This window comes from Rhipicephalus microplus, chromosome 2, assembly GCF_043290135.1.
Source record: "Rhipicephalus microplus isolate Deutch F79 chromosome 2, USDA_Rmic, whole genome shotgun sequence".
NCBI classification, from domain to species: Eukaryota; Metazoa; Arthropoda; class Arachnida; order Ixodida; family Ixodidae; genus Rhipicephalus; species Rhipicephalus microplus.
The window spans coordinates 90,076,836-90,192,623 of NC_134701.1; the positions used below are offsets into that span (position 1 = coordinate 90,076,836).

A 115,788-nucleotide genomic window follows, 5' to 3' on the forward strand; every position below is an offset into this window, starting at 1 on the left:
GTGAGAAGCCACATGATCTGAGTAAGCCAATAGCATTGGTGGGGCAGGTGGGAAAGAGATGTGGTGCTTTGAAAAAAAAAAAATCAGTGGTGCTAAAGCGAACGTGCGTCTTGGTCGTGGCGCGGTGATTTGTCGCGGCTTTCGAAGGCTGTTTAAGCGCTTGCTTCGACAGCTGAATTCCACTGAGTCAGCCTGGGCTAAGTTTTGTCTGTCAATCTAAAGACAACATATCCCTGCAAATTTACTTGTCAGTATATAGTTATGGAATACCATAACTTCAAGACAGTTGGGACAGAAGAGAGATACCGGGCAAGTAAAGAACGCACACGTGCCGAGCTTACTTATCGCGGGTTTTCGTATCGCTTTTTGCGCTTATCGTCGGACGTTAAACGCGTGAGAGTGCCTCCTCGGCCACCGCAGTTGCAGTCTCGTAGTACATGCATGCTTGCGGCCGTGAAACTTTATCGCATTTGTGAAATTGGAGGCCGCAGGAGGAGTGCAGTGACCAAATGCGGTCAATCGCTAGCTTCACGTGCAGAACATACGTCGGCATGCTCGATTTGGACATCTTATCTGGTTGATTGAAGGTCCTCTCCGTAGCCCCGTTGTACCTGTATGCTCAGCGTTTCTGCAACATACAAGGTGAGAAAATTGTGTTTAAATAAGACCCGCAGTTTCGGCGAAGCATGAAATGAAATGCGGTTGCAACATTCTCGAATACTATATTACGGAGTAATAATGGCAGCTTCAGGGGTTGTGCGCTTGCGCTTTGAGCTCCCCAATTTCGAGATTCTGTGAACAAAAGTGAATGCGTACGGGGCACTCTGTTTTCACTCACGCGACGCCATAAATGCGTTGACAGGCAGGCACAGGAGACCCTGAAAAAAATGATGTATTGTTGCAACAGCTTGTCTTTCATAGTTAGTACAGGTCTTGTGATTGTTAGACCAGCTACATAATTCTGATACAGCAAGAACGAGGTGGAGGAAGTACACGTGCACGCATGATTTTGCTCAGTTTCATAATGATGGACATTTATTTATGAAATTTATGTACACCCACCGATCCTTAAGGGACCACCCCTTACAAACCTTAGGTGAACACCCCTTTACGGGAGCCCATTGGCGTAAGCCGCGGCCTGGGCACGCTCAACCAAAGTCTGTTGGGCCGTGAGGTCAGAGCAGCCGAGCAGGGATGCCTCCCAGTCCTTCTGGAAAGTGTGGGGCAGATCGGTGAAGTTTAGAGACTTTTCGACATGCCTACACCTTGTGGAAAATGTCACAGGAGTTTTCCTTACACTGCGGGCACTTCTCCGTGAAAACAGGGTTGAAGTGTTTAAGGATTGCCGGGCACAGTAGAGTTTTGGTGTAAAGGGGAAGGAGGATTCGCTCCTTCGTCTTTGTGACGCCCTTCCAGGGTTTCAGACAAATGTAAAGGCTGGGTTAGTGCTATTGTGTGATCTCCTTGAAGGTGTATGTGGGATAGCTTTCGAGCTCCAGATCAGTACGGGATTAGGATAGTGCCTGGAGAGTGAACGCGTGGGCTGCAGCATCGACTGGCTTACTACAATCGAGGCTAGTGTTAGCCGGAGCCCATACGATCGTTCGGTTCGCGGGGCCCCTAGGTAGTCGCTGTTTTGCAGAATCTTGCAGGCCAACTACGGAACGTAGTGTAGTGCCTTCATTATTGTCATTATTCATCATCATCTTTTCTTAGCCACGGAACCGCGCCGCGTCCCTTGCGCAGCTCATGCCTAGCTCAAGCTGCACGCGAATAGAACGAGTTTACGCTCCGGGTGTGTCGGACGCTGGCAGCCATGGGCGTATCAGTCGGGGGGAGCAAGGGGGGCGCTAGCATCCTTACCAAGAAGAGGTAGGGGGGCTAAGCCCCCCACTTCTGACAGTGATCAATGTTGGCTGCATGATGGGGGAAAAACAACTAAGGCAATGTTTTCTTTGACCACAGTAATCACTCAGTTGTAATGCTACGAGGAGATCAATATATTATGAGAAAATATTACATACAATGAAATATTTTGAACAATTCTCCTGTGAAAATTTTTAGTAGACTCTTTGCAGTGCATACCACTGTACAACGCTTTCGCGCCTCGTGTTGTAGCATTGCAAAGCAGGCTAGCCCTGAATACGGCCCTATAAGATTACATCACTGGCTCATGCTTTTATTCTGCTGTACCTGACTGGCTGATGCAGCTACAGATGGGAATGAGCAAAGTCTTTATGGACTAATGAAACCACTTGCTGCTTCACAGAACTAATTTTCTTTCCTAAAAAAGGAATACAATCACCGCTGCTCTGTCGAAGCTACTGTGAGCCTATGAGTGTGATGAATTCTTCTCAATGCTTGGTTTTCCCGTAATGAAAGAGGAAAAAAAAAAGGTTGGCGCTTAAGTCTCTGAATACCCAAATTAGTGATTAGTTTTCTTTATGGTACCTTGTAACGGTGGCAGCAGCTTTCAAAGTGGTGACGAATAAAACGGTGGAATCGAAAAGTTGGAAGCTCAGCTTGTGATCTCCCTGAAAATTGATTTTACGAACCAGGTAGATCGGTTAAGTCCGTGGTTTTTTGCACTAAGTAGCACACACGTGCAGTTATTCTTATTCATCTGTATTTATCGGCAAGGATGACCTAATTATTTGTATTTATGCAGAGAATTCTGCGGTGATGCATAAAAAATAGCTGCATTATCACAAAGCGTTGTGATGTAAAATGCGCTTGATCGCGCAATCCACGAATCTTCCGTATGCATTTCCTACCATCATTGATGAACGTGACAATGTTAGTATATATCCCAGCACTGTCCGTTTTCATGTTTCTGTGCATACCCCATACTTCGTAGTAGAAAACTCTGCTTTGCTTGAAATTTTTTCATACAGTCATAACCATATCGCACAAATGCCTATGTTTATTGATAGTGACACGATACATGCCATACCTATGACGATAATAGTCAAGCACGTGTTGGGGTCCCCACCGTACTCATCTATTTAGAAAGTGCATTTTTGCGTGTGCCCTGTATTCCCTGACGAAGGCAGGCTCTCAACTTTGGAAGAAATAAACGTTTCCGCACGTTCATGTCCGTCATTTCTTTCTCCCCGCATATATATATATATATATATATATATATATATATATATATATATATATATATATATATATATATATATATATATATATATATATATATATATATATATATGTATATATTTATATATATATATATATATATATATATATATATATATATATATATAGAGAGAGAGAGAGAGAGAGAGAGAGAACAAATTAGGTAAGTTTGCCCCCCCCCCCCCCTCCACTCGCCAAGTGGTTGGTACGCCTTCGCTTGACCCGAGAAATAAAGTGGCGAGATTTGGCACGGCCCCGCCAGCCCCTTTTATTACGTCGTCTCAGGCCTGCCTCACTCGCTACACGTAGCGCTGATTAATATTGCGGCAGGAACCCGCTTGGGTTGGTGCTAATGACCCTTGAGTCCTGATCTGCGACGGCTAGTGCCATGGTGATCTCCTCCGCGTGCGTATACTAAAGGGAAGTCCTTTTGAGGCGGTGTTTCGGTGGACGACCGCATCAGTGTGCCAACCCCGGTGTTGCGGGCTGGAGACTTCCATTAGAGAACTCGAAATTCGTAGCCATATATATATATATATATATATATATATATATATATATATATATATATATATATATATATATATATATATATATATATATATATATATATATATATATATATATATATATATATATATATATAGGGGCGAGCCAAGGCTCCTGCCCCTGTGAGGCATCGGCTACTGTGGTAGTCTCGGGTCGTGTTAGGCGGAAGAGGGTACATATGCAGGGAGTATTTCGCAATTTCCGGAATGTGCATGCGCTCTTTAGCATGTATTGTATGATTGATGTGTAGTAAGGCAAGGAGGCGACGAAACGGTTGTGTCTGGGACGTACACCTTCGTATATTGGTTTGTCAAGTGCGTCTTTCGCAGCTATTTGAAGGCGTTCACGATTCCCAGGCCCAGGAGACGCAGGCTCGAAGTGTTCACCGCACGGTCGGGGGCGCGCTTGTAGATTTTGCAGCGAATGACTTTGATACAAGCCATGTTCAACATCAAAGAATGGTCCATCAACGCGTTTTAATCCTATCGAAGATATAGGGATTAACTATAGCTCGTATTGTTGATGCCGCTCTGCCAGGCTTGGCTGAAGGACTAGTGGCTGCTGGCAGGACGCGCAGAGCGCTGTCATGGATAGGGCGTCACCTTCGGACATCGTCGACAGTGATACCTGCACCACCGGGGGGCGAATAGCGGGTGTGACGATGTCCGTAGTCGCGGCAGGCTCCAGGGCCTGCGGAGATGTTGCCGTCGTGGAACCTGACCTGTCTGAATTGTCTCGGGCGGAAGAGGTCGAGGAAGACGTACAGATGGTGGGCACGCCTGATGGACCCTTTTACCGTCGACTCTCTATTGTGGCTTTGGGTCCCGCCAGTTGCTGCTCCCGGCCTTTCGTCTAAGCGTCTTGCGAAGTATCACGGACCCTACCGCGTGGTTGCGCAGACGTCTCCTGTTAATTATGTGATTCAACCCGTTACGCCGTCTTCCAACCTTCGTCGTCGGGGGCAAAAAACGGTCCACATTAACCGTCTCAAGCCGTATTATGACCCTCTGACCTCTCTCTAGGTCGCCAGGATGGCTATCCCTTGATACCAGTGGTTATTGTGAGGAAGAAGATGGACTCATGCTGAAGCGCATTGCCATCGCCTGGCTCGCTCGGCTGTTCGCTCCATGACTACGCTTTGCCTGCTGCTGCTATCGCACCGGTCGCTGTGTACCTCAATAAACCCCCGTAACACGGTGACTTCCTGACGCACCGGCTAATTTTTGTAGTTACGCAGGAGGGCTCAATGTCAGAACATGCCATCAACTAAGGAGTGCCACAGGGCAGCGTGATAAGTCCTATTCTCTTTAATGCAGTCATTTCGCAGCTGGCGCATAATCTTCCACCTTACATCAGATTTTCAGTATATGCAACTGATATAAGAATATGAACGTCTGGTCGATCGTTTTTGGATGTACAACATACTTTACAAGAAGGATAGGATTATGTAGATCGCTTTCTAAGAAAAAGAGGTATGGTACTGAGTCTGGATAAAACAGCCATACTACCGTTTACACTAAGAAGACCTGGAGATTTACAGATTATTCTACAAAACCAGCCAATTGAAGAGGTAAAAACTCATAGATTCTTGGGTGTGATTTTAGACCGGAGACTAACATGGTCACCTCATGTCCAGTCCCTCGAACAAAAAGTGAATCAAGCCATTCAAATCCTCCAGCATCTCTGCGGGGCTAAATGGGGTGGTACTACAGAGTTTCTATTGGCCCTACATGTTGCGTGAATACCCCCATCGTAAGTTACTCACTGCCTCTGCTTCACCGACGTCCAGCCTACACCGAAAGAAGACTTCACTTGTTATTGGCAAGGAGTTTGAGGGTATGTCTGGAGTTGCCACGGTCAACTTCCAGTGATTTAGTGTTTGCAGAGGCTCGACAACCACCTTTGTCAGTACTCCGGACTAAAGAAACATCTAGAATCCCATTTAGAATTTTCACGCAACGTGAAAGTCATCCTTTATCTGGTGCACTAACACAAAGGACGGCAACGCGACTACAGGATAGTGTATCATCATTGCAAGCAGTAGTACCAGGATTTTCACCATGGAAACCTTCAAAACCACCTTGGACGCTACTGCTTCTCATGGTTATCTGTGAAATAGATGGCATACGGAAGAAAGCAAACATGGCGCCTCTATAGTAGTGGCACAGATGGTACTTCTTCATTTTCATATAATGCACAATAAAAAAAAACGAAGATATATACAGATGGATCATGCACTGAAGAAGTGTCAGTCATTCTTGAACGTCTGCTTACGCATTAGCGTAAGTTACGCATTTACATGGGTTCTCTCTAAGTGAAGACGAAGAAGGAGACGGGGTTGTCCTGGTCCCTGGTTCCCTGGTCACAGCTGTCCGGGCCGTTCACGGTGGGTCGTCACTCTGTTCCTTCAGGCCTTTTCGAGTTCCTGTTCAGCTGTTTTCGGCGTCTGGGTGCACCCTTCTGGGGTGTGCGGCCATTACGGGCGGTGCTGACTTGAGCTTAGCAGACTGATGTCTGTCGCGTCTCCGGCTGCAGGCAAAATCTGCCTGGTCGGCATCCCTCACTAATGATAATTTACACATTGATCTTTTCTTGCGCAGCGGTCTCAGCAGCATTCCGGTGGCTCTGGTCCCAACAAATGGGGCTTCTATTCACATGAAAAACCCCAAAAGCATCCAGGAGGAGCTACGAAAGGTGACCGAACACTCTCAACTCACCACCGAGGTGCGACAGTTGGGTCGTGGAGGTATTTTGTGCTGTTCCCCAGATCAGGCCTGTGTATCAGATCTGCTAAAATGCACATCGTTTGCCTCTCACCCGCTGAGCCCTTTTGTTCCTCCTCACTTGGCCTGTGTGAGAAGTTTGGTTCGTGGATAGACTTGAGCCTGTCTCCGTCCGAAATTCTAGAGATGTTTTCTGCTGCAGGCGCGGTGGCAGTTTTTCGCTGTCCACGTAGCGCTGACAAAAATAAGATACCGTCAGAGTCGGTGATAGTTACCTTTGCTGGAACTACTATACCAACAGAGATCAAAGCGTGGCCACTGATATATCGTGTCGAAGTGCTATCTCCTCGTCCACTGCAGTGTCATAGATGCGGGCGTTTTGGACATAGCATAAAGGGTTGCCGATCAGTAGAGCGGTGTCAAATGTATGCAGGACAACACAACTCGAAAGAATGCACAGTTCAGGAAAGGTCTTGCTGTCTCTGCGGTGGTCCTCACCCATCTGATGATGGCACATGCCTTGCGAGAGCTCAGGAGATTCAAATTATGGAAATAATTGAGTAAAAACGTTGTTCAAGACGCGAAGCTCGAATCGCCATCGCAGAGCGCTCTCATGGGTACGCAGTTGCTGCGATCCGTAATACCCACGTCATGGACTCGTCACTCTCAGACGTGATAGCCTCGACCGTTGAGAAAACAATGACAAAGTGATATACTCGAGAACCTTTTTATGACGCTGACGGAGTCATTTGCTCAAATGGTTAATGCACAAATCGCTCAGGTCCTCATGAATGTTAATCATCCACATGCAGCCCTTATGCTTTCTTCAGCTAAAGAGGTGAATGCAGGATATGTAGAAACAGGGCCTTCTAAACCCAGCGACCCGATAAAAACACCTGTTGAAAAGTTATATTCATCAAGAGCTGGTCCATCGAACTGCGGCCGTAAAATAATCTCCATCGAACATCTGGATTGGAGCTCTGACTCAGGCTCACAGGACTCACAAATGGAATTCGACACAAAAAGAAAAATGAAACGGCAGGCCTCGCCACGAAAAAAATGGATCTCCAGTGAGTCCTAAAGGGAAAAGCAAAAAAATATCAGAAAGAAATAGCATCAAAAGAGGATTTTTTTGAAAGATAGCTTATTGCAGAAGGCAGTGAATGCTGCCGGCATATCCTCAAAATAGGTGGATCAAGAATCTTACAATGGAATTGCCAGTCAATTTTTTCCGCAACAACAGATTTATTTTGCCTTTGTAATCAGCCTTCCCCAGATGTTGTAGTGTTGCAAGAAACTTGGCTTTCTAAAGAAAAAACCTTTCATCTTAAAAACTACCGAACATTTCGCTTAGACCGCCCCTCTAGAGGAGGTGGCTTATCAGTGTTTATCTCTTCAAAAATTGCACATCGGGTAAACGTTACCGGTCAAATAAGGAGTTTAGAAAGTGAAATTTTAACATTAGATATCGCTCTTCCGGGACACATTCCCTTTTCGTTATTAAACGCTTATTTCCCCTCAGGTGTTCAAAATTCTAGTGTTTTAGATACCATAAGTTCGTCTTCCAGAAAAGACATATTAATCGTAGGAGACTTCAATTCTCATCACACTTCGTGAAGATTCAGAACAGATATGAGTGGAAAGCGCTTGTGGGATATTGTTGCAAAAAATAATTTAACATGCATTAACCAGTCAACCCGCACGTTTGTATATAATCAGTCTCATTCTGCGATTGATCTGACTTTCTGTAGTCCTAGCCTCTGTATTTCTACATGGTCCACTTTAAACTCGGGTACAAATAGCAATCATTTCCCTATATTGTTTGAGCTCGTATGTCCCGTGACTTCAATAATCTGGCAGCTGACTTCACACATCAATTTTAATACATTTGAACAGAAACTTCGTGTGGCTTTGTCAAAACGAACCGAGGTAAATAAGCAGCGAAATGCTCAGCTATAAGGATGTTCTAATACAATCTTTAAATAAAGCTAAATTCATAGTTCAGGTCTCTAAACAACGCCCTTTAAATCATTAGTGGAACTCTGATTGTTCACGTCATTACAAGCTAAGAAAAGCAGCGTGGCGAAAACTGCTCTATAATCAGTGCCCTAGAAACTGGAACGATTGCAAATACGCGGCTGCAATTTTTAAGTGAACAGTTGCCGCTGCGAAAGATAAGTATGACAGCCAACGCTCCTAGTTCCTTTCAAAGCCTGGCCACAGGAAATCACTTTTAAACTTCCTTAAAGCCCAAAAAGTAATCCCACCATCAAGAAACCTCAAATCGATAGTTTCAACGCCACGTGAGTTGCCTACTTTTCTGGAAAATATTGCTCAAGGGCTGGAAAGCCATTTCACGGCTGCTAACTTTTACCACTCGCCGTGCCCTGTTAACAGCGATGACTTTGAAGAGGTTACAGCGTCGGAAATACCACAAGTAGTGAAAATATTACCCAATTTTGCTCCAGGTCCCGATGGAATAACTGCATCGGTAATAAAAATAATCCATAAAGTATCACCTCAAGATTTACTTACAATAGTTAACCACTCCATTAGACATTCATGGATTCCGCCTGAGTGGAGAATCGCGAAAATAATTTATTGAAGAATCATGGAGCTGGGTTTACTTTGGATAACATTTGGCCTATCTCACTCACATCTGATCTGGTAAAACTAATCGAGAGACTTCTACACATTAGGATAGACACCTGGTTGGACGACAATGCAATTTTAAGCCCATGCCAAATTGGATTCAGGCGTGGCTGCTCCATTTGGTGTGTCCATGTTGATCTGGAAAGCAGGATACAACTAGCTCGTTCTAAGAAACAGGTTTCCGCCTTAATCACTTTAGATATTGCAAAAGCCTATGACAGTGTGGAACACATTAAACTAATAAATTCGCTAACGCACATCGGGTTTCCAAATTACTTCGTGCATTGGGTTTACTCTTTTCTAAAAGATAGAGAATTCTATTGCTCTCAATTTCGCATGTCGTCTTCAAAGTATAAACAAACTAGAGGTCTCCCCCAAGGTTCGGTACTTTCACCATTATTATTTAATATTTTATTGTGCACAATTCCAGTACAACATGATGTACAGGTGTATGTATACGCTGACGACATCACATTTTTTGCTACAGCTACAGATATACATACATTATATCAAATGCTACAGTTTTATATGAACGCTCTGGACACATGGTTAGACGACATTAATCTATCATTAAACATCAGGAAAAGTGCAGCCGTAGTTTTTGCTATAAGTGTTCCAGTGCAGATTTCCGTACTTTACAGACAGGACTTCATCCGGCAGGTGAAATCGATTGAACACTTGGGAGTGACTTATACTGAAAACCTAAATTGGAGTCCGCATATAGAAAATATGGCAGCTAAAGGAGCACAGGCTCTTGGGAGGCTTCGTAGACTCAGCAATAAACGTTGTGGTTTACGTCGTGATGTGCTAATAATGATTTATTGTATGTATATTCGCCCAATATTGGAGTTTGGCTGTGTCTTGTTTTCTGGAGCCCCCGCCTACAATATTAGACCACTGGTACTACTAGAACGCGAAGCGTTACGTTTATGGCTTGGGCTCCCTGAATTTGTCGCAATTAATGTTTTATATAAGGAAGCGCGCCTGCCTTCTCTTCGTGCTAGGTTCCAAATACTAGCAGTCCGTACCTTCCTAAAAATATACGCATCCCCACATAGGAGGTCACAATATGTTTTCATTAATGAGCCGACGTCCTTTTTTAAACTAACAGTGGTCTAGATTAAAGTGTCCACAAGTCATCGTCGTACAGAAGCTCTTGGAAACATTACATGTTAACCTTCGTGAAGTACGGGTACTAAGAACACCTATTCAAACGATGAAAATAGAATTTGACAATATTTTTTTAATAATTGCAAAAATCTTCCCAGTAGATATCTAAATGCCGTTTTGAAAGACCACCTGGCAAGATTAGACACAAAGATTGTAACAGCAACTGATGCTTCAGTTCGCGAAGAGAAGGCAGGAGTCGGAATTGCAGCTTCAGTGTTGGATTGGTCTTTTTCGATACGTTTACCTGATTTCACACCTATTTATCAAGCGGAATTACTGGCATTTCTCTTAGCGTTAAGAAAATTACCTCAATCAGTAACAGATGCTATTATTCTTTCAGACTGCTTGTCTGTGTGTAGTTCATTAACTGCGCCTAATATGTCCAATGCTTTAAAAGTATTTTACGACCTTGCCCCAAGACATTTACGACTCATTCACTTGGTGTGGATACCAGGGCATAAAAGTTTAACCCTCAATGAATATGCAGATGCACTGGCAGTGGCCTCGCATAATTATCCCATAATTTCTATATTGCCGACGCTAGCATTTATCGCCGTGGCATGCTTTGAAAAATTTGTCATGTCAGATCACTTTGAAAAATCTCGCTTGGCAACATCAGATTTTTCCCATCTTAAGTACCCTTGGAAAAATCGATGGTGCTCCTCTAGAAGGGCGGAGATATCAATTACGAGATTAAGATGCCGAGTTCCCCCCATGAACTTTTATCTACACAGGTCTGGTCTGGCACAGTCTCCCCTATGCCTCCACTGCAACGAGAGTGAATCCCTTCACCATTTCCTCTTAACATGCAGGTTATACACAAACCAAAGGAAGAGACTGTTAGAAGAACCTCTCCGTAGGTTGGCTCTAAATTTATCCCTTCCGGTGGTCCTCTCCTTTGGAGCAACTGAAAAGGGATTTAGCCACAGGAATGTTTGCGAGGCCGTATGCGATTTTGTAAAGGCAACAAAACGATTAGAATGTTAAGCTGAGGCATAAATTCACTTTATTTCAAATCATATTAGCCTGTTCGTTTTTGTATTACCTCTATTTTATTTCTAATCTATAGTTTACCCATTGGTTCAATGTTTAAACATCATTATCTAAATAATCTGGCTGGTAAAACAACTCCACCCCACAAATGAGGCACCGTCCGTTTCATGGCCGATCCCCCGTAGTGGGTTGCGCCAGGGCTCTGAGGACCGACCGACCGACCGACCGACCGACTTCAGTAAAGGGAATGTACAAATTATCCCACAAATCTTCATAGACGACAGCACAATTGGTGGCTATCTTTGAAGCAGTTAAGCTTACCTGCGATAATTCTGAGCCATGAAAATGGGTGATATGCACGGATAGCAAACCTTCCCTTCAGGTAATCAGAAATGCGAGATCACTTTACAAAAATGATGAAATGGCACAATCTATTACAGAAACTGTGGAATATGCCTCAGCGCAAGGCCACAACATCGTATTCCAATGGATACCCATTGGAATAAACGGAAATGAAGAGGCTGACAGCTTCGCCAAGAAAGCATTGAAGGAAGGACGGGATTGCGCAATCCCTGTGTCTGGGGCGGATATTAGACATTTTTTTAACGCAAGGAGCTAACTATTGTTCGATGGAGAAGTAGTTTGAGAGCCCTAAATCAAAGGAAACAGTACTTTATGAAGTTGATCCACACAGAAAATTTTCCATAGCGAGAGACCTCCCAGGACACCTAGACATTAATTCACCGACTTCGATTGGAAGTAGCATACACAAACAGCTTCCTGCACAAGATACATCGATCCAACGCACCGGCCTGCCAACGTAAAATGTTCGCCACATTCTTTTGGAGTGTGTTAAATACGCGAAAAGAGAAACATTAAGGAATAAAGTCGCAAGTTTTGAGAGACGGTCCCTCACATTAAAGAAATTACTTGAACCATGGCCTGAGATGCATCTTCAGAAAAAGGCGAACATCTTCCAGACAGACTTTTAGTGGAGACCGGACTGGATAAGCGCCTGTGATAGACAGCCAGGGATTGATATATATGAATTGTGTTCGTGCATATACTTAAAGTATAAAAGGGAGGTGTGCGTGTGAACAGTTTGACAGTGTGAACTGCTACAAGCAAACTGTGCATTGGCATGATATTTGAACTGGTTTCAGTGTGCTATTATGTTTTTTTGGATAGTTCATTTTGGGTGCCATTCAGTACTATTCTTTTTTTTTCTTTTCCCTGAAGAACTTCATGATATGAAGTAGCCGAGGCAATATGGACCTCAGCCTCTCCACAGCAAAACAGTTAGAACAGAACAGAACAGAACCATCTTGAGAGAAAAGGGTGTTTTGCACAAAAACGCACCCACACAAATTTGTTGAGTGCAAATTATTTGTTATTTATCTTAAACCGTTTTCGTGTGGGAAACAATATGTCGGCCAAACCAGTGATGTCTGAATTAGCGACTGAGAGAGCACAGTTACAAATCGAATAAACGCCGCCGGAAGGCTTTCTTGATCTCCAAGTTCATGCATGTGGTTGCCGGCTTTCGTTCCAGAACACAATCACTGCTGGTCGGCATAAAGATGAGTTCACTCGTTTAATCATGAAAGCCGAACTTATTAATGCTGTTGGCGATGTTTGTGTGAGCGAACCTGGGAATGCATTGCCACCCAAAGATCTCGCTTTCCTGCGTACACGGTGATTCTTGGTTTTATCTTTTATGTTTTCTTTTAAGTAGATGATATTTTTGCGCATTTGTCTAGGTAATCCCACGTGCTTATCTCTCTGCCTCACGATTATGGTATAAAGGCAGTCTGAGTTCGAAAATAAACATGTTATTGCTAGTGAGACGTCCCCCGCTACGCCACCGATCGCCAAATAGAGGGAAGAGCCCTCAACCCCCTTTTTATCCGGTTCCCTCTTGGCTACGTGTCTTAATCACTTTCCACATACAGGGATTCGTGTTGGGGCCGGGAAGTAAGAGACTCTACGACCTGTTTCTGTTTACTGATTCATTAAATTTAATACTAACTGCAAACATCGTATGCCCGCGTACATCAACCACTACACAAAATTTATAACACATGATTTAGACAATCGCGACGTTCGACACAGGGCAGGCACATAAAGAAACTGCAACAATACAAGGGTATACATAAAAAAACACACGACGACACAAATGATAAAGTAATTAATTAATAAAACTGCGCAATGTCTCAATATGCCACATCCCTTCCCGCGAAGCTCGTTTAAGTAAAGGAGGTGAAGTTCGTCTCACAGAATGTCCATGTAGTAGGAGCCTCGAAGTTGGCTGCTCGAATCGGGGCCGAAGGTAGGTTCTTGGCGTCGAGGTCTGATCTGTCCCATTTGTCAGCGTCTTCATCGTCTTCGTCATCGTCGCCTAAGTCGTGCCTCTCAGTGATTTCCATCTTAGCTTCTCTACCATATCGAGCTCATCGCATCGTTTCTCTGACCTTCCTCCCATCGTATCTCTCTGACCCCCGTATCGTCGCCGTCTACTACTTTTTCTCCCCTGGGAAAGATTCTCCTCGCCTTTCCCCTTCCTTGACACGTGGCCGCTTTTCTCGGGTTCCGAGTCTGCCCTACCGGGGCACCAAACCAATCGCCGCTATCCACGCGGCATATTTTCTTCTCAGTCGGAGTGTATCATCTTTGGCGGCCGCCCCCGTGGCCTCTACCAGTAGAAAACCCTCTCCCAAACAAAGCCGAGCAGTAACAATGTACAAACTCAAGCCTCAGGGAGACGATAGTTATAGCGCGAGAACAAAACGACGATACAGAGACAAGAAGGACACGAAAGACACGAGCGCTAACTTCTAACTGAGTTCATTGCTCAGAGCACGAAAATATATAGAGGAGACAGTAACCATGTGATAAAAACCATATGGCACAAAGAGCAGAACATGAGTAAGAAAAAACAAAAACAAAAGCACTGGAAAACAGCAAAGAAAAATCTAGAAGAAAACGGAACAGAAAGGTAAAGATAATATAACTACCTGCCCGCACCGAAACCTTCGAGGAACCTGCGTTCCTTCTCGGACAAGGCCACGGAGGGCTTGCTAATACAAGGCACCTGTTCGCGTGCCATCTGCGGGGCCTCGACAATGACTCGGGTGCTTTCATCTCTGTGTTTGTACAGCGTCGCTGTGTCCTTGAAGAGGGGAACACAATTGCACTCAGTGCAGTGCTGAGCAAGAAAACCATCTTTCCCGTTTCTAACATTGTTCGCGTGTTCTCTCAGCCAATCGTTCAGACACCTTCCGGTCGTTCCGACATAACAAGCACCGCATGAAAGGGGGGTCCTATAGACAACTTCCCGGGAGCAGGCCGCATACCTGTTTCTATGTTGAACTCTGCATTCCGTTGATGATTGCGTTTTCAGGGGGTTTGTAGATTTGGTGAGGCTGATTAACTTGAACGGTGCCGAGAACAGGACACAAACTCCAACACGTTTTCCAATTTTTTTGAGCCTGTGTGAAATCTGGTGTATGTATGGAATCACGGCTATCCTTTCACGTTCTGTATCCGTGTTGCTCAAATTCTGTCGCTTCCTCTGCTCTGCCTTATTAGTCCGTAGGATCGTCTCAGCAACAGGCGCGATAAACGCCTCGGGGAAACCTGAAGCCTTAAGCCGGGAAACTTGAGCTTTGAAGCTCGCAGAGATATTGTGGGCGCACGACCTATTTAAAGCATTCTCAAGGCAGGTTCGTGCTATGCCTCGCTTAACTATCTTACTGTGAGCGGAAGAAAAAGGAAGTAGAGGTTTCTGCGCACGTGGTTCATAACACCAACAGATGTGCTGTTAGCTAAAAACCAGATTTAAATCCAAAAAGCGTAACTAGTCATTATCGGGCATTTCATGTGTCAACACAAGGGGCTTTAAACAATCTTCGAACACAGCTATAGTTTGAGTCGCAAACGAGTGAAACATAGAAGAATTACAATTTAGAAGAACCAAGAAATCATCCACGTATCTGAATATTTTGACGACATGCGCGCCTTCTAACTTTTCCTGCAGTTTTTGCCCATTTTTGCCAATAGAAGATCACTGAGTAGAGGTGCTATGCATGAACCAATTGAAACACCTTTTTTCTGCAGATAAATGCAATCATTCCATTGAACGAAGGTAGACGTAAGGTACAGCAAAACCAGGTCAAGAAAATCTCGCGAACTAATGCCAGTTTTGAATTGGATGTTCAATTCCTCGAAAATTTCTATGTTATCCCTTATAAATTCTAATACCTCATCGTGAGGCAGAGAGTAGTATTGGTCCTTTATGCCAATTGAAAAACCGAAAAGGTTAGATTGATTTGACTGTTTGAAAAATTCTTTCAGAGCCTGCGAGTTTTTGATCACAAATGGGTCATCAATCTTTAGACACTTTAGATGGGTCTGAATAAACAAGCCGAGTTGCTTTTGCCACGTACCACTTTCTGTCACAATGACACGGAAGGGCATGTCAACCTTATGTGTTTTGGCAGAAAAAAACATGCTGAGCCCGTTTTTGTAACTTTTGCTAATGTGCTGCGCTAACTGTTTTGTGTCTCTGTGTCGTCGTTTTGTTCTCGCGCTATAACTATCGTCATGCCATACCAACTAGCCCAAGCTGCCACACCTCAGGGAGAGTGATGGGCGAGCCGTCCGAAGACACTTTAATTACGGGCGAACAATGGTCCCGATGCTTCCGGTACTTGGTGAGCCGATGTCCAGACCAAGTCTCAACGTTTCCATGCAGCTTGGTGTCTCCCGCTAAATTCTCCGTAGCCGCCGCTTCTTCGTCATTCACTGCCGGGGGTGGCCATCCGCGCAGAACGCAGTAATGAGCCCTGGAGCCACGGAGGCTGAGGGAAAGTCATACTGGACCCGGCACAGGCGCTGCGGCAGCGTCGCATTCCCCGAACCAACAAAAGGTGCTCTGCTGCTCCCCCATGCCACAAATCTGAAGGGTGCGCGCGGATTATCTCCACCGTACACTGTCACACGGTCTGTAGACGACAAGGCACCGCCCGGTCCTCGTGTTTGCGCGGGGGAGCGCGTGAGAATAGTAGAAATAATCCTTCCAGGTACTCCACTCCGGAATGCCCATTCGTTACACCGAAGGTTTTCTTTTCCCTTTTTTTTATGCGTGGGTTTGAGAAACGAGCGAAAACATCTTGAAAGGACCGGGGTTCAGTCCGTGTTTGCGGGGACGTCACACTAGTAGCGCTCTATTGTCGCCGTAGCGCTTCATCATCGCTTTTTTTCAGAGACAAGTGGCTTTGAAAAGAGGAAAAAGGAAGATAAAAGCGCAGTCCCGTTACTGCCTCTCTTAATCGAGGGCACCTCCATAGTTATGCGCAGGAAAGGGGGAATGGGAATTGAAGAGACAGAAGAGAAGAGAGTAAGAGTAGGGCGGTGAAAAGCATTCGATCACTCGTATCGCGCATGCGCGCAAGAAACAAACGCGGCAGGCGCGAGAAGCCCGCCGAGAAGCCGGGGGTGAGGATATGTGCCCGTCAAGGGGAAGGGAGAAAAAAACAGAGAAATATAAAAGAAACCATTGGGCAAGTGGAAAGAAGATAGGGAGCTCCCGAACTGATAGTGAAGGGGAGAGAGTGTCTGCTGCAAAGGCTGAACGCGCCCACGTAGAATAGGAAGGAAAAAAAAGATAAGAAAAAAAAGAAGGAAAAAGGAAGAAAAGAAAGAAAAAGCCGTCAGGCAGCTCGGAGCAGCCCACGTAAACAAGGACACGTGGAACTCCGAGCAGGAAGAAGGCGTGGTGCGCAGTGCGATGTAGCATTAAGGGGAAGGAAAAAAAATAGAAAAAGCGGTATAAGCGATTTTTTTTTTTTCGGAGACGAGTTCACTCAGCCATACAAGTCTCCTGTATACAGAGACGGCTTTGAACTAGTGTGACGCTCAGCAAATGCGGGTAAGCTATTTTATTTTGATAACGTCAAATTTGTCGCAGCGCACCTACCAACATCAAAGCTAACTTGACGTCAGGCTACAGTACTAATCCTTTTGACTCGCAGCAATCTGGCAAGTTGTGACGTGGTGGTGGTAGTGGTTAGAAGATGAGAAAAGGCATTTAATTTCTGCAACCCGGTCGGGAGCACGGCGCAGTGCCTGACGTCGAGCGCCAATACACAGAAATGGTACTTGCGCGTCGCCCTCTCAATCGCCTGCTCGTACCGTGAGGTCACGCAGTCACTGTCATCCCGCGTACTTGTGAATCGAGCTAGTGGAGCCTGAAATTTAGTGTATGTACACGCGAATACAATATATACTCTTATAAGCGGGCAGAGGAATCGTTGCATTTTGAATTTGTCGTCATGGAACCAATATTTTGCCCTGCGAATTTTTTTCGCTCTTCACGTTCATGCATGTGGTTGCTGACCTTCATTCCACGATACAATCATTAATGGTCGGCATAAGGGTGAGTTGAATCGTTTGATCGTGGATGCCGAACTTATTCACTCTGTTGGCGATGTTTTTTGTGTGCAAACCTTGGAATGCTTTGCCGCCCAAGGAGCTCGGTTTTCTGCGTACACGATGATCCTTGGTTTTATTCGGTATGTTTTCTCTTAAGTAGATGATATTTTCGCGCATTTATCTGAGTGCTCCCACGTGCTTATATGTCTGCCTGACGAATATGGCTTGAAAGCGGTTCGAGTTCAAAAGGAAACATGTTGTTGCTAGTAGCGCTGTGTCCTCTTCATCTATTCCTTCTTGTTTTCGTATACTTCTTGCAAGTGTGGCCGAATGCCTCAGGATGCCGACTCTCTATCTCTCCATCCCGTGGATCCCCTTTACCTGTTATCACACGACTTCGATGCCTGCGTCTTCGCCATTTCTGATTTCATGGACATACACAGTGAACAACTCAGTGATGGTGATTTGTGGTCCATCATACAACGTCCAGCTGCTCACCACTTAAATCCTTCCCTCCTCTTGTTCCCGCTCCGTGACGGAATTCTCTACCGGCGCAACACAAGCACTGAAAGTCGAAAACTCTTTTTGGTGATTCCTGCAGCGATCCGTTCCACTGTGCTCGAACAACTTCATACGCCCCAGCCGTTGGACATCTCGGAGCAGCCTGCATATGTATGACCACGTATGGCGTCGATTCTTCTGGACAGGCCTTTACCACTCTGTGCGCCTATAAATACATTGCATTTTGTGACTCGCGAGTCCTGCCGGTGCCGTAAGCATCCTTCCTTGGCGCCACCTGGCCAACTTCAGCCTATCGGCATTCCAACAGACCCGTCCTACCACGTCGGCCTCGATTTAATTGGACCATTCTCAACGTCTCTGAGTGGGAATAAGTGGGTAGTCGTTGCAACAGACTACGCCACACGGTATACCATCTGTGCATACGAAGCGAGTTGGGTGCATGGTGGAGCACGGTGGGTGCTTTGAAACGCTGACATTTCTTCCCTAATAATGCCACGCAGATCCATGAAGCGGGTTGAGCGGGAACGTTGTGAGAAAGAGGTAAACTGTAGGCTTGCAGTTCCTCACGAATTATGGTTCGAATGATGAATCGCAGCTCCATACTGTTTGCCAGGGGGTTCTCATTAAGTCGGGTCGCAGGCGGATTGACTGCAAGGTATCAAGCCGCTGGCATACAGAGACGACGTCGGAAACCGTCGAAGGGTTGTGCGCGACGAGGACGTTGAAAGCGGTAGGTCCGATACCCTTCAAAAGATGCCGGACACGATCACCTTCTGGCATGGTGTCGTCGACACGGCGGCAAAGTGCAAGCACATCCTCAATATAGGAAGTGTAGGACTCACCGCAATGTTGAACGTGTTCTGCAAGTTTCTTCCGAGCAACTTCTGAACGGACGGTCAGTGTGCCGAAAATGCGTCGGAGCTGGACTTTGAAGGAAGACCAATCGCGGAAGTCGCTCTCGTGATTTAGGAACCACGTCTTGGCAACCTGAGAGACGTAAAACTGGATGCGTGCTAACTTCGATGCCTCGTTACAGTTGTTGTAGACACCTACGCGGTCATAGTTGTCGAGCCAGTCTTCGACATCTTCGCCAGGCAGACCGGAGAAGATTGGAGGCTCCCGAGGGGGGTTGTTCACCGGTCTAGGGTTCGCGGCTGGTGGTTGCGCCACCGGGTGTTTCGGTTGGGCTTGCTCTTGCGCCATGGTGCTCTGCTGGCGTAAGCGACGTCCCGAACAGAGCTCCGGGAGCTGGCTTTGGATGAAAAGAGGTCGAAGAGATCGGGAAGCACCTCCCACCACTTGAAATACCACGGGTTCAGCTGACGCTTTATTCAAGCAACAGCAGGATGGCGCCGATGATGAAGAGGAACGGAACGAATACTGATGATGGTTATTGACAGATGAGGAAGATGAAATCCAAAGAATTCTTACAATATATATATATATATATATATATATATATATATATATATATATATATATATATATATATATATATATATATGAAAGTAGATGCGCTTTCACATAACAACTGTTTATTGTGCCGACGTTTCGACAGGAACCCTGTCTTTTTCAAGGCATAATACTATTTACACATGTTCCGTGCCTTTTTATATCCTGTCGAGACAGGAGGGGAGTGGTCACTTGAGAGAGAGAGAGAGAAAAAAAGAAGAAACAGCGAAACGGGAGGACAAACATTAAATAAAATATAGAAAATCTAGGAGAAGAAGCAAGACCGACACGGCGTAATTAGAAAGGGGCAGCATTTCAACAGAGTAGGGCAGAGGTAGATGAGGAATGTCATCATTGTTAACAATACCTCCCCCGCACCCACACTTCCCCAAGTGGGCAGGGAGCCGCCGTTTTTGTATTTCACCTTTCCGTGTAGTCCGCTGGCGGCTCGTTCCTCTTTGAAGTGTATGACAAGTTAATGGGGAGGGCTTAAGCGCTTTAAGTGCATGCTGGTGGCGTCGGGAGGAGCGAAAAAGCCGGTGAATGAGGCACCCCCATCGATATTCATTATATGCATTGGCTCCTTGTCAGTGTGCGTTAAAAATTAAAGAAGTAGAAAAAAAACCAGGGGGGGGGGAGGGGGGAGACTGTACGACATCCGAGACAGTCACCACACAGTTGCGGCTCACTGGGAAGACATGCGCGCATGCACGAAAAAGTTAACGAAACCACCTAGCTGTCAGCTCCTTGTCAGTGAAGGAACAGAATGTGCGTTGCAACTTAAAGAAGAGAAAGAAAAAGAAAAGAAAAGAAGGGGGGGGGGGACCGTATGACATCCGGGACCACTTATCTGTGCGTTCCGGCTGTGCTTGATGAGGCAAGTCATTTCTATGTTGTCAGATGCATAGGCCAAAAGCTTTGTTAGCGGGTAATATTATTGTCGTAATGAAACCGGACTGATTAGAGAGAAGCGTTTGCGTCTTTTAGCGGTCGTAACGCAAACAGAGTGCCTGGGTGTTCATTTATTCCGTATTTCATCGTGTTAAATTTGTAGATAAAATAAGATTCCCGTTGTTCCCGTTCTCTGATTGTTCGAAAGTTGTTTTCTAGTAGTGTAACCCTGATGTCATCAAAGCTGTGGTCTTTTAATGTGCAGTGTTTTGAAAGTGGAAGGCCTGGCAGAGATCGTACATGTGCCCGATGGTTGTTGAAGCTAATTCTAAACGGAGTGTCTGTCTGGCCCACGTATTGCTTGTTACATACCCCACATTCCAGGAGGTATATGACGTTGTCTGAGTCACAGTCTAGTGCACCTCTTATCCTGTGCTTAAAATCCGAGTGGGTGCTTTTCGCCACTGTCGTTGTCTGCATGTGTTTGCATACCCTGCATCTGCTTGTTCCGCAAGGGTGACACCCAATTTGAGGTTTCACACCTATCTTTGAACTTATTAAATGATCCTTTATATTTTTCGGCCTTCTGTATACAACACAAAGAGGAGGAGTGAAAATTTTGGATAGTCGCACGCTCTGTTACAATATGTTAAAGTGTTTTCTTAGGACCTTGTTTATGTTCGGTGGGTTGCTCGTGAAAGTTAATAGCAAGTTTTTGTTGCGGTGTTGGTCGGCGTTTCTCTGGTGGTTGAGAAGAATCTGGCGGTCCAGATTTTCAGCTTTTTTTGATGGCGTCATCGATGGTAGCTGGCGGGTATTCTTGATTAAGGAGTACTTCGCGCATATGTGTGCTGTTTTTGTGGAAGTCCTCGGTGCGGGAGCAGATTCGTCGAAATCTGTGTGCTTGGAAATAGGGAATGCTGGTCTTGCAATGTCGCGGGTGGCAGATTTTGAAGTGCAGGTATTGTTGCCTGTCTGTAGGTTTTCTGTATACGTTAGTTACCAACGCACCATCGTCAACTCGAATGAGTACATCAAGAAAGTTTATTTCAGTGTTAGAGTAGGTGTGTGTAAAATAAATGCTGGGGTGTACCTGGTTGAATGCCTGTATGAATTTGAGGAGCTCGTTTTCCGAATGTGTCCAAATTATGAATATATAGAGTAATGGTTTGATATTACAAGATGAAAGAAAATTGGACTCTATGTGGTGCATGAATATGTTAGCGTAGTTTGGGGCCATTCTTGCACCCATTGCCGTACCGCTGATTTGAAGATAGTACTGGTTGTTAAATTCAAAGCTGTTCAAATTGAGTACAAGTCTTGTGAAGATTTCAATTACTTTTTTGCTTGGATAAGCGACAGGGTTGTGTGTGCCATACGATTCAACAAGTGCCCTTACACCATCGTCATGTGGGATATTTGTGAAGAGCTCACTTCACCTGCACTTCAAAAGCTGCCACCCGCGACATTGCAAGACCAGCAAGGATTTATCAAGATTCTCCCAGGAGCATCTGCTGACCCGACCAACGCCGCTCGCCGCCCTGAGCCTAGCTGGCTCAGCGCGCGTCCGGCTCCTTGCCTAAGCCTGGTGCAGCGTCTCACGCTACTCCCATCGTCGTGCCCAGCCGCCCACCGGAATGGAGTGCGTCGTAGAAGGTCATACCATCTCTGAAGAGGAGTGGTCCGACGATTCCTGGCAATCGCCCGGCTATCGTGCCCAGGAACGACGCCGACGGGAACTTCAAAACCAAGGCAAGCCCGTTCTTCAACCGTGTACGTCGGAGAATGCCCGCGCCGCTGTGCCGGAACGCCAACCCCAGGTCAAGTCACGTCCGCCTCGGTTACGTCGGCGGGCACCACTCCCCCGATTGCCGCAAGACTCCATTCATATAGTAGGACGTCCAAGAACGCCCATCGACTTGACGAAAGTGCCGCCGTGGCAATTGCACGACGCCCTGCTCAAGGCAGCTTCACTGCCAGATCAGCCACCAGCAAGTCGGGATCGCCTTCGGACGCACCCCACCAATAATACCTTTACCTTGAGCGTGATCGACTCGCAACGCGCCCAAGCCTACCTTCGAGTGAAGTCGATTACCATCGGCGCTGCTACTATCGAGCTCCATGTCTACGCCCCCCCTCCAGACGACGCCATACGAGGCATCATGTTCCATGCATACGATGACTTCTCAGACGAAGAGATTTTGGCAGACCTACAAGCCAGCAACCCCACCATTCCTATCGTGAGTGGAAGACGCTTGGGCCAAACTAGGCACGTCGTGGTTGCACTAATGACGCCAAACCTTCCAAAGTGGATATTCTACCACGGAACCGACATCAGGCTGTACCCGTTCTACAACAGGGTGGAATCGTGTTTTAACTGCCGCAAGGTTGGTCACCGCACGGATGTTTGCCCGATGCCACGTAAGCAGCGGTGCCGCCGTTGCGGAGAGGAACACCCCACACCAGGACAGGGCGAAACACCCGCATGCACGCCACGCTGCATCGTCTGCAATGGTGCACACAACACCGGCAGCTCAAACTGCAAGTATCGCTTTATCAAGAAGGCGCCACCCACCCCGCAATCGAAGCAAGAAGCGCAAGAACCTTCGTCGAACATCCATCGCAACCCATCTCATAGTGGCTCCTCCAGCAGACGCTCACCATCATCTCGAGACCATTCTGCATCTTTCCCACCACTCGGGAACAGCAGCAACCAGCAGCAGCGCCGAGAGAGCAGGTCCCCATCCCACACCCGGCGCTCAGGGTCTCGTTCAGCTAAACGACGTGGCAGCAGGTGTCGATCCCACAGCAGGCGCCCGAGGTCACGCTCAGCCCAACGACGAGGCAGCAGGCCCTCATCTCACTCAAGGTCCAAATCAGCCAGGCGCAGCCCATCGGTGTCTCGTTCATCCAGTCGAGGTCCCGGAGAAGCGTCCAAGTCGGTGGCCTGGCAGCGGGGCGCCCCGGCATCACTACTATTTTCCGATTCACAGGTGAGGGAGTTGGCAAAGGAGAATTCTGCCCTTAAGGCTCAAATCTCGGCCCAGCAGTCCCAGATAGCTAAATTGACTAGCTACATCCAGTCTCTAGAAGCCAAAATAGATAGAGCACTCAGTATCGACAAACAAACTACACCCACATCATCCGAAACACAAGACGCACATCCGAACCCCCTGGCACCAAACCCGGCGTTATCGCCAGTTCCTCAACTTCAGAACGCTAATAAACGCAAGGCAGCTACACCCACAGCTTCACTCCACGCAGACGCCGACATCACTACAAAAGTAACGACGGCAGTCACGGCAGCCATCTCAACGCTGAAATCCGATCTGAACGCTGAAATAGAAACGCGCTTTAATGCGATCCACCAAACCATCCGGGAAACAACCACCTCATTCGCCGTGTTAAAGAGCTCGACCGAAGCTGCACTGGCCGACTTCAGTGTGCAGTTGGCCATCCACCGCACACCATCCAATAGCCGGCAAACACCGGCCCCTACGCCAATAACATAGTCATGGCGGCTCTCCACACGCTCACCGTCTGGCAGTGGAACTGCAGGAGCTTCCGCAATAAGAAGGGCCATCTGCAGCAACATATCCAGCATATTCAAAACCATGCACCAAATGGGGAATGTTCGCCGGACATCATAGTTTTACAAGAAACGAACACTGCCGCTCAACTGCCCGGATACGCATCATATAATCAGAAAATAGACATATCCGCGAGCGCACAATGCCACACTGCCATCTTAGTACACAAGAATGTCACAGCCATTCAACATGAAATTGAGGGTACGAGTATTCATCACACACTGGTGGAAATTATACCAAAAAGACGAGGAGACAAGCCACTCTTCATTTTAAATATATACAGCCCTCCAAGAGATACAGCTGCGGATCTACCTTACATCTTTCGGAAAGCAACAAATCTGGCGAAGGATGCAAAGCTGCTCGTACTAGGCGATTTTAACGCAAAACATCCCGAATGGGGATACCCGAAATCCAACCCCAAGGGTCGCCGATTATGGAGCATCATACACGACCTAGGTTTCAGTATCCTCAATGATCCGGAGCAATCGACGCGAATCGGGAACAGCGTATGTCGAGATACTACCCCAGACCTCTCCCTTTTCAAAAACACGGAGGGTGCCCGTTGGCAAAACACAGGTCACACCGTAGGAAGTGACCATTTCATTCTAGCGGTAACCATTGAGTTAACCACAAGCAATGTAAAAAAACGAGCCACAGCTCGCATTACAGACTGGGATAAATTCCGCCAACTGCGCAAAGAAACGGCACCCGATTCGGTATTGGACTTGAACGAATGGATACTTTCTTTGAGTCGAGATGTGGACGCTACAACATACCAAGCAAACGTAACTCCGGAACAGCCATCAACAGATTCACGCCTTCTACATATGTGGGAGGCGCATGAAAGCCTCATGCGTAGGTGGCGGCGCCAACGTCACAACACAAGGCTCCGCCGCCGCATCTCGAGGCTCGAACGTGAATTAGAAGCCCACACCGCTGTGCTAACACGCCAACAGTGGGGCCAACTTTGCGGCAGCCTCAATGGCCAGATGGGCTGCAAGAAAACGTGGCATCTTCTGCGACACCTGCTGGACCCTGGTAGCTCCAAGTCGGCCGCACGCAAACAGCTCGCGCGAATTGTCCATCAATACCCGGGCACCAACGAAGAGCTGCTGGAGGAGCTCATCACCCGCTACATCAACACATCTCAGAAACAGAACAGCACAGAGCAGTTGCCTGAATACACTGGAACAGCCAACGAACAGTTGGACGCCGACATTTCGGAAAGTGAGGTTTGCATAGCGCTACATAAACTGCGTACAACATCGGCACCCGGTCCTGACGGGGTGACAAATAAGACGCTGCGCAACCTCGATCCAAAGTCGGTAGGGGCCATTACTGAATATATGAATGAGTGCTGGAGGTCCGGCCATTTGCCATCAGAATGGAAACACGCAAGGGTCGCGTTTATACCGAAACCGGGCAAGAAACTCGACCTGGAGAATCTTCGTCCAATCTCGTTGACCTCCTGCCTGGGCAAACTAATGGAGCATGTTGTCCTCTGTCGCTTGCAAAATTTCGCGGAAGAGCACCGCCTACTTCCCCCCACAATGCTGGGCTTCAGGGCCCATCTATCCACTCAGGATGCGCTCATCCAGTTGCATCACGATCTCCTACGACCTGAGAGTGGCACTAGTACCAAGGCTTTGCTCGGTCTGGACCTTCACAAAGCATTTGACAACGTGAAGCATAGTGCCATTTTAGGCAGTCTGTCCGAACTACGATCCGGGGAACGCATATTTAACTACGTCCGTGCTTTCTTATCTAATCGAACGGTTGAACTCTCAGTGGGTGACCTTCGTTCTAAGCTCATCACACTCGGTGATCGCGGCACCCCGCAGGGAGCTGTTTTGTCCCCTTTCCTTTTCAACCTCGCTATGAGGTCACTACCTCCCAAACTTGACACGATACCCGGCCTGCGATACACCCTCTACGCAGATGACATCACGCTCTGGACGACGGTGGGATCCGATGGTCAAATCGAGGAGACTCTTCAAAGAGCAACCGACGTAGTCGTTCAGCACGTGTCAGAAGCGGGTTTGGAGTGTTCCCAGAGCAAATCGGAGCTACTATTACTGCGACCTCCAGATCGCCGCAAAATTAAGACTCCACTTCCTAGTATTAACGTGTATGTCAATGACACGCCAATTAAGCAGGTGGCCCACATGAGAGTACTCGGACTCATTGTGCAAACAAACCACCACAACAACATTACGCTAGACCGTCTCACCGTAACCGTGAACCAGACGGCCCATCTTATATCTCGAGTGAGCGCTCGCAATCGAGGCATGAAGGAGAAAGAACTGCTACAGATAATTCAAGCCTTCGTTTTGTCGCGCTTCACGTACGCCCTCCCTTATTTGCACCTCCTTCAATCTGAGCGAGCCCAACTAAATCGGCTCTTACGCAAAGCGTATAAGGTGGCATTGGGTCTCCCCCGAAACACATCGACAGAGCACCTCCTCAGTCTTGGGCTGCATAACACCTTAGAAGAACTTCTTGAAGCGCATCTTACGGCGCAAATTCACCGATTACAGGGAAGCAGGACGGGGCGCTGGATCCTTGCTAGCATTGACCATGTGGTATCTCCTACGGGTAACGATCCGGCTGTCATCCCCCCCAACATCAGAAAGAAATTCCTCATAAAACCACTGCCAAAGAACATGTTGGCCAGCCATCACGACGGTAGAAGGAAAGCGAGGGCCAAATTCTTGCAAAAAACGTACGCGTCCAACCCAACCGTTGCGTACGTTGACGCCGCCCAATACCGAGAGTTTACTAAAGCATATGCAATAAGCGTAATCACTCTCCCCGGCAACAACGCCAATTCACCTCAAATTAAAGCGGCTGCTTCTGTCCGTGTGCTTAATACGACAGAAGCTGAGGAAGCGGCGATAGCGCTAGCAGCAGCATCCGGATTCACCACTATACTCAGTGACTCAAAGGCTGCTATATCCAACTTCGCACGTGGCATTGTGGCCCCCACAACTCTGCGTTTACTATTGCCCAGTCTCCTTACAGATGCTGAGGAAGACGCACTATCCTCCATTGCGCTGGTATGGGTGCCGGCTCACGCGGGGAACCCAGGGAACGAGGCGGCCCACCTATATGCTCGAGGATTCGTCAGCCGAGCGGTGGTACCCGCCTCTGATTTGGAAAACCCTGGTGAAGCCTTGACATCCTACCATGACATCACACAATATTACCGTCTTTCGAGGCAGACAAAACCACCCCCGCACCATAAGCTAACTAAGCGCCAGGAGGTTATCTGGCGCCGCTTGCAAACACATTCATTTCCGTGCCCATACATTTATGCACGTATATACCCCGACTCGATTGATCCGCATTGCTCGCATTGTGGCTCAATAGCCACACTTAATCACATTCTCTGGGCCTGCAGGGAAGATCCCCCCTCTCTCGATCTCCTAGCCGCTCCCTCGCCAGAGGGGTGGGAGGCAGTTCTGACCTCCACCAGCCTGGCCGTTCAGCTCCAGGCCGTACAAAGGGCAGAGGAGGTGGCCATCAGGTTCAGCCTGGCGGGTCACCTACCTCCTTAAGTCTGACGACAATAAAGTTGTGTTCTCTCTCTCTCCTTAATCAAGAATACCCGCCAGCTATCATCGATGACGCCATCAAAAAAGCTGAAAATCTGGACCGCCAGATTCTTCTCAACCACCAGAGAAATGCCGACCAACACCGCAAAAAAACTTGCTATTAACTTTCACGAGCAACCCACCGAACATAAACAAGGTCCTAAGAAAACACTTTAACATATTGGAACAGAGCGTGCGACTATCCAAAATTTTCACTTCTCCTTCTTGTGTTGTATACAGAAGGCCGAAAAATATAAAGGATCATTTAATAAGTTCAAAGATAGGTGTGAAACCTCAAATTGGGTGTCACCCTTGCGGAAAAAGCAGAAGCAGATGCAGGGTATGCAAACACATGCAGACAACGACAGTGGCGAAAAGCACCCACTCGGATTTCAAGCACAGGATAAGAGGTGCACTAGACTGTGACTCAGACAACGTCATATACGTCCTGGAATGTGGGGTATGTAACAAGCAATACGTGGGCCAGACAGACACTCCGTTTAGAATTAGATTCAACAACCATCGGGCACATGTACGATCTCTGCCAGGCCTTCCACTTTCAAAACACTGCACATTAAAAGACCACAGCTTTGATGACATCAGGGTTGCATTACTAGAAAACAACTTTCGAACAATCAGAGAACGGGAACGGGAATCTTATTTTATCTACAAATTTAACACGATGAAATACGGAATAAATGAACACCCAGGCACTCTGTCTGCGTTACGACCGCTAAAAGACGCAAACGCTTCTCTCTAATCAGTCCAGTTTCATTACGACAATAATATTACCCGCTAACAAAGCTTTTGGCCTATGCATCTGACAACATAGAAATGATTTGCCTCATCAAGCACAGCCGGAACGCACAGATAAGTGGTCCCGAATGTCGTACGGTCCCCCCCCCCCCTTCTTTTTTTTTCTTTTTCTTTCTCTTCTTTAATTTGCAACGCACATTCTGTTCCTTCACTGACAAGGAGCTGACAGCTAGGTGGTTTCGTTAACTTTTTCGTGCATGCGCGCATGTCTTCCCAGTGAGCCGCAACTGTGTGGTGACTGTCTCGGATGTCGTACAGTCTCCCCCCTCCCCCCCCTGGTTTTTTTTCTCCTTCTTTAATTTTTAACGCACACTGACAAGGAGCCAATGCATATAATGAATATCGATGGGGGTGCCTCATTCACCGGCTTTTTCGCTCCTCCCGACGCCACCAGCATGCACTTAAAGCGCTTAAGCCCTCCCCATTAACTTGTCATACACTTCAAAGAGGAACGAGCCGCCAGCGGACTACACGGAAAGGTGAAATACAAAAACGGCGGCTCCCTGCCCACTTGGGGAAGTGTGGGTGCGGGGGAGGTATTGTTAACAATGATGACATTCCTCATCTACCTCTGCCCTACTCTGTTGAAATGCTGCCCCTTTCTAATTACGCCGTGTCGGTCTTGCTTCTTCTCCTAGATTTTCTATATTTTATTTAATGTTTGTCCTCCCGTTTCGCTGTTTCTTCTTTTTTTCTCTCTCTCTCTCTCAATTGACCACTCCCCTCCTGTCTCGACAGGATATAAAAAGGCACGGAACATGTGTAAATAGTATTATGCCTTGAAAAAGACAGGGTTCCTGTCGAAACGTCGGCACAATAAACAGTTGTTATGTGAAAGCGCATCTACTTTTTTATTTATAACCTTGCGGCAACCGAAGTTATTCTTCTGTATATATATATATATATATATATATATATATATATATATATATATATATATATATATATATATATATATATATATATATATATATATATATATATATATATTAAATACTTGCGAAAAGAACAATAACAGAAATATCAATTTTTTGTAAACTGTTCCTGACAAAAATATGGATGAATTAGTTCCTACTGAAGGAGCAATAAATGATTGATATCGACGAAAATTTTCGAGCAGTCTAAATTGGTTAATTCAGAACCTTTTGGAATTGAGGTTATTGAGTAAATCTTCTCGACAGTACGATGAAACCTTGCGCGGCCTGACACACTTTCCCGTTGCTGTTCCCAAGAATATGTGTACCTATAGTGAATTTGCCGTTGTCAAAGCTAATCCTAAGATTCGTAACAGAATTTGTAGTGATACTTTTCTTAATGATGAAAACTTTCTAGAAGAGATCAAAAAGTGTTCCACAGTTTCCTATTTTGCTCAAAAAGAACAGAGCCCCATTGGACGTTTCATCGTCATCGTCTGTGGCGTCTACTGATATTGTACACGTCTCGCACCTTAAGCCATGCTTTTCCGCGCAGGATTGTACGCTTTCTTAAGCGCTGAGATGGCGCACCCAGTGGAAGTGGCGGCTATATGATACAAGCCATGATAAACATCATGGAACAGTCCATCAAGACGACGAAGATGACGATCGAAAAAGACCTCATGTTGTTGCCGCTCTTCCATCTTGGCTGAAGGACTCTGTGTACTCCATGTGCTATCTGTAATTATATTTCTTTCCACCTTTTTCTCACCTCTTGACAATTTCAGGTGCATTCTCGTCCAACTTGTGTAGGTGGAGGTATAAAGCCGATTACATGGCTCGAATGGTGTCGAATTTACACGCCAGCTGCAAGACTCTTAGCATCCTAACACTCGGCGCTTATACGAAACCCGGTGGACCATCCGGCTCGTTTGGTCACCCACCTTAGGCAATTTTGCCAATGTGTTCACGGTCAGATTTATGCAACAAGCAGGTTTTAGGGTTGCTGCACAATTAAGTAGAGCTGCTGCACTAAAAAACAATAAGAACGTGCGCCAGATGTACGTCTCTTCATGTGGTACTCTAGCTTGGTACATTTTTGTTAAATTATTACGGTAAGTCTTCCTATAGTGTAGCATAGTTTAAACGAAACGCATGAAAAAGCAATCGACATCTGTATTGTTTCTTTGTATTGCGTGTAAGCAGTAGTGTTGCAGTTTAGAAACTGACCGTGAAAGCTAGGCTTATTGACGCAAATAAGTAAATCAAGAAGTGTGCGGCAGAGACACGTCGTACTTGCATGTATATAACACGAGAAGTATTGCGTAGCTAACGAGAGAACGCATGAGTGACAGAAACACTCTAAAAGCACAATATTCGCGCTAATGTTACGAAAAAGTCGCTTGAGACAGCCATGAAGAAAACAGCAGCTGCTGTCGGCCCAACCAGATTATGCTTGTATTTCACAGCTCTACCGTTTCTACTCTCGTGTGATCTGTGCATTGATGGATCGGGTTCGCGTTTCGCCGTACTATTTATTTTATGCGGTCTTCTTTCCCGGAAACAATCAATGAATCTGTCATCCGTACATCGCTGAGATAGCTATATTAGCATTGTAAGCTGGTGAGAAGAGTGCCCAGAAAATAACGCACACCAGGTTACAACAGAAAATAACGCACACAAGGAGTCACTGCGTCGAGTACATTCCATACTGTCGTCCTTGATACCAGTGTACCAAAACGAAAACCAAGAACGAAAAAAAAAACTGATATTTTTGACCGGACGAAAACGTAATGGCAACGTTATCTATTATTTTGTTCCGGAGTGAAACGGTATTTTCTTAATAGTTTTTAGTTTCACGCGGCAACCTGACAAACAGGAACGGAAGTCATACAAGGTGAGCTACGATGCATATCTCCGAGCAGAGTACTATAGCGCGTGTCTCCGGCGGGAATTACGAAGTACAGATGTGTTGAAAGTTTGCGAAGGACAAAAAGGGTCGCAACTAGAAATTTTCGCATTAACTAAATTGAAATTTCGTGCGCCTGTGGCACGTGCCAGGATGGAAAGGAGAGTCTCGTCACGGAAGCTTGTTTATTATAAACAGGGATCTCGCATATCAGAGGCACCACGCTGGATGACAGCTGCTTCTGAGATCATGCTCACTCTCTGTGACGCGGAAAATTTGCCATTACATTTTGATAAAGTCTTGTATAACTTGGAATAGCACTTAGCAGTCAGTTCTAGAAATAGTGGGGGAAACATGTTCTTCACTTGTCCCACTTTCTTAAGTGGAGCGTGAGTGTATGATGCTGATGCTGATGACCTCTGATGGATGGCGCTTACCCACAAAGGGGGATGGGCCAAGAACCGGGCGGCAGGATACTTAAATGAAACTAAACTAAAAATGAAGCCAATCTGAAAAAGTAGCGTAAAATAATACTACCAAAAAAAAACAAAAATGTGTGCTGAGCAAGCGGTTAAACCATCTTTTGTTTTTGAAAGACATTACTATGAATTATAAACTAAAGATCTGAAAAGGTAGTGGTTCACTAGCATGGTAATCTTTTAGTTGCGTTGATGTAGTCAAACACAGTGGAGCATACATCCCTGTGGCAGTAACCAAATGAAGCTCCGCCAAGCGATAAAATTACTGGTAAATTACTTGTAAATTACTGGTAAATTACTGGTAAATTACTGGTGAGTTTATACTCTCACGCTTTACGAACCTTTACGGGACGTTGTTTTTTTTTTTTTTGTTTTGGAACAGGAACGTAACGGGAATTCTCGCGGTGGAATGAAACTAATACCAAAACGAAAAAAAAAATTCGTTCTGACACCTTGAGAGAGACAGGTTTATTTACAGAAAGGCCAAGCGGTCGACCTGAGCGATAGCTTACTCTAGCCTGCTACTCTACACTGGGGAAAGGGAAAGGGGAAAGGAAGATTAATGGATGACGATAGTGAGATAGAGAGACGAACTACTCTACACTTGGGGAGGGGAAAGGGGAGAAGAAAGACTAATGGATAACGATGGTGAGATAGAGAGGCGAGTAAAAAGAATTCATTCTAGCTGAAAAAATGTTATAGCCGCGCATATATTCCAGTTGCTTCCAAAAAAGGCTATAACTGTTCTTATGACCACAGTTGCACTGTTGGTGTCTGGACAAGTGCCCAACACGATCTCACCAGTTAATGACCTACTGCGATATCCGAAGCAGAAATCAGTATTTGTCGTTCACGTGCGTATTCTGGGCAGTCACAAATTATGTGCTCAATTGTTTCTGGCACATCACAGTGTTCACAATTAGGACCAGTGTCAGTGTGACTGATGATATGTGCGTAATGTCTTGTGTACGCCGCACCAAGACAAATGTGGTGTATCGTACTTGCGAGTTGGCGTTTCAATTTAGGAAGCATGCGGAACCTCATTTCCGGATCCCACTTGAGAAGTCGCCGGTGTCATTGTTCTGGTTTAGTTCAGTGCTGAAGTGTGTAGCTGCGCATCACGCAGCGAAGCAGCGACTTCATGTCAGCTCATGAAAGCGCAATGCGTACTTCAGGGGCATGCTTTTGAGGAACCAACCAACCAGTGCACTGGTTGGTTGGTTGGTTCCTTGGCGCGACCCACCTAGGGGGATAGGCCATGAATCGGATGGTGCCTTGCTTTTTAAACTAATTCACTTCTTGAAAGGAAAGGTTGAATTCGTTAGCTATTACAGGTAAAAGTTTAAGGTTGTAGGATTTCAAAACGAAAAAAAAACTTTGAAAAGTATTACATAATAAACACACACAAACGAACACAAAAAACGTCTATGCATAAAACATCTGAATTTAGTTACCATTCCACTCTTTTAGACTCTCGTAAGAAATTTGTAACAGCGGTAAAAATGCTCCTGTGGCTGGAAACAAACGCTATTGCGCCAAATGAGAGAATCACAGGAAGTGACAAGTTTAAGTCCAACTTTCGTTGGGGTTCCTACAGTATTCTTTTCCTGTGACTTTTGAATCTTCGGAATGAGAAAAAGAAGTGCTCCAAAGAGATATAGGAAATTCGCTATTTTTACAGATAGTTTAGAAAATATCACACAATGGACAGATTATCAGCACCTCAAATTTTCATGGAAAGCCCAGTGGAGTCCGTAAAAAAACTTGTAATTATAATCTCGAGATTCCAGTGCCGTGTCCCCCCATTAAATTTTTATTTACACAGAGCTGGTCTGACACTTTCCCCCCTTTGTCCGTTCTGCGGAGAATCAGAAACTATTGAACATTATTTTGTCTCATTTTGTAACTATGCATTAATTAGGAAACGACTTTTAGATATTCCGTTTGCGAAGCTAGGTTTAAATTTAACCACAGAAAATGTTCCAAGTTTTGGTGCCTCTGTTTTGGGGAATTGCCACAGAGATGCATTCGATGCGGTGTGCAATTTTATTCAACACTCTAAACGTTTTTCAACATAAAGCCCACGTTAACAGATACTCAAAAAAAAAAACCGGGTCGAAAAGTAATTTTCAATTCTGGATAAATCCATGACATACCAAATTAATCGGGTTTGGCAAAACCAGCTGTCTGGTCGGCTCCCAAAATCAAGTTGTAGCTATTAGTGTCTACTTTGTTGTTGATTCTTTTTTCTCACTATCTAAATCTTTGGTTTCTTTCTTTTTTTTAACATACTGTCTTCACTATACAACTCCCCCCTCCCTTTTTTTTCGTTGTAAGCAATAATGCAGACAGACAGACAGACAAAGAACTTTATTCAGGTCCTGAGGAACTGCGTTGTAACGGCCCCGTTTAGGGGGAATCCGTAGCAGTCGCGGGCCGCTCCCACGTAGGGACCGGAAGACCGTGGCCCTCCGCCCTCTCACAGGCCCTCTGGGCAGCCCGAAGTTGAACCAAGAGGTCACCGCTGTTAAGGGCTTCCTCCCAGTCCTCTTCTTTGTTGAACTCTGCGTCACGTAACGCAGGACATTGCCAGAGCATATGAGGTAATGAGCAATACGCCTCTCCGCAGTCCGGACAATGCGGCTCGATGTTGGGCGAAAAATGACTGAACCTGCCTCGCGAAGGGAAAGACCCCGTTTGGAGCATCCTGTAGGCCGATGATTGCGGTCGCGTAAGTTTAAGATGAGGAAGTGGAAAAGCCCTCCGAGATAGGTGATAATGAGTCATGATCTCGTGGAAAGTTAGTAGCGAGTCCCTGTATCTTCCGGCGTCCCCGCCTGCGAATCCGCCGGGACCGCCGCGGTGAGCGATACCTCACGCACGGTCATGGGCAAACTCATTGGCGTTGGGGACATCAGGATGTACTACATCAGGATGAGACTACATTTTCTCTTGGCCAATCCCCCAGAGTGGGTACGAGCCATGGATTAGAGGATAAAAACAAACAAACAAACAATTCACTCTCATTACAGTGGAGGCATAAACACGACTGTGCCAGACCCGATCTGTGAAGGTAAAAGTTCAATGAATGGACTCGACAACGCAGCCTTGTAATCATTAGTTCCTCTTTCCTTGATGAAAACCACTTGTTCTTCCAAGAGAACTTTAGCTGTGGATAGTCTAATAAAAACAAAGGAGATTTTTTGAAGTTAATAGCCGTTGTATGTTTTTAAAAGCGTGCTGTTGTTATACATTCAGATGTATGCAAAATAGGTAAAACAGTACCAATATGGGAAGATACAGCTAGTGCATCTGCCTGCTCATTGAGAGCTAGACCTCTATGACCTGATACCCAAACTAGTCTAACGAGTCGCACATGTCTAAAAATGAGCGAGTAAAATGTCTCTAAGGTACGCGAATAATTTGGCGCGCTTAAGGCAGCACAAACAGAGAGACGGTCAGTTAGAACAACTACCGCTACTAGACCTTGGGTAAATTTACGCAATGCTAGGACTATTGTCAGTAACTAAGCTTGATAAATAGGAGTAAATTCCGGTAACCAAATTGAGAAAGCCCAATCTAGAGAGGATGATACAATTTCTACGTCTGCCTTCTCTTCGTAAACGGAAGCGTCAGTCGCTATCACAATGGATGTATTTAGATTAGCCAAATTATCTTCCAAAATGCCATTTATATACTTATATGGTAAACTTTTGGCATTCTTGAGATATATATTGCTGCATGTTGTTCGGAACCTACCGAAGTCTTGCGCTGCTTCCTGTTCTTATGAATTCTGCCACACCAACTCACAAGCCAAACGTGCCAAGCTAAACGCGCCATGCAAGGCTGGCTGCACGTGTCACCACACCACGCGCTGGAAAAAAACGCTGGCGGTTTTTCGAGGAGCAGCTCGAGGCGAGACGCAAGAGAAGAAGTTGACGAGGTTTTCACTAGTGAGCTCACAACCTTTGTGTATATAGTTGACGGGCACAAGTTCGCCATTAATAAATAGCTGTTTTAGCTTCCGGTGCTGTATTTGTTCGTTACAAACTGGTGGAGTTGCGGGGTATGATTCCAAGCCCATCTCAGGATAGGGAACATAGCCCAGAACCCCGAAGGTTGGAGCCAGCGCTGTTGACTCCCGTACACCAACGCACGAGTCGTCGCCTACGAGGTGAGTAGCCCGAGTTTGGTGCCCTCTTTGATTCTTCGAGACCAGTGGAGGACGTAAGTTCCGGAGCCCCTGCAATGGCCACCCAAGCGACTTCATTTCCATCTCATATCATCATGCACCCGCCCCACATACCAGAGGTCATCATCATCATCATCATCATCATCATCATCATCATCATCATCATCAGCCTGACTACTTCCACTGCAGGACAAAGGCCTCTCCCATGTTCCGCCAGTTAACCCGGTCCTGTGCTTGCTGCTGCCAATTTATACCCGCGAACTTCTTAATCTCATCTGCCCACCTAACCTTCTTTCTCCCCCTAACCCGCTTCCCTTCTCTGGGAATCCAGTTAGTTAAACCTCTGGTTTAACTAACCTCTGGTAGTTAAATACCAGAGGTATTTCACGGTAATCTTTTTGAGGATTCCGAGGACTGGCTCGACGGTTTCGAACGCGTTGCCAGACTGAACGGTTGGAACGAAGACAGGAAACTTCGCTACGTTTACGTGGCACTGCGAGATTCTGCGCGTACGTGGTTGGAAAACCACGAAGCGTCCTTATTGTCGTGGGACGACTTTCGAAGAGAGTTTCTTGCTACGTACCCAAACACGGACCTCACTTGCCGACGTTGTGCGCGAAGAAGTGCGGCAAGCGGTTCTACAACCACAACCTCAGGTACTACAGCACGCACAACCGGAGCCTCCGCCTCAGTTGTCGTACGCGCAAGCTGTACGACAGGACCTCAGACGCATGAATCGGACGGCTGTGACTGCTGTGATGCCTCCGAGGTTTTCTCCGAGTACGCCGCTACCAATGCCGGAAGCAAGACCACGTAAGAGCGATGTATGGCACACTGTACACCGGCGGCCCCTTTGCTACCACTGCGGAAAAGCAGGTCAATTTACCGGGCGTGCCAGTATCACCGAGCGAGACTGCGTGGTTTTCCAGTCAGTGCACCATGCCCACGGAACGGTGAACGGCCCTACGAAATCGAAGAATACTTGTCTTCACGCTATTCACCTCAAGACACGCAACAACGGGAGTCGCGTTCGACAGCACCGATGCGCTATCAGTCACCGAGTCCTCGTCCGTCATAAAATCTCCGAAGATCACGTTCACCTAGCCCGCGGCGGGAAAACTAGAGCCAGCGACCTCTGAAGGTGAGGCCACTGATATACTGACAACTGAAGACTCTACATCGTTAGCCCGACAGGACGGTGGCAGTTCCGCAACGATGGACAAGTGCAGTAGTAGCGACGTTACCTCCGAGATATTAGTCACGATCGACGACGTCGAGGCCATTGCGCGAATAGACACTGATGAAGACTATTCCGTTGTCAGTTATGCTCTCGCAAAGAAGCTTCAGAAGGTGATCACTGAGTGGACCGGACCTCAGATACGTACCGCTGGAGGGCACTTAGTTAGTCCCGTAGGGTTATGCACCGCAAGGATAGGAATAAGAGGATTTGTGTATGTCGGCAGCTTTATTGTGCTTCCTGAGTGCTCCCGGTAACTGATTATAGGCATGAACTTTTTGCAAACAAACAATGCAGTCATCGACTTGCAAGAGTCCCAGGTTTCGTTTTCTACGGAGAATGCCGTCGCCTTCTGTCATGGGGAGAAACCAATCGTTCTACCTCACCGCATTGCGGACGAAGATGTAACTGTGCCGCCACGTTCCAGTGTGACCGTTCTTGTGAGGAGTGAAGTTCTTCGTGACTGTGACGGATTAGCGGACGGAAACATCGGACTGCTACTAGAAAAAGGACTATGCGTGGCAAGAGGCCTGGTGAGCCTTCGAGATGAATGTGCGTATGTCCTATTAACTAACTTTCGAAATTAGCTGCAGCATGTTGCGAAGGGAACATCCGTAGCATCGCTGCATGAGTACGTGCAAGTCTCAGATGTTTGCACTCTTAATAAAGCTTCAGAGACAGTAGATAACGTACTCCAGTCAGTAGACATTGACAGAGAGCTCTCGTCATCTCAGAAGCAACAGATTGCTGACCTCATCAGAGCGTTCGCCGAGTGCTTCTCCACCTCGTCGAAAGTCGGACGCATTCCCGTCGCAAAACACCGTATCGTGGTCGAAGAACACGCGAGACCTGTGCATCAGCGCCCATACCGAGTAGCGCCAAAAGATAGGGAGGCCATCAAGAACCAAGTGCAGGAAATGCTCAACGATGATGTAATCCAGCCATCTAACAGTCTGGGGCATCACCGGTAGTGCTAGTCAAAAAGAAGGACAACACTCTGCGGTTTTGCGTTGACTACAGAAAACTGAACCAAGCGTGATGTTTACCCACTTCCACGGATCGATGATGCCTTGGATAAGTTACGCAATGCTCACTTTTTTTCATCATTGGACTTAAAAAGTGGATATTGGCAGATCGAGGTGGACGAACAAGATCGCGAGAAAACTGCGTTTGTGACCCCAGACGGACTATACGAGTTCAAAGTGCTCCCTTCGGTTTGTGCTCTGCTCCCGCTACCTTCCACAGGATGATTGACACTGCAGTGCTCTCCGGACTCAAGTGGCAATCGTGTCTCGTCCACCTCGACGATGTAGTGGTTTTTTTCTTGTACCTTCGAGCAGCACATCCTTCGACTGAGAATGGTACTGGATGCCATTCGCGTGGCAGCACTAACCATCAAACCGGAAAAGTGTCACTTTGGATTTTGTCGGCTTCGGTTCCTCGGGCACATAGTGCGGAAGGCGTCCGCCCAGACCCGGAAAAGATTGCAGCAGTTGAAAATTTTCCGAAACCGCAAGACGAAAAGGCCGTCAGACGATTCCTGGGACTATGTGCCTACTACAGACGCTTTGTTGAAAACATTGCTAAGGTCGCTGAGCCTTTGACACGGCTAACCATAGACAGCGTACCATTCTCTTGGTGGAAAGAACAAGAAGCGGCTTTCTCATAGTTGCGACGCCGTTTGCAGTCTCCTCCAGTACTTGCCCATTTTGACGAAGAGGCCGATACAGACAAACATGCCGACGCGAGTAACGTTGGTCTCGGTGCCATCCTCGTTCAGTGGCAGAATGGAGAAGAAAAGGTCATTGCTTCCACGAGCCGCACTCTATCGAATGCTGAGTCCAATTACTCAGTGACAGAGAAAGAGTGTCTCGCAGTTATATGGGCCATCAGCAAGTTTCGCCCATACCTCTACGGCAGACTGTTTCGAGCAATCAATGATAATCATTCATTGTGTTGGCTGGCAAACATCAAGGACCCTTCAGGAAGACTTGCTAGATGAAGCCTGCGTCTGAAAATGCATGACATCACTGTGGTCTACAAGTCCGGTCTCAAGCACAATGACGCGGATTGCCTGTCTCGCGCTGTTGAGTCTCCATCATCTGACCAAGATCAAGACATCCCATTTCTTGGAGTGCTGAATGTGTCGGAGATGGCTCGTCTTCAGCGAATGGACCCGGAACTACGCCCGCCTATCCAATACTTGGAGGGTCACCACATTAAGGTACCACGAGCTTTCGTCCGTGATTTGACATCCTATGTCCTCCGGAACGACGTCCTATACAAGCGCAACCTCGTGAACACCAGTGAGACGTTTCTGCTTCTTGCACTATCATCACTGCGAGCAGAAATCTTAGAATCGTGTCATGACGACCCATCGGCTGGCCATATGGGTAGTAGTCGCACTTTGGGCAGAATTTGCCGGAAGTATTATTGGCCGAAATTAAGGCATTCGGTTCACCATTATGTTAAGTCACGCCGGGATTGCCAGAGATGCAAAATACCACCATCGAAACCAGCGGGTCTGTTGCAACCAATAGAGCCACCAAAAGGGCCATTTCAGCAAGTGGGAATGAATTTGCTTGGTCTATTTCCTCTCTCTTCATCGGGAAAGCGCTGGATTGTTGTAGCAACAGACTACATGACTCGATATGCTGAGACATCACCTGTCGCGAAAGGAACGGCGAACGAAGTAGCCCAGTTTTTCGTCACTCAGATTGTGCTACGACATGGCGCACCGCCGGTTGTCATTACAGACAAAGGAACAGCATTTACTGCCCGTTTGATGCAGTCTGTTATGAAGCTCACCCCCACCGACCATAGAAGGACTACATCATACCATCCGCAAACAAACGAATTTACTGAAAGACTCAACAGAACTTTCACCGACATGATCTCGATGTATGTGGACGTGGAGCACCAGACATGGGACAGTATTTTGCCTTATGCTACATTTGCGTACAATACCGCAGTACAAGAAACCACACACTTCACGCCATTTCAACTTGTTTATGGTCGAATGGTCACAACGACCTTAGACGCGATGTTACCGGTCAACGATTCGAATGAGAGTGACCCACACAACAGCGACTACATAGAAAGGGCAGAAGAGGCACGGCAATTGGCAAGACATCGTATCATTTTGCAACAAGGCTCTGACGCAAATCGCTATAATCTGAAGCGGAGAGACGTACAGTACCATCCAGGAAACAAAGTGTGGGTGTGCACGCCTATACGCGCACCTGGCCTATCGGAAAAAGTGATGCGGCGCTATTTCAGCCCTTACAAAGTACTTCGCCGGTTAGGCGCGCTAAACTAGGAAGTAATCCCTGAAGGGCAAGTGTGCTCACTCCGACGCAGGAATCACCCAGAAGTCGTATATGTAGTACGAATGAAACCATACTACGAAAGGCACTGAACGAGACAACTGATAAATGTGCTCAAACATCAGAAAAATACTCCTTTACAAAACTGTTCGACGTCAGCGTACGCATCGGGACGATGCGTTTCGGGAGGGGGACTAATGCCGCATTTTGTTAGGCACCCACCGAAGTCTTGCGCCGCTTCCTGCTCTTATGAATTTCGCTACACCAACTGACAAGCCAAACGCGCCAAGCTAAACGCCCCATGCAACGCTGGCTGCCCGTGTCACCACACCACGCGCTAGAAAAAGAACGCTGGCGGTTTTTCTAGGAGCAGCTCGAGGCGAGATGCAAGAGAAGAAGTTGACGAGGTTTTCACTAGTGAGCTCACAAGTATTTAGTTGACGGGCATAAGTTCGCCATTATTAAATAGCTGTTTTAGCTTCCGGTGCTGTATTTGTTCGTTAAAATATTATCATATTGAATCCTAATTGCATCTACAGTGTTGAGTACAAGTATTTCCCAAAGGTTAACCCTTAATTGGTCCAAAAGTTTCTGTCTAAAATAACTTGAGAGCACCGTAGTTTTGACCATTGGTGGTTGAAAAATAAGGCCTGCTGGTTGATGAACACATACTGTGGCCTCCTTCGAGGTGATGCATAGATTTTTAAGAATGTTCGTATTGTTAGAATATGAAATCTTTTGATAAGAGAAGGCAGGCAGGATTCTTCTTACAGGACATTGATCGCACCTTGTCGTCTTGCTGTCCGCGTGTTCGTCATTCGTGGACAGTATATGCGGAACTGTCTACGAGCCGAAGCAAGGAAAGGATATCGCCTCTGCACGTGTATCGCCAGCGGACCGTTTCGTCACGACAGTGATTGGTGTGCTGTGTCTGCCCTCTACCGGCCAAGTTCCCGCATATAAGCAAGCATCGCTGGCGCCGAGTCACAATTGGCAGCAGCGGTTGCGGTCGCAAACAAGTCGCTAATCTACTGCTACTTTCGTCACAGGACAGTATATGCGGAACTGTCTACGAGCCGAAGCAAGGAAAGGATATCGCCTCTGCACGTGTATCGCCAGCGGACCGTTTCGTCACGACAGTGATTGGTGTGCTGTGTCTGCCCTCTACCGGCCAAGTTCCCGCATATAAGCAAGCATCGCTGGCGCCGAGTCACAATTGGCAGCAGCGGTTGCGGTCGCAAACAAGTCGCTAATCTACTGCTACTTTCGTCACAGGTTGGTCTTATTTCTCCACCCAACCATACTTCTTTTGTTCCGTGAATACCGTTGCCGCTGCTGCCCAATCGTGTGCTGTTGTACAGAATGCCGACGAACGCTGAGTTGGCAAAAGAAATTGAGTGTTTACGCACTGAGGTCGCGGCGATGCGTGACAGCCTTAGTATGTTCAACGAGCTTGTCGAGAGTGTTAAGAAGCAGAATTCCGACCTCGCTACTGAAAACAAGGCTTTGAAAGATGAAAATAAGCAACTGACACGAAGGGTTTCTGAACTTGAACAGTACTCCCGACTAAATAATGTAGAAATAAAAGGCGTCCCTGCAACAAAAGGTGAAAGCTGTCTGGCAGTTGTTCAGTCCATGGGTGATGCTGTAGGGTGCAAGATTGCACCTGAGGATCTTGATACTGTGCATCGTGTGCCAGCCAAAAAAGACACGAACATTATCGCGCGCTTCTGCTCCCGAGAAAAAAAGACTGAGTTCTTGAAAAAAGTACGCAAGGCCCGCTTGACGACTGCGGCCCTTGGGTTTTCCCAAAACAATCAAAAGCCCTTATATGCAAATGATCATCTCACACAAGAAAGGAAACGGCTGTTCGCACAGGCACTTGAACTGAAAAAAGCTAAAGGCCGGAAACATCTCTGGACTGATCACTGCATGATTAAGGCCAGAAGGACGGACGACAGCCGCGTCTACCGTATCACTAGTGCGGGTGACCTTGCTGTGTTGGTCTAGCCTACCAGTATTGCTATTTACTGCTTCGTATTTTAAACCTACGCAACAATGTTTTCTTGTCAAGCTCTGAAAAAACATTTCAGTGATAAAAACCCAAAACTATCACTGATACATTTGAATATTCGCAGCCTACGTAAAAACCACAACAGTCTCATTGCATTTCTTTCTTTAATTAATCACAATTTCTCATTTATTTGTTTGTCTGAGACGTGGTTGTCGCCAGACGACAGAAACTTGTATGCGCTATCAGGATACAATGCAGAGTACTGCTATCGTGCTACACCACGGGGCGGTGGATCCGCCGTTTTTATTAAATCGTCATTGTCATACAAACGCCGCAATGACCTTGCGTTTTCTAATATGTTCTGTGAATCTGTATGGATAGAATTTGACAAGAGTGTTTTCTCAGTCGATGGCCGGAACACAGTATTAGGGTGCATTTATCGTTCGCCAGCATCTTCACAGTCTGAGTTCTGTTTTCAGTTCGATAAGTTGTTGCACACTATTACGAACGAAAACAAAAATATCATCATCTGCGGAGACATCAACGTCAACATTATCGACCCTACTAATCAGTCATGTTCTGATTATCTCGGGTGTTTACATGGCTACGGTTTTGAATCTTTAATAACCACTCCCACCAGATGTGACATAGCAGGATCTAATACGTTAATTGACCACATATTAACCAATTTTGCTACAGACAATGCAGAAGGAGTCATTGAGCACAGCATAACGGATCATTACCCTATATTCCTGACTTTGGGCACAGAAAATTACAAGTGTAAGGAAAACAAAGAGAGGATATCTTTTAATTCTCAAAAATTCGTATTTATGGTACAATCAATTGACTGGACCGTCGTAATAAGTGAATCCTGCGCTGAAAAGGCTTATCAGCTATTTTTGACTACAGTTACACAATGCATTAACGAATGCACGACGGTACATATCACAGCTCGTCATTTTAGTAATCCCAGAAAACCTTGGGTTACAAGGGCGCTACTTCGTTGTATCTTGAAGAAAAACCAACTTCACAAAAGAGTGACTTGTGAGCCATTTAACTCTGAACTTAAAATTCGTTTCAAGAAATATTCCAACACGCTTGCAGCCGCACTTAAATGTGCAAAACGAGAATACTTTCAGAAAAAAATTTTGGATAATGGCAATGATACGAGGCGCAACTGGCAGGTCATAAACGAATTCTTAAATAATAAATGTCGTGAGCAGATAACGAAAATTAGAACTGAAGCAGAAACATACAGCCATCCAACTGATATCGCCAATGCGTTCAGTGAGTATTTTAGCAGTACCTGTGAATCTCTGAGAAATCCCCCATTACCAACATTACCTCGCCAGCCTTATTCTTTCTTCTTGCGACCAACAAGTGCAGAGGAAGTTCTTCGTGTTATAACTTCGCTCAGGTCCACGGGACCTGGTCTTGACTCTGTTCATCCATCCCACATCAAGTTAGTCTCTAGTGAGCTATCTCCTGTCAATGCAGATTTTGTTAACAAGATGTTTAAAGCAGGCATATTTCCCGATTCCCTAAAAGTTGGTAGAATAACACCTGTTCACAAAAAAGGTGATCGCGAACTTCTGAGTAATTATAGGCCCATTTGTATTCTTCCATTTTTCAGCAAAATAATCGAGCGTCTTATGCATACAAGATTAATATCCTACCTGACAAAGTTTAATCTGTTGACATCTAAACAGTACGGCTTTCGGCCTGGCTATTCCACTGAGCTTGCGCTTCTAACCCTCACCGATAAAATAAAAGGGGCAATCGACCAAGGCTTCGTAGTTGGTGGCGTATTCATAGATTTAACGAAAGCTTTTGACACAATTAATCACAAAATTCTTATACATAAACTTGAATCGTATGGCATAACTGGCCCTGCACTTCAATTTATATCTAGTTATCTCTGCAATCGCACTCAAGTTGTTCAGATTGACGGTAAAGTTTCAGCAGCTAAGAAAGTAAATCAAGGTGTTCCTCAGGGCTCGATCCTTGGCCCGCTGCTCTTTTTGCTATTTATTAATGATCTACCTAATGTTTTGACCGCTACAGATTGTATCTAATATGCAGATGACACGACCATTTTTACTTATGCTAACAATGTCGATGAGCTACAACGAAACATTAACGTGGATCTACATAATATAAGTTCCTGGTGTCGAATGAACATGTTAAGAATTAATCCATCAAAAACCGTTTTTATAGTTTTTCATTCCTTCCCGACTGTACTTTCAAAATCTATATCTGTGCGTCTGGACGATAATTTAATTCCCATGTCCGACAGTACAACGTTTCTCGGTGTAGTTCTTGACCGGCATATGAAATTCAATCTTCATGCGCAATCACTCATTCGCAAGATAACCTTTGGAATACGCGCCATAATCAAAACTCGTTCATATTTTCAGCCACACATAATCCACTCCCTTTATCACGCACATATTCACAGCCATTTATCTTATTGCATATCAGCCTGGGGTAACACATATTTGACCCACCTCAACCAACTACAACGCCTACAGAATCAAGCACTTCGACTCATGACTTTCAGCCATTTCTTAACCAATGCAACGCCACTTTATCAGAATTTAAATATACATCCTCTTTATCACCTCTTTCAGCTGAAGTTATCAGTTGTGATGTATAGGCTTTTTCGCGGTAATGTGCATATAGATGGCATTGTCTTGGAAGGCCTTGTAAATAATAATATTACTAGGTTTTCTGAGCTTGATAACCGCCTTCTGCCTAAAGTTCGCACAAACTACGGCAAGTTCACTACCACATTTACGGGAATCAAGCTGTGGAATTCCCTTCCTTACGTAATAAAATCATCAACCACAGAACATGCATTCAAAAACCAAGTAAAGAAATATTTTTTGCAACAGTTGTCTTCATCTTAGCAAATGCTTTTTAATGTAGCGATAACAATTGCTACATGTTATATTGTCCTTACGTTTTGTATTATAACTTGCGCTTGTTTGTTCTTCAGAGTTTTCTTTTTTGCCTTGCTAAACATATATGTATTTTCTACTTTCGTTTTTTCGCACTGTGCTTTTTTTTTTCTTACTGAAGATACCGTAACAACTGAATGTTGTATATTTTGTTTCTTCTCCCGTTAACATCATGTATGGGAGCCCCCCTGACAGTTTCCAACTTTGGGGCTCCTTGTGTGTATTACCAATCCTGTACGCACTTTTCTGTAAACTGACATCGTTGTTGAATAAACTTGAAAACTTGAAACTTGAAACTTGAAACATATTTAGGTAGCCCTGGGCATAAGCGTAATGATTCGCGCTCTAACAGAATAAGTGTTATTTTTAGTATCAGCGTCTGCCTCTTCATTTCCCACCGTGCCTCAATGCGCGGTAACCCTCTGGAAAGTGATAAGATGGCCATTTGTTGAAGCAACCTGAATAAGTTCTGCGATTTCGATTGCCAAGGTGTAGTAACCTCATGATGCAATAATGGTTTGCAAGGGGGGTTCGGCAACACATAAAATCGTCCAGTCTCGAGGTCGCTCTCCGGAAATAAATCTTATTGCCTTCCGGATTGCGACAAGCTCTGTGGCACTTGATGGGGTTTTATGGTCCACTTTGAGTCGTCGAGCGATATCCATGTCTGGGATGAAAGGCTGCGGCGGAGGTGTTTAGTGTAGTGGACCCGTCGGTGTACACGTGCAGAGAATCACCGTACGTGGTGTAAATGGGATGTAGGGTCAGTTGTCTGAGGCCAACAGAAGAAACAAGTGATTTCTTCGTAATTCCGGGTATCGTAAGACAAACAGGGGGTTTAGCCAGGACCCATGGAGGCACTGCAGGAACATTTGGTGGGGAAAACCTTGATGGTAGAATATTCTCATGCCGCGATATCACTCTTGAGAAACTGCACTCCGGGGGAGTGGTGGGTAATACTGAGAGTGGGTACTGTCTGTGTCGGCTCAGCAAACGAAGGTGAACTCTAAATGGCTCGTAGCGCATGTATACACCAATGGGACAAGTCCGAGTCACTGCGATGGTCCCATGTGTTGAAGTACAGCGCGATAGACACAAGCATCTTCGTAAGTATTGAGCTTACTTACTTAATACTGCTTCCCTACTTAATACTGCTTACACCTTACACCTTACTTAATACACCGTACTTAATACTGCTTCAGTTGTGTTCCAATGACCATCAACGGGTGGAATACGTTACCAACAGATATGGTTAGATGACAGATGTATAAAACATTTAACGATACCCTGTCTGCCCACAATATTATTTGCAATGGAGTTCAAATATATACCAATACTACAAGGACTTGTCTTATACATGCGCCAAAATTAATACTTTCTGCGTTTCACCCCTCTTGACTAGCTGCAAAAGGTGCTGCCATGGCCGTCCTTTTGGCGGCATTCATGTTCATGCCATTGGACTGGCAATGGATCACCACAGCCCTGGTCTTTGTCGTCACGTGGTTCGTGAGCCGCTTCTACCAGCGAGTGCTCAGGTACCCGAGAGGACCATTCCCAGTGCCACTGTTGGGAAACTTACTCGGTTAGTTTCATCGCGACGTACAAGAACCGCGCTCACGCTGGCCACCTTACTTTTCTTTTCAGCTATGCGGAAAGACGACTTGCACGCCAAGGCGATCGAGTGGTCCAAGACGTACGGTGACGTCTTTACGCTGTGGATTTCACACAAACCCATGGTGATCCTCGACAGCTATGACGTCATTCGGGAAGCACTCGTCAAGCAGAAGAATCTCTTCGCGGGACGTCCTGATACAAAAATGCGTGTGTATAAGACGGCCCCAGTTTCAGTTTATTGCACCTAATGAGAATAGCCTTACGGCTTTTATTTACAAAAATGCAGAACGAGGTCTCTGAGTCGGCAGACTCGGGGACCTCCCGCTGACAGTATGACCTGCCTCTGACAGAGATGATAAATTCTTCAACAGAGGATATCGTTAGCACCAATGTTTCAGCAAGTAGTTTGGTCTTATTCAAGGAAACTGCCTTGAATAAGACCTTGCCTTGAAGGTGACATGGCTACCTGTCAAAACCTCAGCTCTCGCAGCACCTTTTGTTCAATAAGTTCTCATCTCTTCAAGCATCAATCTCCTCTCGAACTTGAGGCTTGCTTGGACTTCCTCTGTTAGAGTGACACCCGTTAGTCTCATTCGTTAAAGGAACCTACCACTAGTATTGACAGCAAAGCGTAATGAGCAATCGCTAGAGAAAACTAGAAGGTAATAAATTACATCTTGTGAGAAGCTTGTACCACATCGAGGTAACTAATTTCATTCGAATCGCCAACTAACCTTAAGAGTATACCTTTCAAGAGCACAGTTGAAGAATTCACCAAATCGGTTGTCAGTGGAATGTTTACCAAGAGTGCAACAGTTCACAAAAGCTTAATTTAAATGTAACTTCTATAAGCTTCAGGAAGCCGAAGAAACTAACGCATTGTATATAGCAAGGTTCTCACGTTGGTAGTATTTTAGTCGTCAATATTTTTAAAGCGTTTCTAAGAAAGTCACTGCATATGCATATTGGACATATTGAACACGTGCGTTGGATCTAAAGGAATTCTGACTGTTTTGATTTACTCTTTCAGGCGACATACAAAACCAAGGAAATCGTGATATAATGTTCGAAGATTACACGCCATACTGGGAGGCTCTCCGAAAAGCGGCATTCCTGGCCGTTCGGTGAGTGAACCGTAGCGTATCGCCACTAAAGAAATCGCGGTGTATCCATAGTCCTCCATGCGCAAATGCGCGAACTTTGATATTATATCATGTTTGGTTAAGTGGTTCTTGAAAGTGAAATACTAGCTTTATGTTATTTTCCCACCGCCAGTATTCAACAGAAAGGCACTCATCCATGCATCAATCCCAATGTCATTATGCGACGAAAACTTTATGACTAGATATGCATCCTTAATTGAGATACCTTGAATTTTAGGTAATGTTCGGATGTTTCAGTTATATTTACCTTCTGTAAGTGGATATATCCTTTTACTTAGTTTGCATTGATAGATGTAAAAAAAAACTTGCCCTTACATGCGATGTACCCGGGGCACGTAAAAGGTTCAACTTCTCATAAACATCTTACAATTTTTTGTCAAATGATGTTATTGAAAACAACAGTTGAGACTTGAAGTTTTTTGCTTAATTCACAGGAAATACGCCGTCACAGACACTACTCAGAAGCTTTGTACTGGAATTGTTGACGCCTACGTAGACACCTTGAGGATAGGACCTCAGATAGTCGACTCGAAAAAGTTTTTCTTCTCCATGATTTACAAGCTGGTCGGGGCCTCTATGTATGGCGCAAGGTAAGCTGATTGATTTCAGAGTTTTTGATACGCTACTGGTGAATATATATTCAAAACTCTGGGTATTGAATAAATACTGCACCGGAACACTTAATGGAAGATATATCGGTGACTGGTCCTTCGTTGCTTTCTCACTAACGATACCACAATTCGCTACTTGCAATTTCCTAGGTCATTTATCTGTTTGCAAAGCAGTTCCAGACGCTCTGCGTTGATAATATGTGGCTTGTCAGTACAGATCATAGCAAAAACAAAAGATCTCCTATACCACTTCATGTGGTATGTACAGGCTATATGATCGGCGTGTTTACGGATTTAACCAGAATGTTACTAATCCACTGTGCATGCGTGATTTTTTAGTGTTCGGCCAGGAATCATGTGATTGATGACCTGTCTTTGTTGGTGATTAACGCAAGATTGTTCGAACGTGCATTCGAAGCGTTTAAAACACGCGTGGTAATAGGGGGCTGAAGTTCCTACTAAAATTACTAAATAAAATAAAACTATCGTAAAGGATTTGGAGATGCACACTCTATCGTACCACAAACTACGGTCATGGTTGAATGTCAGCGCCAACTTAGTGCATCGAAGTGATGGTCTCGTGTCATATCCATGCGCTAAACAATACGGAAGAAATGACAAAGGCTTGAAGTAGTGAAAAGTTTTTAGACACGAGCCGACTTTCGCACATTAGGAGTTTACATGAGACAAATATTCTTGTCGAAACGGTGGCTCCAGTAACATTCCTTGCATCAAAGACTTATTATCTATAGCTGCAGAGCATCCCTGCTTTCAACCACTAAGGTCTTGAAAAAAGAACTCTGTTAGGTGAAGAGAACGTAGTGCGCGTTGCTTTCAGGATACCACAGTAGCCGCTAGAAATTCTTTGTTCACGAAATTTATTCAATCAATTGTAGCATACTTTATAGCTTAAAATTATTCGCTTAATTATTCAAGTGCCATTGAGGCATAGTATGCCCTTCTAAGTGACATCTAACTACACTATTTATTCAACGTCCTAATTGCGTGCTTTCTTCCCGGAAGATAAAAAAGCCAGCGTGATGGGGAGGAATTTGGCGCTTGCCACGAACCTTGGGAATCGACGTTATGTGAATCATGTGGCTGAAAAGAGCCTGTGTTAAAAAATTTTTATTGACCGAAATGTTACGAAGTGGCGCTAGATATGTGTACAAATGCACGCACATTGAAGCATGCGTTAAGCGATCACATATGTTTTACATAAGCAGCTGAATATAGTAGCGTGACTATGCCAACAGCAAGGTAAGTATTAGCAACACCAGAAGTAGTAAGCTGATATAAACCACTTGTGCTCACGATGGTGGTATCCTGTACGCTGCTACATAAACCAACTTCAGCGGATGGCGCTTAACTACAATTGACAGTAACCCGACTGGAAGGCTGTATCATAAAACTACGTATATAACGTTTATACGTTTGGATAGCCAGGACCGCAAGCACAAATTATGTTTCATGACGGGTCTATATGATAAGCAGTTTTGAGACCTGGCGTAGCTCTGTGGTAGAATATTTGATTGCCCTCAGAATGCTGGGGCTCGATAACTGCTAGGACCCTGACGTTTATTCTTTCGAATCATCGGGTCAACGCTGTCAATAATTTGTGACTCATGCCCGTCAGTGGCTATGTGCTACACGTCTGGAGGAAAGGGTTTTATGAGCTTTGCGACGGGATAGTAAGATTATCCATATCAGGACCAGCGAGTCTTATTCATCCAACGATATTTCCCTTTCATACTAATTTTGGTTCACTCCAAGTTATGGAGGAGATCACGAGAACACCTAGACGTGAATAGATAGATAGATAGATAGATAGATAGATAGATAGATGATAGATAGACAGACCGACAGATAGATAGATAGATAGATAGATAGATAGATAGATAGATAGATAGATAGATAGATAGATAGATAGATAGATAGATAGATAGATAGATAGATAGATAGATAGACAGACACAGACAGACAGACACAGACAGATAGATAGATAGATAGATAGATAGATAGATAGATAGATAGATAGATAGATAGATAGATAGATAGATAGATAGATAGATAGATAGATAGATAGATAGATAGATAGATAGATAGATGGATGGATGGATGGATAGATGGATGGATGGATGGATGGATAGATGGATGGATAGATGGATGGATAGATGGATGGATAGATAGATGGATAGATGGATAGATGGATAGATGGATAGATGGATAGACAGACAGACAGACAGACAGACAGACAGACAGACAGACAGACAGACAGATAGATAGATAGATAGATAGATAGATAGATAGATAGATAGATAGATAGATAGATAGATAGATAGATAGATAGATAGATAGATAGATAGATAGATAGATAGATAGATAGATAGATAGATAGATAGATGCTCAAAATGGCTGTAGTACGCAAAGAAATGCTTCGCATTTAAACACCTGTGGCTACGCTTTCACTCGTGTAAGAAAGCAACGCTTTTAAATCAGTTTGCGAGACTGTTGCTCGCTTCCATAACATATACAATGGCACACGACGATCACCAACATGTGTTGCGATTATATAGGAATTTCTTTCATCACAACCACTATCATTTTTAATACCTCAAGGACGACGAATCTCTGCGATAACGCGACCGGGGCGCTGTTTTGACCACGGCTGTCCTGGAATGGCCAAATTGACTGCTTCAGCCGTGGAGTAGCAGACAACTCACTAGGGCGATATTATTATTTCTTCTTTCAGTATTGTTTTTTTATATTGCATACCTGATTAAATAGGTGTGGTTTAACATACCAAAACCGCCATATTATTTTGAGAGACGCTGCAGTGGAGGGCTCCGGAAATTTCGACCACCTGGGATTCTTTACCGCATGCCCAAATCTGAGCCCACGGGCCTACAGCATTTTCGCCTCTAACGAAAATGCAGCCGCCGCAGCAGAGATTCGATCTCGCAACCTGCCGGTCAGCAGCCGAGTACCTTATCCACTAGACCACCACGGTGGGGCTATACTGGCTACCTCACAGTGAGTCTGTTTGAAGGCGCTGCTTCTTCATGTGCGATGTAGCTTTTCACGCGTCATATTGATATTTGTTGGGCCTTGTTCTTTATACGGAAATAAAATGAGCGCACAGTTAGTGCGTTGCTTGGTAGATATTGTCACGAGAGGAAACGTGCACTCGAAGCGGACGACTGTTTACTCGTCGACAGCAGCCACATACCTGCACGCTCTCTATTCCTGCTTCCAACACAGCATGGCATTACCCCCTCACCCCCCCCCCCCAAAAAAAAAGAAAAAAAAACATCGTATGAATTCAGTTGTTCCAAAGAAAAAACAGTGGAAGGCAGCCAAAAATGTTTGTGTCCAGCGCAAGGGCGAGATAAAAAGAAGCGAGAAAGAAATATACAACAGTCCTGAAGGCAAGTTCCACATCACAAAGTTCATGTCTTGCAGTCAACGCGAATGGTATGGCTTCATCCTGGAGACGTAAACCGTGCACATCAGAGGAGGGTGGTCGACGAGAACGGTGTGATGTGTCTGCTGGGAGAACTTTGTAGTTCACTTCACCGAGGCAATGAAGAACTCGGTAGGGTCGGAAGTACCAGCATAAGAATTTCTCAGAGCACCCACGTTAACATATGGGAGTCCAAATCCGGACTAGGTCATTCGCTTCGTATGTTAAAGCGCTGTGGTGGATGTTGTATCGGTGAGCAATATAGATAGAAACAACGTCATTGGCGGTATGAAGAATCTGTTGGATTGAGCTTACCGGTGTTTAAAAGTTGCCAGTATATATAGCTTGGCATGAGCGCCTCGGCGTGAAGACGGTGTTTGGTCGACGACAGGAGTGACTCCCACGCCTCGGGAAAGGATGCTGGAGGTCTTATCTCTGTAGGTGCGTTTCCCTCACATTCCCAAAGTATTTGATTTCGGGCAACCGCAATGTCTGCAGTATGGGTCATTTTCCTCTAGGTGAGTTTTAGACAACTGGCAAGGGTTGGGAAAATAATCTTTTTGAATTGGCCACGTCGGATAACCCGCTTCGTTTTGACATCTGTATGCTTGGTAGTAGATTCCCTAGAATATGATTGTACTGTGCAGTCTCAACGGAGAAGACAGGGACGTTCTTCGGCTGGAAGAGATCGACAACGAGTACTACGAGGTTTCCCCGAACGGCCTACCCAGCGACGTTGCCCCAATTCTCGGTTACGTGTATCGTAATAGGGAGACCAAGATCGAGACACTGTACACCGAGTTCCGAGAGGTTGTACTACGGCTGTTCACCAGGGCCGAAGGGTCACACCACGCAGGTATCTGGAGTTTCCTGCGCGTTTTCCCTGTAGCAAACAATAGTTTGTTATTCTTTCCGCCTTACGCGTCCATGAGAGTTCTACGCTTGTCCTTTGCTGTGTGTACTCTTCCATGCCAAGTACCTAATATGCGCTCTGCAGTTTACCATTATGAACCAACAACCCAGGACTGAATTCTATTGAGGTTTAATCCTTAACCAGACATTATTTGCCTTCTGTCTCGGCTGGTCCTACGTGAACGCGACGATAGGTTCGGGTAGTATTTCATTTATACGTGCTATCGCTCTCCACACCACGGCTACGAAACTTACGAGTATTTTGAATTCCCTTCATGTCGTTCCCCTTAATACACACGGCCTACTTGCAGAAAGTTTCTGCAGGAATGGCAAGCTTTAGCTGTAAAAAAAAAAGAACGGACGGTTGTACGAGGAAGGTACTCAGAACATTTTATTGTATCTTACTCAATATGACATAACGCAGTAATTTTCTCACGCTTCATACTCCACGGCGGCCACCGTATGTGTCATGTTTTGATAGAGAAACGATGGCACGCAATGTCGGAAACTGCAGGAGATTATTCAGTACTTTATTGACCCAAAGGACCGAAGAGAGAACATTTTATTAGGTAACGTCAGGTTTGTTGCGTAGCACTTTCCGAATGATGATCTCGTTTTCAACACTGAAGTGCAGCAAAACATGTCGAGGTTTTGTCACTGCATCAAATAGGCATCAAAAATAATTTGATAATTTATGGACCCTGTAATAATTATCATTGCGTACAACATTACACACTGCATTTGACGCCTGCTTAAACAAAAGAACAGGAAAGTGTTCGCAGTTCTGTATTGGCTTTTTCTGCACTACTGCACTTTTGTCCAACCTGAGTTTTCATTCAATAAACCAACTCTCGCAACACTAATCAATGCCGTCGTGGGAAAGCCGTGAAGTCGCTGGGAACCCTGCCCCATATTTCGCTCTTTACACTCTAACCTCTGCAATATCGGTTGCATGCAGGCCGTCTGTAGTCTTACTTTAGTGAAAACTTTTGCTGCAACTTCGTTCTGTTGGACATCTGCGTGTTTTAAAGCTACTTCAACCATACCAATAACAAAAGTTTTCCAATCTAGGCGCACTTAGAAGCGAAGTGCGTTCTTCTGTGTGCTCTAACTGGTGTAGCTATTAGAAATAATGTGTAGTCTGTTGACAACGGCTTTTCTTTTTTTCCTCTTTTAGTCATGTCGCTTTGCAGCACAGCAAGACTACGAAGTGACTTTAGGTTATATGCGATCTACTGTTTTTCCTCAGGTAGCGACGACAACATCGTGCATGCTTTGCTTGCTGTCCGGGAGGAGGCCATCCGTGAGAAGGAAAGCAACGCCCAATACATAACGAAGGCCAACTTGGTTCAGGTCGTCATGAATTTGTTTGGCGGTAAGAGGATCTTATATTAGCGCCTGTTGTTGCTTTTCGACTCGCATACAATGCATTCCACGTGGCGACGACATTCTTGATTCAATACATCTATTCTGATCACGCATTTCACCCCGGCTCTCTGACACCGCCGCCGGAGTTCATAGTGTCCATTTCTCCGACTGACGAAAACTTTATTCTTCAAGATAAAAGGCACCGGCAAATCTGGTAAAAACCGCAAGACGTGCAGCGGTATTATGTATATCTAGTTTATGCGTCACGAAGGACTTTCTTCTGTTATCAGGAGCTATTGAAGTCACGTGAGTACACTTTGGAGCTGCATTCAAATGACGGAAGAAATCGCGCGTAGAGCCTGCGGATAGCCTACTACGTTATCCCACGTCAGCCGTTCCCGCGTTTTCGCTTCAGTCCACGCGGATAAATTCGTGAAACAGCGGAAGCCCTAATCAATGTTCGGATCTTCAGCGTGCAGTGCCGGAATCCTCACTTGTAGCATGAATTCTCCCCCGTCGTGCGAATGCTGGCTCCTGAAGGATTCGAATGACGTCACAAGTCACGTGGCCGATCCGTCCGTGATCACGTCTGTCGTGAAAATACAGCTAAACAGAAAAAGGAAAGCGCACCCATTTCAATTTCGGAGATTCTTGACTTGCCACTTATATGTTTATCTTTAGAGACCCACAAGCTTTGTGTTGGGATCCAGAACTCTCCAACGAAAGCACAATTATCTCCTTAGGAGTTTACGTGTCTCTATAAAAAGAATTCGTAAACAGGAGATCTGCTGGAGCTGACGTTCCGACAAGCGGACTTGTCTTCTTCACGGCTGCAACCACTTTCCCTGGAAATCACTTTTGCAACTGCTTTGGAAAGCAGTTTTGCAGCTTCGTTGAAAAGGTATTTCAGAGCGAAAGCTGTACATGGCTAGGAGAAACGAAAAACCATCCGGTCGCAGTGTCATGAGCACTCTCCATTGGCTGTGTTATCAGTTAAGTCGTGCGCAGCGTCGTACCCAGGCACTCGCGCCGCTGGCTAAGTTGTGAGTTAGCTCGCGATGTCAAACGCTTGCAACAAAGTGACGTTGCGGCGTTCAGGGGACGATTGCGGGATCGAGTTCGCCGGCGAGAGTTTCTCTGCAGCGGCACTTAGGCATCGGCTGCGATGGCTGTGACCGCCTGTGGTTCCAGAACAACCGCTATGATTAACGCGTTGCGAAACGCATTTACCTGCTCATTACCCTTTTCTATGACTGTGGTCGTACGAGGCAGAATGTGCGGCATGCGAAATAAACACTGGGATAGGCCCAAGGCAAACGTGCGTCAAATCTCATTAAGAAGCACGAGCATGTAACCAAACACATTGATAGGCTTCAGTGCAGCATCGGGTGGAGCCCACTGCCAATCACCAGGGCCGAACGCTTCAACTATCGCTGGTTAACAACTTGTACGGAGTGCTTGGATGGTGATATTTTTTCAACTCTGAGTACATTTTTGTTTTCTTCGAGTGCGGAAAGTTGTTTTCTTTATCCGCGTACTTGTACTTCGACTCTTGATTAACATCTTCACCTGTCATGCCGACATACTTTTGAATTAAACGACCTCCTTGAGGCTACAAAGAACACGTCTTTTCTCTTAGGTGCAACCGACACCACAGCGTCAGCACTTCAGTGGATGTTCATCAGGCTTGCTAAGCACCCTGACATTCAGAAGAGGATTCAAAAGGAGATAAAGGATAATATCGGTAAGGACATCTCTGTGACAATTTAAAAATATTTAATAATAAGCTATTATAAGATTAGTTTATGTCGGGTAAAATGTTTAAGGACCCGTTTAGCAAGATGTGCACCACTTTCATTTCGTTGTACTTCAAAGGTACCGAGGCGCTATTCATAATTCCAACCTAGCACTCGCCACCTAGTGGCCGCGCCTGGAAACGAACTTTGAAAAGGGATATGTTGCCACAATGAGTGAGTTGAGAAGCGGTCACGTAGTTCCTTTACTTTAGCCATGCGACGCGCGCGAGTCCCTAAAAAATTGGCCCCATATCTGAATTTATTATGCAAATGTCGAAATACGATAGTCTTGCACGTGGAGAGAGTGTACAAAACATTTAGTTGATGTTCTTCTCAAGAAAATCGGTGAATGGTATTCTGGAGGTGCTGCGTTACTGTGCCTCGAGGCTGCAGCGGAAGCGAACGAGCGCATCAAGTCACGTCACACGTGAGACATGGCCGCCATCTGGCAGTGTTTTTCAAAAACAAAGCGCATGGCTCTGAGACAGGTGTGCGCGCCCGCCTCAAAGGTGATAAGGTGTAGAACGCAAGGCGACCAGTAGGTGCCACCACCGTCTCGTTTTAACAAAGCGTTGGAAACACTCGCCTTTCCGTGCAAGCATTGGATGGTCAGCGCAGCGTGGTAAGCGCTACGGTCCTTCAAATTACTTATGTATGCCTTTTCTAGTAAAAGGCGCACATGCATAACATATACGTGTTGTTATGGTGCTCCATATACGCGCAATAATTGCTTTTTAATCGACAAATGCACAAGTATGGACGCTGAATCTTGAGCAACATAGGTGGGCGCTGCGGATGGGGTTAGCCGTTTCAAATACCCGATGCTGTTAACAGTGGACAGACAGACAGACAGACAGACAGACAGACAGACAGACAGACAGACATACAGACAGACAGACAGACAGACCAAAATTTTTGCGTCGAAGGTCCCCGAGAAACACTATTGTATTTAAAAGGCAGCTACGTCCAAAGATCAATGTAGTATCTGTCAATGCGTGTCATCGGGGTGGAAGGATGGCAACGCATTGTTCTCTAACTTCCCGAAGGATGCAGACGCCGCGCGACGGAGAACGACGCAAATAGGAAACTTACGCATGGGAAAGAAGCCGACGAACACTTCGATAGTTTATTCAAGTCGATTCACTCGTGACGACCTAATTATCCTATGTGAGTACACCATTATTTAGCGTGTGTGCATTTTTATCAATACTGGCAGTTCTCTAAGCGCAAAGTATAGTTTCGTTCATATAAGCAAGCTCTTAAGGAAATTTGTTTGCGTTACGTGTGTGAGTGTGATTTTTGCATACGCTTGTTTTATGGGCAAGTCGTAGTGCTACCCATTCCCAAATTAAGCTGCTGTAATTCTTCCCTCGAATATTTTATTTCGTGCATGTGTGTATCTATGCTCCCAAAAACGTGTGCCTGGTCGTGCGAGCGTGCATGTACGTTCCTGCGTATATGTATCATGTGCATTCTTAACGTGCATAGTGTGCGTGAATATATCTGTCTTGAATATCAGCTACTGCCAACGCGGGCGAGCGAGGGTTCGGAAGCATACGACCTTATTCAATAGAAACCTGATAACACTGAATCAGCGAACGAAAAGAAAGGAGCACTCCTATTACAATAGAAACTACGATATGCCCTAACTCAGTATATACTGGCCCAGGCCCGTTAACTTAGTTCTGTAACATAGTGACATGCATGCGTATTCTGCTCTATGGGATACATGCAGTCAACAACAGGAGTCATAGCGTGGTTATCTGGAAAACTGTTACGGCCTTGTATGTAGCAGTGTAGCAACGCAGCGCAGAGGTGCTAACACCTTTCGGACAGGCCCGCTGCACATGAGCAGTTGCTCTCTAATTCAACCTCGGACTTACTAGACAGGTTTTCAACTTGAGGTGAATCTGGCGCGGTGCCCTAACAAGGCTCGATCTTTGCGCACACAGAGCAACTATTTCCGCGGTTTCAGCAGTGAAATTGTTGATATGAGAATGAGGCGGTCCGTGGCCAGCATCCCTTCACCTTTGACAAAGCAACGATCCAAGGCCACAACCAAGAAACTTCAGGGAAAGTTCCGCGTTGACCCTGTTCACATAGAGTTTGTCGAGGAAGGAGAGGCGAGACGGTCGTGACGAGCCCGTGCCGAAATCAAGGCTTTATTCGGGACGCAGGCGTAGGCGGAGTCACCGCTGCAGCATCCAGCCACGTTCCGAAGCTAGGCCGTTCTGAAAATCTCTCGTCGCTCGCGCCACACGAGCCACGCGGCTCGCTTCTTTTTCAGTGCAACCACTTAGCCAAATCTATCGTGGCACTACATAAGCGTAGGCGTAGGCGAGTCCGCCTACGCCTGCCTCTCAAATAAAGCTGTGACCTCGGCACGGGCTTGCCACCGCTGTCTCGCATCTCCTTCCTCGACATATGGTGACCCGGAGAACACGCCCTTCGACGATCCATCGGCTGCCAAGTTCCCGCGACTCTGCCCGCAAGTGCCACCATTCCAATCGACCTACCCCAAGGTATGGTTTATGCAGCTCGACGCCGTTCCTGCGGTGAACGGCGTCACGAACCAGCCGCTGATGTACGCCATTCTTCTCGACGCCCTTCTGGTAGAGCTGCGTCATCTCTCCGCCCCTTCAAGCTTCAGCCCGCAGCCTTACGATGACCTCTGCTCTGCGGTGCTGGCCTCCTACGGCCTCGCCTACCGCCCGCTTCCGTTCTCCCGCGACTTCAACGTTTCCCCTGATTCACAGCGTGTGGTACCCTCCGGCCCGAAACTCTCCAATGACCGGGACCTAACTTCCCCGACTACGTCTCCTACAACCTCTCGTCCGGCCACTGGCGACGCAAGTGCCGCGAACGACTGCCCATCTGACGAGGTTCAGGACATTCGTGCTGCATGCGACCAGTCAGCCACGAAATCCGACGAGGTTCTTCAAGACGCTTCGACCGCCAAAGACCAGGCCGACACGAGGTGCATTTTTTTTTCAAGTCCTCGGCCGGTGGTCCCTCAGGCACTCTCACCAGCCACACGTCTTCTCAGACCTCCACAGACCACGACTTCTCGGACATGTCAGGCTCCACGACGGCAACATCACCGAATGCCCCGGTGTCTACCACGACTACGGACATAGTATTGCCCGCTATTCGCCACTCGGTTCCGGAGACTTCAGCGTCGACGATGTCCGAAGGTGCCTGCCCACCCACCTCGAAGCTCTGTGCGTCATACCAGCAGCGACCATCCTTGCCCTCGCAGTCTCCTACAGCCAAAGTTAAAGTCACAAGCCGTCAACCACAGCCAAACTTCCGAGGCGCTGCGACTATGACTGACGCAGCGGAGGACGACGTACCTGGTGCGCCTATGGCAGAGCAGACCACATATACCACACGTGCTGTAGAGTAGTCATCGATCATGCAGACTTGCAGGCGAACTCTCATGCGCGGACAACCGATTGTCGTTCAACGCGTGCAGGTGTGCCGCCTGATCCTCCAGCAAAGCTCGCGTCTTCTGAGCTTCACAATCATTCCTCAGAGCATTTGACGCCGGACACAGTCCGCCACGCAGGCTCGTTGGTAACAACAGCGACGACGTGCGGTCCAACTGCATATCTGCCGCCCTTGACAGTATGCCGACGAAATCATCACGTTCGGCATAATAGAGAGCGGCCCCTTTTCAACCTTTCTGCTAAACAGCCATGTGTTCCAGCCTTAGCCTTCAAGACTGCGAAAGCACCTAAAAAAGTTTACCCGACGCAATGGCCAACCACTTGCCGTGCACATGACTAACCGCAATGCAAGGCGTTTCCGCATCCGTCGACTCGGCCACCCGCCCCGGCAGGCCGGCCGCAGTGCTACGCGGAGGTCTGTGTTTCATCGACATAGACGTCCGAGCCAGCATGACCGCCCCGCTGCTCCTTGTCGACAGCATGCTCAGCATCCTGTGCGCTGTCCGAGACCCCACTGCGGCTGGGAAACTTCAGTGCTCGGTCATCATGGGTGCGCTTAGATGCTTCACACTATTTCGCCCACATCGCTGGCGCGAGCTCTTCAGCGCCTGTCTACGGTTCCAGCTGTGAGCACGTTCGTCAGCCGCGTCCACTCGAACCGGCGGGTGCACTTTCAAATGATGCCGCCACGTCGTTGTGATATGCACGTGTCAATGAACGCAGCGACCCGGCGCTTTCATCTTTGCCCACAGCGTTTTTCCCAATGTCACCCGCTGGAGATTCACTGCTTCCCGATGGCTTATACACGTTAACAACTTGAAGTTCCCAAATCGACACTTTACGGATTGTCGTTCATGTATATAGCATTTGTCCCTCCCTTTCTTTTGTACATACGTTTTCAATCGCGCAAAGCGCTAGGGGGGGTGGGGGTGGAGCATATGTAGCGCCACGCTAGATTTGGCTAAGAGGCCGCGCCGAAAAAGAAGCGAGCCGCGTGGCTCGTGTAGCGCGAGCCACGAAGTATTTCAGAACGGCCTAGCTCCTGGCCTGGCTGGAAGCTGCAGCAGCGACTCCGCCTACGCCTGCGTCTCAAATGAAGCTGTGACCTCGGCACGGGCTCATCGCCGCCGTCTCGCCTCTCCTTCCTCGACAAATCAATATGCTTGTGCAGTGCAGTCATCTTCGTTTTTTTGTTATTGTCGCCAGCACACGGAGTGTTTCGAAACTCGCGCCGGCTGCTCAAGGCGTAAAAGGAGGGAGCGAGCACGTGCCTCTAGACCGGCCGTGGTATAACTCGATCGCCTTTTCATGAGATGGCACAGCTGAGCGTGCTCGCTTTGGGTAGAGTGGCGCTGAATCCACACACATACTTTGCTGTCGAAGCTTAAGGACATGAATCTAAAGCAAATAAAAGCACCAGTTTCCAGCTAACCAGCTACAGAGCGCACGACGGTGACTTGATAGATTCCAGGTGGTGCAGCCTGCGCACAAGCTTCTCCGCAGTGCATGGTTGCTAGCGGCGTTGGAAAACAATGGCGCAACTCTATTACCGAAAGGTAGCATATAGTTACTCAACCCAACGCTACAGTACATGCTACCTCATGCTGTCTTGCATGCTACATGCTATTTTGCAACTAGAATAAAATACCTACTCAGAGAATAATAAAGTGAAGAATTTCAAGTTGTACGGTTATTTGAACGCAAGAACATAAGTGAGCGCCTACTTAAGAAGCGCAGTGCAGTTTTGATTGCAAGCAAATATTTATAGCCGTGATCGCATTTCGCTTTTAAGTCCCGCGTCGAGTATCACAGCGCATGGAGACCAATATAAAGCTTGCAAAGAAAGGTCTACCTATAATATTTGCGGTGTGCCTAAGAATTCAAAGGTGGTGGTGGTTAAAACTTGCTTAATAGCTGGACGTTTTTTTGCGCAGAAGCTCCGTCTAGTCGTATCTTTCACAAGGCGTTCTTGACAGACCCATCTCGTGTGAGTCGCATATATTATAAAAACGCCCTCACTGGATTGCAGTCAATGATGAAGTCGTTCTTGAAAGTACGATCAAAAGCCGTGTGGTAGAGGCACTGATTATGTGAGATATTGGCGTGAAAGACCATTTACAACATGATCGAAAAAGCTGTCTTTACGCCAGTGGACTCATGAGTCTACTATTCACTTGGGCTCATTCAGACTTTGGTGAAGCAATAAGTTTGAGTCGGAGTAAGCTTGACTGAGCGATATATTGGCGAGTTTGAGTCCGAGTGGGCAAAGTTTTATTGTGTCTGAGTCCGAGTGAGTTCTGCAGAGGAAACTTTCAGTGAATTTAAGTCCGAGTGAGCTATCAAAGCAGAATGTATTTCTTGAGTAAGCCTGAGTGAGTTCCATCTTTTTTGCCGACTTACGGCTATAGCAAGTTCATTTTAAAAGATGAATGTACCATAAAAAGTGTAATCGAAGGGTAATCGTGCACATGTGCTTAGTACACAGTTCTGTGGTGTATTACATCCAGACGCAATGTGGTACTTTACTCTCAATTTGGTTAACTTTCTTTTGTTCTCAACATGTCGAGTTCACCACTGTCAATACAGCGTACTGTCTAACATATCGCTTTGTAAACGGTTAGTCCCGGTTATTCCCATTGTGTCATTTCCGGTTACAATCTTACGGTGCGTAAAGTATGCATTTTGAATAATAATAATAATAATAATAATAATAATAATAATAATAATAATAATAATAATAATAATAATAATAATAATAATAATAGGTAGGACTTTAACTCCGAAAATAACGACATAATTTATGAGAGAGGCCGTATGAAAGCTCCGGAAATTTTTACCATCTGGTGTTCTTTAACGTGCACTTACATCGCACGGGTTTCTAGCATTTTGCCTGCGTCGAAATGCAATCTCCGCAGCCGAGACAGAACCCGCAGCAGACACGATTTTATCGAAGATAAAATCCGTAGGTTCACTTGATTGCGGCGCTAACACATTTTTTGAAAACGGGATCAAAGAGAGAAGGCATCCAACCGATCATTTCTGTGCATCTTTCGCGAAGTGTATGTCATCCTGAAGTTAGGTATTCCTATAGAATCTACACACAATTGTGCTGAAGAAGTTGTATCGCAGGTAACTTAGTCGTAGATTATTCAACGTCAGCCTTTCTGTGGAACTGCATAGCCTATTACTGCAGAAAGACAGTAAGTAATACACATTTCTACACCGATACTGCACGTACAGCATAGGAGTACCTTCGTTTGTTATTTTCAGTGAGCGGGGCTTCCTTTAATTAGGCTTTGGTAGGTCTTTCAATTGTAAATGCGGCTATGGCCCTCGCTTCTGTCCTAATAACAGTTTTAAGGTTAATACTGTTTGGAACACTTGAGGTATGGCATTATCAACGGATTTTTTATTGCCAATAACAACAGCCTACACACTTGTATTATGTTCAGACAATAGTTGTTAGAACCATTTCTGTGTAACGACAGACGCGAAATAGTCAGAAAGTTCATACCGGAAGGTAATGCCACTCTCTGTCTGAACATTTATCGTCACACGTAGGAATGGATCCACCTGTCTACGAAGATCGAGAAAAGCTGCCTTTTACAACGGCCTGCATACTAGAGACCCTTCGCTGTCATCCCTTTGCCCCCGTCGGCATGCCCCACAAGACGACCGCCGAAACGAAAGTTGGTAAGCGGAAATTTCAAGGTTTATTGCATCAGGTATGTTTGTGTAGGAAAAAAGTTTTCGAGCGAGTCCGTAAGCAAACAGCAAAGTGCTCTGCAACCACATCCCAGAGTCTGTAATGCGTCGACACTTACTTCAGCACTTCTAGGTTGCCACGAATTATCCGATAACATAGCCTGGAAACTGAATAATTGATGAACTATACCGAGCAGTGCTTCACGATGACGTCTGAGAAGGTCATCAGTAGAAACCGGATTATAGGCAAATGCCTATTTTGTCTCTTGCGTTCCTATATCGTGTCATTTTGACATATTAGCACGAATTAGGGCGTAGGGAGAGCTTTTAAATGCTTTTATAGTGCCTATAAATGCCTATTTTGAAAGTTGGCACCTAAATCCTTATAAGTGCCTATAAATGCCTCTTTTCGAAATCGGTGCCCATGTAAACGCTATTTAACCTCAAATTTTGCTTTCAAGTACAGCTGGAGTATGGTATTCATGTTACTTGGCAAAATTGTGCTTTCGGAACACCCTGGAGTGCAACCTATAAGGCATCTCATAAATTGTTTTCAGCACTGTCAGCCTACGAGGCCTTTTACCCAATATGAATGTCGATTAGCCTTCACACGTTTTCACCAGCATCACGTCGCCTTCTCACATCTTTCCGGCGTCTGCTCGTTTGCGCAGGAAGCAGGAGGTACTTCTGTGCAGTGGCAGGACGATTAAGAATGAATGCGAAACCGTGGAGTGTCATCAAGGGAAAGTAAATTGTAGATAAAAAAATGACATTCATGTCGTTTTTTTTGCCATTTGCCTCCTAAATGGCGCTTCAATATGTCACGTGAGTGGAAGTTGTTGCGTGGCCAATGAAAAGCTTTGTATGACTGGAATTTTTTAATACGCTCGTTACACAAGCTGCGAAAATATGACGTGCAGGGTCAAGCTTGAAACCTTCACCACTCACTCGATGTAGACTTCACAAACCCGATTCTTGCCTGCCCTATTTGGTGTCGGAGCAACTCGGAGCTGCAAGATCACAAGACGCTGACGACATGCGCGCGTAAGGTTACATTCGCATGATATGGCCATGCCAGGACGTGCACGCAGGCGGTGTCCTGTCGTTGCGACGTTCTCCATTTTGTGCCGCCTGTTCCTGTGGGATGCATCCATGCGAACACGTTTGAATAGGCTGGCATGCGTCACGTATCCTTACCACGATGCACAGCATCGCACCACTGGAACTCCTTTAGGAGACGATGCACCAAAAAACACGCCTAGCGTTGTGCATCCTGGCACCAGCACGGTGCTAGAATGACGAGAACATCAACGCAAACGAACTGGAGGCAGCTTAGTCTTGCATCTCGCTCGATGCGAATTTTAGAAAAATAACGCGCATAGATTCTGTCCGTGTGTTTTAATATTTATGTCAACCTTCATACTTCTATTCAGGCAACAGATTGCACAAATTACGCACGTCGTCTCGGATAGGTCTCGCAGTGTCGCGTACTACTTTGACGTACGCAGGAACATTCCATCACGTCCACCATGTTGGGTCGCATGCCCGTGAGCTGAAGGTCAAGCAGTGCTCAGTCTAACTTATGTCCTCTTTACGGCGCGAATAGCACAGCAAATCATGGCAGATGAAATCGTGAGTGCCCAGTGCTTGCATTCCTCTTTGCTTTTCGAAATTTTCAAACCTGCGTAAGGGCCCTTAAGGTACAGGTAGAAGAAAAATTTAGCCTGTGAGTTTTGACCAAGTTATTACGAGGCAAAAAGATCCTTCTGCTCTATTTGGACCTGTGTAGCCCTTCTCAGCCATGCCGAAAAAAGAGATACCAAGAAGCATGCTTATTTAACGGTACTTAAGTGACCACGCTGGACTGGAAATGGAGGGATCGTATTCTGCAAACCCTGTGGCAAAAAAAAAGCATGTCTACGCTAAACCATTACGACTTTGTATCATGATAAACTGAAGCGTTTTATTTGCTTTCTTGTCGTAGACACACATCCCACGCATATTTCTTCAAAAATTTGAATTTTATCAAAGTATATTGAGCCTATATTTACGCTTTTTTGGAGCCTAAAACAGTGTTTTACCTGCCTATTTGTGGCGCCTAAAACCCTGTTTTTAGTTCCTATAAATCCGGCCTTTAGTTGTAAGCATAAAAATTATAACAAATAAAAAAACAAATGTTATTCGAAAAATAATCAACATTCCCGGCCACGCAAAGTTAAACACATAGTTCAAGTGGGTACAGTCTTTGTATCGGCCTGATCGCAAGGTGACCGCCTTGCAACTTGATCTTGCAAGAACGAATGAGACCGTCTGCCCTGCGGTACACTTCCGTGACCCTTGCAAGCTTGCATAGCTGGCGTGGCGTGTTGTCCGCATGCACGAAAACGATGTCCCCTTGCTTCAATGCTGCATTTGATTTCGTGTCGGCAAAGTGTGCAGATCGTAATTGCAACAGGTATTCTTTTTGCCAACGCTTCCGAAAACTTTCAACCAGCAGCTTCCTGTAGTTGTGTCTGCGTATGGCGTCTGATCGTTTGGAATTACCGTTGACTTCGTCAGCGGTCGCATACGGTATGGAAGTCAACCATCGTCCAAGGAGAAGTTCGCCTGGCGTCGAAGTGCAAGGTTCTCCTGCATCTGTCTCGATGAAAGTCAGAGGCCTATAGAGTTTGCGACTGCTTCGACCTCCGCCAGCACTGTCGATATTTCTTCGTAGTTCAGACGAGCTTTGCCGATAATTTTTCGCAGCGGAAGCTTCACTGATCATACAAGGCGCTCCCACCATCCACCCCACCAAAAAAAAAATGCCGTTGGTGCTGAGGTGACCAGCGACGTCCTCTTCAGAGAACATTCGGTGTAGCCGCTTTATATCTGCCGATGTCTTGTGAAAGCTTCGAGCGTTGTCAGAATAGATCACCCTAGGTAATCCTCTCCGAGCTGCAAATCGTCGTAGGCACAGCAGCAAAGCCTCGGATGTCATTTCCGAGACAAGCTCGAGATGCACGGCTCTAGATACGGCGCACGGAAAAAGTGCAACGTAGCACTTCGTGTCCCCTTTTTCCGTGTGTGGATACAGAGGGCCCGCGAAGTCGACTCCTACAACATCGAACGGGTTCGTTGGTGACACTCGATGACTTGTTAACGGAGCAGTCTCAGCACTTCCTGGGCCCGAACTGAAACGCTTCCATATATTGCAGCCATGCAGCACTATTTTTACCAAAGAGCGAGCTCGACAAATCCAATAGCGTTCCCGAAGCTGCGTAAGTGTATCTCTAACTCCTCCATGTAAGACTTGAAGATGGGCTCTGTTTGCCAAAAGTGTCGAAAAGTGGCGGCTTTACGGCATTATGATTGGGTGCTTGACATCTTGTGTGGAATGCATGAGGGATAAACGGCCTCCAACCTGAAGAATTCCGTCTTTGTCTATGTAAGGGCGTAGTTCAGCGATTCGAGATGTAGACTCGACTGGTTGGCCGTTGGTCAAAGTGGTGAGTTCTTCAAGAAAGCCTTGCTCTTGTGTACATCTTCCCAATACTGTTCAGCGTTCAGGATTTCTGTTGCCACAAGATGTCCTGTATGATTACTTCTTTTTCTGCATCGGTCAGTAAATCTGAAAATCCACGCAGTGACTCTGAGTAGGTGCTGAAGCCTGCTGTACCGTTGAATATCAATTATCGGAACTGAGAAGCGTGTCATTAGTGCGACGTCGACTGTTGTAACTTCACCTTGGGTGGCTTCCACTATGTCTTGTTCACTGAACTGTAGGGGCCATTCAGACATCGGTTCAGTTGGCCACTCGGGACCATGCCACCATTTTGAGCTGCACAGCAGTCTTTCAAGCGTCGTGCCACGTGTGAGTAGGTCAGCCGGGTTGTCCGTTACAGGACAGTATCTCCACTTTGATGGATCTGTAGTGCACCTAATTTCATTGACTCTGTTGGCTACGAACTGTTTCCACTTTTTGACGTCACCTTTGATCCATGACAACACAATGGCGGAATCTGTCCACATCGTGTAGTCAACTTGAACATTCCTCGAAACGCTTTTCACGTATGCCAACATTCTTGACCCGATTAAGGCAGCCAGCAGCTCCAATTGTGGCAGCGTTGTCTCCTTAATGGGTGCTACACGGGACTTCGCAATCAACAGTATCGGCTCCTCAGGACTTGATACGACGTATATCGCTGTTCCGTATGCCGCTGGACTGGCATCGCAGAAAACATGTACTTGAAGCACTTTGGGCTTCCTTGCTCCGCCGCCTAGATAGCGAGGAACGACGACGTCTTGCAGTTGTGGCAGCTGGATGACCCAATCATTCCATTCTTTTTGCAGGTCATTGGGGAGTACTTCATCCCAGCCAATTCCTCGTATCCACAGTCTCTGAAACAATATTCGTATGACAATAGTATATGGTTCTACAAATCCCAACGGGTCAAAAATTCTTGATGCTGACTGCAAGACAAATCGATTTGTACCCGTCTGTGCTGTAAAAAACCGGAATAGATTTTCAAACGAAAAGTTGAATTGATCCTTTGCAGGATTCCAAACCAAACCCAGGACCTTGACCGACGTTTCGTGAAGAACGACCACCTTATTACTAGTAGATTCCACTTGATGTTCAAGCGTGTGCATCAAATTTGCTGAATTTGTTGTCCATTTTCGCAATGTCATGCCAGCCGATTTCATTATTGTGCGCGCTTCTCGGCATAGTTTAGCGGCTCCCTCTTTTGTGTCGGCACCAGTGACTAAGTCATCCACGTAAAACGACTCGGCAAGAGTTTGCGCTGTTTGTGCCATGACAGCCGGTGCTCTTTTCACGTGGTAGAGAATAGTAGCTGTGGGCGAAAATGGGTTACATGTAGCTCCAAAAGGCACTCGTGTCATTCTCCACTCTTGCAGCTTGCCCTTGAATAAATCTCCTTCTGCAAACCAGAGAAAACGGAAAGCGTCTCTGTCGCCCTCCCGAATCGCAATCTGAACGAATGCCTTTTCTATGTCCGCGATAACTGCCACCGGGTGCGTTCTGAAGCGTAGCAGAATTTGCACGAGGTCTTGGTATAAGTTGTCACCCTTTTCAAGGCAGTCGTTAAGGGACTTGCATCCTTTGGCATGTGACGAAACGTCAAACACCACTCTCATTTTCGTCGTCAGTGCCTGTTCAGGCATGACTTCCTTGTGCGGCATGTAATATAATTTCGTCACCTCTGCAGGTACATCACTGACTACTTCGGCGTGTCCTGCCCTCAAGTACTCCCTTATGGTACCGTCATACGTTTCGAGCAGTCCTTTCCTGGAGTCGAGACGGTTGACAAGCTTGTCCAGTAGAGTAAAGACTACTTGCCTGCTGCTTCCAAGCTCGCAATTATCCTCCACAGGGAGGGTCACTTCATATCTTCCGTTTATAAAGCTAATCGTTTGCTCAAATGCCTCATGGTGTTGCTCATTTCAGGTGGCTTGTTTATCGTGTCCGTAATTCCTATGTTTTCAAGTTCCCAAAAGAAGCGCAAAATCTCGTCGGAATCGGTAGCTTGGGCTTTTAGCACGCACACCATCATTTGTTAAGTAGTTGGTCGGGACACCAAGTGCGATGTGCTTCCCTGGAAGGTCCATCCAAGCTTGGAGTTCAGTGCGATCAATGATTCGTTGCCTTCGCACCGTGAAACTTCGCCGGTCAACACTTTCCACATCTGATCGGACCCGATAAGTACGCTGATTCCACTCTTAGTTATGATAGATGGATGTTGGAGCTCATCGGCAACATCGTTTCCCAGCTTCTTGAAAGACGCAACGAAGGCTACGTCCATTGCAGTCTCTGCGATGTCTTGGCAGTTGCTTGGGATCTTTATTGCAATTAAGACTATTTCCGCGTCGGAAAACTGGCTTCGCAGTCGTAGTTCTACTATGCGACGCCTCTTAGTCTCTTGATCCGATGTATTTGCGAAAGTATTGAAGGCTATTCGAGTTGCTCTCACGCTTTTCAGCTTGAGGTGCTTAGACAGATCTTCAGTTATGAAAGTCCTCTGACTGCCACCATCAAAAACGCCTCGTATGTAGCGGCAGGTGTCATCATTCATGGCCCATGCTCTGAAAGTCTGAAGAAAAATGCAAGCGGTAGAGCCTTCCTTGACGGGTCTTCTTTCAAGTGATGCGCAGACTGTCGTAGTTTTTTCGTAGTTCTTGGTAGGCTAGTCTGACTTCCGCGAACACCTATCGGGATCGCACATGCTTGTAGCGTGTCGAGCTTGGCATCTGGAGCAGTATATCCTCTTTTTGCAGTCCCATGCCCGATGTCTTTTGGTGGTGCAGCGGAAACACCTTTTGTCGTTGGAAAGTAGTTTCTTCTTCTGCGTCAGTGACAAGTCAGCTGTGCAGGCTTCCGATCCGTGATGTCTGGACGAGCAGAATACGCAGTTGTCCCTTTTTTCTCGTACAGAGTTGCTGTGAAGCACAGATGACGTCGGTTTCCCACGCTGAGAGTACGTCGACTGATTGGCCACGGGGAGTGTTCCATGTCCTCGTCCTTTGGCATCTTTAAAATCACTCTTCTCCCGGCTTTCCAGCTCAATACACAGGAAGTTGAGCACATGGTCCAGTCCCACGGGTGTAGCTTCAGCTCTCAAGTCATATGCCAACTGGACGGCACATGATCGATGATACTGCACGACTATATCCCGTGTAAGAGCACGCAGTACGATGTCGCAGAGCACTGACGAAAATGACTTGTGCGCACCCAAAGTCTCTAAGCCTCGGATATTCACGAGAACTTGGTCGTACAAGCTGCGTAGCGCTTTGGTGTCCGTCGATGAACGGACAGGGCTTAACATCCGTAGCTTGGCAAAATATTCTCGCTCCAGGCGCATCTTGTCCCCAAATCGCTTCTGTAGCATTTTGATAGCGTCACTGTAGCAACTTTCTGTCGTCGGAAGGCCCACAATTACTGATGCAGGGTCTCCTTTAAGATACAGTCACAGGTAATGAAACTTCTCTGTGGCAGTGATGCGATTGTTACTATGAACAGTTTGGTAAAATTGTTCCCAAAATTCAGTCCACTCACGTAGGTCTCCAAAAAAAGGAGCTATTGTCAGTTTAGGCAATTTAACTCCAGTTCCGTCTGATGGTGCTGCGACTGTCTGGGCAACTGTTTCTTGAGTTCCGGTCGATGTCCTTAGCATGCGATCTTTCTTGCTGAGAATCTCTGCGAGAATGCGCGTAGCACTGTCCTCGTATTGTAAGACAGCGTTATACTCGACTTCGAACTCCTCGTCAGGTTTATGCGGCTCAATCTCGTTGTTCAGGTTTTTAAGCTTTTCGTTATTAGCCTTCAGCCTCTCTTATATGGAGTTGAGCTGGTCATAGGAGGCAGAGTCGTTAGCGAGGAGCTCACTTGCCTCGTTTAGAATCATCGTGTTCCGTGCTCGCCGCGACGTCCGCTTCGACTTCAGTCGCTCCATGCAACTGCAGTTGACTGGAAGCCGTCCGTAGGGTCCTGGTTTTCAATCCCGGTTCTTCGGCACCAATTATTAAGACGATAGCGTTCCAGACACTGCGATCAGACTCAACTCCGTCTTCAAGGTATAAGGCAAAAATATACTTGTTGATTTAACTGCGCTCAGAAGCGCTCTGCTGTCACTTGTCTTGTCTTGTCTCCTAGGAGATCTTGGCTCATACCCACATGGGGGATTGGCCACACTGTACCTCATAATAGATCATTTTTTACAACGCTTGCTAAAAAAATAAAGAGAAGTTAGATAGGAACAATATTAATGTTCCTTTGAAAAAACGTGAAAAATTGCAGAAGAATGCGATAAACCACTTGTCACTTGAACCACTGTCACTTGAGCGTCCCCGCGTCCCTCGCTCGCGCTCTTCTTCTTCCTCGTTTCCTTGTCCCAGCCCAGAACGTGAAAAATAATCAACACTATAACAAATAAAAAACAAATGTTATTTGTATTTGAAAAAAAGTCAACAATGGTAGTTGCTCTTTGTCCTCCGACTACTGCTCTGCGTCAACAATGTTGAATGGATAAGTATTCTAAAACACAGGAGACCCACAGGACTAGTTTCTGCCCTCTTCCCGTGTTCTTAAACAGTACAAGCATTCTCTATAGTAGTACCAGGTTAATCAATACAACAGTTGCATCATCACTGGCCAGAAGTAGAAAGAGAGGGAGAAATTCAATGGGGAAAGGCATGGAGGCTAAATGTATAATATCGCGGTTTCACTACACTGCGCTGTGGAAGGTGTGAGGGGAGACATAAACGTAAGGACGATAAGAATGGGAGGGGAAAGGATATGAATGGAATCAAGCACACGCACACGGCAATTTCACAATCGTTCAACAAGGTGGGTAGCTCATATAAACATCAGTAGCGCCTTAGTCACTTTCTAATGCGAAGCTCGCGTCTTCCGGCCTCCAAAATGAATTGCAGAAAGTGTGACAGTGAGGACCTAGGAAACCCGAATGTTTGCAAAAAGTGTGCTTCTAATAGTGCTCGTGGTCACCGTGTTATACAAACTTCGAATTATAACATTCTTGAAAACCTCGCAGGAACGCAGCCCATACCCAAGGACACGAACGTATTGTTCAACATCTACAGGGTGAATCACGACCCAAACCTATGGGAGGAACCGGAGAAGTACCGGCCTGATCGCTTTCTGGACACTGTCACTGGAAAACTACGTCAAGGCGCCGGACCACTCGTCAGCTTTGGACTGGGTACAAGGGCCTGTCCAGGAGAAAAGCTCGCACACGTGAACATATTCTATATCATCGTCCGATTCATGCAGAGGCTCACCTGTAGTGCAGTTGATGACGCTTCCAGCGTGGAATTGAAAAGCATTGGCTCGTCCCTCTTTTTCCTACCACTTCAACGTGACATCGTTCTCACAAGAATAAACTGAGACTGGAAGCGCCAAGTTGAAGGAGCGCCAATGCTAAACAGGGCCCATAGCAAGGGCGCAAAGTCAAAAGGTGCTCATAAGGCAATGTAAGTAAACGTGTGTTGTAATCAACTGCTCCGAACAGTAGGGCCAACGCGTACATTCGTGGGAAGATATTTACTCCGTTAACCCCCATGTGTTCGTATCATAGTCTCTTGAAGACAGTGACTAGTGTTGTAAGAGTCTACCCGTTGAAATGAGCGGTCAATAATACGCCGACCACTAGCTCAAGTCACACACGGCACACAAAGAGTTACTTAAAAAGTTTCATAAAGCGCGTAATACACCGTTTATCAGGACCCATCCGTGTGCGAAGTTTACACTTACCCCCCGCCCTTATTTTTTAGGGGCGAAGCTTCTTTAGGCATGGGCTGTGCGTCTCCTGTATGTAGTCACCTCTCGTTTAGTTCTTGCAGTGTTCACTAGATGGCAGTACTTGTAGCTGCCGATGAAAGATGCGAGTGTTAAAAAATAGGAATGATGTCACATATGGTGCGTGTCATTGGTAGAAGCCAATCGTTCGATTTAGTGCGGCGACGTACGCTAGGGGAGCGTTGTAATAAAATCGAGTGGGCAAAATGTACGGAGGATTCACGGGTTACCAGGTTTACCTCCGGAGCTTCGCCCACTCATCATTATTTTCTTCGTGGATATGGCGGCACTTTTTTTTTCTTTACACCAATTCCTTCCCTTTCCTACCTGAAAGCAAAAAAAGTCAAAAGTTTTCTTGCAATACAAGTCTTACATAGAAATGTAGGACGAAATGTGTAGTCGTGCACTAATATACGCGATATTTTTTGGCTCTTTGGCATAAATTTTAGTGTAATGCATGCAATATATGTAACGAAGCTTATCTTACAAAGATCTAGGACCACATGCCATTCTTCTCTACACGTTGTTGCAGGGACAACTCAAGGATTATGCGCCGCCTATTACCCGAGGTAGGGTAACGAGGTCCAATCACATTTTATACACGGCACTGTTTAGACTGAGAACTAGCCCTTCTAGAGAAGCTGGTCGCGTTACGCACAGCTCTTACACGTCAGAACCTTCTGGACAAACCTGCGCACCTTGCGATCTCAGTTTTTCTTGTTTTAAAGAGTGCCACGATGTCCATCTATTAGCGTTCACATAGTCACTGTCCTGTTTGTGTCTACCACGCCTACGCCGGTACCGGTCCCATTTCCACAGGAGGTGACTGTACTGTTGCCGCCCGCAGCAGTCCGGTGTAGTGAGAGAATAAGCCTATGAACTCTCTTTCCAGTGCACTTCTAGCACTGTAGGGGCCGGAACAAGCGGGTAACAACACTCTGATTGAGCCTGGCTTGGCGCCACCAATGCAGGAGCCGCGCAGAGAGCAGGGATGAGCAAAGTCGGCGTTGACGCGACTAGCGGAAACACCTCAGCAGCACGCAGATTAGGGACCACCTCCAGAATCATGGCCGACACGATCAGCGGATGCACCTCCGGTGGACACAGACAAGAAACACTCTCCCGGAAATCATCCCCGTTCAGAAGGCTCACAGCCAGAGCAGGAGCAGCTTCATGCGGAACGGGGGCAGCAGGCACCACCGACGTATGGATAGCTGAGACGCAAGCAGGCAACGAATGGTCGGCAGAAGTAGACTCGATCGGAACTGCCCCCCTCTCTGTAGAGGTACTTTCAGTCGAAGCAGGTAGAGTCCGGGTATGCCCAACACGACTGGAGCAGGCTCACCAGGAGAAAGGCCAGCTGAGACGGCGACAGGTGCAGCACAAGCGAGCACGCTCTCAGTCCGAGCAGGGATCGTCACTGCATGTGAAGTTCCGCAGACCTCGGAGGGACCGATGGCACATCAGGGTTGGTAGCATAAGGTTGTAGCAGTATCGGTCGAGGAGGACCGACGCCGCGGCGTTGGTGCTCGCGTTGCGTAATCGAGTCGGCCTGCAGAGCAGCCAGCTGCTGAAACGCGCGGTCAACGCGCTCCTTTTTCCTGTCATGTTCCAACGCTGCCTGGACTGTGAAAGCGTCCCCCCTCTGAACGAATGACCTAAGCAGGTCGGGGTCACGCAGGCCATGCAAGATCTGGTCCTGCACCATTGTCTCTGCTGCGGTGCCGAAATTGCAGTCGTTGGCCAACCACCACAGCGCTAGAATGAATTGGACGAGAGTCTCGCCCGGTTCTTGAACTTTCCTCCGGAATCGGGCCCGTACGCATAAAGCGTCTTCTGGCGGTGCAATGCGCCCAGAACGGCTATGACCTACTGGTACGCATTGCATGTTGCGCCATCTCCTGTAGCCTGGACCCCTTCAGGCAGCGTCTGCTCCTCAGCAGCTTTATAGTATGCTTGCAATCCCTCCACTCCAAGCGCGTTGAGCAGCAACGCCTTCTTCGTGTCTGGCGTAGCATCCGTGGCCACCGCGTCGGCGTACACTTGCAAGACGCGACTCCAAGTCTACCAGGGAATCGGAGGCACGCCAGGGCACTGCAGGAACGGAGGTGGTGAAATTTCGGGGAACATGCTGCTTCCGAGACAGACCGGATACGGAGGAAATAAATGTGGGACCGCCCCACGTGTAAATGTATCCAGTCCAGGTAGTCATGAACTGGTGATCCGCAGTATCGGTGGGCTGTATCCAGAGCGCTGAACATGGTAGCACTAGAAACTAATGGTCGTACGCACACGTTGGTCGGATGCACGCGGATTCCATCCTCGTCGCCAAAATGTAGTATCGTGCGGCGGACGGGACGGCGCTGAAGCGCCGGCCGACACAAGGTACGCAGCAGCCGGTAGCCAAGCAGGAAATCTCTTTTATATACACAAGCATCACTATATAAACGCCCCCTACGGGCCAGCCAACCGGTTCCAAAACCAGAACTGAAACCCCGGTACCACAAACACTCATAATGTTCCTTTAAAAAAGGTAAAAAGGGCAAAACAATTAGATAAACCAGAATATATAAAAAGTTAGCAAAAGCGGAAAAAGGGGGACAAAGAATTGAATTCATCTGGCGGTACCACTAGCAGCGTATCCTTCCGGTTGCCTGAATGAATTTATGTAGCGCTGACAAAAAAGCACTGCGGCCCGCACCCAACTGACTGGCTCCGAACGACAAAAGGGTGGATGCATTAACTGCCAATCGCAGCATACCAATGGTTATCTCTAGTATTATTCGGCGGAGTGAGACGAAACTGCGGCATGTGAGAAGGAAGTGACCTGTTGATCTCGGTTCATCGCAAACTTCCATGTTTCTTCTTCTGGTCTCGTGGCAGTCCCCTGCCACACGTGCGATAATAATAGTGATGATGATGATGCCTTTAGCATGGCTCATACCCCCTCAGAGGGATCGGAAAAGAATTTATTGTATGAATTCAGCAGGCCCTCCAAGTATTACATATTCATAAAAAAGAACTTACTTGAAAACGAAAAGAGTGTACTATTTGTTTTACCAATAAAAGCAGACAGTATATTTTTATCTTGAATACAAATTACAGTAATAGGACCACAAAGGTCGTTTCATAGCCTTGTCTTTCTTCATCTACTGCCTATAGGCACGTATCTGTCTGAGGTCAGCCCTTAAAAGCATCAACAGGAATGTTGCGTGTCTAACTGGTCGATGCACTGTGGTCACGAACTGGTCGATGCACGCACAGCAGCACGTTTGTAGCACGCTCGTCACGACATGTGTGCACCTTAAAACCTATTCTTCTCCGTGCATTGGCCCAGATTTCAAGGTGAAGTTGTGGCAAATTCTGTAGGAAAGGCCATGTCGAATGCACTGAACACCCTGTTTTCAACCCTGTCAGAGACAATCTGGCAAGCTGTGAGAACTCAGATGACCCAAATCTTACATAGTGCAGGCAATCATACTCTTGATACAGGTATCGCGCTTACCCACGAAGGCATGCATAGATGGAAGGAACTACGCCAGAAACTGGGTCTAGTGTAGAAAGTACGTTGGAGTACACTGATACTCTTTCATTCATCTCCTTGCGAACAGGACGGTGGCAATGGTTCCGAGACCACTTCACAGAGTGTTGAAAATATGGATTTGGACAATAGAGTCACTAAACGCCGGGCTACTCCTTGCTCACCGAAATCCACTCTCCTCTATAGATTGAAGTAAAGAAAAGTGCCAGGACAACGGTTCGCATATCTAAGAATGATTTCTTAAAGGACAACATCATCAAGAAGGCACTTGAAGCCACAGGTCTACCTTCAGAATTTGTTATTGAAAGTGCTTCAGTGTAATTGTTACTCAATTCTCGCTTCAGCTACTGATCTTTTACTTGTTTGTACCGAATTTTTTCTGAATAATGATATTGCAAGAAAGATTGTTATCTGCAGAAAAAAGATTTATTCTTAGACACTATCACTGCATTCGTTTAGAACGCCGTTCATGTAGAGGGGTTCAGCAATTTTCATCTCTACAACATTTGCCCATAGGGCGAAGATAATATATCAATACACATCGACAGAGAGTGAAATTTCAGCAGTAGATATATCTATTCCTGGTTGTACGCCATTTCCAATAGACAATGCTTATTTCCCCACAGGTGTTGTGAATACTGGTTTACTCAATTCCGCATTATCAGCGTGCAAAACGAATATAACCATCTCCGGAGATTTCAATTCACACTACATAACGTGGGGTTATAGAGTCGATATGTCTGTGGCAAACGGTTATCAGAATGAGCCAGTCTGAATGGCTTTGAGTGTGTGAATTCCAGATCCCCCACTTATGTATCTGGCTTATACCGTTCTGTGATAGACATGACTTTTTCTAACTCAGGTTGCATTATTTCATCTTGGTCCACCATCACATCGGCCAGAAATAGTGATCCCCTTCCAATATCGCTTGAAATAATATGCCCGCTTGCTTCGACAAAAATATGTCCGGAATTATGTTAATTACACAAAATTTAGGGATACGTAACGATTCGGCTTAAATGAACAGGCAATACAAAGGGAGCAGGTAAAGGCCCTTAATTTATGTCAGCTGTTAGGTGCAAATACGAATAAAGTCAAATGAAGTAAGCAGTCAACTAGAAGTAGTACTCATTCATCGTGATAAAACACTGACTGTGATCATGACTATAGACGACGAAAGGCAGCACGGAGAAAACTAATCTACAACCAGTGTCCACGTAATTGGAAAGACTATGAATATGTTGCTGCTACATTCATACATACATTTGACAGAGCAAACGAGTACAACTCGTCACATTGCAGTTATATGTGGAAGACAAAAAGTAAGAAAGCCCTATTTAGGTTCTTAAGATACAGAAAATTTGTTCCGCCTCCAATAAATATAAAAACGATTTGCTTATCACCCGCGTAATTGTCGCATTCATCGGAAGCAGTTGGGAAGGCCTGAAAGATCGCTTTACACCGGTGCTACCCCACCCGTTGCAGGTCACAGAAAAAGCTAATCAATACAAGGCAACAACGCTAGACGAGATATCAGAGGTAGTACAATCACTGCCAGCTTCATATACAAGCCCTGGCAATATAACTGTAGCGATGATAAAAATCATGTTTGATTTGTCTCCCAGCGATCTCGTTAACTTTATAAATTTTCCTATAGAAAATGCTTGGGTGAATCCTGACAGAAAAATTGCTAAAATAACACCACTACTTCAAAGTAGGCAGCTGGTTAGTGCTATATAGACAACATTATGCCTATCCCCCCCCCCTCCTCGAATCATGTACAGCTAATAGAGAGGGTTCTATATCGAAATCTCAAAAAAAGAGCGAAATCATATATTGAATGAATCTTAAATTGGATTTAGACCTATGTTGACCTGGAAGCTAGAATTAAACTTGCTCGGCGCAGAAAGCACTCTGGTGACATTAGATATTGATAACGCGTATGACAGTGTGAAGCCCGCCATCTTGTTTAGTAGGCTTCGAAGTGTTAACGTTCCCTAATGTATAATTGCATAGATTCAAAATTTGTTTATTGAGCATACACTTTATTTTTCGCAGAATGGGCTATCTTCACAACAATACAAACAGACAAGGAGAGTTCTTTAGGGATCTGTTCTTTCGCCCATTTTACTCAATATATTACTAAGCTCTATCCCTGCTTACGATAAAGTGCAAGTATATGTATACGCAGGCGATGTAGCATTCTTTTCAGCTTCCAATGAAATACATTCGTTGTACAATATTTTAAAATCATATTTACATGCCATTGAAGTATGCTTAGTGACCTGCGCATGTCCCGTAATGTTAAGAAAATTGCTCTTCTTGCATTTCCATTCAGTTCTTCTGTGCGAATCGCAGTGATGTACTTCCAAGACTTTATTCCACAGGTAGACGCATTAAAGTATTTGAGTATAATATACACTAGAAATCCTAATCGGAGTTCATATATTGAGTACACTGCATATAAGGAATTATGTACGATTGGTTGCTCAAGCGCATCGACAATGGTCGATTTGGAATGCGTAGAAGAGCTTGGATGATGACGTATTGCATGTATGTCCGCCCAATATAAGAATTTGGATGTGTGATGTTCTGTGGCGGACCCACTTACAAATTACATCCTCTTCTTTGCTCACGGCTGTCCAGCGGGCCCGCGATGTGGCAGGCAGGCACGGCTTGCCGGTCCCTACGTGGGACTGAGCCGGGTGCGTGACTCAGTCGCGTTCCGCAGGACCGACATTAAGTTATTTCCTTTCTCTTCTTTCCATAAAGTGTGATCCATAGCGCCTATGTTTAGGCCTCCCTGAGTTTGTCGCAAATAATGTTCTTTATCATGAAGCATATCTGCCCTCTCTACAAACCAAGTTTCGTATACTAACTATTCAAAAATTTCTAATGACGTATTCAGTCAGGCGTTTTCGAGCGCTCTAGAGCGCTCTGAAAAATGGATACGCCTTTGGTTGGTAGTATTTGAGCGCTCGGACTACCCTCGGTTGGCTCATTGACTACCTTCGCTGCGCTCGGACTACCTTCGCTGGTCAATAAAGTTGTTTCCTCCTCCTTCTCCTCCCGCGCTGGTTGCACGGTGGTGCTACGCGCGCGTTGCTCTTAAAACCAAGGGGCTTTAGCTGATCTAAGCGCTCTGAGATCACCATTGTATTTGGTTGGTATGCTTCCTCTTGCGCTCCGATTGCGACTCTGAGCCTAGCGACTCTGAGCCAGAGTTCCAGAGCGGTCAACCGAACACGCCATAAAATCCATGCTTTCCCACAGAGACACTCCCAATATGTATTTGTAAGCAAGTCATCCCTATTTTTTTTTTTATTGTGAGTGGTCTCGACTACATCGACATTAAAAAGTTTATGTACAAAAACTCTTAAAGCCATCAGGGCTAAAAATCCGTGATGTGAATTTCTCACAGGTACGGAACCCTACGATAAGAATAGAGTTTGACACTATATTTTCGAAAGATTCTAAACTTTTGGCGATCAGATACTTGAATTGATTGCTCAAAGACCGCCTCGATAGCCTACAGATAAGTTATAGCCACAGATGCGTCCGTTAATGCCGGGAAAGCAGGAGTGGGCATCTACTCAACAGCATTACATTGGTCATATTCACTGCGACTGCCCGATTTTACGCCGCTATTTTAGGCAATAACTAACGACAGTGATTCTGGCCATACGTAAGTTCCCAACACATATCTCTCTGGTTGTTATACTGACTGATTATTTCTCCGTTTGTACTGCTCGGACAGTACCAAAGACATCGGCTTGTTTTCAGAAATTTATACATATATTACCCAATAACGTTCGTACTGACCGTTTGGTTTGTGTGCCAGGTCGTACTGGACTAACACTAAATGAAGCGGCGGACACACTGGCGGCAGAATAAATTCAGCGCCTCGTCTTGAATGTTCCAAGACCCTGCTGCCTAAGTATACAATCACGCGAATTTTTAATTTCCGTATACGGCAGGAACACACCAACACCTATGTTCTAAATGGCACAGATTTTCAGCACCTTAAGTTTCAGTGGTACAGCTCATGTTGTCTTGTTGTACAGCTCATGCTGTGCAACAAGACAATTCAAATGACATTTACTAATCTGCGATGCAGGATTCCTCCTTAAAACTTCAACTTATACAGACCTAGCTTTGTTTCATCCCCCTCCATTGTTACTATTATACAGAAACAGAAACTATAAATCACTTTTTACAGAACGCCACAGGTATCTAAATTTAAGGCGAAAAATTCTAACACCAGCTTTCCGAAAACACGGGCTTGAGCTGCCTGAAATGGTACTACACTCCCTATAGGGCTTCGGCACTAGGTTATTCCCACAGGAACATATACGGAGCTCTATATAACTATGAAAAAGTATCACTACGGCTACCATACGGATATTACTATAAATACTCATTACTTATTTTCGTCATTAGTCTAGTTCATACAATCTTTACTATAATTTTTCACAATTTTATTATTGCTATTTTTAATATTTTCTACAACAATTCATGTTATTCTGCTAGCACAACTACACTCTTCGTTTATCTAAAACAAAAAACTAAAAAATTAGGCATTCCCCCGCCCTTGTCCCCCCCCCCCCCAATCCCACATGCCGCGCGATTCATGGCCGATCCCCCGTGGTGGGTTGAGCCACTCCTCTTGGGTCCAACCGACCAACCAGCTTGTAAGGGCCACAAAAACACGAGGTACTTCACCCCTCGTGCACTTTTTCAACTTCAAGAACAAGAGCTCCCACAAATAGTGAATCCGCCGTACTCTCATCCCACAGCACAACTTTTTCATAGACATAATACGTGCAACAAGTCTGCGAATGCCGACTTCTATGATGTTTTGTCTCAGCTCCAACAATATCAAATGCTTCTTGAAACATACGTCATGACCTGAGTGCGAAAAAAACGCCAGGCCTGCGCGGAAGGCGCAGCACAGTCACAGTGAAAGCTAGACGAGCGGTCTTTCAGAGCTTTTTCAAAACAATCAATGGGTAGCTACTGAAAACACACTTGCTTGATATCAACTAGGCCATTATTAATAAATATATTTGGGTAGTAAGCCGGCATTCGCCATGCTATTTTTCGTCATGCTTCTGAGAAGCGTGGTACTTTCTAAACACTTGCAAGGAACTTCGTGCCGATTGTTCATGGAGTGGCTGATGACGATGAAGAATTGTGGCTGAAAAGGGTATCCGCTTCAGTTAGGAGAACAAGAGCAAGGTTTTTGATGGGTTGGAGCATTGGACAGCCCACTCGTTACGCTATTCGCATTGTGCGACGACTGGTTGTTCTTTTGCTGTTTTAAAACGTTTTCCACGTCGTATTACCGCGATTGCTTACCCGTCACCAAGCCTGCCTAAGGCAAGTTTGCCAACAAGTCACAAGCACCATGCGCAGCCCAGTGGTGTAATAATGGGCTGGCGCTCAGCGGACCAGGGTTTCGAGCCCTACTGTGTCTTTTGTTCTAGGTTTTCCTTTTTTTTCTAATTTGCGCGATGTGGTTACGGACATCCAGGGTCATGTACACGGACGCCTCACTCCGAAAACACAGTGACCATGCTGTGGTAGTGGTTACGTCTATTGACAGGCTAATCGTCAGCGCGTCCCTGAATACAAGATACCCTGCAATTGCCGAGGAAGTGGCCGTGGTCCTCGCACTCGTACCGCCGAGCGTGGACACGGTGGTCACCGACTCAAAGACAGCCTCTGAAAGCTTCCGCAGGGGGTAATCTCATCTGCGGCATGAGCCATTCTATCCAAGTGCAAGCCTCCGGGAAGAGCCGTAGAGCTCGTGTGGGTCCTGGCTCACTCGCAGGTAGCAGGCAATACTATTGCCGACTATCATGCCCGAGAAATGTCAAACCGGGCCGAGCATGAGCCGGAGGAGCTACCACATCTGGTTACCAGCTTTCGGGACATTACCCAGATGTACCGAGAGGGAAGGTGCAGACTACCAGAGCCGCACCCCGACCTGACAACGAAACAACAGACGATATTGCGTCGAGCGCAGGTGGGATCGGTTGCACATCCCGTACTGCTGAACCACATGTACCCTGCGGAACACCACATGCTCTGTCCGTTGTGCAAAACAGAAAATGGAACCCTGACGCACATCTTGGCCGATTGCACAGAACTCAAGAACCCCCCACCGTCCCTTCCCCCCGACACCCCGAATCCCCAACCCCTTGAGCGATGGGAGACCTTGTTATCCAGCCCGGCCCTACCGACTGAGCGTGCACTGACGGACAGGGGCCCGGAGCTGCTGGATGCATACGGGTCCCGCAACTAGGGAACACCCCGTCTGGTGCCTGCGCGCACTACCAACAATGTTGGGCCCAATAAATGATTCATCATCATCATCATCATCTCTCAGGGGGAGGACACCTCAACAGTAGCTCACGAGGGGTAGAGGTAAGGAAGGATTAAAATGATAGAATTAAAATGTACAGAGATAGAGAGAGCGGAAGGAGAGAGCAAGGGTCAGGGATCGCGACACACGGAAGTAAGGAGAAGATAGGAAAAATGGGCACGGTTGCAGGAGTCGGAGGACGGGCCACCACTCGGCGAGACAGCACTTGTCGGCGCCAGGAGATGGCGTAGGGCGAGCCAGTCGGCCAGAGCTGCCCTGTCGTTGGAGATCACGGGGGCATAACCGGTTGGAACGAAATCCAGAGAGCGAGTCTGCGCTCGCGGCCGTTTCGCTAGCTTCACATATGCCGAATTTGGTATTAGGTGACGTGAATGGATGACGAAGGTATATGACTGATGCAAACACGATAATTTTTATTTCTTTTATTTAATGTATGGGCCTTTGTACAAGCCCATACATGAAGTGGTTGGAAAAAGTAAACATTAGCATGGGCATAGCAAATAAAAAAGTAAAGAAGAGCACAGAATGGCTCCACCCCACTGCGGTGGTCTAGTGGCTAAGGTACTCGGCTGCTGACCCGCAGGTCGCGGGATTGAATTCCGGCTGCGGCAGCTGCATTTCCGATGGAGGCGGAAATGTTGTAGGCCCGTGTGCTCAGATTTCGGTGCACGTTAAAGAACCCCAGGGGGTCGAAATTTCCGGAGCCCTCCACTACGGCGTCTCTCGTAATCATATGGTGGTTTTGGGACGTTAAACGTCACAAATCAATCAACCAATCAATCAATCAAACAGAACGTCTCCGTAGATAATGCTTCATAATAGGTAAAGAACATCGCAAAAAATGAAGAAATGGGATTACACAGCAAGAAGCACCATACATTTGAACAGGCTTCTGCAAACATTTACCACATGAAGTACATGCCTATGTACTATCAAGAAAGAATTCCAGTTTTGCGATAAATTTATCCACAGATCGGCATTCAACAATTTCACTTGGTAAAGCATTCCAAGTTTCAATAGGCCATGGAAAAAAGAATATTTAAACGTGTCGCATTTGGCTTGATGAGGCCTGATGTGTTTATTGTGATAATCATGAGATGCGTGTCATGTGAGAACATCATACCACGCTCATGATGCACTCGCGGCCGTTTCGCTAGGTTCATATATACCAAATTTTGTATTATGTGACGTGAATGGACGACGAAGGTAATTGACACGTCCAAACATGATAATCATCATATTCCTGTCATATAAAACATGACCAGATGCTACACTCATAACGCGCTCGCGGCTGTTTCGCTAGCTTCACATATGCAAATTTGGTATTACGTGACTTGAATGGGCGACAAACACAAATACCAGGCGCAAACAAGATAATAATGACAAGGTAGTAACATACAACATAATTTGCATGCTGCCTATGCCACTGGTGGGGCTGGTATTGCGAACGTTAGTGGAACCGTCGTTACACGACTACAAACAATATACTTGGCACCAACCTTTCCTTGTATACATTTAATAAGAAAAGACACTTGCATCTCTTCTAGATACCCGAGTGCAGATAACTTCCCTTGTGTTTACTGCGTACTACATCCGTGCGTCTCGTCCTTACCAGAGAACGAATTGATAACCTCCCTGATGTATCCCCCCTCAGCTACCCTCCCATGGCCGATGTCACATGTTAAGTTTACCTCAAGGGATCCAGAAAATCACCGAATCGTTAAAACTTACTTCATCCTGTGGCATCGATGGCATCAATGCTAAGGTGCTCAAAAACGTCAAAGAAATTACCAGTGTCATTATTTCTCATATATTTCAGCAATAACTCTCATCTGGCATTGTTCCTCATGACTGGAAAGTAGGTAAGATTGTTCCAGTTCCAAAACCAGATTAATCTAGTTACAGACCCATATCCCTAACCAGCATCTGTTCAAAAATAATAACATATGATTCATTCACACATTGCTTAATTCCTTGTCTCAGTTAAGTATTTGCACCCTAAACAACACAAATTCTAAAAGGGACTTTCATGCTATACTCTGCTTGCATTATTCATTCATGACTTAAGTGCTAGTGTAGACCTTAACATACCAGTTGACGCCATTTTTATAGATTTTGAGAAAGCTTTTGACAAAGTTCCCCACAGCCCCCTACTACTAGAGCTCCCTCAATTGAGCCTTAACCGACTTGTCTGAAAATGGATTCAAGACTTCCTCATTGATTGATGTGTGGGGTTTAACGTCCCAAAACCACGATATGATTATGAGAGACGCCGTAGTGGAGGGCTCCGGAAATTTCGACCACCTGGGGTTCTTTAACGTGCACCAAAATCTGAGCACATGGGCCTACAACATTTCCGCCTCCATCGGAAATGCAGCCGCCGCAGCCGGGATTCGAACTAGCGACCTGCGGGTCAGCAGCCGAGTACCTTAGACACTAAACCACCGTGGCGGGGCAAGACTTTCTCATTAACCGTCAGCAATTTGTAGAAGCTAATGATACGTCATCATCCTTTTGTAACGTCATTTCCGGTGTACAACAGGGTACAGTTCTGGGCCCTCTCCTCTTCCTAATTTACATCAATGACTTACCCGATAATATTTCATCTAACATTCGCCTTTTTTGCTGATGACTGTGTAATATACCAACCCACTGCTAAAGTTTCATATAGAGTTACCCATCAGCGTGACCTACTAAAACTTGGCGAGTGGCGCTGCAAATGGCTCATGGTTTCAAATACTAATAAAACTGCACTTGTTTTATTCCACAGGCACCAGAACTTTGCCACTGCTAACTTTATTATTAATGAGTGCACAGCCTTTTCGCTAAGCTGTATTAAATATCTCGGAGTTAACATTTCACGGAATTTAAACTGGTCTTCTTAAGTAAGTAAAATAGCTAACAATGCTAACACAGCTCTTGGTTACTTTCGTCGTAACACACATCTTGCCCCTCCTTCAGTCAAATTACTAGCCTGAAAAACCCTAATTCGCCCAAAACTAGAATACGCATCCGCCATTCGGGGCCCACCACAAAGTAACCTAAGTAAATCCGTCGACCTAATTCAAAACTGCGCAGTTAGATTCATCAATTCAGATTACGCATACCACACCACTGTTACTACCCTTAAAAGTAGGGCAGGTTTACCTAACCTTGACCTACGTCGTAATATGTCTAGACTGTCCTTGTACCACAAAATGTATTATGCGTCTCATTGTAACTCCCCCATTCAACCAGCCCATCGGACTTCAGCCCGCACAAGTCATCACAAGGTCGTCTAGCCCTCTCCTGCTTGCAACACAGCCCACCACCATTCCTTATCATTCCTTTTTCGCTCAGGCAGCCAGGCACCGGAAGGATCTTCCCTCAAGTTTCGTCGACCATTCCAACGCAGATACATTTAAGAATGCCATAGAATCATTGTTTTATTATTTCTGTTTGCCCGCTCCCTCATGTAAAGCCGCATGTTTATGGCCTTTGAGGTATGTTAAATAAATAAATAAATAAATAAATAAATAAATAAATAAATAAACGTTGTCCCTATTTTAAAGTGACATATCAATTTTCCTCATTCGTGCTTCGCTTATCATCGATTCCCACTGTACGGGGGATCTGCCCATTTGTATTTCGATTTTTAATCTAAACTTGTTTTTTCTTGCTTACATGTGACCATGGTGGCAGACCTACGTAATGCATCATAATTCCAATAAAAATGTTACAAAAGAACGTTATTAAGTTTGGGGAAGACGGACACAGTGTAAAAAAAAATAGGCGATACCTGCACTGAGCATAAAGCTAATATCCTATTAACTTTGTGGCACTAAGCCGCGCAAGACGACGAGGTTAAATTGCTTCGAAGCTGCTTCTAGGTCGCTCGCTGCTAGGCTTTATCTAGATGCTGCGGTGTTGTTTCTTGGTTGGTTCTCAGCACAGAGAGGTTAGAGTTAAACTACGGAGACGACACAAATGTCTAAACTCCAGAGACAGAAACTGCTGCTGAAACCAAGAGTTTGCACTTTTCATAGACCTATAGGCATGTCGTCATTAGAATGGGCGCCTTCCATCGTTTCGGGGACTTCTCAAAGCCACCCCTTTCTTTCCCGCTCTCAAGCATTCCCTCACTGTACTCAGGGTCTTCAGCTCGCCACCGTCTTTGTTGTTGTTCGTCTTCTACTTGGCACAAGCCACCCCAAGAGATAGGCGCTTCGCAGCCATTTTCTGGGCCAACTCCTTCATTCCTTTTAGAAATACCTTTACGTGGTATTGGTATGAATCTATCTGTGCCTGTCATTTTGTCTTTTGGATCTTTCATTTCTGGGTTCTGCAGTGTGGCAGTATACGTGCGGCCGTATAATGAAACTAATAGGTTGACTAATGAATCTAGCTGTAATATTATTCTTACGACTCTACAACATTATATACGTATAAAAATGAGAGTATTGCTCTAATTTGAGAATAAATTCATTTCTTTACTTAAATAATTATATGCATTCGATCATGCACCAAAATTTCCTTGGTCGTTGGTAATCTTTCTGTTATGTAATGTCCATAATTCTAAAACTGCACAATATTTTATAAAACCACTCAATTCTTGGCCAATTCCTCACAGCGGGTATGCGTCACGGGCAAATTGGTAAAAAAGAACATGATGAGAAGGTGGATTTATGACTTAATGTGGGGAATAGCCTATATGATGATACTTTCATTTATATGGGTTGAACAAGGAACAATTTGCTAAGAAGCTTCGCTGTGTGATTGCAACTATAGCGTTACCATGACAACGCCTCGTCGTCTTCACCACTTAACGTCTGCTGTGGATTGAATAAAAATCCGACGACTGTCGAAATGACTAAAACACTACGGTAATCTATGTTCTCGCTATCTGGAACGACTAATTAACGACAGCTAAACTAATATGTCGTGAGTAGACGGTGCTGTTTAAGTGAACTGCCGTTTCATTTGGGTTGCTTTTACTCGAGAACTTGTTGGAACGTTTTGTCTGCGTGTGCGGGATCTTACACAGTAGGAATAAAGCTAAGAACAGCGTAAAGCTCTCTTATTTTCAGCGTTGCTTGTTTGCTTCCAACATACGCAGTCTTCTTAAAGTGGGCTTTGTGTGCGTCATGCACTTCACTTCTAACAAAAAGGAATAACGCCGATTTACGCCAAAATTATGCCAATTCATTTTTATTGAATGGTCAGAAAATTTTTTTGTATTATACTACCTACAATAAGCACCAAATGTGGCGTAAGTATACAAAAAATGAGCCTACACACAATGTGCGTTATTTTGTGATTTACGCTCCGACAAATTACCCTTACGTGTAACCTATACAGACATGCGACTATTGCGCGATGGATAACTTTGCGATGTGCTCACCCATAACAGGAATAGCAGTAGGCACTCCGTACGAAACTGCACTAAATGAATACTCATTCGTCAAAATTCAGCAAACACAACACTCTTGATCAATTGGCCCGCCTTCTTACATAAAATACGAGTGTCCCCAGGAGCACTGGTGTTGCTACTGCATTCTTGCACAACACAGGTATCACTGCAACTACTTCGGGTTCAATGTTATCTATCGTCTCGTTGCCCATTAGACAATCCACTGAACACGTCCAACAAATATGACACGCAATTCACAACTGCGCGCCCAGCGAAAATTTTCACCACATATATTCAGGATGGATGAACGAAAAAACTTTATTAAAATCCTCAAAGGTTCCACCCCCGTTTTGTCAGAGAATTCATGTAATTAGTGAACACATTGGCAAACAATTATTGCTGGAGCTCAAAGTGTGCTTGGGATGACACCCCAGAATACGAGTAGACAGACCGAATTCAGCCTTTGAGCGTCACTGAAGTACAGTTATCTGCTTTTCTTTAGCGGTGCTGGCGCACAAGCGCGCCCTCACGTTCCAACCGTGCAGCTTGATAGGCTTCCATGGTGGCAAAGAAAACATTTGCGTCGGAGCTCGCAGGCTCAAGTTGCGTCTAGACTCGGCGCCTCTGCATCCGCACGTAACATAAACTCTGTGCCGTCGACCATACTTTTGTTGTGTGTTTTATTTCTTACACTGTGCTTTTGCATATGCGTAAAACAATCTCTCTCGTACGATTTCTCTCCCCCTTCTGTCTCTCCTTTTCCATCTCGTGGTGGCGCGCGTGCCGCCGCAGATCGGCAGACGGAGAATAAACAACCATACCAGACGGAGTCTTGTCTCGCGGTCAGTTCATCCGCCGCATCTCATGTGCACGTTCATTTATGGTGCAGTGGTGCCCTTTACCCTCCTCATTTTTCTCCTTCTCAGCCTCAAACCCCACCTCTCCACCTCGTTTCAGCGCCGCACATCCGGAGCATCAGGGCCTGCAGATGATACTCTCAAGCGCTCAGAATTCGCGCAACCGCAGGACGAGAGATCCCCCCCCCCCCCTTCTCCTCGCTGTTGCTCATGCGCAGACGGTGAAGCCGGCATTTTCTGTCGCGTTCCGTATGCGTTTGTTCCGGCAATTCGATACCACTACGGCCACCACCGAAATCACTGGCACTCCTGGCGGCATGTCGTTGCCTTGAAAAATTATGGAGACGTCACAGATGTACGGACAATGATAGCCACACGAAATCAGAAACGAAAATGAAACGAAGGCTGTTAAGAGCTTTTTTGTAGCAGAACAACAAAAGCGAGGAAGTGTACGTTCCATCCACCGCGTGAGACAAACGCACATGTATAATTCAACGCTGCAACTTATTTTCTTTTAACGCGAAGCGTTTCTTGGCAAACCTTTTGGGCGTTTCAGGGCAAGGAGAAGTGAAAAGAGAAGAGGGCAAAGCAGAATATTAATTGTCATGTATAGTGTTATGCAGGCAGAACTACGCCATCATAGCCGTGAATAGCAAGGTGCGGAAGAAAGAAGTAAGAGTGAGGAGAAAGTATGTGAGGGTGAGGAGGATAAAAAAGAAGAGAGAGGGCAAAGCGTAAACATCGTCATGCATGGCGTTAGACAGGCAGAGGAAGTATGGCCGCGTATTCCAAGGAGTATGGAAAAGACATGACGTTGAGGAGGATGGAAAGAAAGAAATGAGATGGTAAAGTATGGCGTAGCATATGGTGTCATCATCAATCTAACACATTTCATGAGGGTGAATGCCGACTCTCACCGTCCATCTTATAAAGCCGTAAATCACACCGCTTTCAATCTGAACCACCCAGCACCACTCTCAGCATGTTTAAAAATGCCACGGAGAAGGCGGCGGAGCTATTAAAGAGCGAACCGGGAAAGAGCGTGCCAGATAACGTAAACCTCAGCCTGCCGTTCGCACAATAAACGTTCGTTCGCCATAACTGAATTAAGGAAAGTGAGGCTTCACTGGCGGTTCTTTCTTTCTCACTTTGTTATTTCGTCAAATTCATCGGCTCAAATGCAGCTTAAGCTGCTGAGCGGAATTTAACGGAAAGCGCAGGGCAACACAATTGGTTCTTTTAATCTATTTTGTCCTATAGGTTACCTCAACGCTGTGCTGCGAGGACGTTGGAAGTGCGAGGTGATTTGGGAGGAAGCAGTACTCAGTGCAAGAGACAGCATTCGAAAACTGAATTAATGCATAGCTCGACAATCTATTTACGCGACGTTTTGTTGGTTGGAGACGCTTAACCGCTTTTAGAAAATTGTTGCTACGTTGCAGTACTACGTGTGATACAGCTTAGATGATGAAGTTCCGAGCCTTTTGCTCCGGTAGAGTGCTGTCTCGTCCATCTGCTCAACCGTGACAGATTTCGCACCCCTGCAGTATAATAGCAGGTACGTTCAGGGTGTTTCTAGAAATGAAACCGAAAATAATCAGAAACAAGGGAAGTATAATATCCACACACTGCCTGCAGCGGTGGTCTAGTAGTTGTGGTGCTCGAACGGTTACCTGCAGGTTGCGCAATCAGATCCCGGCCGTGGTGGCCGCATTTTTGATGAAGGCGAAAATGCCTGAGGCCCGCGTACTTGGATATATACAGTGCCGTCCACATCTGGTGCGAGCACGGCGCACCGTGGCCGCGCTCCGCGGGGCGCCAGCGCACACGGTGCGGCGGCGCATCGAAGCTCATCGGCGCAGGCGCCGAGACATTTCGCCTACTCTGCTGATGCGCCTTGCTTACTTTGCTGGAAAGCCCGCTCAACCATCAGTGTGCCAGTAGCGACTGAGTGCATGTAGCGGCATTGCAGGAATGCGCGCTTCGCTTACTGCAGTCATGACAAGGAATTTTGCAGCACGAGAATATAGGAAAAAATGAGAGAGAAAATAGGAGAGAGCATTCTTTTCTACACTCTCATATTTTTTCTATGTTCTCGCACTGTGAAACTCGCCACGATGAATCCAGACCAACTAGCCTAAGCTTCTACGCTTGTGGATGCTTTCCGGAATTTCGCGCACTTTTTCGAACACGATGTGAATGTTTCCTGCTTAGACTGCCACAATCCCTTCAATTGTTTTCATCTTTGGAAATTGTTCGCTTTGGTTTGGTTTACGGAATCTGACAGTGCATAGCGATTCTGCTTGTATGAGAGACGTTGTAGAACATAGTGTGGGTAACTTCGACCACCCGTGGTTCTCTAGCTTTAAATGGCTTTAAAGCGGATGGGCGTGCTTGAAATCCGCGTCACGGAAAAATCAGTTAAACAGACTACATGTGTTTCGGTCACGAAACATTGATGTCGGCGTATTACGACAGTCTTAATGCATACTCAAATATTACTCATAGTCCGCACTGTTCAGTAAGTCACCTAAAAAAACGTTTTTAATGCACTCAGGACGAATGTTCTGCCCAAGTTTGGAACATTATCAAGCGTGAAACCCCGTGCTTTCTTGGCTTGTTATTTGGACACAGCGGTCGTGCCTCTCGTTTCCTTCTGCTGGGTGTCCTTCTATTGCGACAGCCATTATATGGACACTATCGGCTGGATTTTGCCACTGGAGTCGACGTTGGCAGCCACCGTCATTCACCAAATATTTATACGTATCTATTTTTATGAAAACGCCAGATAAAGAAAAATAAATAATCCAGAAAAGCTCAAGCGTGCGGAATCGAACGTCCGACCTTGCTTGTGAGTGCGTGGCGTTAGCCGCTGAGTCACGAAGGAGCAATGGCAAGCTACACGTTGCAATGGCAAGCTACATCTGCCACTTACCGCTGGCGATGACGATCTCGGGGGAACTATCGTGTTTTCAGCATTACCAGCGAGATGGCGCAATGAGCGCGCGTCGCCACATCGTCACGACGTGGCGACGTGGGCTGATGCGTTCATTTCCCACGCGTACTTTGCCCCGAAGAGGAGGGGGGGGGGGGGTGTATACGCTCACGCGTGCGCACGTTTATCTCGCTTTGGGGAAGAATCTTTGAAAGGCTTTGGTTTTAACCGGAACGATTATGTTGTAGTTACCAGGCACACAAAGGATACTGCACTCGCTGAACAGTTTCTGTTTGCGAAAAGGGCGCGTTTTTCAGACACAGCGAAGTAACGACTGATACACTTATTCGCGTTCATCCGTACCTGCGAGCCGCCAACTAACTTCACGGATCGGTTACGCGAAAGGGAACGCAGAAGGCCCATGCATGGGAAAGAAAGGTGACCACGTCGTTCACACAGTTGACGAACGGTAAAGCCGTTAAGGCTTCCCCCCCGCCCCCCCTTCGTGTGAGACCAGGGAGGAGGTGGCCGACCGGAAAGAGTGTCTCGCAATAACGAGGCGTCACGCGGCCGTCTGGTTTCATGTTGATTGTTTTGCATTCACGAGTGCCCTTTGAGAATGTCATACGCACACAGTAGTAGTTTTCGACCACTTGGCTGATGGAGATTTACGTTTGGGATCTGCATTCATGTTTGGGATCCGGACGCTTGTATAAGAGAATAAATCGCGCTGACGAGCATCTTCTTTTGAGAGAGAGAGAGAGAGTGAGAATTTATTAGAAGACAGAGAGGTCGGCCTGAGCTAGTTCGCTCTAGCCTGCTACTCTACACAGGGGATAAGAGAAAGGGGAAGGAAAGAGGGATGAAGGGTGATGATGGCGACAAGAAGAGGTGGTGCGTGTGTACAGTAGCCACTTAGCATAGTATACCCTACAGTCTAGTTTCTAGTCCAGTGCTTTTTATAAAGTCTAGAACAGCCTTTGTAGCAGTTTTTGACACTGTTTGGTCGTTCATTGCTGACAATATGTGGCTTTCACTTAATGGTGTTCGTCCAATGCTTGCCAACGTTGCAGTTAGCATTTTTCTTTGCGCCACGTATAATGCACAGTCACAAAATATGTGAGCTATAGTTTCGCGCACTTGGCAGCGTTCACAATTCGGGCTGTCCGCACGGCTGATTAGGTGGGTGTAGTGGTGAGTGAAGGCGACGCCCAGGCGAATTCGGTGCAATATATTAGCATGTCTTCGGCTGATTTTATCTGGAAGACAAAAAGTCATACCGGGGTCTGTTTCCCGCAGGCGCTTGTTCCGGCGATCTGGTAGTGACCAGTAAGTGGCAGCGCGTTCGCGCATGAGTGATCTCAACAATGTGTTGACGTCACTTCGCGAGTACGTTACTTTGACGTACATAGGAGCGTTGTATATTGCCGCTCTTGCTTCGCTATCGGCTGTTTCGTTGCCAACCAGGCCGCAGTGTCCAGGAATTCATTGGAGTGTAATCAAGTGACCGCTCCTGTGTGTTAGGTCAAATGCTTGGACGATTCCTAACGCTAACTCGTAAAATTGGCCTCTTCTTGAGCAAGAATGGATAGCTTGAAAGCGCTGATTTTGAATCAGACAGAATCGTCCATTTACGCGGTGCTTGGTCGTTCACAAATTTTATGGCTTCTTTTATAGCAACAAGTTATGCAGCTGTCGAAGATGACCTATGATCTAATTTGTACTGTCGGGAAATACTGAGTTGAGGGATCACGAAGGCTGAAGCTGAGGCGGATGAAGTTACGGATCCATCGGTGTAAATGTGCGCACAGTCGCTGTATCGGTCATCTAAATGTGCCAAGGTGAGTTGCTTGAGGGCAATATAAGAAACACGCGACTTATACGAAATTCCACGTATGTGAAGGCACACGAGTGGTTTAGTCAATGTCCATGGAGGCACTGCAGGGATTACGGCAGGTGCAAAGCCTGAAGGGATCATGTGCCTATGCGTATCGAGGCATCGCGAATAGGTACAGCCTGGGCGGTCCACTTGTAGCGAAGACAACGTGTGCTGTGCATGTCGGGTCAGCAGACGAAGGTGCATACGAAGAGGCTCACAGGACGTGTAAACCTGTGTAGGGTAGGCGCGGGACTCCTCTATAGTGCCAGAGGTGGACGTGCACCGTGGCAGGCCAAGGAATATTCTCAGTGCTCGTGCCTGAAGGCTCTCTAAAGTACTAAGGCACGTTGCCCGCATGCTGGAAAGCACGGGTGAGCTGTACCTTATATAGCCCACAAACAATGCCTTGTATAACTGCAGAAGACTTTTCTCCGAAGGGCCCCATCTCAGTTCTGCTATAACACGAAGAACGTAAACAAAAATGATTAGTTTGTTTCGCAGCACAGTCACATGCTTTGACCAGGACAGGTTGCGATCAATGACGACCCCTAAATAGCGGTGGTGCTTGACCACGGGAATCACAGCTCCGTGAGCGAAGATTGGGTACCGCGACATCGATTTCTTCGTAAATGCCAATGCAGCACATTTTGCTATTGAAAGTTCCAGGCCCTGACGACGTAAGTACTTAGATGTTATTGATGTGCCTTGTTGTAGTCTTGCTCGCAGTTGTGGTCGCGTTGCTCCAGATGCCCATGTGCATATGTCGTCCGCATACGCACTGATTCTGACAACGTCGGGAAGCTCAGCTTCAAGGCCAATGAGTGCTATGTTAAAAAGCATGGGGCTCAGGACGGCGCCTTGCGGAACTGCATGGCTTACGAGGTGCCTGGCCGTGTCACTATCGGATGTCGGCATAAAAATGGTGCGTCCTCTGAGATTGCTCCCTATCCATGCGTGTAGTCGGTCACCTACGCCGATGTCTTCAAGTGCGTCAAGAATGCCCTCATGGTAGACGCTATCGTACGCGCCCTTTATATCTAAGAAAATGGCCCCTACCAATCTCCGACGTTGTCTTTCCTTTTCAACAGAGGAAACTAGATCTACAACACCGTCTATACATGATCGACCTCTACGGAAGCCATTTATAAAAACTGGTAAGCCGACATTATTCTCCAGCAGCCATTCCAATCTTGCCAGCACCATGCGTTCCATCACCTTACCGATGCAACTGGCTAGGGCAATGGGTCTATAAGAAGACAACTCGTGTGAACACTTGCCTGGTTTCAGTAAGGCCACTATGCAGCTGCACTTCCAACTCTCTGGGACTGTCGCTGTTTCCCACGTGGAGTTGTAGAACGACAAGAGAGCCTGCCTTGCGTCCTGGCTGAGGTGATATAGAGCCGAATAAGTAATTCCGTCAGGCCCTGGTGCGGACGACCGTCGGGACGCAGAAATCGCAGCGTCAAGTTTGTGCATTATGAATGGTAAGTCGAGGCGATCGTCGCTGGATGGTGGGGAGGCTAAACACGAAGGTGATATCGATGAGGAGGACATACCCACAAGTAAGTGGCAGTAATCTTCTGCAACCTCTACTTCAGGTCGACCATGCTTTAGAGCCAAAGATCGGAAAGGGAACAACTGTTGAGTGGGCGTCTGAAGGCTTCGGACAGTTTGCCATATTCGAGACAGGGGTTTTCTGGGATCAAGAGAGCTACAAAATACCCTCCACCGTTGCCTATCGAGCTTATCGAGGTGTTCCATTATATGTCTTTGTGATTGGCGTGCTGTAGATAGGTCAGATTGTGATTTCGTCCTCTTGTATTTTCTCTTTGCCCGGCGACGGATTGCACGAAGGTATTCATATTGTGCGACAAGTTGTGATCTTGGTAGCGACACATTCACAAGTTTCGCATGCGTTGTTAAGGCTGATGCAATTAGGCTTTCTATTTCAGATATAGATTGAATGTTCCCGCACTGAGTATTTACAGAAGCTTGGAATCCTGGCCAGTCTACGCTTTTCACAGGCAGGGAAGTCAAACGACGGAATCCTTTTAGCTGTATATATGTAGGGAGATGGTCACTTCCATGTGTTTCAACGTCTACGAACCAACAGGTGGTAGGCAAAAGACTTCTGCTCACAAAACATACGTCTAGACAGCTGCTGTACGATGCGCCACGGAGGTAAGTAGGTGAGCCATCGTTAATGGACATCAGGCCCTGATTGAGCACAAAATCGGCAATGTCCCTACCGCGGGTGTTCATTGAGGCAGAACCCCACATGGGATGATGTGCAATAAAATCCCCAACTAATACATGAGGTCCAGGGCAAGCTTGCAACACAGACAAGAGATGGGAACAGTCCACGTGGCTTCTGGGAGGAATGTATCCACCAATGATTGATATTGAACGTCGCTTGTGCTTTATAGATAGGCAAATATAGTCGTTAGAAGCATGAGGAGCCACGGCATGTCTCACGTACGTTAAATCTTGACGTACGCATATAATTACTTTGCTCGAATTTCGATCATCACGTGACCACAAAGTGACGCATCGGGAAAGACGGAACGACGACATCATAATCGGCTCACATATTAAAATCAACGGAAATTTGTATTTAAACATTCGTTGTCGAAAGTAGGACAATCGGCTTCGCAATCCTCGTGCGTTCCACTGCATTATAGCAGAGGTGCGCACACGTTCATCAAAGAAATTCGCCATATTGTTTATGGAAGGGTCAGCAGTAGCGGTTCCAGCACATTGAGGATCTGCACTGCTGTTTTCGCTCCTGGTGTGTGTAGCTCGTTGAGAATCATACGAATAGATTTTAGTAGATGCTTCAGCATATTTTGGCTCTTATCAGTGTCTTGCCTATCATTTTCCGCCCTCTTTGAAGTTGCAGCCCATGATGCGGTCTTTTTTATTGCTCCGGTCGGTAGTGAAGGCCACTCAGTATCTGAAGCATCGGCGTGCAACGCGGGCATTGGTCCACTTTCTGCATCCCTGGGACGTGGTGCGTACAACATGGGTGTAGCAGCCTGATAATGCGCACGTGTATGTTGATCTGTTGCTGATGGTGATGCATCACTCCTATGTCCACTGTGCTTTCGCTGGTGCCTACGTTTTGGACGACGTCTGTGTCAGCGGATGGACGTGACAGCCTCTCTGTGTGTCGAGTTGTCTCTGACCATCTTCCACAGGACGCGAATTTTTTATTTGACCTTCGGGCACTCCTTCGACGTTGCTTCATGTGCACCAGAGCAGTTTGGACATTTCAATGGAACAGCAGTATCGCAGTTTTCCACCTTATGAGACCCGCCGCACCGCTGGCAAGTTGTCTCACTTTTGCACACTGCGCTAACGTGTCCCAACTTGCAGCACTTGTGACACTGCAAAGGCCGTGGCACGTAAGGGCGCACGGTATGTCTCGCGTATCCAACCTTCACGCTAGGGGGCAGAGTCGCCGAATGAAATACTCGTTTGATGCAGCGAGACTGCCCGAAGCGGCGTATGGTCACAATTCTGACTGTCGACGTCTTAAGATTCTGCAAGTCAGCATCTGTGATGTCAGTGTCGATGTCATTTATCACGCCAGTCGTTGTTCCTTTTCCCGTGAGCTTGAAACGCGCGAACTGAAATACTTCCGAGCTGCGTGACGGCCTTCAGTCTGTCTAGAATGGTTTTGTTTGTCACATCAACTGACAATATGTTTTTCCTGCTATTTATGCGAATTTCATTCACTTGAGCAGGTGCTGCTCGCTCAAAATAATTAGTCAGTGACTACCTGTTTAGTGAGTTCAGGTTGTCTGATGTAGACATGGGTACATACGAGATGGTGAAACATCGCTTGCCTTTTTCTAGCACCGGTTGTGGCTCCGCCATTGATGACGTCCTGCCAAGCTTCCTTTTGAACCGGCGGGTATGGAATGCCCTGAAGTCGGCTTCCGATTCCATATCTTCCACTGATGAGCTCTCGGTAGAAACATCCCAAGGAGCAGATGCGCCAACGCGGTCACCCACATTCGGTCCATCCTTATGCAAACGGCTAGGGCCCGCTGTCTCGTTGGATGGATGGTCCCCCATCCCGGGGGGTGACGTCTTCCTTTCCACTTGTTCAGGTAAAGTCAAGAATTCTGACAGTTTAAGAAAAAACTATAGTTGTTCAAGGCAGAATTATGCCCGAACGCACTTCTTCTTCCTCGCCTTCCACACTATCGCAAAGGCTTGCCGCTGTTCGGGTCATCTTCTTTTTAAAACTGTTTAAGAACACTGTATTATGCCCAGTAGGAGTACAACACGTCAATTCATCCTTTGATGGCACGTGCCAGTTCTCTTCAGAGGTAACTGACTCTTTTCTTATAGTCTAGGCATTCCTATTAAGCCCATCCTCCCAGCCCAAAACCCACTAGAGAGTGTTGGAAGGCAGCCCTGCTCAACTGTCACGACCTCAACGCTCTAAACGCCCCTAGTTCAACGAACGCGGGTGGCCTTGCTTGGCAAAAGATTTTCGGAGTCACCATCAACATCATCAGCCTGATTACGCCCACTGCAGGGTAAAAGACTGCCATGTGCGCACAGTGGTTAAGGTGCCTGAGCAGACCTGTCTTTATAGAAATTTAGATTTGGTACCCGGCAACGCAGCCTTGTGATAGCTACTTCTTGTTTTCGAGTGCGGCAAAAGTCTTTTCGCCAGGGATATAGTAATGAAGGGGCTCAGGCACCTTCACCACTGTGCGCAATCTGTGATGAACTGGAAACAATAGATCATTTCTTTTTGACCTGCAGGCAGTTTAACACATTATGAAAAACCCTTTTAGAAATACCTTTACGTGGTATTGCTATGGACTTATCTGTACCTGTCATTTTGTCTTTTGGAGCTTCCATTTCTGGTTTCTCTGATGCGACAGTATGCGCGGCCGTCCGGGACTATATTGATGAAACTAATAGATTGACTAATTAACCAGTTTCATTGTCCTAACATGTCCACATAGTTATATACGTATAAAATCAGATTATTGCTCTATTCCATTAGTAAATTCGTTTATGTAAATTTTTGTATCCATTACATTAAGCACCACACTTTCTTAGGTTACCGGTAATCTTTCTGTTATACCTCAATTATTCCAAATCTGAACAGTAATTTTTAAAACCACTCGATTCTTGGCCAATCCCCTACAGTGGGTATGCGCCACTAACAATAGGTGAACAACAACAACAACCACTGCCATGTTTCGCCAGTCAACTCGGTCCTGTGCTGAGCTCTGGAGTAGGGATTCCGCATAGTACTAATGGAGGAGGTGAATGTGTGCCCAACTCTACCACCTCGCCTCTCTGCAACAATATAGTGGGTAATAAATGTTTTGACCACCGTCATCCTGCTTCAGAGGAATGCCGCTCTTCTTATTACTTTTTTCTTCGCAAGGGCTCACAACGGGTGTCGTTCAAGGATCTAGCCCGATGAGTGATCTGGGTTTTACACCTTTCCATCGCAACCTGTAATCGCGTACTGTTGAGGCATCATACGCCGGACCTCCGAACAATCTGCATCGCATGCGGTGTGAAAATGGCATGTCCCCTAGGTACCGCGGCGTTTCTCTAGGTGCCCGCTCGCACTGATGATATGTGTAACTTATGAATACAATGGAGAGATGCAAGCGTGTTGAGCTACAAATTAAGATAGTAACTCATTGTTACGCAGATTCTCACACACTGTCGCGCCACTTAGATGAGCAAATCTTTATTCCACCCCCAACCCCCCACCGCCTCAAAGCTGGTACATGTTTTATACTAAGGTGCATTGACATAAATTTAGAGATCACTTGCCTTTGAACATTAATCTTCGCAATACCTGGTGTTCTTATCTCTTTCGGAGTGACATTGGGCACATTTTGGAATACCCGAGCTTGCGGGACAGATCTGACAATTGAGGACAGGTGTCAGAGCGCGCCTTGTGTAGCTTTTGGCGCTGCTTGGCTGCGTTCTTCCCGCGCCCCGATTCGGACTGCTGCGGGCGACGCTTGTTCTTGCCGTCCGTCGCTGCACTGGGCAAAATCGGTTGCCTAGGCGATGCCGAAGTGGAAGCAGTGGGGAAAGCGCTGTTTTGGAATAAGTGTTCATATTACGTACCAGCGTCAAACTATGAAGCTTCCGACAATGCAAGATATTGTAATCCCGCTATGTTGTAGTTTAAAGTAGAAGCGACACTAAACTAAACCATTTTGAACTATTAAAGTGGTTTAGAGCCAACAAGACCAATTTTGCCTAACAATCATAGCAAACATGAAGGTGCTACTGTGTTCTCCTTCACCAAAGAGCCTTTAAGGAGTAATGTTTTGTTTTAAACACCCTGCAGTGGTCAAGGGTGATGTGGGCTTATTAAAACACCTGTGGCCCACAGGACAATATGTCAAATGATAACTGGAACTCGGCGTTGTTACGAAGCGCGCCTCCGACGACGTTACGAAGGGCACCATTAAATCCCACCGCTGCCACCACTGCTACGAAGCGCGCCTCCGACGACGTTACGAAGGGCGCCACGAAATCTCACCGCTGCAACCACTGTTACGAAAGACGGTGACGCCAACACGGTCCCGAAGGCGCCACTGCTTCGAACTCCGCCGGGAAGGTCACCAGCCGTTTGGTAGCGTAGGTTTCTCAGCTCGCGACTGCTTCTGCGCAGAGCTGATAGACGAGTGAACGAGACTACGCTGAGTTAAACGAGGTTTATGTACAGCATATGTGCAGAGGCGTTACAAATTCGCCACTGGGGCTGACAGCTTAGAGACTCGAAGAGCCGAGCTCTCTTCTCTGACACATATGTCTACTGCTCGCGACGCACCGCAGGGCTTTTTTTATATACACCGGGTGGATTCTTTGAGTAACCAAATGTCCAACCAGAAGCGCCACTGGTCGTGAGGTCAGAATCCTCCAATGGGGTCGCCGCTGGGCCGCGTCATTCTCATCAAATACGGAGCCGCTGCACGTGGCTGCACCCAAGGACGAGTGACGTCGCCACGCATTGCGTAAGACTCGCCAGACAGGAAGGCGCCTATTGCTGCGACGGGGTCGTTGGCTGAGGTAGCTCGCTGTGCGCCGCCACGTGATGACGCCGTTGAGTTGTTCGCGTCAGGTGGGCTCGCGTGCTGGCCTTGACACAGATTGCCTTTTTCAGATGCATGGACGTTCGGTGTGGACTCGCAGGCATAACAGCGTATAAAAAGTGGTTGGGTACTATGTGAGTTCATATTGTTACGAGAAGACGCCAAAAAACAGGTGTATTTACAGTATTTACAAAATCAAAGTGATTTCGGCCACAAAAGCCAAGATGGCGCAAATAAGAGACAAGCCGTTCTCCACTTCTTCGTCCTCTGGTCAGTGGCATATAACATTACCCTCCGGCGGCGAAAGCACCGACTCGGTGCGTCTGAACCAAGACGTGTGCTACGCATCCAAAATGGCACGACCTAAACTGATAGAGCTTATCGGGTGTAATAAAAGCCGTCTTCATCTTATCATTTTCATCGACAGCAATTTACCAACAGCCCGAACGAAGGTATATTGACGAAAAGTACCGTACGCCATGAAGATAATTAAAGGCGTGTGTATTCGCGGCAGAGTTAAGATGTCTTTCTTGGCGACATTGTTGAGGTGCCGGTAATCGACGTAGAACCACCAGGTGTTGTCTTTTTTTCTTTACAAGTACCACGGGCGACGCTGCCTAATGGCATGACGATGGCTCGGTGCATCTTGTTGACTTCCGTTTGAATGACCCTGCGCTCGGTCGCAGACACATGGTAAGAACATCGATGAATTGGTCGCGCGTTTCTGGTATTAAATCAATGGGTCACCAGAAATCTTTGGCCAAGTCGGGGTGAGGCGAAATTGGAAACGTCGTGATATGAGACCAGCAAAAGGTGTAGGTCAAGGCTTTGCGAAGGGGAAAGGTCTGGGGCAATAATTTTGTTCAACGTGTCACCAAGCGTCGTGCTAGTAACAGAGCTGCCTCAAGGTGGCTGTGGAGAATCAATGGCTAAAACGCCATGTTTGTCTAAAGGCCATGTTTGTCTAAAGATGATACTGTACCCAGCGTGATACCTTCGTAAGCAGTTGTGGGCAACGTTCAAAGTTCAGCACAGGCATGCAAGCGTTGTTCACGGGGAATCACAAGCGAATGAAGCGAGGCTACTCGTCACGTCAGAAGAATGTCTACGGAAACGGTAATCGGGTAGTCACTATGACCAATTTCTTTGTAATAATAAAGATAGAACAAGTTGCGTCGGGGACAGCAACGTTCTAAAGGAACTGGCGAGGCTAGTCTCTGACTCTTTCCACCTAATGAAGGCACATACAAAAAAGACAAAACACAAGGACGTTATATGAGGACACAACGCGTTATACCACGGAAACAAACTCTAGAAGCAACACACAAGCCCAAGCTGAGTCTCAAAACAAGAACGTCTCCGTGACTAGTGGTTCGATCGTTTGCGGGGCACGTCAACGTAGGCACGATGTAACTCAGGCATGCCGCCACCGCAGGAGTACGGCGAAAAGCAGGGCAACGCTGAAGTAGATGCACCGACGGAGCAAGGCGGTGGCGAAGACCGAAGTCTACGGAGCCACGCGGACTTCTCCTCGGACGCGTGGGCCAGGGACCGTTAACGCTTGAGCCTGAGCGAAGCAAGCCGCTCCGACCCTTGAACCCTGCCAGGCACTCGATACAAAACCTCGACCGTGACCCTGGCGAACCGATTTTCTCCCTGCCGCCCGAACCACGCACACCCTGCCCAACGCGCGGCACTCCTCGGGTAGACTCCCTCACGCGTGGCCTTGTGTCACCACCCTTCGTCGTTGATCTGTTCTCGTCAGTCTTGTCATAGCGCTTCTGCCTGACGACTTCATCCCCATTGTCTATTCCAGCGTTCTCACAGCACCAAACATGACGCTAGCGCACTTCTCCCATCACAGTCGCCATCACGTACCGGTGGTTTTGCAGTAACGAAACGTAAATCGCGGTACCTGGTTCTAAGCGAACAAACTGCACCGCGCATGAACGTGGTGAGGTCTCGCATAGAAGGAAACTCTTACTGTAACAGGCCAGAAGAACCGTCTATAAGGGAAGAATGAGTGCTTTTATTGCCACGGCCGAGAAAGACGTCATGGGGGCACTTGTCCAGAACAGCAAAGAGAAATTACGTCTTGTGGTCATCAAAGGTAACACGCGCAGTACACATTCCAAGTATGGTAGGTGTACCGTCATCGGCGACACCAAAAACAGGCAATAAAGCGGGCGTAAGGACCTTCAGAAGGTGACGAAAAAGGTGAGCGCTCGTGACCGACAATTGGCCCCTGTGTAGATGAGAGCTGAAACAGGCATGCTATGACTTCAACGTCTAAAAGGTTTTGTCGAATTTCAGAGTTAACAGAGGATTTCAGGGTCGACGGGCCCATGCAGCATCACCTCCGGGAGCTGGACTGGTCAATTTTCCGAGGAGTAACGGTGGGGGAAAGGCTAAGGGAAGCGACAGGACATAGGTGACAGAGAACGACACTGGGTCTGTGCAGACGGCGACCGATCGTAGCGTGGGGCCGATATTCGGTCATTAAGGTTCGGTGGGTCGTCGTGGGCGTGCAAAGGGGAAGATCGAGTGTCGTTTGGACGGATCACGTGCAGCACGTTTTATCGAACCATGTGAAAGAAAATGCTGCTCATTGTAACTACCACTCGTTCGTTTTCTACCGTGTCACTGTACATTGACACAACCCTAGCTGTTTAAATTGTTCTGCAGAGGTATCAGTATCAGCAAACTAAACCGATGTAAAATTTTGTATGTTTTATCAGTTGTGGAATTAGGCATATCAGTTGGACAAGATGGCTCACGTGTCAGCAGAGAAAAGAAAAAACTGTGCTGTCCAGCTTTCGGAGTTGAAAAGCAGTAACAATGTGAGGCAGTTGTCATTTCAATGGAAATGAATGAAGGCGTCGTGCTATGCTCCCAGAAGGAAAAAACAAAACCGAGCCGCAAAGACGGTTATGTGTACGTGCTCGACAAGAAGGTGCGGTGCAGACACTAGTGGAGATGCGAGAAGTGAGGCAAATGTAACGCTAGAACGATTACTGACCTTCTCAGAGAATGTACTGAGAAATTATTTTCCAAAAAGGTGGCCAAGGCAAGCCATGTTCCAGATGTCTGTAGAGCGACAGTTCTTGACACTCAAGAGCGAGCTCTAGCGCAGGCCCCGTAAAGCTTGTGGAGCAAGTTACAGCAGGTATACCAGCGTCTTCAAGGCAACACCTTCCGAGCGATGAAGCGTTGCGCCAGATTGTACGAAGAAATGGAAAGCGGCCGGACTGCCCACATGAGCCGTCTGCCGTGCAAGATCTCGTCATGGATGGGTAGTTCCAATCAACCTTAGATGACCATGAGTTTCTGCGACGCGATTGCACCAGCACAGATGAAGCTCGGCTCTTTTTTTCACGAATGAAAACCTTGGGAAACTGAACGGCGCACCAGTGTGGCTCATGAATAAAACATTGAAGACCGCGCCACCACTATTCGAACAGTTATGCACAATTAACGGTTATCTTCATGACCATGTGATTCCTCCTGTTTACTTTCTAATGACTAGACGAACACAGATGGCATACGGAGCACTCTTCGAGGAAGTGCTGAACTTCACCGCAGATGTGGGACTTCCACTAAACCCCAAAACTGTGAGTACACACTTTGAACTGGCTGCAATCAACGCTATTCGGACGTGTCTCCCGTCGGTGGACGTGCATGGTTGTCTCTTCCACTTGTGTCAACCAGTATGGAGCAGAGTGCAACACCTGGGACTGGCCGGGCTCCCCAAAAATGATGTATATAGATGATCAAGGTGAAGCCACTTGCAGCCCTTTCATTCTTGCCCACTGATGAAGTACGAGATGGCTATGCGTTCTCGAGACGACTCTTCCCGCAAAAAGCATCTGACTTGCTGCGATGGTGGGAGGACAACTACCTGATCTGGAAACCCCAACGCCGTGTTGCCGGAAGTAATTCCGCCGTCATCATACATTCATGACGGACTTCCAAGAGGCAACAAAGCCACTGAAGAATGGCATTGGTAGGCGGAAGACGCTTACATTGGTTGGCGGACAACATGTAAGTGTCTTCCGCCTCATCCCCGGTATGAAAAGAGAGCAGGCTAGAGTCCAAGACGACCTCGGGGGAGCGATCAGAGGACAACCCCGCCGCTCACACAGCAAAAAGCACAAGTCACGTGAAAGCCGTTAGGTAGCCTAGCGGGACAATGGCCTAGCGGACAATGTCGATGCCATGTCTCCTACGAGGCGATGATTTATTGATTGATATGTGGGGTTTAAGGTCCCAAAACAACTGTAATGAAAAATATTCTTTATCGGTGCCAAGGTTCGTCAACGCTTGTTTTGCGTGTCGTGCGAGGAGAAATGAACTTTGAGACGACGCGGTAACAACACACACGACGTTTATGACAGAACACGGAAACTAAACATAGAAAACACTGAGGCAGAAAAAATACATACAATGGGACAGAGAGAACTAAGCTTGATTAACAAATGACCAATTAGAGTTCAAATAAAAGCGTTCTAAACCCTGAGGGCCAGATCAGCGGTACGATCAACGCCGATGAGGTGCAGGGCGGGAAGCGGTGGAAAAACGCTATGGAATGCGCTCACTTGCCGATGTGCGACACTCTGGTGACGCCGGCGCTTGATGGCGTGGGTGCGACTACGGAGCAGTCAACCCGCATCGGAGACGTGATGCTCCAAGCGTGGAATGGCCAGCCCGTCCAGCGAAGAGCTTGCGTCGAGACGCGATGCTCGGCGCAACCGTGACCATTAGCCAGGCCACGTTCATCGCTGTGCCGAACGGCTGACCGTGGAGACGCCTCGCCGAGATCCGCTATGCCCTCGGCAAAGAAAAGAACAGCAGGCCAGGCCGTGCCCCGAGATGCAGTACTCGTGCTGGCAATGCCACCCCAGCTGGTAGTTGGACGGCAGTAGCGTAGACAGCCGCGTTCCCCGGCCGGAACCTGGATCGCCTGCGTCCGACGCTTCGTCCCGCTGTCTTCCGTCTGCCGCTGCTTCGGCTCGTCCCCAGCCACAAAGCGTACCGCCACGTAATGGTCACACGTGGCCCAATCGTGGTACGCCACCTCCATGGGCCACCACAGGTGATCAGCTGATTGGCTGACCTCACGCGCACAGTTAGCTCGAAATAACACGTGCCTTGCCCTGCACTTCCGTCGTTGTCGTCGTTTTCTTCACTCACCACAACCACCATATGATTTTAAGAGACGCCACAGTGGAGGGCTCCGGAGATTAAGACAACCTGTGGTTCTTTAACGTGTGCCCAAATCTGAGCACACTACGAGCCATTGCAGACAATTTATCTGTACGATATGAAATTCAATGAACAAAGAAAGACATTTTTGTTTTCGAAGAGCTATATACCCGGCTCTGCAAAACTTGCTCTATTTCTATTACCAAGGGTGAGACGGCCAAAACTGATTTGGGAGCAGTTTTCGGAGCAGCAAAATTCAAAATTTGGAGCAGAAGAATCTTGTTTTAGAGCAGTTACTTACCCGCAGATGCAGTGAATACGTTATACATGCAAAGTTGCTCAGCGTGTGCCGGATTCATACGTCCGAATTGGTCTGACGAGTGAAACGCTACAAATAAACGGAGAAGCTTAACTAGAATTATTTCAATCGGCAAGGTCTAGCAGCTAGCACGCGAATCAATGCAGCTTTCAAACCCTTCAAGGGAAACTCTGGTGCTTTTCGACCACACCGAGATAATATAGTATTGACAACCCTGCAATCACTAGAGTAGTTTATTATGCCCAGGCAGTCGTCAGTAAGTTTAAATAAGCAATGAACGATCAGTCAACACAGAAACCGAAACAGAGAGCTGCTCCGTCACGCACGGGTATCGGATAACGTCACAAAAATACGTCTCCGATGACGTCATGAGATACGCTACAGCCCACCACCGTCTAGCCGCAGTGTAAATATAGTTCAAGTGCCTCTTTTGTAGCGCGACAAGCAGGCTACGTCATGTACCGCAAAATCAAACTACGAGCTCGTCTCAACATAGACTCTCAGTCAGGTGCCGGATAGCGAACGACATATATAGGCGGCGCCCTTTTGCATCTATCTATAAAATCTTGTCTATAGGTAGCCCAGCAATAAAAATACCTGTGACAGCCGCGTGGCGCGGAAGTAACGCCTACAGCAGGTAAGAGTAGGCGCAAGAAGGAAAAAAAGAAAAAGAGGGGAGAGCCGCCGTCTCTGTTGCACCAGCCTGGCGCCAGGAGGCGGCATCAACTTACGCAGAACAGTTCAGCGACAAGCGCGAACGCGGGGAAAAATGGCAGCATATCAACGGAGTGAACGACGGATAGTGAGGAGAAGCATCCGTCCGTCCATTCGTTCTTGCTTCCGTCCATCCACGCGTGCGTCTGCGTGGCCGCCCGTGCGTCCATCCGCCCGTCTGTGCGTGCGTGTGTTCATGTGTCCGCACATTCATCTGTGCGTCCGTCCCTGCTTTCGTCCATGCATATGCTCCTCCGTCCGTTCATGCGTCCATCCGTCTGTGCAGCCATCCGTGCGTCCGTCCATGCATCTGTCTGTGTGTCCGTCCGTCCACCTATTCAACACTCTAAGTACCACCATCTCGCATCTTTTAATCATATATTCCTCATATAGAAGCACCGCCATCCAGCGGACATTCCAAGGACTGAACGAGAGGAGGCACACGCACACTTTCTTACGGCTTGCGTTTGGTGTCTATTTCCCACCTTTAACCACCTCGAGTTCATGGTATATACTAGTTCACTGTATTCATGGCACTGCGGCCCAACGCTCGCTAACACTTCCTAAAACCTAGTAGGTTATGCCCAGCGAGTATAACGTAGCAACCCTTTCTTGTCTTCTGTGCGTTGTTCAGCGTGCACGTTAACTAAAAGCCGAATTCTCCTGTCTCTCATTCCCCCTTAGCAGCCATTGGCATGTACATTGAGCACTATCTTTTATTGTTCAACAACGCACGGAAGAAATCGCTCACCGGCACCACCTTGGAGGTCAAAATGTTATACTTGTTACACACTACTACAACGGCTACGAGGAACGAACGGGTGTCGCTACAAGGAGCTTCACGTCTAAAAAAAAAAAAGAAACGCCACCCCCCCCCCCCCTCCTGCCACCGCTTCACCAGTTTGGCGCCGGCATCACGTTCACCACCGCCTGAATGCCGTGGCATTTGTGCGTGGCCGTTTCGTTCTGTTGTCTTGTGATGGTCGTTTTTCTACAATATGGTCTGGGACGGAAACATTTTCCAGCGTCATGCGGCACACTTTATTGAAGATATTTCAACGAAGATGCGTGAGCGTACGGGGTGCGGAAGAAGAAAAGTAGTGGAGCAGCGCTTGAACAGTGTGGTTGGGTGAACCGGACTAGGCACGTCTAAGAAGTACGCTGCTCTTTCCCAACCCCATTTCACCTCATCTATTCCACCACACAATCACTCGTGACAGTTTGATGGAAGGTGCCGGGTACATCAATCTGGACGACCCAGCTCTACCGATTTTGCAACGGAGCAGACGCTTGGCAGGCTTGTCACCGCAGCTACCAGACATGGAGGACGCCGGAGCAGGCCATAACCTCGTTGCTGATGAGCAACACGCTCACCCACCAGGACAAGCTCGCTGTGGCACGCCGGAACGTAAACCAAGGACCTTTTCGGAGCAGCCGGATGACGATGTTGAGGATGGGCTTAAGCACTACCGAAGAGTGAGTCGCAGCAACCGCTGGAACGCTGCTAAGCAGCTCGAGAACGTGGTGTTTTTCTCATCGGCACCGCGTCTCTTTGGTTCGACAATCACAAGAGTGCATTGACCACATGGGACATTTTTGTAGACGAGCTGAAGAGGTGCTGTGGTGACTCGACTTCTAATGTCATGCAGGCGGAGCGAAAGCTTTCACACAGAGCTCAGTTACCTGGCGAAACATGCACCACCTACATCGAGGCCGTCTTGAATCTTTGCGGAATCGTGAGTGTGACCATGTCTGACGAAGATAAGGTAGGTCATCTGCTCAAGGGAATCGCGGAAGACGTGTACAACTTTCTTATCACTAAGGAAGACCTACACACACCTTCCGACCTGAGAAAACACTGCCGAGCGTTTGAAGCGCTAAAGAGGAGGAGAATCCTACCAGAATTTTGACGTCTTGACAATGTTCCCACAATTTCAAGTGTCAACCTTCCATCGCAGGACGACATTCCTTCAATTCTAAGACGAGTGGTTAAGGAAGAACTTCCTCAAATGCAAGCTGCGGACACCACCAGTGTCTGCCATCAGTGTGCATTCGACCAATGTCCCCGTGAACCACCGGTACCTCAGATGCGTCAGAGCTACTTTGAGCCCCGCCCGAATCACACCAATGGGTTCAAACGAATGAGTGAACGGCCACTCGAAAACAAGGAACGCAGGCAAGCTGCATCCCGGCGATTTACTCCTCAGCCACCATCGCCCGGCTTTTATCAACCAACGAGGTCTACTTCGCCGGGGACGACTAGACGCGACACCCGTACTTGCTACAACTGCGGGCTACCTGGGCACATCGCTAGGTACTGCTACCGTCACCAGCAGCGAGCTCCACGATTCAACGTGTACACGCCCTATGTGTCTGCTGGCGAGTCTCGACCATATCAGGCCTCTTTCCAACGGCAACACGCAGCCCGTGCTGACTCGCGTTGCTCCGACCGCAGCGTTACTCCACCACCCGCACGCCAACAGCGATCCCCGTACCGGCGTCGCTGCTCGGGGACGCCACAACCACTGGGAAACTAACTGGTACGAGCGATGGGGGTGAGGCCGCAAAATCATCTTCCGAAAGACCCCGTTGTGTGGTAATGGTTGAGAACAAAGTGAGTGTTTTTGTAGACAATATGAGTACTGTTGCGTTAGCTGATACGGGGGCTGCCGTTTCCATAATGAGCATGTCTTTTAAAAATCGCCTTGTGATGAAAGTAATGCTTGCTTGGAATCGGAGTGCTACGTTCCGTGGCGTAGGGGGAGAAACGTTGAGCCCAGTTGGTGTTTGTTCTGTTTTACTTTCTGTAGAAATCAAACGTTTAGAGCTGAACCAACGGGGCTTGCACGTGCGACCCACAACGTCATTCTAGGTATAAATTTTTTGCGGGAGTGTGGTGCCACTCTAGATTGTGGTAGTGGTGGGATTATTTACCGTCTCGTGTTGCCCTCTCCATTGACAGAAGATACCTTTGATGACAGCTCGGACGTGTTTTCCGTGTCTGAAGATGTCTGCTTGGCCCCGCATACCGCAATGTTTGTGCGCGTAAACTCTTCACGTTATTGTGTGGGTTCTTACTACGGTTTAGCCGAGCCAAACTTCAGTAACGCACTGAAGAAAAACGTTATTGTGCCTCGTTGCCTCGTGCTCGCCATCGATGGTTGTGCCGATTTGTGAACTGTGAACGTTTCCGCGCAGCCCATATCTCTGCCTGCAGGACTTAAATTGACAAGCTTTCAAGAGCAAAGTACTCTTGTCTTACGGTCACTTCAACTGTCGGTAGATGTAAAGAAATCCCACGAAAATTCGTACCCCGACTATTCTGCCAGCATTGACTGTATGATCAACAAGTCACTTCCTTCAACTGAACGGTCGCTGCTGCAGGAGGTGATCGCAAGCTACGCCTCAGTCTTTGACTTCGCCTAAGATGAGACGTCTACGGTTACGCCACTGTCTTCACGTACGCAACACCGCATCTATACAGGCCAAGCACCACCAATACGCCAGAAGCCCTATCGCGTATCGCCTTCCGAAAGGAAAGTCATCGCTGAGCAAGTTGAAGACATGCTAAAGAAGAGTGTCATACAAGAATCGTGTAGTCCGTGGGCAGCTCCTGTCATTCTAGTCAGGAAGAAGGATAATTCATGGAGATTCTGCGTACACTATCGTCGCCTAAATGCCATCACAAAAAAAGACGTCTACACTTTGCCACGTATAGATGACGCCGTACACTGCCTGCATTCTGCCTCCTATTTTTCTTCTGTTGACTTGCGTTCTGGGTATTGGCAAACTTCTATGCATACCTCAGATAGAGACGACGGCCTTCGTAACACCAGACGGTCTTTTTGATTTTAACGTTATGCCCATTGGTTTGTGCAATGCTCCAGCGACATTTGAGAGATTTATGGATACAATACTCCGTGGACTAAAATGGGAAATTTGCATGTGCTATTTAGATGACATGGTTATCTACGGAAAGACTTTTCAAGAACAAAACCACCGCTTGTCACTTGTGTTGGAATGCTTACGCGAAGCTGGCCTTGTTTCAATTTCAAAGAAGTGTCATTTTGGAGAACGTCAAGCCCTCGTAATAGGCTCTCTTGTGGATAAAGAAGGCGTATGACCAGACCCAAAGAAGACCGCAGTGGTTCGCAAAATTGAACAACGACGAACAGTGAAGCTCCTGCGAAGTTTTCAGGGTCTGTGCTCATATTTTAGCCGATTTATAAATAAGTTCGCGCAACTTGCCTCCCCATTGGCGTCCCTTCTTCATAAAGACACACCATACTTGTGGGATGATATATGTGAGGCTGCATTTCACCAGCTGAAGTTTTTATTGACTTCAGGGCCCATTCTGAAGCATTTTAATCCTGACGCTTTGACTGAACTTCATACTGATGCTAGTGGGCTAGGTGTTGGTGCTGCGCTGGTCCAACTCTGCAACAGTCGCCAGCACGTCGTAGCATAAGCCAGTCGGACACTGACCAGAGCAGCGAAGAACTACACCGTCACCGAGCTCGAGTTCTTAGCAGTCGTCTTCGCCATTCAGAAGTTCCGACCGTATCTGCATGGCCGCGAGTTCACAATAGTGACCGATCATCACTCACTATGCTGGCTTGTGGGACTTCGCGACCCGTCTGGCCGGCTGGCTCGTTGAGCGTTGCGTCTACAATAGTACAGCTTTTCTGTGACGTATAAGAGCGGACGATGTCACACGGATGCCGACTGCTTATCCCGCCTTCCTTCAGTACACACCAATGCTGAGGACGACGGCATTGATGACTATTTAGTTTCTGTCTCGTCCGACTTCACAGATACCAGCAGCTTCAAACGTGAGCAACAGCGCGACCCTACCCTGAAACCCTTGCTCGAAGCTGCACATAACTCTGCCGACAAGCACTTTACAATTTCAAATGCCTTGCTGTATAAGAGTAACTATCCAGCCAACGGCCTCCCGTTGCTTCTAGTGCTGCCAGAAAGCCTGCGCCAGGTACCAGGGTCCCCACGCAGCGTGTTGGGAGTATCCAGGCAGAGTAAGCTTCACCACAGGGGCGACGCGTCACAGCCCCTCGAAGCCCACCTGTAACCTGTTTAGCTACCGGTGGGTGGCCGGCCAGCACTGGGGATCGAACCCCGCACCTTCCGTAGCTGAAGCGGACGCGTACGTGCAATGCCACAGCTATGGTGCCTACGCCAGGTCGTCCTTCGTTCTATGCACGATGACATAACATCCGGTCATCTTGGTTTCACACGTACGCTACATCGGCTACGTGAGAGGTTCCACTTGCCAAAAATATGGAAGACCACAAAACAGTACGTCGCCAGCTGCGCTTTATGTCAGCGCCACAAGCGATCCACCACTGCCCCGGCAGGTTATTTTCAGCCCATCCCTCCTCCGACATCCCCTTTTGAAAAAGCCGGCATCGACTTACTCGGACCCTTCCTAAGACTCCATCCGGCCACCGATATGTTATAGTGTGCGTGGATTATTTAACTCGTTATACGGAAAAGGACGCACTGACATCGGCCACAGCAGCTGCTGTTTCTTCTTTTCTATTACAACGGGTCATACTGTGTCACGATGCTCCACGGGTTGTCATCAGTGGCCGTGGACGGCCATTTATCGCCGATGTGGTTGAAAAACATTTGCGCCTCTGTGGCTCCTCTTATCGCCACTCCATCCCTTACCATCCGCAAACTAATGGTCTCACTGAGAGAATGAATCGAACTCTTACGAATAAGCTATCGATGTACGTTGATGCCAACCTTAGGAACTAGGTCGCCGTCTTACCGTTTGTTACTTACGCATATAACACTGCCAAGTGTGAAGTTATTGAACATTCGGCCTTCTTTCTGCTTTATGCACGAATCCCATGGAGTTTTCTAGACACTCTATTACCTTTCTCGTATCAAGAAGATCTGTCATCGCTCAGACGTTGTGTCGTGCGGAAGAAGCCCGTCAACTAGCGCGCCTTCGAACACTGTCTTCTCAAGAACACAGCAAGAGTCGCTGCTATTCTAGGTATATCCCCGTAGAGTTTTCTCCTGGTGACTACGTTTTGCTGTGGACTCCTGTTCGCAGAAAAGGATTGTACCGAAAGTTTCTAGCAAACTATTCCGGCCCATTCGTGATAGTCACTCGTCTCAGTGACGTGAATTACGTTGTCGCCCGAGTCACAGCCAATAACCGACGTTCGCGCACTACGCAAATTGTTCAGGTAGCATGCCTAAAACAGTACCATCATATGCATATTTAACTCGCTCGGCGAGCTTTGTCTGCCGCCGGGGGAAATACAACGAAGATGCGCGAGCGTACGGGGCATAGAGAAATGAAAGAAGGTAAAAAGGTAAAAAGTAAAAAATAATAAAAAAGGTCTTTTTCTTTCTTTATGTACGGGGTGCGGAAGAAGAAGAAGAGTAGTGAAGCGGCGCTTGAACAGTGTGGTTGGGTGAACCGGACTAGGCATGTTTAAGAAGTACGCTGCTCTTTTCCAACGCCATTTCACCTCATCTGTAAATAAACACAATCACTCGTGACAATATCCTACATCTCTCTGCACTTTGGGCGAACACTGGGATGTGCAGTCCTCGTGTTACTCTTCTGATTTTAATAAAAGAGTGCAAACAACTTTCCGTTTATCGGTGGTCGAGGCATGACATTGTGTCATGCACTACATAACAAAGTACTAGTGCATGCGCGACAGCTTACTGAAAGACTGGCCTATGTATGTTGATGATCATGTTGTACGAAACAAGTTGAACTGGTGATTTTAGGAAAGCATGGCAGAAAAGAAAAAAAACCGAAGGCAGCGAGACAGAGAAAGATCCAAATTGAAAATTGATTGGTTGAAGTTTGATTAGTGGTTGCGTAATTTGATGATGAACATCAAATACAGAATTCAGGTGCAGAAGTCATTAACAAAGTGTATGTCACCGACATTTGCTCACTCTTTTGGATATTGAGTATGGTTCTCGTATTCCAGCATGGATTTGTAACAGTCAACCACGACCTTGATAACCAGTGTATTGCTGTGGAGATAATGTAACAGCTATAAAAATCCCCATTTTCTAAAAGACAACTGCACGCAGTAGCAATAAAGATTTTGAGGGTTGTTCTCCACCATTTCTTGACCCCAACTGCACGCAGACGTTCGCGAAAGAGGTGTGACAAAGCTATATTTATTTGAAGGGAGACCGACTTGTCCATCGCTAATTTGTGTACGTCATACTTGACCTTGGCACGCGTTTCGGCAATCACTTGAACAGTAGTGTGATGCTGAATAAAGGTAAGAGTAGCCACTCCCCATAAATAGGATCAGCTAAAGACTTGAAATTAGTAAAAAAAACACTCTATATTGCGAAATTATGCGCATAAATTCTAATTGCAGGAATAAGTAATCGTCGAAATGCTAAAAAGACGCTGCTGCCCCAGCGTGCAGCTCGCGGCAGTTCGCGCACACGAATTGCAAATGTAAAGTAGACACGCTAAAATACCTATGCGAAGTTTACGTGTGAAAGCGCATTGTCTTTAAACAGCTGAGAATAGGATGCTGTCACTGACACGCGTGTACCGCCACACACAAATTAGCGAAATTGCTCAAAGCACACGCACGTGCGAGAAACACGTAGGTTTCCACAGCCGAACACAGCCTCGTCCGCGAATTTCGGTGAGCGTAACACTCGTGGTTCACGGGTAAGCACTAAAACGAAGCACAAACGCACATTAAACGTTTTTGCGGAACGGCGCCCCACGAACCGAAACCGGAGCCGAAAGCGCTCACCGTGGTTGTCTCGAGCTCATGAAGCCCTACACCAACCTCTCCTTACATACATTTACTTTAAAAAAAAGCCCTACAAACTATTCGCTGATCAAATGCATGCATATAGCACAAAAACAGTTCAAGGTTCCGCCGACGGTTTGCAAAAGGCCACTTGGTAGATATATACCCCCGAAAAAAAAAAAAAAACTCGCTCTCATGTGGTGGCGCTGTGGTGCAATGGGCAAGACCTCTGCTTCACGTGTGTGCGCTCCCGAGTTCGATTCCAGGGCTGTGCGTGCTTTGCATGTTAATCTTGCAAATGTAAGTGATTGTGGAAATATAATTAGATAATTGTGTAACTATATTGTGTGATTAGATCATTAGAAAATCATTGTGATAATAATGGTTCTCTACTTGCCTGTAGTCGTAATATCCGCCGCATTATCGGCGAGAAACCGCTATCAAAAGCGTAAAATAATGCTTCTTTTCCACCACCACGTCAGGGTCGGGCCGCCTACGGAAATGCCACGCCCAACCTCACGCCGTATCTTGCCAGGAAAATTTTGACCCTAAAATCCCGGCTGATTCTTGTCCCGGCTATTCTGAATGCCACTTCGAATCGGGCCGGTTTTTCTGGGACATGGCTACGGAGCCGCGTAGAAGCGGCGATAATTTGACTTAATTTCCGGGCTCCAGGCATGTAGTCTAGCCAGGATTTGACTAAGAATGTATCAGTGACAAGTTCAGCGATTATT

The 115,788-nt window shown here is 46.6% G+C and overlaps 1 protein-coding gene across 3 annotated transcripts; it reads left to right on the top strand.

Annotated features, from left to right (window-relative positions):
• The first annotated feature begins 407 nt into the window (after nucleotides 1-407).
• LOC119170813 (cytochrome P450 1A1) lies at nucleotides 408-73,231 on the top strand. 3 transcript variants are annotated; one of them, XM_075886623.1, is made up of 11 exons: nucleotides 17,067-17,160; nucleotides 29,998-30,182; nucleotides 46,961-47,140; nucleotides 47,203-47,379; nucleotides 48,203-48,296; nucleotides 48,770-48,925; nucleotides 53,057-53,265; nucleotides 54,571-54,696; nucleotides 56,329-56,433; nucleotides 63,496-63,627; nucleotides 72,189-73,231. In XM_075886623.1, exons 3-11 carry the CDS (start codon nucleotides 46,978-46,980, stop codon nucleotides 72,539-72,541), a joined length of 1,515 nt encoding a protein of 504 aa, XP_075742738.1. In that variant the 5' UTR covers nucleotides 17,067-17,160; nucleotides 29,998-30,182; nucleotides 46,961-46,977; the 3' UTR covers nucleotides 72,542-73,231. The 3 variants fall into 3 exon arrangements, with proteins under 3 accessions (XP_037277972.2, XP_037277971.2, XP_075742738.1); XM_037422075.2 differs by lacking the exons at nucleotides 17,067-17,160; nucleotides 29,998-30,182 and adding an exon at nucleotides 408-642; XM_037422074.2 differs by lacking the exon at nucleotides 29,998-30,182 and having other exon boundaries at nucleotides 17,020-17,160.
• Nucleotides 73,232-115,788: the final 42,557 nt, after the last annotated feature.

What these genes read in the sequence shown, in the direction of transcription:
- LOC119170813 (XM_037422075.2), top strand. Translation starts at nt 46,978, where the DNA reads ATGGCCGTCCTTTTGGCGGCATTCATGTTCATGCCATTGGACTGGCAA. An exon ending in ACTGTTGGGAAACTTACTCG is followed by an intron (nt 47,141 to 47,202) that starts GTTAGTTTCATC and finishes TTTTCTTTTCAG; the next exon opens with CTATGCGGAAAGACGACTTG. An exon ending in GGAGATAAAGGATAATATCG is followed by an intron (nt 56,434 to 63,495) that starts GTAAGGACATCT and finishes CGTCACACGTAG; the next exon opens with GAATGGATCCACCTGTCTAC.